The sequence below is a fragment of the Cricetulus griseus genome, chromosome 3 (genome assembly GCF_003668045.3).
Source record: "Cricetulus griseus strain 17A/GY chromosome 3, alternate assembly CriGri-PICRH-1.0, whole genome shotgun sequence".
Lineage (NCBI taxonomy): Eukaryota > Metazoa > Chordata > Mammalia > Rodentia > Cricetidae > Cricetulus > Cricetulus griseus.
The window spans coordinates 214,656,065-214,800,243 of record NC_048596.1 but is presented as its reverse complement, the minus strand read 5'-3'; the positions used below and the strand labels follow the sequence as shown (position 1 = coordinate 214,800,243).

Genomic DNA, 144,179 nt, shown 5'->3' with positions numbered 1-144,179 from the left:
GGGAGCCGCTTGAACTTCTCTGCCCCCTCATAGCTTTGCCATTTCTAGAACATCACACAAATGGAATCATGCAGTCTGTGTCTGGTTTCTTTTATCTCACGTAGGAAGTTGGGGATTTGCCACTCTTGCTCTATCAACAGTTCCCTCTACTCCTTACCACTGTTCTGCATACAGGATATACCACTCTGTGTCTCATTCACCATAGACGGCATCTACTTTTTTTGACAATTATGAATAAAGCCTGTATAGAGATTTGTGGGCTGATTTTGTATGGAGATATGTTGTTATTTTGCCAGAATAAATTCGAAGATGTGGAATTGCTGGCATATATAATACATATAAAGAAATGTCAAACTGTTGTCCATAGTAGCCACCACCACACCGCTTTCTCATCAGGCTTGTTTGGTGGTAAATTGGAGACTGTTTCTTAGGAATAGGAAACGTGTCACACACATTACTCCACTTGTAATGAGATGATAGCCTTTTGATAATACATTTTAAAAAGTCCCTCTGACAAGCCTCAGTTCAAAGGAAGGAGCGGTTCTGTCTTTTTTTTCAGGAAGTCATGTACATTAGTTACTTTTCTCACTGCTGTGATAAATAAAATACTTAACAAAAGCAACTAAAGGAGGAAAGGGTTTGCTTTGGCTCACAGTTTGAGGGTCTAGTGCATTGTGATGAGGAAACCACCGTGGAAAGAGTGGGAGGTAGTATTCCCCAGAGAAGGAACTGGGTCATAGGAAGGAATGATCGGACCAGAGAGAGACTGAAATACATCCGGGGAAAAATAAATCTTGCACATACATGTTAAGTAAGCATCTGGGAATGGTAATAGAATCATCTGGACGCCAAAGGGCTTGGGTAATTCCATCCCTCCGGCCCTGCTCCTGCAGCACACACAGCCTCTTCTTTCTTGAACCAGCTCTAATCCATGCATGTAGCTTTTCTTGGTGAATGGTGCTGGCATCTACAACATAGGAAAGTCTCCATTGCAACTCAGGCTTCACCTCCACAACTTCACACGACCCTGCCACACATTGCCTATCCTCAGTTGCTCTCTGGAACCGAAATGCAAGATTCAGTTCCTTTAATCTCGAGTCTTCCGTGACCGCCATCTTGAGATGACACCTGTCTCCCTTAGATCACAAGCACAAGGAACACTTTCTTAGGCATTTGCTTTCCAGGAGCATTTCCAAAGCATGTTTTCTCCTTCCAAATGAATTTTCATTTTCACCGGTTGAAAGCTTCGTTGGGTAGGTTCTTGTCTTCCAGGCACTTTCCTATTGTCCTAGTGTAGAACAGAAGGTTTCTCTTTAATGATTGGAGAGTGGTTTTTTTTGTTTGTTTTTTGTTTGTTGTTTGTTTTTTCACATTCCCCAGCAGCAACTTTAAACTTGTTCTTGCTCTTTTCCTTGACAATATGCCCATTTTAATTATCTTTCTACTCCACTTGTTGCTCTTTTTCCCTGTTAACCTGGGTAAGAGTGGTGAGTAATAGCCATTCCACAAACTAAATGCTATCTGCCTTCAAGTTTCTTTCTTCAAACGTATTTGTTCATTAGTTTTAAAAAGATTTATTTTTATTTTAAAATTTATGTGTGTCCGTGTGCGTATGCACAGAATGGAAGGAGCTTGTGGAGGACAGAAGAGGGCATCAGATTTCTCTGGAGCTGGAGTTACAGGCTTTTGTAACTCCACCTATTGTGGGAGCTGGGAACTACGCATAGGTCCTTAGCGAGAGCACTATGATCCCTTAATTGCTGAGCCATCTGTCTTAATTCAACCTCATTCAAATTATCAGAACATGGGAAGAATATAGCCAGATTACTTGCCAAGACATAACTAGAATGGCCTCTCACCCAGTTCCCAATAGAATCCTTGTTCACGTCTGAAATGTCATGAACTGGACCTCCACAGTCTGCATTTCTCTTAGCATTCTTCCAAGCTCCCAACAGTCCATCTAGCTCTCAAAACAACATCCAAGGGCTATTCAAGCCCAAAGTTTCCAACTTTTCCATATTCCTCCCACAAACCAATTTGAGAGGCCTAAGAACCATATGGTCATATTTATTATAGCCACAGCCCCAGTTTTCAGTACCAACTTTCTGTGTTAATTTTATCATTGCTGTGACAAAGTCAACTGAAGAAGGTTTCATCCCAGCTGATAGTCTGAGAATGTGGTTTGTTATGATGGCAGGAGCTGGAGGTAGCTGGGTCACATGGCAACTAGAGCCAGCAAGCAGAGCTCAAGCTCAGACTGCTTTTTCCCTTTTTCTCCATCCAGTGTCCCAACCCAAGGTAAGGTGGCTCTTCCTAGCTCAATAAACCTAATCTAGATAATCCCTCACAGACATGTCTAGAGGCTTCTCATCTGGGTGATTCTAGAGCTGTCAAGTTGACAGTATTAACCACCACAGAACCATTTCAGGAACTCTGGACAAGATCATTCTAGCTCAGTCAATGTCCCCAATATAAAGCCATCACACCGTTCCCTCGAGTAACAGATGGATACTCTCTTAATCTCGGTTTCTGTTTTCTTTCTGTTAATTTTTTTGGCATTCAAGTCATTGCTGTTTTTATTAAGTATTCTTAAATTTTTATTTATTTATTTTACATACCAATTGCAGTTTCCCCTCCTCTCCTTCTATTCCCTCCTGCTCTCCTCCACCAACCCCCCCCCAATCTACTCCTCCTCTGTTTGTGCTCAGGAAAGGGCAGGTCTCCCATGGGTATCAGCAAAGCATGGCATATCAAGTTGCCACAGAACTAAGCATCTTCCCTTGTATTAAGGATGGGCAAGGTAAACCAGCATGAGGAATAGGTTCCCAAGAGCCAGCCAAAGTGTTAGGAACAGCCCCTGCCCCCACTATTAGGAGTCCCACAAGTAGACTAAGCTATATAACTATCATATATGTATAGGGGGCCTAGGTCTGTTCCATGCAGGTTTCCTGGTTGTTGGTTCAGATTCTTTGAGTTCATATGAGCCAAGTTAGTTGATTCTGTGAGTTTTCTTGTGATGTCCTTGACCCCTCTGGCTCCTACAATTCTTCTTCCCTCTCTTTAGGAGTTTAATCTCAGTTTCTTATTTGTGAAAAAAAAAAAAAAAGAAAGTCTGTCTGAAAGAACCATTGTGAGGATGCATGCCTCAAGGAATTCAGCACATAGCACCCTGTAGATACAACAGACACCCCTAGTAGTCATCTCATGAAGCAAACTTATTTGAAGTTCCTAATGTTAACTTTATGGCATTTCCCTTTGTTTTGCAAGTTATTTTATTTTGTTAAGATTATTAAAGCCCAGTGTGGTGGTACAGGCCTTTAATCCTAGCACTCAGAAGGCAGAGGCAAATGTATTTCTGTGAGTTTAAAGCCAACTTCTACATAGTGAGTTTCAGGACAGCCAGAGTTACATAATGAGACCATGTCTCACACTGTCCCACCAAAGGATTACTGTGACTTGCTATTCTCCCTCCTCAAGCTTTCTCATACATAATACAGACCAAGTATGCAGGGCTAGCCTGAGGTATATATAAAGCTGCTATTTTTTTTTTGAGACTTGTTGATCTAAACTCAGTATGTAAACCCAGGCTGGTCTTGAACTCAGCGTAATTCTCCTCCTTCAGCCTCCTAAGGGCTGGACACCCTCTAATGTTATTTATCAGAGTAAGCCAAATTTCCTTACTTTGTAAAATAAAACAAAATATTTAGAAACAAACACAAATAGGGTTAGTATTTATGTTTTATGACCCTACATTTGAAACTGGGCATATGATTTAAGCAACATGAACAAGATAACTGTGTCCACTTTTACTATTCCTAGTCAACATTCATATTGAAGATCCTTGCCAGTGCATTAAGAGACGAGCAGTAGATAAAATACTTAGAGGTTAGAAAGAAAGAACTAAAATTACCACTGTTTCTAAAAGACAGAATTCTCTACACACAAAAAAAATCTTAGGGTCTATAAAAACTACTGGAAGTAGTGAACGAGTTTCTGTGAAATTATAAGGTCATACAAAGCCAGACAGTGTGGTTGATAGCTATAGTCACATGACTCAGGAGACTCAGGCATGCTGCAAGTTCAAAACCAGCCTGGGCTGTATATTGAGCTCCAGTCTAGCCTAGGCTGAGATTCTGTTTTAAAACAAACCAGTATGTAAGAAAAAAAATCTCTGTAGGCTTTTGTTGTTGTTTATAAGTTAACAAGATTACTCTAAAATTAATGTGGAAAAGTAAACAAAAGGAAGTTATTAAACTTTAACAACTTTAAAAAACAAGGTTAAAAGATTCACACTCCCTGTTTTTAAGACTTAAAATAAATCTGTAATAACTAATACTGTGTAATATTAGCAAAAGGGTAGGTATTTAGATCAACAAAATAGAAGATCCAGAAGTAGACCCAACAGGTCAACTGACTTTTGAAAAAAGTGTAATAATAATTTAGTATAAATCAGTCTTAAAGGTGACAAAATTGTGGCCAGAAATGTAACACAAAACATAAAAGCCCAGAGATAGATATTGGGGTTCAAGCTGATGGTCAGGTAAGCAAAATAGCCAGCTCTCACCTCTACCTCAGACTGAAAGGGTGATCCTGGCTCCATGAATCCTCAGAGACAATAGCTCTCCTGGTCTGGAAACTAAATCTCCACATGAGACCCTTTGCTTCTTCCTCTTATACCTCATTAGTGTTGGGATTAAAGATGTGTGATCCCAAGTGCTGAGATCACCTTTGAGTGAGTTCATCATTGGGACTGGATCAATTTCATGTAGCTCAGTGTGACCTTGAACTAATAGAGATCCATTTGCCTGTCTTCTGAGTCCTGGAATTAAAGACGTGTGCCACCACCACCTAACTCTATGGCTATCTAGTATGGCTGCTAGAATTAAAGGTGTGTGCCACCACTGCCTGACCTCTATTGGCTTGTGGCTAATTTTGCATTCTGAACCCTCAGGCAAGATTTATTAAATCATAAATAATATACCAGAACACAGGAAAAAGGCTCAGTGGTTGTCTTAGTATTTTATTGCTATGAAGAGACACTATGAGCATGGCAACTTTAATAAAAGCAAGTATTTAATTGGGGCTTGCTTACAATTCTAGAGGTTTAATCTATTATTATCATAGCAGGAAGCGTGGTTGCAGGCAGACAGTCATGGTGCTGGATAATAACTGAGAGTTCTACATCCAGATCAACAGGAAAAGAGAAAGCTACTGGGCCAGGCTTTGGGCTCAAAGCCCACACCCAGGCACACATTTCCTCCAACAAGGCCACACCTACTCCAATAAGGCTACCTCTCTAGCACTATTCTTTGGTGACCAAGCTCTCAAAATGATAAGCCTATAGGGACAATCCCTATTCAAACCACCACAATGGTTATAAGAGCACTAGCTGCTTTGCAGAAGATGCTGGTTTAGCTTCCACATGGCAGCTCACAACAATCTATAGTTCTTGTCCCCGGGGATCTGATATCTTCTACTGGCCTCAAGGGGCACCAGACATGTTCATGGTGCACATACATGCAGGCAAAATATTCACACACATAATAATATAAATATTTAAAAAACACAAGTAATTGAATATCCATATGGAAACAAATAATAACCACAAAACCCAACAACTTAATTCATCTTCTTCCATATATGAAAGTTGACTTAAATTGATCACAAACAGGAATGTAAAATAAAAAAACTTAGATAACTTCAAGAATAAAACAAAGGAGAGATTATTCATGACTTGGTTAGAAGATAATTTTCAGATGCAATCTCAGAAGCGTATGTCATCATGAAAATTGGACTTACACAATTAAAATGTGTTTTATTTGGGAGACACAATGAAAATATGAAAATGCAAGCCCACATGTCCACAACAATATTTGCAAAACCTCCAATGGAAGATGTGCATGCAGGATCTATAAAGAGCATCCAACACTCACTAATACAAATAACCCAAGGAGAAGGTCAAAGGCTTGAATATACTTTCACTAAAGACTGCATTGCAAATAACACAGAAAATAGGTTCACTAGAGGAGATGCACATTAAAATCCTAGTATTAGAACATGCCTTTATGTAGCTATGAAAACAGGCAGCATAGCATGATTCTATCTAGAAAGAAGAAAAGAAAGGGAGGAGGCAAAAAGTCTTAAAAATCACCTGTGGAAGGGCATATGAAGCAGCTGAACTTCCACTCACTACACTACACAATAAAGGTGGGAAATGCAGTGTGCTCTGGCTACCATGAGAAACATTTGACAAATCTTCATAAAGTTATGTGTGCGAACATCATCTCACCAGAAATTCCACACTTCGGAATTTATTCCAACAAAATAAAAGTATACGTCCAAACGAAATCAGCTCATGCATCTTTTTTAAGTTAAATTTTTTTTTCATTTTACATACCAACCCCAGTTTCCCCCCTCCCCTTCTCTCACTCTCCTGGCTCCCCCCTTCCCAACTCCCACCCACTCTTCAGTGTGGGTAAGGCCTTCTTTGGGGAGTCAACAAAGTCTGGCACACCAAGTTGAGTCAGGACCAAGTCCCTCCCCCTTGTATCAAGGCTGGGCAAGGTATCCCACCATAGGGATTGGGCTCCAAAAGGCCAGTTCATGCCCCTGGGATCGGTCCTGGTGCCACTGCCAGCCTCCCCTCAACAGATCAAGTCACACAACTATCACCCACATTCAGAGGGGCTAGTTCAGTCCCATGCAGGTTCCCCAGCTGTCAGCCCACAGTCTATGAGCTCCCATTAGCTCAGGTCAGCTGTCTCTGCGGTTTTCCCCATCATGATCTTGGTCCCCACCCCTTGTTCATATGATCTCTCCTCCCTCTTTTCAACCGAACCCCCAGAAGCTCAGCCCAGTGCTGGTCTGTGGGTCACTGCATCTGCTTCCATCAGTTCCTGGATGTAGGTTTTATGATGACAATTAGGGTGGTCACTAATCTGATTAAAGGGGAAGGCCTGTTCAGTTCAGACACCTTCTCCACTGTTCCTAGGAGTCTTAGCAGGGTCATCCTTGTGGATTCCTGAGAATTTATCTAGCACTAGGTTTCTCCCTCTATCAAGATATCTCTTTAATTGCTCTCCCTCTCTGTCCCTCCCCCAACTGGGACTTCTTCATCCCCTGTGTTCCCATTCCCCATCCCTTCTCTTCTATCTCCCAGTTGCCCAGGAGATCCTAACTGTTTTCCCTTCCTGGAGCCCTCCATGTGTGTTCATCTTAGGGTCCCCCTTTTCACCTAGCTGCTCTGGGGTTGAGCTCACAAATCTTTATATAGGCTTTATTCATAATTTTCAAAACCTAGAAGCAATCCATGTGTTCATCAGTGGTAAGTGGAAACTCAAGGTGTTATAGCCTGTATGTGGGACAGTAGGAAGGAGAAGTAGGGAACTGTGAACGTTCCAACAGTGGCAAATCCCCAAGTGGCTATGTAAGGTAAAAGAAACCAGACACAAAAGCCTCTCCTATTGCATGATGCTCCAGAAATGGCAAAGCTAAAATGGGGCAGAGTAGTTCATTGGCTCTTTAAGTTCAGGGGTGGGGCAGTTATGACACCTGCAAAGTGGAGCTTGGAAATGTGTTAGATGTTGTAATACTTGATCTCGACTCTGGTGTGGTGACACCGCTGCTCTCATTTGCCGGTGTTCAGTGAACTGTTCACATTGCGGAGTCATGGAGCTTAAGCCTGAACATTGCAAACTGTGCATTCCACAGTGAATGAGAGTTCTCACTGCTAATAAACACGTTTTCTTTTCTCAGTGACTTATGGAGCATGTGGGTATTTGTAGAAGATATTTCAAATTGATTAAAAGGGACCACAAATTATAGATCACTCAGTAAAAGGGTGAAGCCATTCTCTGAAATAAGACAAGAGACCATCCTAGGGAGAATAGTTTATCTTGATCTTGCTTCCCGAGACTTAGAAAAAAAAGATAAAGCACATTTACTTTATGTATTATGTGTGTATGTGCACTGGCTTGCATGTATACCAGTTAGTAGACTTGTTCCTCTTACCATGTGGGTTCCAGGAATTGAACTCAAGCTGCCAGGCTTGGCCACAAGCACCTTTACCAACTGGTTCATCTCATCTGCTCTCCTGAGACTTTCTAAGGGAACACTAACCAAAGCAATTGTTTCAAGAAAACCTAGAGGGGCTGAAGAGATGGCTCCATGGTTAAAAGCACAAATGCTCTTGCACAGGACCCAAGTTAAATTCTCAGCACCCATCATGGGACAGCCCATAAGTACCTGCTACTTCGGTTCCAGGGAGATCCAATGCCTCTGGCCTACACACACACACACACACACACACACACACACACACACACACACACACCACACACACACACACACACACACACACACACACACACACACACACACACACACACACACACACACACACACACACACACACACACACACACACACACCACACACCACACACACACACTTTAAAAATAATACTAATACAAACAACTTTTTAAAACTCTGGAGTAAAAATTAGTTAGCCCCTTTAGAGGCAGGGGTTAACAGGAGGCTGACCATGACAGGCACTGTGGACTCTAGGACTCCAGAGAGTGAGGAGAGGATAGTATCAAGAGATGGTAAGGTATGGAAATTATTATCATCAAAACTGTGGAGGATAGAATATGATGATCATTATAATCATATTATATGGTGGTGGCTCATGTTTTTAATACCAGCACTCATGAAGCAGAGACAGGCGGATCTCTGTGAGTTCAAGTCTGGTCTACACAGTGAGTTCTGGGACAGCCAGAGCTGTTACACAGAGAAACCCTGTCTCAAAAAACCAAAGAAAATAAAAGCAAAGCAAAACAAAACAAAAACTCTAAATGATCCACTTTTGAGTCCCTGAATGCAGTCTCAGGCAGCCCCTGAGATTTTTGTTTTAGTTTCTGAGTAGGCACCTGGGATCCACAAATGGTTAATCACATGTGCAACAGCTATAAACTTAACAGAGAAGCAATCTACGTCAGTAAAATCAAAATTCATGGTTACAGAATTCTTCCGTTTGGTTGAAACTACATGTATAAAACACATTTTCTCTGAATGCTTTTCAAGAGCCTATGAGAAACGGTGTCTTTGTCATCTCCACGGTGCACTTGAGGAAAATGAGACTTAGAAAAAATATCTGTAGCCCAAGGTCATAAAAGAGGAAGCGGGTGGGATGGGGGTTTGACCCCAATTTCCTCCACTCCCCGTTCTCTCCAACCTTCATCCATTCAGCAAATTCTTACAGGCTATCTATTATATGGCAGGCACTTCCCTAACAAAAGGACTCTTTATAAGAACAGCAAAGTAGAAAGTAACCATTTTTTATAATCCATTTTGTAAATCCCCTGAACGTCAGTGGATTCTGAGAAGGCACTACAGCTTATTTGTGTAGCTTGATGGTGATCTGCACCATTATCAGGACAAAAATTAACTTTAAAAGAAAAGTTAAGAAAACCTTCTGTTAGAAATGTGATTATACCTTTGGATAAATGCTGTCTAAAAAGGTCCCAAGTATTCCTTTTCAATAAATTTCGTTATAACTGATTATGCTATTAGAAAAACGATATTCTACTTAGAACTGAAAATAAAATATAACTCTGAAAAAATGGCACTTTATATTTCCCTTGGTAATAAATCACATAATGATTCAAGCATCTTTAACCCGGGGACCGGTGAGATATTATAATGCATGAAGTTGTATTGGCTGCTGGGATGACTGTTCCTGGTGGTCAATTTGACTCTGTCTGGAATGAACTATAATCCAGATTGGAAGGCACACCTATGAGAGAGTTTCTGCTTGGTCAAAGTGGGTGGAGACACTTCTAGTTCAGACATTTAAGGTAGGATGACACAGGCTTTTGAACTGGATCTGAAGGCGGGATAACACACCTTTAATCTGGACTACACTTTCTGCTGGAAGTCTGTATAAGGTTATGGAAAAAGGATGGTTTTGCTCTCACCTTGCTAGCAAATCCATTCCTTCACTGGCATTAGAGCCTACTTCTTCAGGATTACAGCACGTACAGAAGACCAGCTAAGACATCCAGTCCTGTGGACTGAACAATTACTAGATTCTTGGACTTTCTGTTCACAGTCAGCCATTGGATTAGTTGGACTGCAGCTTGTAAGTCATTCCAATAAATTCTACATATCTAAGTTCTGTGACTATAGAGAACCCTGACTCTCTCGTTTCCATGTTTTATTTAGTTAAAATGAAGATTGAAAGATTTTTGCATATCTCAATCCCCAGGACCCACATTGTAAAAGGAGAGAACCCACACCAATGAGGTGTATCTCCACATGACATGCTGGGCCCATATACACACACAAAACCACCCACAGATAAGTAAACAGGCAAATGTGATTTAAAATGACAGCAGACACGATGGCTCAGCAGTACCAGCCTTACAGCCTGACTTTAAGTAGCAGAACCCACGTAAAAGTGGAATGAGAGAACCACCTTCATAAATTGTTCTCAGATCTCCACATGGGCCAGAAGGCATGAATGCCCACACTCAGGTCATCTACACTCACACACCAAAAATAAATAATTTTTAATTAAAAATTGTCATAAGCAAAACTATGAAATTCTGATACCAATTCTATGGAACAGTTTCCTTCCTTCCTTCCTTCCTTCCTTCCTTCCTTCCTTCCTTCCTTCCTTCCTTGCTGTCTTTCTTTCTTTCTGATGAATGTTCTTTCTTTGTTTTTCATTTTATTAAAAATAGATTTTTTTCTCATATAATATGTCCTAATTATTTTTCCCCTCCCTCTACTCCTCCCAGGTCCTTCCCACCTCCCTTCCCATCCGAATCCACCCCCTTTTTGTCTCTCATTAGAAAACCAACAGGCTTCAAAGGGATAATAATAAAATAAAATATAAGATAAAACAAAAACTAACACATTGGGATTGAATAAAACAAATAAACAGACGAAAGAGAGGTCAAGAAAAGGCACAAGAAACAAGAGACCTGTATGTTTCCACACTCAGGAATCTCATAAAAACACTTCACTTGAAGCCATAATATATACGCAAAGGACTTGGTCCTCAGCAGACCGGTGCTGGCCCTGTGCATGCTGCCCCAGTCTCTGTGAGTCATTTGTGCTTTGATAGTGTTGATTTCAAGGGCCTGGTTTTCTTGGTTTTCTCCACCCCTTATGGTTCTTACACTCTTTCTGACTCCTCTTTTGCTGGGTTCCCTTTCCCCTCAGAGGGACACTTTGATGGAGATGTCCCTTTTAGGGCTGAGTTGGAACAGCTTTCTTAAATTATTTTTTTTTTTTCTGTTTTGAGACAGGGTCTCTCTGCATAGCTCTGGCTGTCCGTGTATTCACTCTGTGGACCAAGCTAGCCTTAAACTCAGAGAGTCACCCATTTTTTGCCTCCCAAGTGCTGGGAGTAAAGGTGTATGCCACCACACCCGGTTGAAAATATTTATTTATTTAGATGGATCTCATGTAGCCCAGGCTGGCTTCAAAATCCCTATGTAGCTGAGGATGACCTTGAGCACCTGGTCCTCCTGCTTCCATCACCACAATGCTGAGATTACAGGACTGGACCACCACATCTGCTTTGAGAGAGATTGGAGATTAAACCTGGAGTTCTGTGCACGCTAAGCAAGCACTCAGCCAACTGAACCACATACTCGGCTTTATTTGTGGATGCTGGGGCTCTGCTCGGGAGCTACTATGCAAAGCACACACTCCGTTGAGTTGTACCTCCAGCCGTGGTGGCTTCTTTTTTTCTTTTTGAAGATTTATTTATTTTTGCTTTTTAAAATGTGTATGCGGGTCTTGTCCGCATGAATGTTTGTGCACAACGTGCATGCAATGCCCACAGAGACCAGAAGAGGGTGTGGGAGCCCCTCGGACTGGGGTTAAAAGGTTTGTGAGCCACCATGCTGGGGCTGGGAATCAAACCGTTTGCTGGTCCTTTGAGAGAAGTCACTGGTGCTCTCATAACCACGGAACCCTCTCTCCCACAGAGACTTTTTCTAAAAACCACCTTAGAAATCATATTGATACTGTATGTTTAAATCTGATCAAGATTGAATACTATTTTCTAAAATCTAATAAAGGAAACTAAGAGAAAAGACTTAAGCAAATACAGTTAACTTGTCGTTAAACCATTTATGTCAGTGGACAGACACTTGCGGCTGAGGTAAATATTTGAGTCTGTTACTTATGACACATGCTGCCCCTCTCCACGTGGCAGGATGTTTGCTTTCAAAATGACTACTTTCCTACAGTTGCTCTTGATTTTAATTTAACAGACTATTATTATGACTCAACTTAAACATTAAATGCCACTGTCTCTATAAACAAATATTGATCATAGCAACTTAGGAATAAAGAAATAAAAAAATGAACTCTAAATTAATTTAAAATTAAATTAATTAATTTAAAAATATCAGTTTGAAGATTCTCTTTAATCGTTGGTTAAAACACCTCACAAAAGATATATCTTTATATTTTATTTACATCCATTTTGTTACCAAAAAAATCTAAGGTAACTTTCAAAAACTATATAAAAATGTATGTAGAATATGTTTTTTCTATGGTTATTACAAATTAAAAAGTCAGTATTTCCCAACATTTCTACTAAAAGAAAGACTTATTTAAAATTTTTCTTTAGACTCATCTATTTTATTTTCTGTGTTTGAATGTTATTTCTGTATTGCCTGTATGTGTATATGTGCACCCCATGCAGGCCTGATGCCTGCAGTAGTCAGAAGAGGGCATCTGGAACCAGAGTTAGAGATAGTTGGGAACCACTGTGTGAGTGCTGGGAATTGAACCCAGGTCTTAACTGCTGAACCATCCCTCCAGCCCTAGAAAGACAGGTTTGCAAAGTAGAACCTATAGTTTTGAAAGTAATTTATGGAACAAAACCTGTCACTTTCATTGGTACCTGTGGTCTTATGGAACTAGTCTTCATTTTTATCCACAAATACATGTATGCCACTATTATTATTTTAGAAAAACCAACAATTTTCTTATACTATTCAAGAAATATATATTTATATATTATATTTTGACCTATATTTGTTTATATATCATCGATATATATATTTACCTATTCTACTTGGGATTCATCCAAAAGTCTCTGTCTTGAGTTAAGAAATGTTTATGAGGGCTGTGCATGGTGGTGCATACCTTTAATCCCAGCACTTGAGAGGTAGATCCAGGAAGATCTCTGAGTTTGAGATTAACCTGGTCTATAAAGTGAATTCCAGCAGAGGGGCTACACAGAGAAACCTTGTCTCATAAAAATAAGTAAATAAGTAAAAATAAGAATACATCACTGTTTTTAAAAAGCAAAGAAAAGTTCATGAAAATTCAGAGTGTCTGGGATCCCCCCCACACAATGTTTCCAGCCATCCATATTATTATCTTTCTTGACCTGTATTTTATAGGGAACTGTAAATAAAATTTAAATTGTTATTGTATGATGGTTTTAAGGTACTCCAAATAATAAAGAACTATTTCTACCAGCACATGCACACACACACACACACACACACACACACACACACACACACACACACACACAGCCTATGGAGTTGAGTAATTATATAAATACTGGTAATAGAGGTCCAAGTTTCTAATTTCATGGACTAAATTGACTATATAATACAATTCCCCGTTTCACCCTGTTAACAGTTAACAATATTTTCTTGGTATTTTATTACATTAAAAATATTTTATGGGCCGGGGGATGTAGCTCAGAGTACTTTCCTAGCCTGCAAGGCCCTCAGGTTGAACCTCAGCTCCGGACAGGAGAAGAAAAAAGAAAAGGAAAAGAATTTCTAAAGTTTGCCTCAACCCAGTCCCCTTCCTTAAAATACAGATGAAAATGCTTGCACTGAAAATGTTTGCACAGAAAATGCTTGCACTGAAAATGCTTGCACAGAGGCTTCCAGCCTGGGTTTGGGACTGTGCTTACTTAGCAAGCACATGCCCCTGGATAAATCCCCAGGAGCACAAAGAAAACAATTCTAATTTAGAATAGAACATTTGAAAAAATCACAATATTATATTTTAAACATTAATTAATTAATGAAACAAAGAGAAAAAAATGAGTGCATGGGAAGAAACAGTAGGAAAGTTGTATCTGTTATCGTGGTACTTGCTTTCTCATCAGTCAAAAAAAATTATTTTGAAGCTAGGATAATGATGCAAAGGTTGTTCAGAAAAATTCTATCCATGCAAAATTGTAAGAAAGTGGAACTACTAACTTTTTTTTTAGAAATTAATTTTTTGGCTGAATTGTTTATAAAATTGTTTCAAGTCTATGTTTTATTTTGAAAGGAGAAATAGAATATGCATTTTATTGAAAGTAACGTATTCATTAACAATGTTAACTAAAATGTTAAGTTCCAAACCAGTATTATTTTAAATTGTATATGTATTTCGAAACATTATAAACCTTTTATCTGCTGCTAACAGCAGTCTCCTTGATAATGTATATAACCTGTTGCTTCTATGGGTTGCTCTAAAGCACCTTGGGTATGTTGTCGAGGTCATCAAGTACATCTTCATGAAGCTGTAGACTATGGACCTGTGGACTTGTGATGGAGGGTCTTCATAGAGACAAATTCCAGTTTCCTGGACACCAGAAGATCCACATCTCAACGAAGTGGGGCTTCAGCATGTAGATGAATTTGAAGATATGGTTGACAAGCTCTTCCCTGATGACTGTGGGGGTCAAATGTGTGGTTCCCAGGAAAGGCAAGCTCTATGTCCCAGGGCTTCCACTGGTGAATTCTACATGCCACCAAAGCATGCTCATTAATAAATCTCACATCTCTTCTGAAAATGAACAAACCTTTTCTCTAGACCTTTCTTTGCCAAGCTCTTTAGAAGTCCTTTGCATTTTTGTGGGTTTGTTTTTAGCTGTATTAGGGATTGTTGAAACTAGGGCCTTGCATGCACTCAACAAGTGTTCTGTTGCTGAGTCCCTCTTAAAATTTAATTCTCTTCTCTTTTAAATGTTTATGTAAATGCTTATTTTAAGTGAGTTTAAAGTACTTTTAACATAGTCTTTTTAGTGCTTATAATGCATTTAATTCAAAACATCCCTTCTATATGTAATTTTCTTGCCAAATGTAAGGTTTGATAAGTGAATATAGTTAACTCTTGTAGTTTACAAGCAAGGACAGAATCATGTTATCTGAGTTTTAATCTATAAAAACATTCCTTTCCCTTTTCTCGTTTTGTTTTGATTTGCCGTGGAAAGCTAAATTCCCTTGATTAAAATAAATGAGGCTATTTATACTTTAAATTTTAATATGTAAAAAGCATGCTCTCAAAATATAAACTTTAAAAATTATTGCTACAGGCAATCATATTACCTGGCATAGGCCTATTTGTTTGTATTTTTGCTGGAATTAATGGATCTGATCACAATTCGAATTTCTGAGGCCTGAGAATATACATAGAAGCCAAGCGAAAAGACACTGTCAGACAGTCCCTGCTGTGGCTGAGATGTGGAACACCTGGAAACTGAATGGCTTGTGGACATGGTAGGTCCACTTTGAATGTTGCCATGATGCTCTGTGAGAACCAGTACAGCAAAAGTACTTGTTTACCTAAAAACTGTTTTTTAATTCATAAAACTAACAAACGTACAGCAATCAGGCCTTTGGGGAAGGCTGACCACAGAGATCAAATTAAAGCCCTGGTCAGTTGTCAATGTAATAGCAGTGCAGTGGCCAACATTAAGCTGTTAAACAGCCTGTTCAAAGGATACAATGTATTCTGAGACTCTAAAACATTGTTTAAAGTGATGCTTTGTAGTTCTTGATATAACTTCTAGGTTCTTAAAAAGTAAAACAACTTTAACAGTACCTGGTACTTCAATATTTGTAACAATAGAAGCAAGCCACAATGTTGACATGAAGATGTTTAAATTCTGTTGTTTTCACCTCTCCAAAACTATTCTTTTAAAACTCCCTTTGAGGTCAGATACAGTCTATTGGCTTTGAGTCTGTAAAAATTTGCAAAGTTTAATGGAAGTTTCAAGGCTGTTTTCACCATGGGGGCAAAAATGTTAAGTACTTATTTGCTCACTTTCATAATGTTATTCAGATTTTCTAACAATATAAAAATGCATAGATTTCATGACTCTGGCCAAGGAAGTCTACAGCATGACTTTTAACGATCATGTTTCTATACATTGCAACAGGCTTGTCAAAGGCATGTGTGTTTGTTAAATAAAATATTTAATCCTGTGCCTTCACCAAAGGGAATAAAAAGAAATTTACCTATAATAAGAAAATCCAGTTTTTAGTATGAGAAAACATTATGGTTTATTTTTTTGTGAGAGTTGGAAATGTACCCATTATTTGGGCCTAACACATGAATATATTTGGACAGAAGAGACACATATCTTAGAAGAACTGACACACGGGCAAGAGAGTAATGTGTGGACTATAGGGGAAAACAACCATTGTGAATTTCCTAACTTTTATGCCCATAAACTCAGTACCACTTGTTTACTATTCTTTTTTAAAAGAGTATTTTAAAAGCCCATGCTCACACATTAATCTTTCCACTTTTGATACTAAAGTGTGACCAGTGCTATCAACTCAAATTCTATTTGAGTGATAACACTCAGTGGTCATAAAATATATAATAAACAATGTTTTGATGTTAACATTAATATGTAGATGGTTCTGCCCTGTAAAATAAAGTTAGCTTGAAATGCTTTAACTGGCGTTTTATGGGGGTGCAGAAAAAGAAATAAGAGAAGTGGGAAGAAAAAAAAGAGCATAATTAATAGGTACTTGTTTAATAAAAACCCTAAGGAGTCTTCTAAGCCTTTCCTGCTGCTGTGTTCTTACCTAGAGAAGGGACTGCACGTGCTTTTCAAAGCTAGGCTGAGCAGCGCTATTCAACATTCCATTCAAAAACATTCCATTCGTGTCCTGTTCCGTGAAGTGGGGTCCTGTCCACACGTCGGTGCGACGTGGCATATTGACTTTATTCATTAATATCAACCTCTCCCCCACAAATAGTCTCCAAAATTAGGGCAAACAAGAGTGTCTCTCATGTTGAACCTGACTTTACATATTATCTCTCCCGAAGAGTAAAACACGTTTCTTGTTCCATGGCCCTTTCCTCCATCCTTCAAGAACTGGAACTTTTTTAGTTTTCAAACTGTCTTGATAAAAAAAAAAAAAATGCTTAATGTATCTTCGCGGTTTTCTTGTTCTCCTAAACCAACTTCGTAGTAACAAGATAAAAAAAAAAAAAAGAGGGGGGAGTTAAACTTTATACAGGATTTGTCTTTGAAGTTATGGGTATCTGAAAAAGCAATTCATTTCTACTAAAGGTCTTGCGGTTCCTAACCGTACTTTACTAAGATAACATCTCATATATACTTATGAAGACTATTGAGTAATTAAAGCCACGGACGTAATGAGTTTAGAAGCACAGAATTTATATGACAGAGTGCTTTCGAAAGGTATTTATTTGCAGTAGCATATAAAAATTTTAATAATCCTGTCAAATATGTTCATGAATAATTTATTAATCTCCCAATTGTTAAGTACGGAGCGCGCACACCCGCCGCTCTTTCTGCGTGTGTCTCCGTGAACATAACGCAGAAATCTATTGCCGTATTCCTGAAGTGACAAAGACGAGGTAAAATTGTTATGTTTAGCTGTCTACAGCCTCACAAAAGGGCAGCGCTGCGGATAAGGCTGGCGAGTTAACACACGCACTCAGTCTCCCGCTGTCCCGAAGCCCAGCTTCTCGCTTCACTGGCGGCGGAGGGATTCCCGCGCCTCCGGGCACCGGGCCCCGTGGGGACAGAGCGGGTGCGGTCCCAGGTGAGCACCAAGCGCATCCAATGGGCGTCCGCGGTCGCCGAGGCCGAGCCCAGCTGCTCCAAGGGAGTAGGAAAGGCCGGCGCGCCGCGCACAAGGCCCGCAGGGCGGCGGAGGCCGAGAGGCCCAGCCGCCGCCCGAGCTTCGCCCGAACCCTCCCGAACCCCCCCGAGCCGCCGCCCGAACCTCCCCGAACCGTCCCGAGCCATCGCCGAGCCTCCCCGAGCCTCCCTGCGGCGGGCGCGCGCGACCGATCAGCTGGGCGCGCGTCGCGAGTCACGTGGTGCTCATGTCGAAGGTCACGGCGCGCTCACAATGGAGCTCTCCGAGTATGTGCAGAGAGGCTTCCAGAGGCTGGCGGATCCCGGCTCCTTTGACTCCAACGCCTTCGCGCTTCTCCTCCGGGCGGCTTTCCAGAGCCTGCTGGACGCCCGGGCGGACGAGGCCGCGCTAGGTAAGCGGCTCGCCCGCCGCCGTGGCCTGGGTGGAGGGGCGCCCGGCAGAGCCGCCAGCCCGGCGCCGTCGGCACAGCCCCGGCCGGGGCAAGTCCCCCGGCTTCGCCCAGCGCTCGGCCCCGAGTGTGGGGACCCGAGCGGGCCCTGAGCGCCGTTCTGCCCCTGCAGGGCACCTGCACGCGGCCAGCTCCACGCTCTTGGCCTGGTTTTCCTGCCAGTCTCTTTGTTCCTTTGTAAAGCCGCGTTCAAGTCTTGTTTGTGGCCTAAATGTGTGGGGTTTTCAGCCTTCTCGTAGGCTGCGGCTGTTTTGACACTTGGACTTCAACTGGGGAGGTCCTGTGATTCAAGCTCCCTCGACTGGACTAGAGGGGATTGAAAAGGGTCTATTTCGGCTGGGTCAAATAGCATTGACATTTTCCACCCTAGAGAACACCTTCGGATCCTGTGATCACTCCAACACTGACGTTTCGTGTGTTAAATCCAGGTTCTTCTCCCAGAACCTTTAAGTAGGGCGCATAGTGTTTTGTTCTGCAGCGGTTACCAGGAAGAGAGGCAGTTTTGAATGTCTGTCTGGTCACAGAATGCAGTTGTCATTATGGATTAAGAGCGTACTTGAAGACAAATCACTTCTAGATAATTGCCTTAAAAATATCAACACAATTCAGACCTTTGGTTGTGTCGGTGTCTTCCTAACCCCACCCCCTTGCCCCGGGTTTCATTGACACTCGAACAAAAAGTATGAAAGTGGAAGCTGTTCTTCAAGCAAAAAATAGTAACCACCACCTGGGCTAATCTCGGAGCGGGGTGTGTGTGTGTGTGTGTGTGTGTGTGTGTGTGTGTGTGTGTGTAAGTAAACTAGTGCGATTTTGAAATTTCTATTGTATCTTCGAATGTGTGTCCCTCCCGTCAAGCTTCCTTGATGTAATTATGTCCAAGGAGCCAATTATTCTAAAATGTAATTTTTTGAAAGTTGTTCATTTTGAAATTTACACTGTGTAAACTATTTGTCTTCAGTTTCTCCTTTGCTTTCAGCCCATCCAAGTAACCACTGCCCCCTTTTCTTTGAAGCCTGGTATTCTTAAAAATTATTAAGACAAAAATAAAAGAAGGTAATTGAAAAGAGATTGACAGTAGATTATTGATGTATTCTCTTTATTGTTTTGCAGTTGACCTTGTTCATCTCATTCATTTGCACTTGCATTTTTTTATCTTTTTTGAAAGGAAGTTTTACTCAAGCCAAAATATCCCTCTTAGGAACAGGGGTCTAAAGAATTTGTAATAATTAGCAATTAATTTATTTTAGATCACCCTGGCTTGAAACATATCGACCCAGTGGTTTTAAAGCATTGTCATGCAGCAGCTGCAACTTACATCCTGGAGGCAGGAAAGCACCGAGTTGACAGATCTACTCTAAGGTACAGGCTTTATTTAAACGCCCATTTATTTGTAAGTGGTATCTTTGTGATTGTAATTTCAGTTTTTAAAGATAGAGACTAAACCTTTGTTTACCCTCCCCTCCTACAGCACCTACCTAGAAGACTGTAAATTTGACCAAGATCGGATAGAAATATTTTGTACAGAGTATCAGGTTACTTACTTTAAACTTTTAAATTAACAATTAGTCCCCTTTTCCCTTAGTCTGTTTGCAAAAATGTGTTTTCTTTCTTTCTTTCTTTTTTCCCCCTTTCCCAGAATAATAAGAATTCTCTTGAAATCCTACTGGGAAGGTAGGTACTGTATTAGGTGTCAAGCTGGGGCACTTTTCACTTGTGGGTAATGAATGGAGCTTGCTGGTGTGAAACAAAACAGGACCAAAAAACCTGGGATCCTGACCCAAAATAAAAGGGCCAAAGGGCATGTGGAACAATTGAAGTTAAGCTGATGTTTTTAAAGATAGAGCTTGACATAATCTTAGGATGCTTTTACTCTTTTGAACCTGAAGATGAAGTTCAATAGTACTTTAAAGTTCAGAGTGGAGTGAAGTGAGTTGAAGAGAGACATCATTTAGTAGATACTGAAAGTTTTTCTGTAGGTATTACAAAACTATCATTGTCTTTCAGTATAGGCAGATCTCTCCCTCATATAACTGATGTGTCTTGGCGCTTGGAATATCAGATAAAGGTAAAGTTTAACAGACTTAGAGGGGTTTAGGGAATTTTTTTTTTTTAGGTTAAAGACTGGTGTTTTGTGTTGTTTTAGACTAATCAACTTCATAAGATGTACCAACCTGGATATTTGGTGACCTTAAATGTAGAGGTATGTATAGATTCTTGACTAAAAATGAAATGTGTAACAAAATTCTCATTTCTTTGATTCAAATAAGCAGCATTTTTTTTTCTTCCATAGAACAGTGATTCCCAGTCCTACCCAGAGATTAGTTTTAGCTGCAACATGGAACAGTTACAGGTACAGTACTAGGGTCTTTGAATATGCTTCTTTCTGTTTGAGAATTGTAATCTGTCTATCATCAGATAATGAAGGTTGGTTCAGGATTTAATGGCAAAGGGAGAATAGAAGCAGAAATTTAACATAGACTTCACTTTCAAAAGTAAGATCATTACTATTTCCAGTAGCCTGCACTTGCTGTTTTCTCTGATTAAAACATACTTCTGAAATGTTGTGCTCAGTTTCCTTCAATTTATCATACATCTGATTCAGTAAAACTGAGCAAAAGTGAGAGCAAGGATTTAAAAATGCCTTTCACAAATTAATCTTCCAAAGTTGTATTTTTAAGCAGTAGTGTTACTCTGTAAAGGGAAAGTCACATAAGTTCCTAATACTGTTTATATTGTCAATGTAAAACTGAAGAAATTGAAAATTTTGTTGATTGATGGATTTGGCAACGAATTTATTTCTTACCAATTAAATAAAATGAAGATCATCCCTGAAAATTTGGATGAAAGTGAGTGTTCCAAAAACATCTGCAGTCATTTCAGTGTAAATATTTATGAAACTTTAAAAAGTTAGAAGATGTGTGAATTATAACCTTTCCTAGAGAAGTTGAGACTTGATTTAGATATTGCCTTTTAATTAGAACTTGAATAGCTGATTCGAAGACAAGATCCTGTAGGGGAAGCGCTTCTTTGATAATGATTTGCCAACGGTTAAAATCCCCTTTAGTTTTGGACTCGTTAGGAGTTCTTCCGACGTTGTTTCTTGCAACTGCCTTCAAGTTGGGTGCTTCTTTACTTGTATCCCAAAATTGTGACATGAGTTGTACATCTTTTTAGGACTTGGTGGGAAAACTTAAGGATGCCTCAAAAAGCCTGGAAAGAGCAACTCAGTTGTAACTTGGGACCCCACGAGCCTAGAGGAAAACCAGACGCGCTTTGCCTCCTGCAGGACCGTGCGAGTTGGATGTCATTTTCAGGAGAAAAAGAGCTCCCTCTCGAATTTATGCCACCCATCAATTTTTGACACTTTTTTTACACATGTGAAATGGTTAAGAGGGAAACTCTTAAGCATTTGAATTTTCAGTATTCACTATACATTCCTTCTTTTGGAGCGTTTTCAAGCCCTATCAAAGTATCGTACCCTGAATAAATAAGGTGGTGTTCCCACATGAAGGGCGGTATTCTGTTTGGAGTTTGTGTGTGAATGACGACTGTGTGTGTGCAAAGCAGATCCCAGCGGCGCTGGCTCGGACGCCTGCATCACCCGGGTTTAGCGCCACAGGAAAGGTGTGCGGGGAGCCGCGCTCCCGGCCGGAATGGCCCGTTACCTGCGCCCGCGCCGCCCGCCCCGCCGCTCGCCCGCCCGCCCGACCCTGCGCGCGGAGCCAGCCCGGCTGCTACCCGCGCGCGCCTCTTCCCGGCCGCCAGCGGGCGGGGCGGCCGCTGTTGTTTCCGCGGGCCTGGCTCGGCGCAGGTTCGGCGGGGGCAGCGGCCGGGCGCCCCCGGCGGCGGGCCCCGCGGACGTGTGTGCGCGAGCGGGAGACATGGTGGGGGCGGGGCGGGGCGGCGTGCGGGGCCGAGCGGGCCGCGCCGAGAGGGCGGCGTGTGGCGCTGTGGAGAAATGCCGCCGCCACCGCGGCCGCGGCGCGCAGCGAGGGGAGGGGGCTGGGCGCGCGGCGCGCAGGGGAGGGGGCGGCCACGGGCCCGACTACACCGACACTAATTCCCAGGCCGCCCTTAAGGAATGAGGGGAGCACGTGACCCGGCGGGGCGGGGGGAGGGGGCGGGCGGACTCCGAGCCATTTTGGAGCCGGTGTCAGTTTCCACTCTGCCTTCAGCGGTGCATTTTTTTCCACCCTCCCCTCCCCTCCTCATCCTTCCTCCCTCCCCGCCTCCCCGCCCGCACGCACACTCGGCGCCCCCCGCCTCCCCCACGCGAGTCTGAAATAATAATCGTAGTATTAAAGGCAGAGACCGGGCGAGACAATGGGGAGGTTGGCGAGGGAGCCCCGCGCCGGCTTAGCAACACCTCCCAGCCCCGCAGAATAATACGGCTCGGCCCCTCCGCGCGCCCTCCCCCGAGCGCGGCCGGGAGGCGGCGGCTACGCCGAGGAGGAGGAGAGGCCCTGAGGAGGCGGCGGCGGAGGCCGCGCGGAGGCGGAGGAGGCCGCGCGGGAGGAGGAGGCCGCAGCGCGCGACCAGGAGGCCGGCGGGGGAGCGGCATGAGCCGAGCGCGGCGGCCGCGGCTGCTCTCGGCGGCGCTCGGTGCCCATTGACAGCGGCGGCGGCAGCTTGCTCCAAGATGGCCGCTTGGCTCGCATTCATTTTCTGCTGAACGACTTTTAACTTTCATTGTCTTTTCCGCCCGCTCCGATCGCCTCGCGCCGGCCGCTCTTTCCGGGTACGTAGGAGGCGAGGCGCCGGCGGGCCGTGGCCGGGGACTGGTGGGGGTCGGGGCGGCGTGGGGGGGCGGCGGAGCTGACAGCGTGGGCAACCGGCCCGCGCCCCGCGCCCGCGCGCGCCCGCCACCTCCCGCGGCGCCGGACGCCCCGCAGCCCGCACCAGCGCCGCCCGGCCGCGCTCCAGCCGCTCCAGCCGCCGCCCGCGCCCGGCCGCGCCGCGCCGCCCCACGTTTTAGTTGCCCGCTCCCCCGAGCGCCCCCCGGCACCCTCGCGCCGCACATGGTCCCCGAGAGCGGCACTTGTGTCTTCAGCCTGCGCGGCTCCCGCGGCCGCTGCGCCCTTTGTTGAGAGGTAGACTTTGCTGAAATGGGGACGGGATCCTGAGATCGGGCGCTGCCTGGGTCCAGTGGCTTCCCTCCTCTCCCGAAGAAAGGGCTCTGGAGGTCTTTGAACCTCCAGGGAACGCCCCCATTTTATAGGGACGGGTACTATGGAGGGCAGCGATCCCGATGAGGTGGGTGTTAGGCTGCGGGGAGCCCGGACAAAAATGTTATTAACTTAAGTTGGAGGGACACTTGTGTGAAATTGGATGGCTGGTAAGATGGCGGTTCCCAGTTGTTTCCAAGGTCTTGTGCATTTGTGTTGGAAAGGGTAAAGTTTTCAAGGTGGTATTTGTTGGGAGTCGTGGGCAGGGGTTCTATACGTGCTTGGGGCGAGCTCTCCAGGAGGTGGGCATTCCAAATTTAGAGCTTTGTTTTGGCGTGAAGACGGTGGCTGGTCGTTAGCCTTGCTGAAGGCTCTCTTTCTCTGTCTACTCCTTTCCCCCCTTTTTCTTCTTTTCCTTCGAAGACACTACAACTTTCCCCTATTCTGTGGGATGCGCAGAGACTCGTGACTTAGGTCCACTGCGTTTTATAGATTTCGCTAAATGTCAGCATAGGGCATGTAGTAAGGGGGATGCTTTGGGGAAGGAGTACTAACGCATTGATTGCTTATGTTTACGTAGTCGTTTGGATTTGACAGCGCTGGAGCATGATCTTTTCCCCAGAGCTTTACAGTTAATAATTGGAAATAAACAAGGAGAGAGACTTTGATCATTCCCAATTGCAATAAAAGGATTTAGTGGGCTTAGTGGTCACGGTTCAATATCTGAAAGAGAATTGAGCGTTAACCCCTTCCCTTAAAGTAGGCAAAATTCCGGGCATATTTACCCAAATGCAGATGTATGATGTTAGCTCAACCTATTTTTGTAGGAATCCCTCCCCCACACACACCTCTGGAAACACGTTGTAAAACGTAGTAAAGACCTGATACTAAAGGATGTAAATTGTTGACGGCATGAGTGTAACCAAGTTATGACACTATATAGTAACATTTAGGTCTTAAATAGACTAGTGACAGGCTAAGGAGAATCTTTCAGAGGTTGATTTGTTTTTCCTAAGTAAAATTATTTTTTTTACCCAGATTATTTCTTTATATCTCCTATGAAAGTGTAGTATTTGACATAACCTACCAAGGCAAATTATACTCGTAATAATATCTTTAAAGCTGTATTAAAGATTGTATATGCATGTGTAGACACTCAAATATAGTTACATACAAACTTTTGTAACTCAAGTAAGCTTTTAGATGTATTTGATAAGTCCATTAATGCTCTACTACTGAGCTCTTGGATATATGGTAAGTGTCCAGATAGGCAAGTTCTCCCCATGAGTCAAGTCACCCCCAACTTTACCCATCCTAGCATTTGAGCAGAGAGCCCAAGTGGGATTATGGAGTTCATTTGCATTTCTTAGGTTGCAGTCGTCAAGCTGATTGTTAACATAAGAGCTTGCTTCTGTTTTCCATCATTTTGACCTTACTGGTGTTAGGCCTCCAACTAAAAACTGACAGCTCCCAACTGAGTAAGCTATAAAGGCATGTTTTAACTATTGAGTATTTTCAACGTTGTATGCTTGTTGTATTTTACTGGTACAAGTAGTTTCTGTGGTGCAAGAGATTGTTTCTTAGGTTTTACCAAGCATTTCAGAAAGTATTTATTAGGTTGATAGTACTATCCAATAGGATAAAATGATGAAGAATTGCTGTTTGTGTAAATTACAAAATGATAATTAGCATTATGAATGCTTAAAGGGGCCAAATTATTTTCAACTAAGGTAGGAGAGTTGTGTGAATTCCAGTTTGAGGTGAATTTGAGAGGCTTTAGTCAAGTCCATGGGACTGAAATGTTCAAAGATAACTGGTGATCACCTTCTGTTGAGGCTTGAGTCCTCTTTGAGTTGGTATTTGCACTTATGTCATAGAATGTGCCTTCTATAATACAGTGGGGAGAAGGCAGAGCCCTTTGTGAACTTCATGATGGGTGATGTGAGTAGGATATGGTTTCTTTGCTAGGCAGAGTGTCAAGCTCACTGACCATCTTTCTAGGAAAGATCCTGTGGTTTCACCAGGAGAGTTCCCTTTAAGCATCAGACAAGGTGGTCCTTGATCACTAAGTATGGTTGAATTTGGATCTTGCTCCTCTTCAGACACATGATTCCATCTACAGCCCCTCTACTACTCTACTCAGATTAATGCAATTTGTTGACAATATTCTTAACACGCAATCAATCCAAAGATGTTCTCTGGTTGAAGTCACTGGCTGCCACTGAGCCACATCCATTTGGGCCATCTTTTAGTACTAGCAGCTCTTACTTCTTGCCGTTGGGGTATGCTAGTTGTTATTTCCCTCGACTGTATTAAAATCTCCTTAAAATTAAAGCCCCCTTTATTATTACAAATGCAAGTTCCTAGATTCCCATTAAGGACACCTTTGAGAATGTAGTTCAGTCAGGTGTAGAAGGTCAGCCTTGGTTAGAAGTCTAATGGATGAAAAGGTAGTAATTGAAGCTACATCCCACAGCAGTACACTAGGTGGTAGGTAATTGACTTCCTGATTACTTTCTGGTGTGGTGTTGCTGACAGTTCCAAAGGTACCATTTCATCTAGTGAGTATTGTATGGAAGTTAGGCGAGAAAATTACATTTGCCCCCTCCCTCCCCAATCTTTACCCTGCATTTAGCTTTGGGAATGGGCTGGTCACATGGCTTTTTACATTTTGACACTATCCTACACACTAAAGTAGCTTTTTTCTTTTCTTTTCTTTTCTTTTTTGCCTGCAGTGTAGTTTATTCAAATGAAAGTTTGCCCCTCCTTCTCCTCTTGTAAAACAGACTTCAATATTTAGTCCTTTCAAAAACTTTGCATGGCTAATCTAATCTACTGGAGGACTTGCTAGAGAAGGTAGCCTTAAAAATTCAGTTCAATAAACGTCGCTGCAACTCGAGCCTTGCTGGGTTGAGGTTAAGTGCACAGTTGGCAATTCTCAAAAAGATCTCTAAGTGAAATTTCTGACCAAGCGATTGCTAACAGGACAGACAGAAACAGGCAAGATAAGAAAGTAGCTTTTCCCTCTCAGTGGACGTGGAAGCGACCGGGAGAGTCTGGAATGGCCTGTGTACTCTTTGGGGCTGGGACTGCGGTGGCGGTCACCCGAAGATCCGCACCCTACGCCCCGCCCCACCCCTCCCCCGCGCCTGCCACCCCGCACGCCCGCAGAGGCTCGGCTTGGCCAGCTCCTCGCAGAGTTGCAGCGGTGGCCGGATGCCAAGTGTAAGTGTAAGTTGCTATGGAAACCCCAACAGAGGCAAGTTCCGAATCCGGAGCAAGACCTAGCCTGGGGCACCTCAGGATCCGCCCCTCACCATCCCGCCCGTGTCCGTGGCTCCCAGGCCTCAACGGAGGCCCTCGAGGTGTTTCTGTCCTCGGCACCCAGTCCGGAAATGCCAAGGATACAGGAGCCTGCACCGAGTGCTTTCTCTTTGTGGGGCCCCGAGCCCTGCCAGGTTTTGGTTGCCGTCTAAAGAATCCCGAAGTTTTTGACCGGAGGACCTGCAGGAAATTCCACAGTAAATTCGGAGACTTAGATCAAGCCCTAGTGGCTGGTAAATATTTTCGGAGACTGCATGATGTCCGAAGAGTTGCATGGTGTTTGAGGAGTTGGAGGACAGATGGAAGAAGAGAGACCTGAATCCACTCAGCTCCCAGCCCCCAATTCAGACCTTTTCATCTCACTCCCGGAATGACCTGAGAGGCCAGGAGTAAATTTAGTTGGATCCTTTTACACCATTTCAGTGGAGGTTATTCTGATCTCATTAGTAAATTCCTTCTGTGGAAAACGTTTGGAGAGTCCAGCTGTATAGTGTTAAACGAGTTTTATGAACTACCCAGTGTTTCATCAGGGTATACAGTTACTTAAGAGTTGTGGAGATAATCTTGATTCTCTTTCTTTGGATTACAGCCAATATTTTTGTGTCTTGCAGGAACTTTTATCAAGCAGAAATGCATCGAACAACCAGAATCAAGATCACTGAGCTAAATCCCCACCTCATGTGTGTACTTTGTGGAGGGTACTTCATTGATGCCACTACCATAATAGAATGTCTACATTCCTGTAAGTATACATTACCCTTCTTGTGTCTTTATAGTTCACAGCTCATCCTAGCTGTTAGACCTAGCAACATTCCCACATCCCACAGCTGTGGGATTTACTTTCTTTTACATGTAGTGATTTTTTACTGATTTTGTTACAGTTAGGCAGTATGTAGTGTTCAGGGTATTAATTGGTTTCACTTTTTAATTTGGGGAAATACCTTTGTCATTTCCCATCCTTGAATTTTCAGTTCTGATACTATTGATGCTTGAACCTCTATTTTTCTAAACTTACAAAAACTTTTAATGTTCCTCTTTATAGTTTGTAAAACATGTATTGTACGTTACTTGGAGACCAGCAAGTATTGTCCTATCTGTGATGTCCAAGTTCACAAAACTAGACCACTACTGAATATAAGGTAGGGAAATGCTGACATTTCTTGGTGGTAATTGTTGTTGGTATTGCATAATTCACAAGCAGGGAAGGCATCCCTGTTTTTGCTTTGAAGTCTTGAGTCTTAACCTGATATATATATGCTTTATAGGGGATAGAACTTTAATTTCTTGCCATCTTAATGATAACTATGTTTATTTAGACAAAGCTCAGTATTATTCTAGTTTCTTAAGGTGTCTTTTTTGTCCTTTAAAACTGAATTATTGACTTAATGACAGACAAGAATAATTTTTCAATGCTTCCATAGTCTTTTCTGTATTCTTATTAGTGAATTTAGTTACATGAAAGGCCCACTTCCCTTGACTCATTGTAGGCGAAGAACTAATTGACTATAAAGGATCAGCTGATTTGAAAAACTACTACTTCACTGTTTCTTTTTCAATCCTTTACACTGTATCACAATTAATAAAATAACCACACCAAAAATACCAAAAACTTAACATTTCTAGTTTTGCTGTATTAATTGATTCTTACTCTTTTTCAGGTCAGATAAAACTCTTCAAGACATTGTATACAAGTTAGTTCCAGGGCTTTTCAAAAGTAAGTACCTTGATTAAATGAATTTTTAAAAATTGTTGTTTTACCTGTTGTACCAAATTTCTGTATTTCCCCTTCTTACATCTTTCAGATGAAATGAAAAGGAGGAGGGATTTTTATGCAGCTCATCCTTCAGCTGATGGTAAACTTTTGTGGGACAAAAATCTATTTTGGGGAGAAAGAAAATCTATTTAGTAATTGTGTCTACTCAAAATTATCCTTTCTATCCTCTTACATACAAAATACTCAGTTTTTAAAATCAAATTTCAAAATGTCTTTATAGCTGCCAATGGTTCTAATGAAGACAGAGGAGAGGTTGCTGATGAGGATAAGCGAATTATAACTGACGACGAGATAATAAGCTTATCTATTGAGTTCTTTGATCAGAACAGGTAAGTTCTCCAGGAAATGTGTTTTATGGTAATGTGGTTATTAGATACTTTGTCTCACCAGTCATTGTCTGTCTCTTAGATCTGATCGGAAGGTAAACAAAGAGAAGTCAAAAGAGGAGGTATGTCCACATTACAAAACACCAGGGGACTTTGGGTTCTTCATTTTATGCTGTCCTTTATGATAGTCATATGATGCTGTTAAATGGCCAAATGGTGTTGGGAATTTGTTGATGTAGTATTTTTAATAGTAAATTCAAAATATAGCTAGTTGAGAGTTTTGTTGCATTTTGGTGTGAATATTAGTACCTTTTATCATGTCTAGGCAATTAAGAATTGGGAAAAAATTAGTTTTAAAAATGTGCTTCTAGGTGAATGATAAAAGATACTTACGATGCCCAGCAGCAATGACTGTGATGCACTTGAGGAAGTTTCTCAGGAGTAAAATGGACATACCTAATACTTTCCAGGTACCTACTTCATGCATTTTATATATAGTTTTAAAAATTGTTTTTAAATTTTCATTCTGGACCTTAAAATGCAATATAAAGAAATCTTAAATTTGGTGGCTAAGTTTAAGATATCTCTTAAAATAACTGGTGAAGAAGCTTTTAAAAGCATTTTGGATTATATTTAGATGACAGAAACAAACAAGTTTGTCTTTTTATCACTAAATACATGAAATATACTTCAATAGATTGATGTCATGTATGAAGAGGAACCTTTAAAGGATTACTATACACTAATGGACATTGCCTACATTTATACCTGGAGAAGAGTAAGTAGCTCTCTACCCTTAGCTTATGTTGGCCAAATGCATATAAAGATTTGAGAGTGATTTTTCTTTTACCTTTTAACTTTATAGAATGGCCCACTTCCTTTGAAATACAGAGTTCGGCCAACTTGTAAAAGAATGAAGATCAGTCACCAGAGAGATGGACTGACAAATGCTGGAGAACTGGAAAGTGACTCTGGGAGTGACAAGGCCAACAGCCCAGCAGGAGGTGTTCCCTCCACCTCTTCTTGTTTGCCCAGCCCCAGTACTCCAGTGCAGTCTCCTCACCCACAGTTCCCTCACATCTCCAGTACTATGAATGGAACCAGCAGCAGCCCCAGTGGTAACCACCAATCTTCCTTTGCCAGTAGACCTCGAAAATCATCAATAAATGGGTCATCAGCAACTTCATCCGGTTGAGTCCTGAGACTGTTAAGGAAAAGATTTTTCAACCCCTGATTTAGATACCTTCATCCATTACAGCTTTATAGATGCTAATACATGTGACTATCGTCCAGTTTGCTTTCTTTTGTAGTGACATTAAATTTGGCCATAAAAGATGGACTAGATGTGACACATCATATGGATGTTAATTGAAAGCAAAGATTGTTTCTGTATAGAATTGGATTCTGAGGAGGCAGGCAAGATGTTTTTTCTGGGTTAGGAAAGATGTGAAATGGTTTCTGTAGCCATTGTTTGGATTTGGAAATGTTCTGCAGTGGGTAGAAACATTGGGCCATAGTTTGTTAATCTCAACTAATGCCTACATTACATTCTCTTTGATTGTTCTTGTTATTATGCTGTTTTGTGAACCTGTAGAAAACAAGTGCTTTTTATCTTGAAATTCAACAAATGGAAAGAATAAGCATAGAATAATGCATTCTATGTAGCCATGTCACTGTGAATAACAATTTCTTGCATATTTAGCCATTTTAATTCCTGTTTGATTTTTACTTCTCTGTTGCTACGCAAAATGATCAAAGGAAACTTCAGTTTTACAATCTGTATGCCTAAAAGCGGGTACTACCCTTTATTTTACTGACTTGTTTAAATGATTCGCTTTTGTAAGAATCAGATGGCATTATGCTTGTTGTACAATGCCATATTGGTATATGACAAACAGGAAACAGTATTGTATGATATATTTATAAATACTATAAAAATATTGTGTTTCATGCATTCAGAAGCAGTTGTTAAAATTCTCCAAACTGGTTCGACCTTTGCAGATACCCACAGTGCACCCTACGTTGAGACTTACTTACCACCAGCACACAATTTATTTTAATGCTGATGACTAGTTTCAAATTCTTTTCCACTTAGAAGCAAATGGCAGATTATCATAGTTCTGGCTTTTCTTCAATAATACTTTCAAAATTAATGTTGCAGTATAGAAAAAATTTAACCAAGGTAATTGGAAATAATGTTTTAACTTTCCATTGTTTAAAATAGAATGTGTTTTTAAATACTATTTATCACTGGAATTCTAAAATAGATTTTTAAGTCAACCAGCTGAAGGAAAGCATTTTATCTACAATTATTTTAGTATATGTGGCGTAATAATAATTTCAAATTTAAGAGTTGTTTTCATAGTTAAAGGTATCTGCCTTTTCTGTAATGTCAGGAAACAGAAGCAATTTATTATGAGTTTCTACAGGTATTTTTAAACAGAGCAAACATGTTGACTTTCAAATATGAATGACCCCACCAGTTCTGCTTTGCTCTGGTCGAACTTAGTGTGTGTTCATCATCTATCGTTTGTGAGGATGTTTACTCTATATGAATATTGTTTCATGTTTGTATGGGAAATTGTAGCTAAGCATTTCATTGTCTCCAGTCTGGGAAAGAAGCACAATTCTATTTCTTTGTCTTGCTTATAGCCATTAAATCATTACTTTTACATATATTGCTGTTACTTCTGCTTTCTTTAAAGATTCAGTAAATGATGTTTTATGAAGCCACAAAATACATATATTTTTATTTTGACCTAAATTTGTACAGTCCTATTGTGTGTTGTTTCTAATTATAGATGTAAAATTAAATTTCATTTTTAATTGGAAAAATTCAATAAAAGGATATTCATTTAGAAAATAGCTATGATCTTTAATGAAAAATTTGCAGTGAAAAGCACAATGTGCATAAGTTTTGGGAACCCTGTAGTGGATTACAAGAGCTAAAACCTAAGGAGAATACATTGTTATCTTCAAATGGTGTTGCTAAGTAAATGCTTTGTTGTATATTGCTTGAAAGCCCAATGAAAGATGTATCTGTTTATTTACAATCTTTGAAGCAAAAGTTAACAATGTTTGCCAATTTTTGGTGAATTTAACTCATTTTTCTAGGCTTTTCTTAAGGTTTTCACGGTGTTATCTGGGACAGAAGACATCTCACCCTCTATGATGGACTTACTTCTAAAAATGTCAGAGGCACTTAAGGCTTACTCAGCAGTGTGTCACCATACTTGAAAACATTTCCATTTATTGTATCTGGGAAGAGGCTTTTTACCCTTACTCAATTTGAAAATTGCTTAAGCTTAAAAGATATTTCAGTCAAAAATTGTCTTTTAATAAAACAACAGAAAGATGAACTATGGTTTGCTTCTTAAATGACTACTCATTATTGCTCTTACCATTGAGATTTAAAACCTTTCCCACGTTACCACTTTAAAAACCTTCACCTTAAGAAAGTGAAATCTATCAAATCTCCTGACTTTGTAATTTACCAAATTGAGGGTACAGGAGAAGTTGACTTTAAGGTTTGACTTTTACTCCTAAATGGATTTTAGAATCCTAGGATACAAGGCTAAAACCAAGAGGTCTACAGAAAATGCCTAAATTGATCCCACAGATATTTAGCTTAAAGGTAGAAAGAGAAATGGGGCCCCTGCTGCTTGTTGTGTAAATAGTGATCTATCTTGCTTTACACATGCATAACACTTTACAAGTACTTTTTACCTCCTAAATTGCCGGCCGTTAATTGCACTGAGTAGAAAAAGGTTGCCCTTCAGTTGACTTAACTAGTTAAGCACATTGCTTCATTTCCATATGCGTGTGTTCAGATGGTAAGTTCTCCAGAAGTAAAATACAAGGGCAAACTGGTAGCACCTTTCCTCCATCTTTTCCTGTCTTTAATTACACTGTAATGTTTGTGTGGGCCTATCAAAAACAAGTTTTTTTTTTTTTCTGATGCCTTTATCCATATGAAATGCTACCTGTACCGATCAGCAAGAAATGAAGATTATGATCTTTTTTTTTTAAACATAGTTTATAGCTTTTAGATGCAATAGGATTCAGAAGCACACTGTACCAGCAACTCAGCATCCTGGGATGAGGGAAGTTGTTTTGCTTTTCTGGTGGTATTCTAAAGAGTTGATGTATCTTTCCTCCCATTGCACCAGGAATAATAACAAGAGTCCTGATAGTGCTTATACAAGAGATTGAAAGAATAAAAGGCTTTTAATCAAATTGCATTTAAAATAACTGGACTTCCATCATGTCAGATCTGTAAATCTTCTAACACCACACAAAACCTTTCTTAAAAATTGCATATTCCTTTAAGACACCTGGTGGACTGTGGTACGGATTCCCCTGTAGTTCTTGAGTTACATATATAGCTCTTAAGGAAGTCTCTTCCTATATAAAATGAACAGTACAACAGGTGGATATTTCCAAAACTAGTCCAAAAAATCCCGACTCCCGAAATAACCCTCCTCCAGAAAATATCCTGTGAACTCAAATGGGACCACAGGACCGGATTCTATAAAGAAGAGTAAGACTTTATCACACATTCCAGCCTCTAGTAAACATGACTTGAGAAGTAGTCCTGTGAAGTCCTTGAACCACAGAATCGCCCTGCAAATCTCAAGATCACCCAGCTTTGATTATGAAAGTCTCAGAAAAATGTTTACACAGTCTAGTGTTTCCTGTTTCCGCAGTTAATTTTTAAAACGTTTTTTTTCTTTTGGTTCCTGAAACGGATTTCCTTTATTTGCATCAGTTTCTTTTTCTTAGTGTGTAATTTCTGGAGGTCTTTGTCACACGAAGAACTTCATTATAGCTGCCTTCACCAAGACGACGACATCAGAAGTCATTTGTCATTCCAGGGTCCTTATGGCGTTTCTGAAAACGTTTAAGTGGAAAACTCATCCCGAAATCTCATTTAGCCCTTTGAATAAATAGTAAAGCACTCAATAAAAACGAGTTAAATTACATCTTCTCTGACCCTTGCCATAAAAATTCTACTTCCAGAGACTATCAGAAGAACTTAAAAAAAAAAAAAGCTGGTGTTCCTTGATCACCTACACGTCAATAAAAATATCCTTTCCTGCTTGGTATTAATTTTGGGCCGTCATAAAACCCCAACTTCAAAATATACGTGATTTCAAGGTTGAGGCGGGTTGGAAGATCTCCAAGTCTGTCCCAAATCAGCTAGAACCCAAGCTGACAGGAGCGACAGAAAGCTATGGGCTATGACCAGAGGGAAAGGCGTCGACCTCTGGGGAAAGAAACGCAGATGCTGCAGATGGAGAGTCTCCCGTCTAAAACCCAGAAACCAGGAAAGACACTCCAAACTAGGCAAACGGTTGCAGAAAATAAAGCCGGGGACCGGGGTGGTTGTCCCCATTGTCGCACCTGTTTAAAAAGAAAAAGTTTCCAGTGCGGGGTGGGAAGGAGCTGGGTGCCCGAGGAAATAACGTCGCTCGGACGGACGGCAGAGCTGCCTTCCCCGGCAGGCGCAGGTTGGAGGGACAGCGTTCCTCCGTGCCTCCTCTTAGCTTTATCTCGGAGCAGCACCCCGCGCTCCAGGGCCAAGCCGCGCCGCGCGCTCCGCCTCTCCCCGCGCGAGCACAGGCCGCGAGGAACCGGGAGGCCATTTTGCGCGTGCGCCGCTCGCCTCGCGCCGCCCTCCGCTCCGCGGACGAGGCTCCCGCCAAATTTGAAAGCGAGATTGTCAGGCCCCACCGGACTCGGGAGGCCGATGGACTCTGCAGGCTTGCAGAACCGGAGCTCGGGGGCGAGAGGCGGCCACTGCAGGTCTGCAGCCTCCGGACAGGGCTCCTTGACTCTGAAGCCGTCCACGCCCCGGGACCGCGCGGCCACCGAGGCGCGAGGCTGAGTCGCAGATCCGAGTCCCGCGTGGACCCGGTCTTTAACCCGAGTTTGCATGATAATCGCCTCTTTGTCGCCTCCTCCGCTCGCTTCAGTGCCAAAGCCCTTTCTCCTTCACCAACGAGGTGTCCTCAGAGCTTGGAGTCTGGGTTTTGTTGGATGGGTTTTGCAGACAAGTTGCTACCAAACGCCAAGCTGCGAGATGCCCGCAGGTGACGGGGAGGGAGCAGGACAGCTGGCTCGCTGCGAGCGTGGCAATCTCTCTCTCTCTCTCTCTCTCTCTCTCTCTCTCTCTCTCTCTCTCTCCTCTCTCTCTCTCTCTCTCTCTCTCTCTCTCTCTCTTCTCTCTCTCTCTCTCTCTCTCTCTCTCTCTCTCTCTCTCTCTCTCTCTCTCTCTCTCCTCTCTCTCTCGCCCCCCCCCCCCGCATGGGAGGGCAGGCTAGTGCAGAGCCAAGGGGAGAGAGGCAGGCGACCTCAGGCTCCGGGCAGGGGATCGCCCAAGGGGATCCCCCTCCCCTAAATGGGTAGTGGGGCCGGGGACGCGGGGACGCGAAGGCGCAAGCGCTTCTCGGACCGCTGAGAAGTGAAAGTGGCCTGCCACGGGCGACGCGGGCTGGCCAATCCCCTGTCGGTGCAGCAGGCTGGAGGAACCGCCATTTGGTGAGGGATTTCGGTAGTTGGGTAGCACGCCGAGTGAAACGTCACAGCTGGCTAGCCCACGTGGCTCTGGTCTTAAAAATAAAATCCACGCTCCCCTCCGTTTTAGCGAATGCAAATTCTCCCCCTGGCTTTCCTCATCTCTGACCAACGCATCGCCCTGCCTGGCCTGGGGGGGGGGGAACCTTTGTATCCAGGAGCTGCTGGTGTGGCAGCGGGTGGAGCCCAGCTGTCCTCCTCTGCCCAGTGCGGAAGATCTTATTTCTCCATCCGTGAGGAACGGGTCGCGGTCCCTGCCATTTCCCCTCCCCGGGCTCCCGCCTCACACCTCCAAGGTGTGAGAAGGGGTGATGGGAACCCAGGCCCGAAGGGAAAGAGACGATCCGACGAGTGGCGACCCGGGGAGACGAGAGCGGGGTCACATCCCCTAGGTGCAGCCTCGGATCCCCCACCTCCACCCCCCGTGGCGGCGTCTCGAGGTCGCCATTCGGACCCCCGCGGCGAGAGTCGGCCGCCCGAGTGGAGAACAAAGGCCGACTCTCGCGCCACCAGGGGCCTGGCGGGGTTTGGGCGCAGGCAGCCACCAACTGAACGCGGGGACACCCGGGGCGGGCTCGGCGATTCGCCGGCGTTCAGAGGCCGCCGGGCTTCGAGGCTGGGCTGCCATGTTGCTTTCACGGAGGGCGCCAGGATTTTGACGCTTGCGGGGCAGCGCCGCCGCCGCCGCCGAGCGCAGAGGCCTCCCTCCCTCCCGCTCCTGGGCGAGCATAGCTGCGGTCCGGGTGGGGGGCGGAGGGCCTCGGGGAGCTGACGGGGGCGACCGTCCTGTGGGCGGCCAGGACTGAGCACCAGCCGCGCCGTAGCCGCTTCCCTAAGTCACCTTCCTGCGGCGGCTGCGGGCTGCGCGCTCGGCAGAGGCTCGGTTGCCAGTAGCAACCACACGACGGCGATTCGCAACCCCGACCGTCGCCGCTGCTGCGGGGACCGCCGCCTCCTCGGACGCCTCGGGACTGAGCATTTGAATATGGGGGTGGCCTTCGGTGACAGCTCTCTCCCCGACCCGCGACCTCCTCCTCCAGTATCTACGGCTATATTCAAAAGCCAGAGTGCGGGGGCTTCGCCCTGCCCCCATGGCAGACAATAGGGGCAACTGCCGGAGCACTCTGCGGCGCAGGGCGGAACCCACACCTTCTTCGAGTTGCGGGGCGTTTTCCTGAACACAAGCCATAGGTGCCCTCTTCTTTGACTTAAGTCAAAATCCCTTTTCAAGGGCCAGTTAATGGGAACAAGGATGGTGTCAAAGAAAGCGACAAGATGGTCACTACCTTTCTTAGCAACACTGACACAAAGCCGAGCTCACTACATTTGATCTTGGCTTTCCCACAGGCAAAAACACACCTCTGGTTTTCCTTCTTTATATACCACGAATATTTAATCACTTGCGTTGACTCAAATACCGCAGGCAGGTCTTAGTTCCTGTTATTTATTAAGTGGATAGAGCACCTCACCTCCACCGATTTCATCTGACGACCCACCCACAGCAGCTTTAGTCAGTGTAGACCGAGGAGCTACATAAAGTAATTGACAAGGTGTCATGCTCCCCACCCCGTGAACTTGTGTGAGTGTGTGTGTGTGTGTGTGTGTGTGTGTGTGTGTGTGTGTGTGTTCGCGCGCTGAGGGGGTGTTTCGAAGACGCCAGCTTTTGAAAACAATCTCAAGTGTTTCACACAAGTATTAATTACTAAGGAGAGGTCTTTAAAGTGCTGCTAAGTAGTTTTATTTAACTACTATTATATAGATGTACATTGCCAAATGTCTTTGGGTCTTAATACTTGTCTTGGCCTTAAGTATATATTATATTTGAGCAGAGTGGTTTTGTGGATTGAAATTTCACCCCAAGTCGCAAATGAGCTGACATTTCTAAGTTCAGAGCTCATGGGAGGTACAAGCTTCCTTATTTATCTTTGTGTGCTCCAGAATCCTTTCTATAACTCAACAAATATTTGTCGGATTTGCAGAGGAAATCAACTACCGTTAGTAGAAACCAAAAGACTTACTATTAGAGCACAATCTTAGGTATGTTTAGTGGACTCAATGAAACGTTCAGTATCTTTCCCAGTTAGTGGCATTAACCAGACACCCTCATCTACACATATTTCAACTTAATTATATCTCAAATGTGGTGGGTTGTATTTTAAAACACCTGACAGATGTTTCTGGATTCTGAAATACTTTGTACATAAGAATTTGTAACATTGTTCCTTTCTTGCCCAAAATGTCTGAAATTTTGCTTAAGTGGCCATGAGTAGGATTTTAAAATCACTTTTCATACTTTTAAGTTACATAGGGCACTCACCAACTCCCGGTACAATTTATTGAGAATATGCAAAGGGCTCTGGTACTGGATATTGTAAATCTAAGACAGAGCACTTTGAAATGCCTACGTAATAAACGTTAAATTATAGTAATAAATGCTTGCAATGTCTTTGTCTTATATAAAATATATTAAAATGACTCATAAAGATGTTATTAAAAGGAGTTCACATTCAAACCTTGCAAAATGTCAAGTTCATTAAGATAGTGTACTTCAAAAAAGAAATGTAGTCTTCCTTGGTTCTTAAAGGCAGCCTAAATCTGTATTTTATCCAACCACTCTCACCATCACCTTAAAAACAGGAAGGCAAGGCTGTATTGAAAAGTTCCTTTTTACCTTCTTTCAAGAAAGGAAAGTGCCAACAACTTGCTTTGGGCCAAGTTAAAGAGATTATCTCCCTTTTTCATTACAACTGGGTCTTTCAGTTAACTGAATGATAAGATCAAAGTGCATTCATATCTTGTGAATTCTTGCTTTTGACTTGAATAATGATGGATTTTATTATTTTATTTAAACTGAAACCTGGAACATTGTTGCTCTTGAGGCTACACCCTTAAGGCTGTAGAACTTGTATGAGGACTCAAAAAAACCAAGGAATTAGGTCTGACAAACCATGCCATTTCCATAATGCACCAACAAACGACTCAAAAAAAAAAAAAAAAAAAAACCTGGAGCAGTTACATTTCTATAGACTCTTACCACTCAGATTTTGACATCTTTCCAGCTTTAACAAAGCTCCTATGTTCAGCAAGCACACTTCACAAATGTCCAGGGATGTATCACAATGGGAAGATGAGGTGATAAATACTTTGAGGTGCTCCGGAATCACACAAATTAGTGTTATCAGTAATTAGCTCATGGAAATGATTTTTGCTTTGAACATGATTCATTACAGTTTGTTCCCCATTGTAGCTGAAAAACTCAGTCAGGGCAAGTTTGAGAAAATGTGTTTACCAGCTGTTTCTATATACGACTCATGACAATTTTCTTAAAGTATTTTCACTTGGGTTTTCTTCGAACTCATTTTTCCCCCTGAGGAGAAAGGGGCTACCAGATTCAATGGAACCTGCTTGGTTTTACCAAATGATCATTCTGATCAAAGAACTCATTTTTTAGCATGGCTCCACCACTTGGGAGAACACTTTTTTTTTCTTTTTGGAAATCCATTACACTAATGTAACTTTACACTGGACAATTTAAGCAACCTTTAATCTAGGCTTAGGAAAATATATTTTCATGAACTTTAACATAGTACATGTAGTCCTTTTAACTTAAGGTTAAATACTAGAGCAACTAGAGCAGTTTACTTTGCTCTCTTGGTCTGCAATGGGTTCTGGGGAGACCCTTTCCCAGAAAGATAAGTGATGCCAGATACTTGCCACCCTTCTGGAGTTTTTTGCCCTGCGTTCATTTTACAGGAGCACCACATTTATTTACTTTTTAAAACCCAGTTGTGTTACAAGAAGTCTTTCCACTTTGGGCATCACACATCCTTGATTTTGCCAAGATTTCATCAGCTGTTTCTCTTTGGGATATGTCCATAAAGATGCTAAAATTATTTGGAAACTCTCAAGAACTTTATCCTTGCTTTATAACTAAAACGGTAAGCAATTCCATATTGTTTCACCAGAACAGACTTCCAGCAGAAAGTATTCCTTTGCAGTTAAGACTACATTTTTCTCATCAATGGGAAAGGTAATCATATTTTCTTTATGTGAACTATCCTTACGTTGTTTGCATGAGAACGTTGCTCTTCACTATAAAATTAAATATGGGTTAATGGTGGGATAGGAAGTAAATTTAAATAATTCAGTTTAGAATAGTCACGCTACTTCTGAAACAGTAATGATACCGCAAGTATGTTCTCTGTAGGAATGAGATGTAGTGCTATGGGGTCCTTGAATTCACTCTACCTTTCAGCGGGGTTCACTATCCGCTCTGACCATTTCTGTTAGAGGAACGGACTTGAGTCGATAAACAAGTGACGCTATTTTCACTTCAAAGGTTTCAGAAACCTCGCAAACCTTTTCTGTACTTTTGCAGTGACTTTCAGAAGTCAGCGCACACGGCCAATTAGTTTCTGAAATAATCACTGCACAAGACATTTTGGCTTGGGACTACTCTGAACCGCAAAAGTTTAAAAAAAAAAAAAAATTTGGAGCCTCGCACATGCGCAGTGAGGTGCATGCTCTCTCCTCCGCCTTCTCCCTAAATAAGCTACTGTGTCCCGTCCTCTCCTGTGAGACCCGGTGTGCGTCGGGGGTCTGAAGGAGCTGGCTGCTGGGGGACCTCGTAGGGTTCTCTCACAGTCCTGGCAAAGGGGTCCGGAGCCCTTCCCCACTCTCCCCGCAGCTCGGGAGCGTCGGGGGAGGAGACCGGCCGGGCCAGCCCAGCCTAGCCGCCGCGGGGCGGTTCTTGGCTGCGCCCAGGCTGCGGCCTGGCCGCTGGGTTCCGGGCTGGGTCGGCGGAGGCCTGACCGGCGTCGTGGCCGCGCCCTAGCCAGGCGCGCCGCGGGGAAGTTCGAGTGGTGACTCCTGCCGAGACCCCTCGCGGCCTGCGTGGGAGGCCCGGCCGCAGAACCCAAGAGGAAGGAGAGCGAGGCCTGGCTTAGTCCGGCCCCGCCGGCTCCCAGGCCTGAGCGCGGCCGAAGGGCAGAGTGGGGAGTCGGGACCTGAGGCCGCAGGGCGAGGCCGGGTGCGCGGCGAGGCGCTTCCGCACTCTGCTGGCGCGCGCCCTCCCCTCTCGGGGCCCCGCGCGCTCACCGCTCTGCTGCCCGCTCGTCTCCGTGGCCTCAGGGCTGTCTCACCATTTTGCCCCTGGTCCCCACCCCCGCTGCTCCCTCCTGGGCCTGAGGATGCTCCTAGGAGCGGGAGAACTTCGGGCCAGTGACGATGTAAAAAGAGGCCGGGGCCTTGCCCTCGGCCCAGCTCTGCACGCAGTGGCCTGTCGTGGGCCTGTCCCGGGACCCAAGCACCCGGGTGGCATAGAGTGATCCACCGGCGACCTCCCACCGCTGGGGTCTGGACCGCACTGTCTAGTTTGGGAGACCTGCACCTGAGCGGTGCCTGTGCTCCGTCCTTGACGCCGGGGGTCATCTCCAGAGAAACATCTCCCAGCGTTGTCTCTTATGTTTTGTACAGTAATGGTGATAGGAATTTTTAAGCATGGGAGCGCAAAACCCCACATGATTTCTAAGGAGAGTCCAACAAAATTTGTGAGGTATCTTAAATGCAGAGTGCTCGGAGTTTTCTTTGTAGTCATGCTGGCTTTGGAGCAACTTTTAATTAAGAAAGCTTGTGTAAGTAAGATGCATACATGCGTACTCGACACAACAATAATTTGTTTTTGCTCTGCATGTTACAGCACGAGACATATTACACTGTTTGACTCCTACTTTTAAAACGTAGATTTTTTAGTAATCACCACAGTGCTCTTGGTGTTTGGGGGATGGGGTGGGGGAAGTGAAGTCATCACCCTGATCATAGCTTTCTTTGGGAGTGGACCAGATGCCTTGAAGCTCTGCATCCACCAAGACACTTCCAGAGAAGCCATGTCTAGGTGTATCTAGGTCTGAGGGACTAGTCACAGTCACCTTGACATTGTACTGGCCTGAAAAGCACTAGACCCTTAAGACATATGAGGCCGATTGTAAAAGATTTGAGAAGCAAAGGCAAATGCAAGTAAGACACAACCACAACACTTGCATAGAAATGTTAATCTTCCGATTCATAGGGAAGTGTCCACCTTTTGCTCTGCTGGCAATTGCTGGCACAACTGGATGGTCAGCTCAGACCTAAACTCGAGATTCTAAGCTTACAAGGGTTGTACCGTAATTCAGATAGTCTATGTTTGCTTTCTTCATTATAGATAACATCTGAGTTCACCAATTTGGCTCTGGAGCATACAGTACTTCTATCTTTAATTGAAGCGTGGAAATGTGAAGCTACTTCAGTGATTTTATACTGGATGTTGACAAAAAAGGATTGTTGAAGACACACAAGTTGACAAATGACATTCAATTACCAATGGAATACCTTTGAAAAATGCTAACGTGTTTGAATTAAAAGAGATTTCATGTCTATATAAAACAATATTCTGTTACCAAGAAGTTTTTCCTTAATTGTTTCAGATAGTTTGGCATTCTCTACTTTACCTGACCTCTCATCTTTGCTCTCAAAACACAGTATTTGAAGTGATTTTAGACCTGAAATCAGTGGTAGCCATACAGACACATGTTGAACTAGTAGAGATTGTATAATATGAAAGATGAATTAATTTCTCTTCCTAGAGTTTATGTCCTGGAAGGCAGACACATTCAAGAGCCGAGTCGCTGACACACAGTGGTATTGTTCTGTCTTAGGCTTTTTAAACAATTCAAACTCCTAAATTGCTACACCTTCCACTTTTAGTAGGTGCTTTGCTCTGTAATTTGAACCTCAACAGGTTTCTAAAAATGTGGACATTATTATATGATTAGTATACAGAGAACTTTGACTTTGAAAATTCAGCTAGGAACTGGTAAGCAGACGTGGGTTAAAATTAGCAAAGCTTTTATGCATGAGTAGCTTACAGCCCCACAGTAGTGGGATTTTTCTGGATTCTCAGAGGAGATTTGTAAAGAGAAACGGAACAAGATTTAAAAACTGGTTTTGTACTTTGGGTTTTCAGTCTCGTTTTCATAAAGGAGTGGATAATGGTCTTGAAATTGTATAATTAGCCTTTTCCAAAAGGAGGCAAAGACTTCCAAACGTCATTGAAACAGTTTTTCAACTTAATATTTCATTCCAAGTCAAATGCATAGTTTTATTTGGCATGTACATAATACCTGTAAATGCAGCTGATACTTTAATAATCTTAGCTTGATAACATTTTGAGTAGTTCTTCACTTAACTAATAATCTAAATGTTTATATGTGATCATGGAACATTCATTTAACTATGTAAAATCAGAGAAGCACTTTGTTTTAAAGTTAATAAATTGAAAATGGGTCAGAAAATAGAGTGGCTTTCTTTTCCATTACAGTAATCTCTTCATTATATTTTATATTTAAATTACCAACAATTCCACTTATGAGTATAGTATGATCATTACGTTACATTTCTTCATTGAACTTTAATGACTTTTGGGGAAAATACTAGATTAAAAAGAACTGTAACTTCTTTAATAAGTCTAACTTCAGATATGAAATAGTTATTTCCCCCCCCTTCGGTTTTTTTTTTTTTTTTGAGACAGAGTTTTTCTGTGTAGCCCTGGTTGTCCTAGAACTCACCCTGTAGACCAGGCTAGCCTCTAACTCACAGAGATCTGAGAAATAGGCATCCTTTAATGTGTTTCATTAGGACAATAAATTCTATTTATGGGCATTGTCCATGATATACACAAGCTTTCTAGTTTAAAATACCCTTTCTACTTAACTTTTCAGACTATGCAGCATCTCATAAGTAGGATTCTTGACAATTTTCAAGTAGAAAATACAGAGCAAAGTACCTAATAAAACTGGAAGGTGTAGCAATTTAGGAGTTTCAATTGTTTGAAGGCTTAATCAAGCAATGGGACCTTTTAGTTTTAAGGGATTTTTATTCTTCAAAATGCAACAGGGAACTGAAAAAAATAAAATTAGGACACTTAATTAGCAATTTAATTATCCACTCAGGATTTTCCTGTACATCTCTACATGGGAAGGGACACTTCTACTGTAAAGGCCCTGTTGGGAAAAATGTAGAAGAACCCTGTGCAACATACTGTTTAGAGTCAAGTGAAAGGATTGTGTGGATACCTTCTCAACTCCAAGACCTGCCCTGGAGTGTGAAGCAGAGGACTTCACATACTTCTTCCTTTCTCGAGCAGGTAGCCCATTTCCCAACTTTCTGGGGATTCCACAGAATACCAAGACTCCTTCAGATGAGATTTTTAAAGTGACTGTAGAAGATTCCAAATGTGAAAGCCAGAGAGATGTGTGTGTTTCTTCCTGGTGAGGTAGAGACATCAAGGATTTCCGGTCTGCCACTATTAGGCAGCAGCTGTGGCTAGCTGCTCACTTGACACCTGGTGAAATGGTAGTTTCAGAGAGAGAAATATTTAAAGTTGACACCTGTCACTGAAACATTTGGTACAGAATTTTCAAAGAGTATCTAGAAATAATGGTGAACTACAGTGCTTAAATTGGGTAAAAAGAAACCTTGAGGAGCTCAATTTGTTTCCAGGTAAAGGCTCATCTTTTGGAAATTTCACTCAGCAACACAATGACACCAGATTTAAAACAAATTATTTTTAAAAACCATATTGAAATAAGAAGACAGCAAGCTTGCTAGTTAGGCAAACCTCCAAGATAGGATACTTATCATTTTTTTTCTTTTCTGCTTTCCCATGGACTCCCTAGGTGTCTTTAATTGCTGTTAATATATTGTAATTTAGTGTGTGAGCATGGTTGTTGTGACTCTCCAGGAATTCAGAGATCAGAAATGTCAGGTAGGTTAAGGGGAACACAGAGTAACTTGAGGTCGTGCAGCCAGTGTTGAATTGATCCAATGACTCTCGGAACTGACATCGGGTCCCCGTGCGCCCTTCCCGCAGCGCCCGACCGGCTGCAGTCGGGGGTGGGGGTGGGGAGGACCATGCCCGCTCCGGGTCAGCAGGGAAGTGACACCAGACAGAACGTGGCGTGAGTCCCCGGGTACGAGGTCCTTCCTCTGCGGCTCCTTCAATCATGGCTGTGACGTCACGCCCGGGACTTACCGTTGCCACGAGACGGCTGCGTTCCGTTTCCGGTCGGTTGCCCCGGAGCGTGAATACACAGAGCAGTCCCGCAGGGAGCCGAGGGGTCGTGGAGAGCGAACCCCATACGCGGAGCCATGAGCCAGCGGCAGGTGCTGCAAGGTAGGGAGCCGTGGACGGGCGCCTCGACGGGATGGCTCTGGGGGCCGGCTGCTCCACCTTGCCTCTGTCTCCGCAGTGTTCGAGCTGTACCAGAATGCCCGGACCCGATTCGTGCAGATGGTGGCGGAGCAGGCGACCAGACCTCAGAACATCGAGACACTGCAGAATGCAGGTGAGCCTGCACCACGAGCGGCGCCCTGGCCCCATACCTCATCACACATCCATCCGCATCCTCCCACCACCCAGCGCTGGCCGCACCTGGTCCCTGTCCCCCTTCACGCCCCATCTGTCAGACTCGCTTCCTTGTTCCCTGACCAGCTCAACTTTTGGGAGCTCCGGGAATGGGCTTAAGTGCCTCCAAGTTCTTCCGGACCCTCTCCTCTCTGAGGGAACTTACGGGTGAAGCGGAGAGGATGGAGGAGGCCTGGTATCATTTCCATCTTCGTTGTAATCGGCCAGCCACAGGAACTGCCTGGAAGTCATTTTCCTGGATGGGAATGTATCCTAACCAGACCCATTTATTTATCCCGATGCCCTTTCTTGTCACTCTTTGATCACATTCCCTTCTTAGAAGAGGAGAAATTTCGGGCTGCTTTAGCAGTTCTCCTCTTGACATTAATGGAAGAGGAGTAGTACGCTTGAATCTTTTCCAAGAGATTCGAAATAGGTAAGGATCTGGCTTTGTGAGTTTCACGAGGCATCCCCTTCCCACCCCTTAGTCTGAAAGGGAGGAGGGGAGAGAGGAGAGTTCATTTTGGTGAAATCAATCCTTATTCTATCAGTGTGTGTGTGTGTGTGTGTGTGTGTGTGTGTGTGTGTGTGTGTGTTTCTGAAGAGACATTTATTCGTCCCTAGTGGGGCACCACCGACAGATCATAGAAAGAATCCCATCCAAGACTCAACTTGGAGAACCAATGAGTTTACTAAGCATTATTAAGTGAACCAATTTATCAGTGGCTTACACCACTGAAAATACCTTTCTCTCTCAGCAGCCTTAACTACTTAGACATCCTGGAGGGGGTCTGGACTTGATAAGCATTTATCTTTACCCACACCATGACTTTGTGTGTGTGTGTGTGTGTGTGTGTGTGTGTGTGTGTGTGTGAGAGAGAGAGAGAGAGAGAGAGAGAGAGAGAGAGTTGGGAGAGTCCCTGCTGGTAACCACAGCTGCTGAGAGTTCAAGAGGGCACCAGCCTAGATCAGAGGACAGCTTTCCACAGGAGCCATGGACTGAGCTGTAAGCTAGATAACACTTACTAGGTCCTAAGAATCCGTAGCTTATAGGATGAGATCTTTAAGACAAGTTCAAATGAACACATCATTAAAAATAAATCAAGAACACACCGTCATGGCCACAGTATTTAGACAGTGTTTACTTTGGGTTTCTTTGAGGAAACAGCCTTTTATTTATCAGATACTTTTTTCCCTCATTGAATTTTGCAGTCTGTGGTTGTGGTAGGGAGCCATTTATAATGAAGAAAGTATTTTTTTGAAATCTTTAAATATCTGTGATATAATTGTAGATGTATGTGTAGTTGCAGGGAATAAAGAGTCCTTTTATTTAGCTTCCTCCTGTGACATCTTTCAAAACTTTAGTACATGATTACAATGAGCATGTGGCTAATTTGAATCTTTCCAGTTTTGCTTGTCTTGTTTCCCTCTATAAACTTTTGTCTCGAGAACCTCTGTCATAGGCAAGACACTTTGATTATTACACAGATCTTTTGTATTTTCCTCTTAAATTCTAGAGGAATTAGTGTGTATGCACATGCCATGGAGCATTGGTGGAGGTCAGCTCTCTCTGTCCATTTCATGGGTACTGGATATTGAACCCAGACAGTCAGGCTTGTCATCAAGAACCTTCACCCACTGAACCATCATGCCAGCCCTTGTATTGTGCTTTTACAATCATGATGGCTCCCTGATGTCCCTAACCCCTGAGCAACCACAGAACTCATAGCATCTATTTCAAAAATGTTGTCATTGCAGAACTCATTTTGTTCTGTAATTGTTTCATGTAGCTTTATTTTCTTTATTCTGTGTATAAGCATTACATTTATTAAGGCATTTTTATAAACAGTTACTTTTAAATTTATTTTTTCTCAGTTCTATTCAATGTGCTCTGTGAATGGATGCTTGGTATTTACAAGGATTTACTGCTTGTAAAATACATATACAGGCAGATGAATACTTTTAAATTAGAAAATTTAATTCTGAAATATTGAAATGTATACAACACTGAAGATATGGAGTACCTTTTGGGATTTTAATGACAGGTTCCTTCTTCCCATAAGAGTTCAAGGTAGAATGCATTGTTTATTTTGTTTTTCTTTTTCTTTTTCAAGACAAGGTTTCAGCTTTGGTATGCAGGTTGGCCTTGAACTCCCTGTCTCTTGATCCTCTTGTTTCCTTTTACCAAGTAGCTGGGGTTATGGACAGGAGACAATGCTCCAAATGTATGAAGAATTTAATATAAATTAAAACTAGCTGACTAAGTGATCACCAAACTCCAAGAGGCATGTGGCTCAGACCTGACATTCTACACTTATGTTTTGCTTGTGAAGAAATTAATACAAAAGGAATATAGTAGTCTTTCAAAATCATCTGCTTTTAATTATCATTTTAGTGGCATGTTAAGATTTTTTTCTTTTCTGGGGAAACATTTTAAACATACTTAAGTTTATCTAGATCTGATAATTCTTGTAGCAATTTAAAATAATGAGTGTCCCTGTATGTCCCATATATATGTCCCAATATATGTCCCATATATTCCTTTAGTTAAAAATAACCTACAAGTTTTATTATGAAACCTTTTCTGCCTTACTAGTCAATACGATTAATCATTCTATTGGTATATTCTTGAAAAAAATCATCATCAATATAAACATGCTTTAGGCAAGTTTTCATCAGGCAAAGTGCCTTCCCTTTAATATTGTAAGGTATGGATGCATTTGACAATTGACTTTAACACATGGACTATGTATCAGGCAAGATTTTGTTTTGTTCCCCCATTCCCAACATATTCTTTAATTAGACATGCAGCATGGATCCAGGATAATAGGAAAAACATTTTCCATATAGGTAGAAGAGAAAAGCACAATTCCCTTGCTAAGGATTTTAAATCTTTGTGTGTGAAAGTAACAGTAAAGGTGAAAATTAATGAACTTTGATGTTAACTGTTCAAAGAAGTTCTCTGTTTACATCTTTAGGTATTAGTGGTTATTAAATAATAGTGAAAATTGTCAGCTTTGAGATCTCCTTGGGAACCAATTTGGGAATTTGAATGAAGCCAGCCTTGACAAACCTTAACATAATTTCCTGGAGGTGTGAGGGAGTGGGTCTGATAGTAAATTTAAGCTGGTCTCTCAGGGAGCTTTAGGCTTCTCGGTCATAAAAAAGTCTTATCAAACCAGAAGCCCTTTAAAAGTATACAGAGAAAAGTCTATGATCCCTTAAGTACTGAGAACCAAGATAGTAGTTCAAAGAATTGAACTGATAATTTGCCTGGATCAAGGCAGGCAATTGTTCCACAAAGCATTGTTTCAACCTCTGGGCAGTCAGCTGATCTATAATTTACTGACTGTGAGAAGTAGTGGGGAATAAGAGGTGTATTTTGCTATTTGTTGGTTGATTTTTTTAAGTCTATGATGAACACTTTATTCTTTGTTTTTGGCTTACATAATACTTTGTATGAAGTTCTTTTAAAGTGGAACAAAAACTGGGATTTCTGCTGAACAGTTGTGTTGATCCTAGGAGAAACCCATGGCTATATTTTGGAAAGAATGTTGGCCTTGTCTAAGAGCCAATGGGGGATGGTCTGTGAGGATACAAGCTAACATACCCAAAAAGGAATGCTGGCTTTGTTATCTGCCTTGTGCTTCTTGCCATGATGACCATTCAGTATTTATTTTTGAAGATTTTTAAAAATGTTGTGTGTATGAGTGTTTTGCCTGCATTTATGTATTATGTGCACCACATATAGGACTGGTACCCATGGAATTCAAAAGAGGATCCCCTGGAACTGGAGTTCTGATCAGCTGATGGTTGTAAGTAACAAGAGCTCTTAACTGCTGAGCCATCTCTCCATCCCTTCAGTGTTGAATTCCTGGCTTGTTTGAGTTCTTTCAAAAGTCCAGCTGAAAATAAGTGATATTTGTACATGTGTATATCTCTAGAGAGAATGAGCTCTGCCTACTTTTATTTTATTTATTTAATTTAGAAACAATCTTATTTTACATATCAATCTCAACTCCCTCTCCCTCCCACCCTCCCATATACTCCCCCATTGAACCACCCACCCACTCTCCGAGGATGGTGAGACCTTCCATTGGGGACCATAAAAGTCTGTTACATCATTTGGAGGAGGACCTAGGCTATATCCTCCGTGTATCTGGGCTGAAAAGTGGGAATGTTTGCCCACTTTTCGAAACATTCTAAGTTTTATGTATGCCTGTTAATTCAGTCATTGTTAAAGTATGTGTGGACTATATTGTTTTTCATTGGAAAGGTTTTCTTTATATATATATATATATATATATATATATATATATATATATATATATCTCAACATGTATCTTGTTAAAGTCATCCAGGCTGGCCTTGAACTCACTATGTATCTTCGGGTGCTCTGAACTCATAATCCTCCTGCCTCAGCTCCCTAAGTGCTGGGATTGCATGTTTGTATAGGCATAGTTTCTGTTCTGCCTGGTCCCACAGCTGATTAGCCCCAAATAAACACAGAGATTTATATTAATTATAAACTGTTTGGCCAATGGTTCAGGCTTCTTACTGGCAAGTTCTCCCTTAATTATTAACCCATAACTAGTAATCTATGTATTTCTACATGGCCTTATCTTACTGGAGAAGGCTCCAGTATTATTACTCCTTCAGTGACTACGTGGCATCTCTCTGGTGGCTTCTCTCTGCCTCCTCTCCCCAGAATTCTCCTCATCTGGTAGCCCCACCTATACTTCCTGCCTGGCTACTGGCCAATCAATGATTTATTCATCAACCAATAAAGGAAACATGTATACAGAAGGACATCCCCATTAGATTTGCACCACCACACAAGCATATAATATGCGTTTTTTTTTTTTTTTTTTTTTTAGAAAACTGAAGTCTAATTTTAAAATGAAATAGGTATCTGTCAATGAGGACATTAGCCATCTTGTCAAAAGAATTTATCAGTTATTTATCCCATAGTACTTAATTATTTATTGTATGTCAAGTTAGCTACTCTATATGATATTTCTGGTAAAATGAATTATTCCTCTTTATTTTGTAAAATGTTCTCCCTCTTGTCTTGCTGCCAGGAAACTTGTGTTCAGCCCTTAACTGCAATAATAACCTTAACCTATATTCCTTCCTTCCTTCCTTCCTTCCTTCCTTTCTTTCTTTTTTTTTTTTTTTGTTTTTTTCGAGATAAGGTTTCTCTGTGTAGCTTTGGAGCCTATCCTGGCACTCGCTCTGGAGACCAGGCTGGCCTCGAACTCACAGAGATCTGCCTGCCTCTGCCTCCTGAGTGCTGGGATTAAAGGCTTGTGCCACCAACGTCCTGCAACCTTAACCTATATTTCTTATAGTTATCAATCCCCTCCCCTGATATGTAGCTATCGTTACCTTTTAAACATACTACGTGTGTGTGTGCTATGGATTGAACCCAGGGCCTCTAACATGCTAAGCATGCAGTGTACCATGTGTACATCTTTTAAAATAAAATTTCTCTAATGTGCATATAGAGTAAAATGTCTAAATAGTTTAGAAAAAGCATGGGAAGTAAGGAATTAACTATGTGAAGATGTGTGTGTGTATGTGTGTGTGTGTTGCTGTACATTGAAACTCAGTCTAGCCATGCACTCTACTATTGAATTATATATACCCTAAGCCTCAGACAGATTTTTCTAATGAACTGCCTTACAAATATCTTCTCTGCAGTATTACTGGTGATATCTAGTCCTTTTGGTACAGCCCTTTTTACTTAGCATTCTGCCTCCCTAGATATTTTAATCATCTGAAGTTAAATAACCATATATATATATTGCATAAGGAACAACCCATTAATAAAAGAAGACAAGATAAAACCAGTGTTTAGCTGTCTACATGGCTTTCAAATTACATGGAACTGTATCTGTATGTTATGATTTTTTTTAAGTGAGAGAACAGTTTAAATTACCAATAAAAGTTCCTTAAAGTTTTATGAGTATGTAATTAATTGCATTGTTGTTATACCTAATGTTGTATGCCTGACATGAAAATAACTGAAATCTGAAAGGAGAGAAAGTTGCATACTAATTTGTACAGTTGGTTCATTTGCCATTAGTGACCATCCATGGGTGCTGGATGAACAGTGGACATAAGCGCTGATCATGCAAACATTAAAAGGAATAAACAGTTCTTGTTCTGTGGCTTATTTGCTAGTGAATATAGGTTATATATGTAATATAGTTATATGATTCTATGTTACTACTGTTATATATCTATATGTTACTATTTAAAGGACATCTAAATCAAGATTTGGGTATTAGGGGTGCTGTATAGGGGATGCATCTTGGTGTATGTGTGAGCTCTGCTGGATTTCTAGAAGTTAGCCAGATGCAACTGCTTTTTGACAGACAACAGTATGTGTAAAGATGGGAAGGCAAGAGAAAAAGTGGTGATGCGCAGAGAAGGCCAGTGTATGGCTGGAGCTTGGGTGCAAGGGCAAGGGTTAGAGTCAGTTGACACTGGAGGGGAAAGAAGGCCTACTCACAAAACTGGGGTTTGTCCTGAAAGAAATGCAAAGCCATCGCAAGGTTGCAGGTAGAGGAATGACTGGGTCAACGTTCTTGGAAACATGATTGTAGGGTTAGTGTGGAGAGCAGTTCAGTAGGGGTGAAACAGCCCATTCTTGCTGCAGCAGTCGTGTTGGAAAGAACAGGAAATGGGTGAAGGGCAGATGTAGAGACTCAGGATGGAGAGCAGGGGCAGGTGAGGACAGAGATGGGCTGGGGGATGACTCCCAGAAATCCTGTTGCTTAGATATACCAGCACCAATTAGAGATGGAGGACACACAATGAAGGAATGGCTCCTCCCTCTAACAACATGGATTTGGTGAGCCCTTGGAGACAGTGGAGCTTAGGAAGGAGGGCTTAGCTAGGAAGACGCTTAGACACAGGAAACGTACATGTTTATCTGAAAACTACCTAAAAGCCCATTTAATGTTCCCTCATGAAATTATAAACATGTTCTAATCATTTTGTCTACAGTATAATGCAATTTAATTGGAAGAAACTTTATTTTGTTTTTTCCAGACAGGGTTTCTCTATGTAACAGCCCTGGCCATCCTGGAACTCATTGTGTAGACCAGGCTGGCCTCGAACTCACAAAGATCCACTTACCTCTTCTTTCTGAGTACTGGGATTAAAGGCATTTTCCAGCTGGAATTAACTTTTTAGTGTGGTGTTAGAGATTTAATCCAGGGCCCTGTACATGCCATCACTGAGATATGCACTCTGTTGAAATAACTTGTATGTTCTCTTTTGGAATCTCATGGACAGATAGTAGTGGTGTTGACCAAGTGAAGAATGAGATAGATACACTAGAAAAATCAGAGGAGCTTTCATTTAATATACTGAGCATAGAAGATAATTATAACAATGTAAATGGCAGAATAATATGACTAAAATGGGTTGAACCCTTTGGTGTCCTCTGTAAACTTAGCACATGAGCCACTTTTCATTGGCCAGTATACTATGACTGATGATAGGAGAGACACACAACATAGGCTGGTGCTGTAAGTAGTATCTACCTCAGGTTTTGAAATGAGGATTTAGAGGGTTGGTATCTGCTTGTTCCTTAGGGAAGCACCTGATACATGGTAAGGCTATGTTTGTTAAGTAAGAAATACATTTGTAATATCCTCTGCCTCCTCAGAAGAGTCACTAGATGGTCAGTGAGTGTCTGTGGTCTCTGTCCCACCTTCCCAAGTCTCCTCCTTCAGCAGTGACACCAGGTGACAGTCCTCCACTCAGTGATTAACAGTGAAGTACCCAGCAGATCTCAGAAGGTTTTCCAGCTAATGAGAATAAATGTAAAAGGTAAAAATGGGCAAGTTTTGCTTCTGACAGTTTCTTGAACCATTTGCCATTACAAATACCCTGTGTAAAAACAATATGCTTCTTGGAACTTGTTCTGACTTTTTAAGTAAATGACAAGACATTCTGTGCTGTAAGGGCCATGACATCTTAAATCATAGCAGGCTTTATGAGAGTGAAACTAGTACTAAATATAGTAGTACTAGAAGTATGGCAAATATACTAAAATTTATGAATAATCAAATGCAGTTATACTGGCCAGAGGTAATAAAGGTTAGAAGAAACTGGATGAAGTCCTGAATGTCACAATTTTTAAAATGCAAGAAAGTCTTAAAACAAAAACAAGGTGTGTGTGACATTTGCTGCCACCTGAGGCCATGTTGAAGTCTGTGCTACTACCAAAGGCCATGTGGATGTCTGTGGTCCATGTTGGCTCATGCTGCAGCCAAGGGTTATGTTGATGTCATGGTCTGTCCTGCAGCTGGAGGCCATATTGAGGTCTGTGGTCCATGTTGCAGCCAGATGCAGTGTGAATGTGCATGGTCTGCTCCTTCAGGAGACCATGTTGATGTCTGTCATCTGTGTTACCACCAAAGGTCACATGGATGTCCGTGGTCTGTACTGCCACTGGAGACCATGCTGAGGTCTATGGTATCTGCTGATACTGGAGGCCATGTGGATATCTGTTGTCCATGCTGTCACCAGAAACCAAGCAGAAGTTCATGATTCATGTTGCCGCTGACTGTAAAGGGCAAGGAAGCTTCTTTTGCAATGATATCCATGACTGCAGACTCACAGTTGAGAATGAGAAACATAGGAGGCTTCTGTGTGGTGGGATATTTGCACACCGTGTGAAGGTTGGGAATGTGGGCTTCATGTTCTGTATACTGCTTTCTGCTCTCTGGGGGTGATGGCATCTTTAGGGAACCCTGAAAAAATTGGGATAATGGTCAAGTCCTGGGCGAGCTAGCTATATTATTTTTTGTTTAATCTCTATGTAATGGGAAAATGCAGGGCTTATCTGAAGTCTTACCTGTAGTCATGTGTGAGGCCGGACCATTTCAGATAGCATTTTGAGGTTGTTCTGGATGCAGAATTTTGAGGAAACTGAGAGGCATTCTGAGAGGCTGGATCACCTGGGCTACTTGTCTTCATTGATATTTGGTCCTTTTTTTTTCTTTCTGAAAACATACAAACCTTTAAAGGTTATCAGCATTAACACAGTATGGAGTATGCAGTGTGCACAAGTCACTTAAAGATAATTTTTTTTTTGTTCCATGTTTGAGCAGGTAAAAGGCATCTGTCAACTTTATAAGTTCTGTATGCTTATATTTCCTCTCCTCTTCCTTTCTCTCCTCAAAAATCCCACCTTTACATTCTGTTTAGCTATTGGCCATTCAGCTTTTTATTGTACCAATCACAGCAATACATCTTCATACAGTGTACAAATATTCCACATTTCCTCATTTTTGTCTAAGTAAAAAGGAAAGTTTTTAACTTTCACATAGTAAAACTATGTACAATAAGAACATTTATCAAGAAAGAATTACATTTCAATGTTTAGTCCATTTGTATTTGGCAGATTAGGAGAAAGTACTGTATTATCTATCCTATCTTAGTGAGTCCAAAGTTTTATACTTAAACTACTTTCTATCATAACTTATATTACTGTCCTAAAAATATCCTTAAAACTTCTTAAACAATTTAAGCTTTTGTGTTTTTCAGCCTTGTACAACTCTTATGTAAGTTTCTTTTCTAAATTTGATAACAAGGAAAACTGCAAATCTCTAACTATCTAGTATTCAACCCCATCAGACCCTAGAAGGATATAATATTACCTGAGTAAACAGGAAGTGTAGAACAAACAACTTCCAAAACTATAGAAAGGACAGAAATAGCAGGCTACCTGGACAGTCACCCAAGGTTCCTCTAAAACACTGGGGTATCTACCTTTGACCTACAGGCCTAGAATATCCAACAGACTTCTCTGTGAAGCAGGAATTTCGAAGGACTGTCCTACCTTGTCTTAGCAAAGTTTGGTAGTCACTCTCTTTTGTGTCCTACTGGTCCAATTTGGACAGCATACTGTCAGCAGTTAAGGCCAGGGCAGCCTCCCCCCCCATGGCTAACTTTTGCCACAAAGAAATCAAATCAAACTCCATGAGGAGGTTTTTCAATGCCAATCATCTTCTGTGAAGTAGATTAGTGCTGCCAGGAACAAAGCAGATGTATCTCATTGTCATGAAAGCTTTTTTTTTTGTTTAAACATTTTAAATGCAATATTCTGTAGGTCTAAGTGTTTGAAGACCATGTATCTATTTAAAATATATCTGTTTGACCTTGAAAACATACCTAACATGACTATAAGTTTGTTATAGATGATTAAGTACTAACTAGCCTGTTTTTCTTATTTTCCCAAATAGCTTTCAAGGACTATAACTTTACATTAAAATTTTAAATTTAGGTTTAAGTTACAAAACCTTAAAGGAGTAGAAACATATATACAGTATAACAAAAATTACATTTAGTTTGTATCAGTGTACAAAAATCCATGCCAATGTAAAATATTTGAGAGTAGTGGTTGTTCAGAAGTAGACTCAACAATCCACCCTTTTATCTCATCATTTCTTTATTATATATCTCCCCCTTTTCCATTCAGGAAAGGCCCCCTGAATCTAATCACCTTTGTTTAGCTTTTTTTCCTGACTATGACCGATAACAACTTGTTACCAACACCCCAAAATGATAACAAACATCCATAACCCACCAAACAACCAAAAAACACCCTCTAGGCTGTAGGCCAAGCTTCCACAATAAGTCTCCATGTCATTATTTGGGAGCTGGCTAGTAAGACAGAAAAAAAGACTTATTACACTTCTGTGACAGTCTCTCCCTTGCCTAAAAAAAAAAAAAAAAAAAAAAAAAAAAGAAGGAAGGAAGGAAGGAAGGAAGAAGGAAAGGAAGGAAAAAAGGGAAAGAAATGGTCTAAACAGGAAGCCATTGAAGAGAACTCTTAAAAATTGTGATAAGGATGCTGAAATGTAGCTCCCAACAGTTGATGGCTTCTGGTGGGGGTGGAGTGGGGAAGGACTCAGTTTCCTTTACAGGGCTGGCCACAGAGAGTTTGACCAAACTCCAGTGAGTATATGGGCAACGTAAATTGGATTTGTTTTTTCTTTCTTTCTTTTTCTTTTATTGGGGAAGGTACCACAATGGTGATAGTGGGGTGGACCTGGGAGGACTGGGAAGTGAGTGTGAATGGGTTTATTATGTGACATTCCCAAATAATCAATAAAAACATGTGAAAAGAAAAAAAAGGCAAGCATTAAAAAGGCAAATTGTTGTAAGAAATAAACAGTGAAGGAAATGAGATCATGTTCTATGCTAATCAGTGTTGTGAAACTAGTTTCGGTAAAATATAGCCACTTAAATATAATAGCTTATAGGCATCAAAACTACAAACCTATTTGAGGGGCTGGAGGGATGGCTCAGCAGGTCAGAGCACTTGCTTCCCTTGTAGAGGACTTGGGTTAGGTTCTCATTACCCACATGGTGGCTCACAAACCAACTGCAACTCCAGTTCCAGGGAATCCAATGTCCTCTTCTGGGCCAGTGTTAAGGATTTGAGTGAGATGCATATTCAGAACTATGCTAGGTAACTTGAAGAGCAGAATATGCCTACTCACATTAACAAGAGACTGCAGAACATGGTATGTCAAGGGTGGCCACTGTGCTTTTTTACACATCCAAGATCCTTCTAGGGTGCTGTTTGCTGCATGATGCAAGGAAGTGGTGTCCCCGGGACTAGTGCACTGCAAGACCTGAACACCCATCCCCAATGGATCTGGGCATTAGTAAAAGTCTTCATTTTATTTACTTATTTATTTCCCTAAGAGTAAGTGGTGCAAACAGTGAAATGACTTCCCATCACACTTCCAGTAAAATTAATTGGAAGCTGGATTGGCCTGCAGCTAGATTTGATCTAGCTCCAACCAACTTGTCTAGCTTTATCTCTTGCCCCATGGTTCTTCTCCAATCATGTATTATCAGGACTCAGCAACAAAGCATCCAACCCTCTTCCTAAGTAACACAGCAGTGTTACTTATCCCTCCTGCCTCCTCAATTATCTCCTTAGTTCTTTCAGTTTCCCCACTCTGGATACCTTCAGTTCCTCATATAGCTTCCTACTTGTTGGTCCTACTTCCCATGTGGTTCCCTGCCATCCTTTCTTCCCAGAGTAATCAGAGAGATTTAACATCTGATCCTATTGCCACTTTATTGCTGGGATAAAGCTGAAAATATACACGACTCTGTTTTCTCTCAGCCCCTTTCCGCCTGCCTCTGTTTTCCTTCTTGTGCTGTAGTCACCCTGCATTCTTAACTGTCCTTTGACCTCCACAAGCACATGCTGTGGCATACATGTGTCCACATGTGCACCACACACACACTCACACACACACACACACACACACACACACACACACACACACACACACCTATGTAATAAAAATTGAAATTAAAATTAATTTCAAACTTTCCCCAGTCAAAAATAAGTAAATTTAAGATATTTAAACAAAGCTGGTAATAGAAACCCTGAGCAACAATGGATGTCCCTTTGCTTTTCCTTCTGTCTTCCCACCATGTGGGTGCTGTAGATTTGACTGGAGTCCTCAGGCAGGCACTTTTACCCACTTTACCATCTTGCTAGCCTTTTTACTTTTATTTTGTTTTCCTATTAGAGACAGGGTCTTACTGTGTAGTTCAAGTTAGTGCCATCACAATTGGGGAGCATTTTTCAAACATTTGAGCCTATAGTGGATATTTCAGACACCAGTCCTTCCACTTAGAGGTAGAAGTAATACTATTCTGAGTGTGAGCTGCCATGCCATGCTTTGGTTTATATTTAAAAGTCATGATCTCACTGGATTGCCCAAGCTGGCTCTAAGCTCTGTGCTCAGAGTAGACAATTCTTGGCCTTCTGAGTAGCTGGCTCTATCTGGAGCCCCACCTCGCCTGGCCGAAAGACTTTTTACTATGATGTAAGTAGACCAAAGGCCTATTAGCAGACCTTTTTAAGAATGTTAACTTTTTACTACAGTGATACTTTTAAATATTATTATGATATACCTTCACAACTGAAAGAACAAAATTTGGCAATACTTAAAAACAAAAAAGCAGTAAGTTGGGTGTCTTGGTACACCCCTTTAACCCCAGCACTCAGGAAAACTCTGTGAGTTTGATCTCTGAGTTCAAGGCCATCCTGCTCTACATATCAAGTTCTAGGACAGCTGGACCACCTAGAGAGACCCTGTCTCATAAAAGAAAAGAAAACAAATAGCAGATAGAGTGTGTGTATATAAAACCTGTGGGTAAAATGAAAATTTTGTCATTGGAAATATTTATTGTTTCTTAATGGTTTCTATGCATCATTGACGTAGAATCCAAGTAATTTGCCCTACATTGCAATATAAGGGGTTAAACAATAGCCTTGTGATCATTAGAGGCTATTTTGTAACCCCTCTTGACTATTAGGGTTTTTATTGCATTCTTGCTATCATGACAGAATGCCTGGCCTGAGTGACTCAGCAGAGCAGAGGCTTATGGTGGCTCACAGTCTCAGAGGTTTCCATCCACCATGCTGGTTTAGTGACAGGAGCAGCTCTGTCCTTGTGAGTGTGAATGTGTGGCAGGGTCTTACCGGTTTGGAGAACAGGACATTAAGCTAGACTAGAAGCAAAGGTGGTTATAACCTTCAAACACCTGTTCCTAGTGCCCTTCATCTACAGGTAGGCTCCATGTTTTAAAGGTTCCATAATGTCTTAGAATACTACCACAGCTGGGGATCAGTTGTTTTCAAATATTTGAGTTTGTAGTTATATCAGACCCCAAATCAGAACAGTTGTTTCTTTAAAACGTAGTTTAAAATTGACTCTTGTAGTCAACTTGACAGAACCCAGAGTCATCTGGGAAGAGGGAGTCTAAACTAGGGGATTCCCCAGATAAAATTGGCTTGTAAGCCATGTGTTTGTGAGGGATTGTCTTGATTGATGGTTGATGGGGCAGGCCTCAGTTCACTGTGGGAGGCACCATCCCTAGGCAGATGGGCTTGGGCTGTATAAGAAAGCTAGCTGATCATAAGCCATAGAGCAGGCAAGCAAGTATACTCCTCTGTGGTTTCTGCTTCAAGTCCTGTCTGAGTTCCTGCCCTGACATCCCTCATTGGTGGATTGTGACCTTGACGTATAAGCCAAATAAACCCTGTCCTCTTCTAGGCTGCTTTTGGTTAGAGTGTTTTATTACAGCAACAGAAAGAAAAGAGTAGGTCATTTGGTCAGAGCAGCATCTATTATCAGTGGGCAGCAGCTAATGCAGAGGCTCATAACTGGTCAGAATGCTGAGAATAAGTGACTTTTGAGTGTTCAGAACATCTATATCATATATTACCCCTTCCAAGGTTTAGGGACAACATGACAGAAGGGGATAGAAAGGACATAAGAGGCAGACAATGGGGAAAGAGTGTTGTTAAAAGCAAAACAAAACAAACCTCCTGGACACAACTTGGCTGTTGTACTCATGGGCTAATAGAATCTGTGGTAGCAGTAGGAGACTGTACAATACTGAGCTCCATGGGCTTTTCATCACCAAAAGGGTGGGACTTATGAGGTTCCACCCCTTTCTGAGGAACTATAGGCATTTGATTTTGCTGGGGGAGGTAGTGTCATCTTCAGTGTATAGCCATTGATATGGCACCCATGCATTAATAAATAATGCCCACCGTTGCTCATGCAAACAATCCTAATTTAACCCGGTGGGTCATACACACAAGACCTGAAAAAAGGCAGAGATGTTTTGGGATGAAGCAGGATTTTAGTGGGAGGTAGGGTGGAGATGAAATGACCATAATTCATTTTACACATGTATTAGTTATCAAAGGATGAAAACTAATTTTTAAAACTGCTAGTGCCTACCCGGGGCCGTCAGAGGAAATGCTGATGACCCTATTAGAGGAAATGCCAGTGACACTAATTAGAGCCTCTCATTAGACGCTTGTTGATCAGAGGCTATAGTTCCTCCTAATGGACTCTTACTTTCATGTGCTCATTGTGAACCCTGGATTCCTAAGGGACAGGTTAAGAAGAGATTGCTGTTTTTTTCTTCTTACTTTCTCCACTTCCTTCCTGTCTCTGCCACTTTCCTTCTTCCTTTCATGGGTGCTGTTTTTTATATCATCCCTCTTACATGTTTTTGGAACAAATCTACCTCCCTACCTCCCTCCCCCTCTTCTATCCTCTATCATATGGCTTGTGGATTAAACCCAGTGTTATACACACATTAGGCAAGTGTCTTAGAGTTTCTATTGCTGTAATGAAACACCAGACCAAAAAGCAAGTTGGGGAAGAAAATGATCTATTTGGCTTATACTTGAACATTGTAGTCCATCACTGAAGGAAGACAGGACTAGCTCAGCTCTCAAACAAGACAGGAACCTGGAGACAGGAGATAATGCAGAGGCCACGGAGGGGTGCTGCCTCCTGGCTTGTTCCCTGTGGTCTGCCCAGCCTGCTCTCTTACAGAACCCAGGACCAGGAGCCCAGGGAAGGCATATCCACAAAGGGCTGGGCCCTCCCCCATCAATCACTGATTAAGAAAATGCCCTACAGCCAGATCTTATGGAGGCATTTTTTTCAATTTAGGTTCCCTCCTTTCAGATAACTCTAACTTGTGTCAAGTTGACATAAGACCAGCTAGTATATTGAGTGTTAGCATATTGGACCATTGAGGTCCATGTTCAACCCCAAACTTATAATTGGAGTAATGATGTCTCCATGCCTGTGTAAAGGTAAGAACACATCTAGGTAACAAGAAGTGCCTGGAGAGTGCTACAGATAAAGTGTAAGCTGTAATTTAGGAAGTAGACATTTGGGACAATATTTGAAAATTTATTTTCTTCTGTAATAAAGTTACCTTTCTCAAGGTCATTTACTGACTAAAGTTATTCAAACCAAAGTATTTCAAACTGACTCTCCTATTTTCTGTATTAAAAATTTACATCCCAAGTGCTGGGAAGAAAGGCATGCGCCACCAACGTCCGGCCATTTTTTGACTTTTTTTAAAAAAAGGATTTCTTTTTAAAAAGGTTTGTATGTGTGTATGTATGTGTATGTGTATTTGTGTGTGTGTGTGTGTGTGTGTGTGTGTGTGTGTGTGTGTGTGTTGGTGTGTGCACTTAAGTGCAGGTACCTGAGGAGGCTAGGAGAGAGTCCTTTGGAGGTGGAGTTACAAGTGTTGTAAGCTGCCTGATATCACTGGAAACTGATTTTAAGTCTTCTGGAAGAATAGCAGATGCTCTTAACCTTTGAGCTATCTCTCTAACCCTGGCTTGATATTTTCTGAGCCAGATTTATTTGAGAAATGAGGAAAACATAAAAGGAAAAAGTTCCTTTGACTGTGTGGACTGGTAAAATAAAAACTGAAAATTTCCAAAATTGAGAGATTTTGTTAGCTGAAACTAACAAACTATTACTAATAAGGACTTGTAACTAAATAAATATTATAACCCCAGATAACAATTCACTTTAAGCTTTTTATTTTTATTTATTTATAATTTGAAAGACAGGGTTTCACAATGTTGCTCTGGCTGGATTGCAACTTGCTATGGAAAATAAGCCGGTTTCAAACTCACAGAGATCCACCTGCCTCTGCCTCCTGAGTGCTGGGATTAAAGGCTTGCGCCACCAATGCCCGGCTAAGAAATATTTTTTTAATATCCAGAAACTATCCAGAAATAACCCATGCCAGCATTTGGTAATTATTTTACTTCCTTATTCTGTGCTATAAACTTTTTGCTGTGAGACTTCTGACGCTATCTCTATTAGAAAGTCTAGATAAATATAAACAGCATCCATGAACATCGGGGCTTGGTTAACACAGACCCTGAACCACATGTGAGTAGGCGGCCTCTCCCATACAGGCAGCTGTGGTCTTACAGAGCACGGGCCAAGCTGGCCAATTTAAACACAGAAATAATAACCAAGTGCAACTGGAAAACTAGGAAGACTCACGAGCTGCATAATTAAATACATCTGACATGCACAGTCGTTTCTAGCTTATGCTATTTGGCAGTGCTATTTTTGGTCTGATCTCATGTTATTGTAAATGCTATTTTTTTCTCTTTGAAATGTTTCTAAATATAAAATGATACAAGAATATTCGGCAATATTCGAGTTTGTCTATCACTAGAATATTATATAAAATACATATATATTCTTTATATAAATTGTGATATATTTTTATTTACTTATTTTGTGTGACATGTCTATGCATGTGGTTATCTATGTGGTACAGGGTACATACGTGTGGTGGTCAGAGGACAACTTGAAGTGGTTGGTTCTCTCCATGTGGGTAGTTAGGCTTGGTGGCAGGCACCTTTACCTGATGAATCGCTGGTTCCCACCAGGACATATTTTTAAAAAATAGTAATGATATCAAGTTTAATAAATGTGTGTGTTAAATAACATTTAAGAAGTCAAAGAGCACTTTGTTCCAGTTTGAATGCTGTCATTCTTTCTTGTAACTTTAGACTTAAGTAGTGACACTAAGGCAGATGTAGCACATGGCACTCATGCTGCCTTTAGATAGTAAGATAAAGTTGGTATAAAGAGTTGAAATATCATGCAAGCAACTATAATGCATTTATTATTGGGTTCCCTTCCCCAGCCTCCTCAGTCCTCAATACATATTTGTTCACTATTTATCTTTCTCAGCTTCAATTTCTTCATTGGTGAAAGAGACATAAAGAAAGGGCCTACTCCGTAGGTTTGTTGTGAGAGTTAAGTGAGTTAATATGGAAAAAGGGTCCAGAGCAATGCTTTTGCATGACACTCCTAGTCCATATAAATGACTTAATGTGGTGATGATGGTCATATGGACATTGTGTATTCAACCCTGGAGCAAATATGGGAGAGCTAGTGATCCGTTGTGTTTCCTTAGCATAAGGATTTGCTTAAAGATCCACTTGTGCCTCTTGTGAGTGTGAGCTCTGGCCCAAGCACATGGTTCCTCTAGCTCTCTCAAGTCTGAGATAGAGCCTGAAAATATTTTCCATAATAAAATGTAGTTCAGTCAGAAAAAAAGGACCAACCAGAACAAAAGACCTATCCTTGAGAGATAGGACTTGCAAAGGGCTTTCGACTGGGCTTTGCCCCAGATACACTAACCTCTCTCCGAATTCCTCCAGATGACATCATAGGTGTTTATCTGCTGAGTAAGAGATGTGAATTCTCACCCAGCTCCAGAGCACCCGTGTTTCCCCACTGTGTTAGTAATTTTGGTGGCTAGCATGATTGGCCATTTAGATGCCTTTATATCCAGTTAATTTTCAGTGAATACTCTGTGTGATGTGTGTGTGTGTGTGTGTGTGTGTGTGTGCGCGTGCGCGTGAGCATGAGAGAGAGAGAGAGAGAGGAGAGAGAGAGAGGAGAGAGAAAGAAGAGAGAGATGGGGGAAGGAGAAGAGAGAAAGAGAGGGCTTTGAACTCATAATTCATAATTCATAATTCATTGCCTTAGCCTTTTGAAGTGTGTACTACTATGCCTAGCTCACTTTTGTTTGTTTGTTTTGCTGGTTTTTTTTTTTTTGTTTTTAAACTTTCATTTGCTCACTGCATATATGTTGCATTTTAAATGAAAATTATGCTGAGTTCCAGTTTTCACACTTTAACTCAGGTATAATGTCCTTACTGAGGCCTCTTCTTCTGGATGTGGTCCCAACAATTCAGCAGACTGCTGCCTTGGCTCTGGGGAGGCTGGCCAATTACAATGACGATTTAGCAGAAGCAGTTGTGAAGGGTGACATTCTTCCCCAGCTTGTCTATTCATTGGCAGAGCAAAATGTAAGGCTTTTTCAAAAACTTGTTTTTTGTTTTCTTAGATTTAAAAAATTGATAGCTTTGGCACAGTTGTAAACTTGAAGGCATTAGAATCACTGAGATGTTAATACAACTTAGATGCCTACATGTACATGAGCATATCTTTATGAAATTTTTGCTTTGAGACTGACATGAGGTTTTTTTCATTACTGTTAATTTAAGAGGACTATGAAAAAAGTTCAGGCAATTAGACACATGCAGCATTTCTCTACACTTCAAAGCTCTAGGATCTACCTCAGGGAAGGGGATAGCACCCTGGGTAAGAACATAGCTGCTTTCAGCAACCTTTACATGCTGGTGAAAGAGTGAGAGACAGCCCTGAGGGACACACTGCATTAAATGGAGTTTGATAAAGCATTTTTTTTTGAGTAAACAAGCATTCTAACTCTTTTTAAAACACTGTCTGCAGGCTGGAGAGATAGCTCAGTCAATAAACTGTTTGCCCAATTAACACTATTACCGGTGTTCAATCTCCAGAATCCATGTAAAAATGGCAACCACAGTGGCACATGTTTCTCATTTCAGCCGTGGGGATGAAAGGCAAGAACATAAGGACCCCTGGGTTTCACTGGCCAGCCAGACAAGCATCACTGATGAGCTAGGCCAAAGATGAGGGACACTGTCTCAAAGGAGCAAAAAGACTTTCCTAGGGTTGCTTCTGTTCTGCACACACACACACACACACACACACACACACACACACACACACACACACACACACACTCACACACACTCACAGTACTTTGGTATTATTCTATGTTTCTCTGCCTATTTGTTATCTGTAAGTAGACTTTTAGACTACTATTCCACTTTTAGTTTATCATAATGCAGATATACACCTTCTTTTGACATCCTTAAGACTGGATTCCTACTTACATAACAAAATAAGAACTGAAGAATGGGCAAAAGACTTGAACAGATACTTCCCCAAAGAACATCTCCAAATAATGAACAAACACAAGAGAAACTAGGTAGCATTGGTAAGAGGTACAAGTTAAACGGTATGGTGTGGTATCATGGCACACTTACTAGGATGACCATAATGGTGTGGTGATGTGGAGAAATAAGAACCCTCAGCTAGTGCCTGAAAGGATGCAGAATGATATGATTGCTATGAAAAGAAATTCAGCAGGTATGCCGTGAGTTCAGAGTTTTATGATATGAATAAGCAATTTTTCTAGCTTTGCATCTGAAAGAACTAAATGCAACACTCACAAAAGTCATTTACAAATGTTCAGAGCAGCACGACTCACAGTAGTCTGGAGGGGAAAGCAATGCAAGTCCACCAACAGACAAAGCATGAAAAAAATCATCTATCCCATACAACAACTATTGTTCTGTCATAAAAAGGAATTGAGTACTGATAAATGTCACAACATGGATGATTCTCAAATCATTATTCCAAGTGAAAGATGCCACAAAGACTGCATAGTATAATTTATATGAATATACAGAATATGCAAATCCATTCAGACAGAAGCAGACTCATGGGTATCAAAGGGTGGAGGAAGAAGGAAGAGAGGGAGTGACTGTTTAATTTTAAGGGATTCTTTTTTTGGGGGGGTGGGTTTTGAGACACAGTTTCTCTGTGTAGCCCTGGCTGTCCTGGAACTTGATTTGTAGATCAGGCTGGACTCGAACTCAGAGATTTGCCTGCCTCTGCCTTCTGAGTGCTAGGGTTAAAGGCAGTGGCCACCACTGCCCAGCCCTTTAAAGGATTCTTGGGTGGCAAGAATGTTCTAGAACCAGACAGCAGTGATAACTGCACAATACTAGGAATTCATCACAGCTTAAAAGGGAATTTAATGATGTATTTACTTTACCAGACTAAGACATCTTAACTGTGAAGAAATTTGTTGTATATCATAGGTTTACTTTTTTTTTAGTGCCTTTTAAAGGAATTACAGAAATTTCACTTTTCTGTGGGTGTTCCTGCTTCACATGTGCTGTCCTGCTCTTTTCCTCTGGACCATTTGGACTTTCCTTTGAGAGCAGCTTTTGCCTCCCATGTGTAAAACCTTGATAGTTTCCTAATCTGGACTAATTGTGGACTAGTTGTAAGTAGACGTCTAACACTAGTCAGAGAAGTGAGGAGGTAGCTTCACTACAATAAAGCAAGGATGTGAGGCATTCCCCAGGAGGCCTGTCACTGACTGCACAGTGGCTGCGAACCATGCCCTATCTGCCAGTTAAGAAGCCCTGTGATTTTACTTTTTGTTTTCAATTCTTTTGGTTATAGGAATAAGAGTGTGAAATGTGAACCATGAGTAATGGGCAGGAGAAAGTGATCAGAGAGTGAAAATCCCAGGCACTGGATTATAAATTGGTAACCCTACAGAATACAAAGTCCAACTAGTTTAAGATAATGACAAGAAACGTGCCAACATTATTTTTTATGATTACGGTAAAGTAATCTTTAGACAGCTATTTTAAAGGCCTACCTTAATTTTGAATAAATTAGTAGAGGTTTGGTTTTTGACATAATTTAAGAAACAAAAGGAAATATGTCCCACTAAAACATCAATACTAGCATAGTATATTTTTTATATTAACATGTGTCACTGTTTTAGATATAACATGTTAAAATACACTTGGTGTGTTTTCTTTTATTATTTTTATTATTTATATTTTTAGTCTAAGTGACTAGAAACCTTTTAGAGAAGGTAGTTGGCTGTTCCTTCTTCAGTAGTGTGGTAGTTTGAATGACAAAGGCCATGTTAGGCTCCTATATATGAATGGTTGATTCCCAGGTTGGTGGAATTCTTGGGAAGGATTAGGAGGTGTGGCCTTGCTGTAGGAGGTGTGTCACTGGGGGTGGACTTTGAGGTTTCAAAAACAATGCTAGCCATTTCCAGTTAGTTTTCTCTGGAAACTCCAGTTAGATATAAGCTCTCAGCTACTGCTCCAGAGCCATACCTACCTGCCTGCCAGATGCCATGCTGCTAACCATAGACTGTAACCTTTGAGAAGCGTAAGGCCTTACATGAAATTCTTTCTTCCATAAGTTACCTTGGTCATGGGCATCTTCACAGCAATAGAAAAGTAACCAAGACAGTTTTAATATAAAGAAATAAAAATTGATAATGTCAAGTCAGAGATTAATTGGGTTTTATTAATAAGGATAGTGAGGTCAGTTGGACATGGTGGTGCACACCTTTATTGTCAGCACTCAGGACATAGAGGCAGGCAGATCTCCGTGAGTTCAAGACCATTGTGGGCTATCTGGTATATTCAGGGTCAGCCCAGTGCAAACAGTGAGACCTTTTCTTACAAAAACAAACAAGCAATGGAACCAACAGGGAATTATGAGGTCATTTCTATATTATTTTAGTCACATAACAACTGTGCTGTAGCCAATTGCTACAGCAGATGTAACTTTTTAGCAAATGGAGTGAAATGTGTTAATGCTATGTTTCACTTTCAGTTTTTTATTCCCCAACCAAATAAAATGTATACACTATACATGTGAAATACCATTCATAATCCACACAGTGGCTGGCTTGTTTTTATCTTTAAAAAAAAAAAAAAAGCCTTTCTAGAATAGAAAAATAACATATCCTATTGTTTGCTGTATTATTTTTTTAACCAGGAGAAATTTTAGAAATGTGAATGTATTGCCTTAATGTCTCTGTGATTGCTAGGTATGTCTTGGAGCATAGCTGCTATTTAGGATGATTTACTGAGGTCAGGCAAGTTTACCATGCTTAGAGGCTGAGAGGAAGTAAAAGAGAAGAGGTGGTCAGTCTACAGAGACACTCAACAAGCTAACATTCTAGAGTTCCCATGAGTCAAACAGGACCTTTCAGTATCAAGCAGATATAGAAAATCCCATTATTTTATGAATTTGCAGAAAATACCATATTTATGTTTGATTTCATACAATTTCCAAATGCATGCTTCAAAGCAAAACATTTGTAGCATCATTTAAAACTTACCTCTTTTCCAGGTTAGTTACTGAACAGAAGCAATGGGGGATATCAAAGAATCAGCATGTTTGCAGGCTGTTTGCATTGTTTGTACTCAGAGGCCTTTGTGCTTTACGTTAATGCCATTTTTGTGTTGCTTTCAGGCTGTTTTAGATTCTGAGTTTGTTCTCTTCTCCCTGCAGTGTGTCTACAAGAAAGCAGCTGCCTTTGTGCTCCGAGCAGTTGGTAAACACTCTCCTCAGCTGGCACAGGCCACAGTTGACTGTGGTGCCCTGGACTCTCTTGTGATATGCTTGGAAGATTTTGACCCTGGAGTCAAGGAAGCTGCAGCCTGGGCACTTGCTTATATTGCAAGGCATAATGCAGGTACTGGGGTGTGTTTGAAAATAGGGTGACTCAAGTTTAGATTTATTAGATAAAAACGGGTTTGTTTAGTAGATCAATGGAGTTTTAGAGGTGTTTCTGGACATCATTAAAGGGCAGTCTTGAAGGATGGCCATACTGTTTGGATCACATATTTACAAAACACTTCTACATTTGTGTCCCAACAGAAGGGAAATTTGAAGGAGGTGGGTAGAATGGCAGAGTGGGATTGCCAATGGTACATGCCTGTAATCTCAGCATTCAAGAAACAGAGGCAGGAAGATTCAACCAGTCTGCAGTTACAAAGCAAGACACTGTCTCAAAACCAAACCAAACCAGGCTAGTTATAACAAAACAAAACAAAACACTAAAAAGTGCAACCAACCAACCAGATAAATTTATTCTTGGTAACTGGTCAGATAATAATGTTTTTGTGAGCTCATTGTCATTTATGACAGGACATTCTAGCCAATAAAGGAGCCAAATCACATGAATGAATGATGTGAAAAGATGACATAAAGTTGTAGAAAATGCTTTATTCCCTTATGTTAGCAGGAAGGAGGAGGAACATTCTTCTATAAACTGACATCTTGGTGAAGACAACTGGATGGGATGGGGTCTCCTGGGAGAAGGCTGTGCAGACATGATTGATAAATGATACGTGGGGGATGGACTCACTCCATCTCTCTGTAGAAGTTGCTAAAGAACAAATGACAAATGGCATATGAAAACCATCAGCTTTGCTAGGAATCAACAAACTGCATATTGAAACAGGATAGCCAGCTTCTGAGAGGGGAGGAGGAACAGGGCAGCACAGCCACATGTTAGGATCTGAACTCCATCCAGTCTCTCACACTTAGCTGCTGTATGACCTCAGTCACAACTCTGGAACTTCTGATCTTTAGCACCCTCATCTGAACAGAGGGTAGCTAACAGTCATTCCTGAGGTTTGTAATGAGGGTGATGAAATTAGAAGCAAAGATCTCCAATCACTGTTTGGTATGTACCTGGTAAATACAAGGTGTCGATATTGGTGTTAAATAATGGAAAGGACATTATAACACCAATGGTTTTTAGCTAGGTGTGGTGGTGGCATGTGCCCATAGGCCCAGCTACTTGGAGGATGAGGGAATGAAAGTCTGAGGCCACCCTACACTACACAGTAAAGCTTGACTCTTAAAAAACAAAAACAGTAAAGCAAAGCAAAATGACATTTTTGACATTGGAGGAGGGAGTAAATTGTATAAACTAATGGAAGGCAGTTTGTCAACATCAGTGGACGTCAGGGGAGAGCTCAGGCTTACCCCAGACACCTGCTTTGGAAATGGGTCCTGAAGAAAGACTATCACAGAATGAAAAAGCTATATTCGTGGAAATGTTATTATAACATTATTTGTAGTATCAAATGCCTCAGATATTTGACAGAACTTGAGTTGTTAAATTATAGTAATCCATTTAATGAAATCTCATGCAACAAAGTAAAAGGTAATTAGAGTCTTTACATGTTAACGAGTAAAAGTAATTAAATACTAAAAAGGAGAAAGTTGTATATTATGGTTACAATACTGTCAAATGAGCTTTCCTATGGATGTAGATTATAAAATGCACATGGCATTACCAAGCTGGTAGAATTAAAGATGCCTCTTTTTGCGTCTATATTTTCCAGTGTGTATAGAGAAGAGCAGCTGCCGTGTGGCGAGTCATTATTACGAGGCTGGCTTTGTGCCTTGCAGTTCTGATCCATTATCTCATTTTGATTGCAGCTGCCCTTAGGTGTTTTTCTCCCTATCTAATAAGAAAAGTGTGACTTAGAGAAGAGGCCTGGGATGGTGCAAATGGTGGCATCAGAATTGGGGTCTAAATCTGTCTACTCCCAAGAGCATGCTAGCCGCTGCACCATTCAGCTGGGCTGACCACTTCCTGGCAGGATTGGAGGACACCCACAGAAGCAAGCAGGTCCTCTCTCACATTGTAGTTGGTTCTTAAAATGGGGACACCACTAACGACAGAACAGAAAACAGCAGGAAACTAAATCCAAAAAGACATGTTTAGAAAGATCCACATTAAAGTTAATTTCCACTCCACAGTGTGTGGAGTCTGTAAGGTGTTAGCCTGTCATATATGTGTTGAGAGAACTCATGTTTTCAATCAGAAGCCAAAAGCTTCACAATTGGATTTGGTAGCACTGATAAGGCAAAGGACAGGTCCACACTGTGGTGAGTCTGAGTAGTACAGGGAAACTGTGGAACAGCCACACACCTGTGGACATGTGCCAGGGATGTCCTGCCCATCTTCCTTTCTTTGTCCAATCTGAGAAATACTACTGTAGTTCATAAGTAGGATCCAACTTAGGGATCACATTCCACTTTCTTTTCATGTATGATCCCATGTGGAACTCCCACTCTAATATTTCACCATAGTTAGGGGACTAGGGCCCAAGACTCCTCAAAGAAATTACTGTGTCAGTTTCTCAGAAGGAAAGGGAACTACTGTCCAATTCCACAGAAGTCACCAGTCACAGCCAAATCGAAGACAATGGAATGTCTACCCCCAAATAACTGGTTTATTTCCCAATGTCTCCTAAAAGTGGAACTTTGCAAGATCATTTGAAAACATACACTCACTGTCCTCTTCTTACTATCCATGCTAAGGCACTCAGTGGTTTAAAATATTTTAGACCTTAGGTCTAAATGCCAAAGAAGGTATACCTTACTTAAGGGCAAGAGGAGGAGAAGGTTGGAGGTCTGGGGTCAGCCCTTTTTCTTTTAAAAATGGTCTCTTCTTCCATCTTGCTAGTCTTTCCCACTTTGCTAATAGGTCAGTTACTTTTTTTTTTTTTTCTTCAAGACAAGGTTTCTCTGCAGCTTTGGAGCCTGTCCTGGAGCTCATTCTGTAAACCAGGCTGGCCTTGAACTCACAGAGGTCTTCTTGTCTCTGCCTCCCAATTTCTGGGATTAAAGGTGTGCACCACCACTGCACAGTCAGGTCAGTTACTTAACAAGTCTGTCACAATTTTCAGGGCCTAGTGTTGCTTTTGTAGATAAAAGTGTCTGACCGGAAGCATAAGGGATGAGGTAGAAAGAGCAGTAGGATTGTAGCCCCTGGGTAGTGGACAGTGGATGCAGAGAGATGCCACAGGAGCCTTGTCCCCAGCCTCCCAAGCTGAACCCCTCAGTGCCACTGGTGGTGTCATTAAAAGTGCAAACTGAAGAAGGGAAGGCAAGAAACGGCTTTGTATCTTGAGGGAAATCTCTCTATACATGGACTCAAAAATGAGTTTTAGGTGTTGAGAGCTTTAGTTAAAAATCAGGCAATCTTTTGGTAGTCAGCTTTGGTTGAACTTAAATCTAGACAGAGGAGTATATTTGATCAGCTATATTCTACAACTTATGTATGATTCTGTGCCTGGCTCCAGCTGAGGATGCTGCAGTAGCATGGTTAGAGGGTGCCTCTGTCACCAGCAGCTTCTGATGGGATTCTTGGACAACCAATAGCTTCTCAGCCCCTACTCTGTGAGGAGAGAGAGTCCCCAGGATACTGTCTTCTTCAGTTCAAGCTCCTCATGATGTCAGACAACTCTGCCTCTGATTGCCAGGGGCTGGCTTCCACATGTGTTCTATTCTTCTTCAGCTCTGATTTATGTGCAGCTCAGCCATGAGCTGGAGCTTCTGCAGCCCGAGGCCTGGATGTCAGGCCTGGCCACTGTGGACACTACACGAACACTTGCAGCATTACAGCCTGCTTTTTAAATGAGTGGCATGTGGAAGGAATCTTAACTATCTTATGTAGAAGAATGAAATTTTTATAAATATTCATTTCTCTCAATGTGCAAGTATCAGTGGCATACAGAGGGTAGAATGACCTAGGAAGCTATACTCAACTTTAAAACTCTCTTATTTATGATGAAACTACCTAAATCTATTTAAAATTTTCAAACTTTTCTTTTTTTTTCTTTTTCTTTTTCTTTCTTTTTTTTTTTTGGTTTTTCGAGACAGGGTTTCCCTGTGGCTTTGGAGGCTGTCCTGGAACTAGCGCTTGTAGACCAGGCTGGACTCGAACTCACAGAGATCCGCCTGCCTCTGCCTCTGAGTGCTGGGATTAAAGGCGTGTGCCACTGCCGCTCGGCGAGTAATTGACTTTTAAAAGTGCAAATTTTAATGATCAGTATTGAAGACAAGTGTTAGTGATTTTGCACTAACAGACTAAGAATAGATGAGCATCAGGGGACTAGGAGCCCCCTCTGAAGTGCCTAATGAAGCCACCATAGAGGCCCCTTGAACTGTCCCAGTTACTGGGAAGTGAGGTAGGAGCATCCTATGAGCTGGAGAACAGCCCAAGCAACAGAGTGAATACTCCCATCTCAACAACAAAAGCAAAGCCTGTAGGCTGGCGACTGTAAACAATAATGATGATTCCCATAACATTATTTTTTAATATTTAATCTTGGAGTGCTGTTGTACACACAGAGGAAAATGGATCATAACATTTTATAGCATATGTATTTGATCTTGACACTTATTTTCCCAAATTCTTTTCCAAGGACCCAGGAGTTAGGGAAAGGGGAAAATGGGAACAAAAACAAAGTGTTTTGGGGGAGCAGAGGCCAAATGTGTTAAAATATCGTTCTAGTTAGAACCATGTTCTACTTCCTGGGCAGTGACTTTGCCAGTCATTAGTGAGCATACTGGAAAGAAGTACACTGTGATTTTCCTGTATTTTTAAATTCTTGTGGGTTTTTTTTTTGGTTGCTGTTGTTAGGAGTGGTGGTGAATGCCTTTAATCCTAGCACTTGGGAGGCAGAGAGGTCTCTGAGTTCAAGGCCAGCCTGGTCTACTGAGTTAAGTTCCAGGGCTACACACAGAAGCCCTGTCTCAAAAAACAAACAAAAAACAAAATGAAACATTTTTTTTACACTTTCAGTATCAGATATATCTTATTCACTTATCTCCCACTTGAAACAGAAAGTCCGTGATGGATCAGAACTAGAAAGATGGTTAGCTTTCTAGTCTTTTATAACCCACGCCTGGTACCTGTGTCAGCACTTTCGCATCACTCACATTTAGCCTTTTTTTTTTTTCCCCTTCCTATGTACCATAGTGTACCTATGTGTATATTTATTTACATGTATACATATGTTACAGGTTCCACATATGAGAGATAGAGAGCACACTATTTCTGAGATTGTGTGACCTCACTTAATATTATAAAAGTCCATTAATTTTCCTGCATTTATAAAAATTAATTTTTCCTTAGAGCCAAGTATTATTCCACACACACACACACACACACACACACACAATCTTCATTATCTATTCATCTGTCGATGGGTACCTAGGTTGGTTTCAATGCCTTGCTATACAGAATAAAATGGCAGTTAAATATAAGGGTGCAAACATCCCTATGGTAGGTAGGGTATGAGTTCTTGGGTATATGCCCAGAAATGAAATAGCTGGATCATATGGTGATTCTTTTTTTAATTTTTTGAGAAATCTCCAGTTTCCTCAATGGCTATATTAATTTGTACCTCCACTGGCAGTAAATAGTGTTTCTTTCTCTCCACATCCTCTCCTATTTGGCTGTCAGTTGTCCTGACAATAGCCATTCTGACAGGCTAGCAAGTAGTTTTAATTTGCATTTCTCTGATGAAGAGGGATACTGAATACTTTTAAAAATAGTTATTGACCATTGTGTTTATTTTTTAAAAAAAGCTATTAGTTCATTTTCCCATTTATTGATGGGCAGTTTAATTTCCTTGGTTTGATTTCTGCAATTCTTTGTAGATTCTGGATCTCAGTCCCTGTGTGAAATGGGGCTGGTAGAGATTTTTCTCCATGCTGTGGCTTATCTGTTTGCTCTGTTGACTGTTGCCTTTGCTTTACAAAAACTTTTAATTTTCATATCACCATATCTTTCTTAATGGGCAGAGTAAAATAAATTGGCTAAGATTTCATCCCTGAGGCAAGAATAATTGATACAAAATGGGCATAAAGGCCATGCAATCAGCAGGGCTAACACTGAACAGGAATGGATAGACCTACAGCACTGTATTAAAAACCATGGAGGAGGGCTAGTAATGTAGCTCAGATGGTTCAATGCTGGCCTATGTGTGATCCTCATCACCACATCAAATGGGCATGATGTCACATGCATGTAAGCCCAGCACTGAGAAAGTGGAGACAAGGAGGATCAGAAGGTCATGTTTGGCCATAGACTATATTCAAGGCCAGCCTGGGCTACATGAAACCTAGTCTCAAAACAAAACACACACATATAATGTATTGAATAACATACATTAGGATAGTGAAATATGAATCATGAGGTACAAGGGAAGTCACTAGAGCCTCATTTTAGACCCATCTCATTTTCTTATGAACCCCAATCAGACTTTGGGGACTGAAATACAAAAGGGTTGCTATAAGACATGAGGAAAAAAAGGAAGCTCTCTGACACCTTTCCTTGATAGCACCCCCAAATTCTTTTAGCCTAAGATTCACTTTGGTTCTGTGTTAATACTTGTGAGAGAAACATCACTGTGTGTGCAGAGTGGATAAAGAGAAGTATACTCCAGTGCTTGAACACAATACTGTGGCATGTCCCACACAGATTCTGGGCTTCTTAAACTTCATTTTTATTATCCAGTTCACACAATACGTCTTAAATATGGAGGGGGAAACATTTTAATTTGCAGCTGAATTTCTAGGACTACATTGAACATAATGCATTTGGCATCTGAAAGTACTCCAGTTGGGCAGTTCACAGCCTTCTATGAGAGAAGTTAGCCATTGAATGCTGAGGACTTTGTTAATATAGGAATTGTGTTTTACAGTAATACATGCATATCACCTGGCCTTACCATAGGTCTTCAACACTATAGTCTTTAGGAAAATAGCAAGTATATTGACATACTTTGGTGGCCTTTTTGTTTTTATATTCGGTTTTAGATGAATGGCCCAACTTGCTTCCAAAGTGCAGAGTAAGTTAATTCCATCAAAGCATTTTACTCAAACTGTGTTTCTGAAGTTGTTAGGGTGCAAGCCTGGGCCCTGGCAGCCCTAACAAGCTGACCACCCATCCTCAGTAGGCCAATTAAGCAAATAAGTAATAGTGAAAGCAGAGAAAGGAGATTTATTCAGTGTGGTCACTCTGGGAGGAAGAACCAAGAGGTCCTGTGACCCCTCCCCACAACCATCCGAGAAGCCTTAGCATGAAGCTTATGTTTAAATAGAAGGAGACAGGTACACGTGGCTACAAATGGCTAAGCAGGTAATCCCCAAAGCAAGCTGGCCAGTCAAGCTAGCTGAAATGGCCAGGTTCAGGAAGATACCCTGCCTCAATAAATTGTGTGTGTGGGTGGGGAGGGCAATCAAGAAAACATTTAATTTCAACGTCTGATCTTCACACACATGTGTACCCACATATATGCAAACATGCACCCACACATGTATACCACACGTACATATTCAAAAATATATAAACATGATCAGAATACAGAAGATTCATTGGATTATATACTAAAATAACAATCAAGCTAAATAAAAACAATTAAATATCTATTATGGGGACTGACTGAGGAAATAATGGCAATAATTACCCAATGTAGTTTCAGACAAATGTTAAAAATGCTAGGTGAGGAGCTGGAGAGATGGCTTAGTGGTTAAGAGCACATCCTGCTCCTCCAGAGGACCTGAGTTCAACTCCCAACACCAGTGTCAGGTGGCTTACACCTGTTCTAACTCCAGCTCTAGGGATAACACCTCTGGCCTCCAGGGGCACTGCACTTATCCCACATAGATACCTGCACACAAACACATAATTAAAAAGATAAATCTTAAAAAAAAAAATGTTGGGTTAGCTCCACCTCCAGAATTAAAAGTAGACCTTGAAGCCCAGGGGACTTTCTGGAGCTACTCAGGGGAGGCACAGCAGAAAGTTTTGAACAGAGACCTCAGTTCTAAGAGCCTGGTGTGACTTTGTTTGTGTGGTGATATATTGTTTATGATTTATTAAAGCCACTGGAAATCAAAATAGCAAATCAGCCATACTAGTTAGCCATAGAAGCCAGGCACACACCTTTAATCCCAGGACTCAGGATTAAGAGGTAGACTGATCTCTGACTCTAAGACCACCCTGGGCTCCTGGAGAGTGAATCAGAGCTCACGCCTTTAATCCCAGGACTTGAGAGGTATAAAAGGTAGAGGAATTCAGTCTCAGGATTATTCTCCAGTCACACTGAGAGGCAGGAGTCTGAGGTTTGGTGAGAACTTGTAGAGACAGAATCAGCCCTTTCAGAAGTGAGAGCTAGTGGCTTGGCTGCTTTACTTCTCTGATCTTCAGCTTGAAGCTTGAACCCCAATATCTGTCTTTGGGTCTTTTATTTATCGTGCTACAGTTTGTTTGTTCTAAGATAGGGTCTCTCTGTGTAGTCTTGACACTCATTATGTAGACTAGGCAGACCTTGAACACACAAAGATTCCCTAGCCTCTGCCTCCTTCGTGCTGGGATTAAAGGTTGCACCACCATGCTTGGTTTCTGGTGTGACCTTTTTAATCTCCAGTGTCATATTTTTTGTTTGCCTTTCAGTTGCCTCCCTCCTTAACCTGTTTCCACAGAGAATTTCATCAGAACCTTGCAACCGTGGTCTGGACATCCTTCTCCATCCACTGAGTTTTTGTAAGGCAGGAACCCTACCTAGCACTGGGCAGAAGCCAAAGGAATACCACTGAAGTCTGGATAATAAACACTGGTGCCCAGTAGAAGGATTTTTGTTTTAACATTGTAGACTAAGTGGAATTCCAACCGTGGGTGCAAAGCTCCATCAAGCAAGTGGAAAACATGAAAAGACTTCTAGATATAAAAATCATATTTTGAAAAGATCTGATTCCACGTATTTCCTATGTTGGTGTCTTTTTTTTTTTTTTTTTTTTTTTTTTCCTTTTAACCAGGGCACTGTAGCCCTGCTCGGTAGCTTGGCTTTGTCCAGTCTTAGCTGTGGAGAGTCTAAGGCTAAGGTGGGAGTGGGGATGAGGCTCAGGGTGCTTTTAACCTCCTCCTCCTCCTGCCATTCAGGCCGTAGCCAGTCTTCATTGTTTTCTGCTTTCTCTTCTGTGCTCTCCATTTTGACTTTGCCACTTCATGTTTTGAGCGTCTTTTTATAAAAGCCTGTGTAAGTGCTGCCCACTCTGTCCAACCAGCCGATTATAATTTCTAACTAAAGCCCCGTATCTGCAGATTAGTGGCCTGTTTGACTCCCTTGAGTTTTTAAAGGTGCCAGAATCATTTGGCCTTGGAAGCAAATGTATGTACATATGTTACCCCTTAAATCATCATCTAATACATGTGTTAGGGATAGACCAATGACTATGAAAATCTAGTGGAGAAATGTGAGGTGAGAATGATGGAAAGACAATAACATTAGTTCATGGGAAGAGAGAGAAAAATCACATGAAACTTTTTTTTTTTAACAATACAGGGTAGTTTCCTCTCTATGCTTTTCTCATTTCTGCTAATTGAGATGTCAGTCAGCTCAAAATTAATAGCCCAATTGAGGGACTGTTGACTATGGATGTTGTATCTTTCAGCTGTGTTGGTGAAGAACAGGTCGCTGTTGGAGCCAGCCCAGGATGTCGGTTTCCTACTGTGCACATCCTGTGTGGTCCCTTCCCCCAACAGAAGTGATGTTTTGTAACTTCCAAGTCTGGTCATGACAGGCTGCAGGCTTTGTGTTGGATCATGTGTTCTGGATCACTTATTTTATATCACCCTCCTTGGCCTACTGGGAACCCCACAGACTGGGAAAGGTAGGGTTCTCCCAAGACTCCTGAATATACCAGGAAGTGGATTTCACCTGGTTGAAGCAGCCACCCAGCCAAGGCTACCCCTTGACTATAGCCTAGTGAGACTTGAGCCCTCTGGCTAAACCATTTCCTTACTTCTGACCAACAGAGACCACTAAGGAGTAAATGCTTTAGGTTTCTAAGTTTGATGTGATTTTATTACCAGCAGTAGATAACCAAACCAATGTAAACAGCTGGATTAGACCAAGACTAAATTAATTTTGCTTTGGAAGAGCTGTCATTAAAGCTATCCTGAAGCTTTGGGACTGTAGCTCGGTGTTGTTGTTGTTGTTGTTGTTGTTGTTGTTGTTGTTGTTTTAATTTTGTAATTTCACCTAATTATGAAGCATTGGTCGAGTGGGATGTCAGATTACTATTAAAGTAAGATTACATTCTCAATGTATTTTCTATATTCCTTTTAAAAAAGTGTAGTTCAGTTAGTAGAGTGCTTGCCTAGAACATGCAAAGTGTGGATTTCCAGCTCCATGTAAAGTGACATGCCATCCCAGCACTCATGAGACCCTAGCAAGAGAATCAGGAAATTAAAGTCATCCTCAACAACATAATAGGTTTGAAGCCACTAGCCTGGGACACACAAGACTACCTCAAAGTAGATAAACAAATAAATGAAAGCTTGAAAGTAATATAGCTATGTATTTTATTTTTATGGCTAAAGCAAAAAACCAGCCAGTCGATTTTTAAACTGACATAGGGCCACCTAAGTGCAAGGAATTGGATTATATTCTTGTATTTTTATAAGAAAACAGGTTGAAATATAACTTTGCAGGGCTTAGGAATAAAATAAAAGTTAAAGAAATTAGGTTCCCAGAGGAGTTGCTGAATTTGTATTCTAGAACACACACACACACACACACACACACACTTTTTCTTCCTTTTTTCATTTTGGAACGCCTCTTCATTTGGTATACCTTTTAATTTATGACTTCATTTTGCTCACATTCTTCTCTATGCATTGATTACCAGCAGAAAACTCAGCTGAATATCTGGTTTTAGGTTAGCCCTGCCCCCTTTTTGTTGTTAGTTGTTCATCATTTCTTGGTTTCTCCTTTCATTTTTCCTTCCATCACCACTGTAGTGGTTCTTCCTTTATGAGATCCCTGAACACAACTTTAAGAATTACAGAGAAAGAACATCATGTTTCCATATCAAGAAAGCCCCTGCACAGGTCGTTTAAGAAGGCCTAAGAGTTAAGCCTGAGGTTGTAAAACGGTGGTTGAGTTTGAAGCCGGCTCCCAGGTGGATGTGTTTTATTTGGCCTACGTTATGTTGTCTCACACAGAGTTCTTTTAAAACATAACGTTGCTAACACTTAAAAGGCAAGGAACTTCACATTTCAGACGGATCTAACAACCGTGTGCCTATATTCTTGCACAGCCACACAGGGCTAAGGTTGGGAACTGCTGTCCCTTATAGATAGAGGTTTTCCGCTTCTCCATTGGCCCAAGTGTCCTGTTTTTCTTACTCCTTCGGGTTTTATTTATTTTAGTTTCTTTACTGGGCCCTGTAGGCACTGAGTTTACTCACAGATCTAAACAGACAACTTCTCAATGCATAATTAAGAAGTAAGATGGAGGGTTTAGGGTGTAGCCCTGTGTTTCCCAGATGGGTAAGACAGACCTCTGATGCCCTTTCCCCTCCAGCAGCAAAGCTGGCAGGGAGAACAGTCTCTTTCTAAGTTAAACACACAAAATTAGAGATTTGAAGTGAGGGTCCTGTGCCGGCTGGTTTTATGTCAACTTGACACAGCTAGAGTTATTTGAAAGGAGAGAACCTCCACTGAGAAAATGTCTCCAGCTGTAGGTCATTTTCTTAATTAGTGATTGGTGGGGGAGGACCCAACCCATTGTAGGTGGAGCCACCCCTGGGTAGGTGGTTTTGGGTTCTATAAGAAAGCAGGCTGAGCAAGCCATAGTGAACAAGCCAGTAAGTAGCATCCCTTCGTGGCCTCTGCATCAGCTCCTTCTCTGTGTGGGTTCCTGTCCTGAATTACTTCAATGATAAACTGTGATGTGAAAGTGTAAACCAAAAAAAAAAAAAAAAAAATCCTTTCCTCTCTAAGTTGCTTTAGTCATGGTGTTTCATTACAGCAATAGTAACGGTAACTGAGACAGTCCATATATGAGAGAGAATATAAGGTGTTTGGTTTTTGTTTCGTTTTGTTTTTGAGACAGGGTCTCTCTATGTAGCTCTGGCTGGCCTGGAATTCACTATGGAGACCAGGCTGGCTTTAAACTCACAGAGCTTCACTTGCTACTGTCTCCCAAGTGCTACCTAGGATTAAAGGTTTGTGCCATGAGGCCTGGTGGGCGATGTTTGCTTTTATATGTCTGGGTTACTTTACTAAATGTATTTTTTCCAATTTCATACATTAAACTAAAATTCTAATAAAATTACATTTTGTCTATGTGTCATAGTTTCACTATCCATTCATAAGTTGATGGAATTCTAGGCTGCTTCCATTTCCTAGCTATTATGTATAAAATGGCAATAAGCAGGATTTAATGCAGTCTAGTCTGGTCTCAAACTTGCTATGGAGCCGAGTATGACTAATTGTCATATCTACCCTCCCAAATTCTGCATTACAGGAGTGGACCACCATACCAAGCCTTCCCTGTACTTTTGAAACGTAGTTATATACACTTTTAATCTGTTGTTGAACAGTGTAAGATTATGTCATGTATTATATAATAAAAGATGTTTATAAATTAGTTTTAAAGATTAGTTTAAAACTTAAACTGAGGAACATGAGGGATAAGGATGGTGGAGTTGGGGATGACATGGAGAGGGAGAGTAATGAAAGAGATATCTTCATTGAGGAGGCCATTATGGTGTTAGGGAGAAACCTGGTGCCAGGGAAACCTCCCAGGACCCACAAGAATGACCCCAGCTAATACTCCTAGCATTGGTGGAGAGGGTACCTGAATTGGCCTTTCCCTGTAGTCAGATTTCTAACTACCCTAATTGGCATCATAGAGTCTTTATCTAGTAATTGATGGAAACAGATGCAGAGATCCACAGCCAAGCACTGGGCTGAGCTCTGGAAGTCCTATTGGAGAGAGAGAGGAGGGATTGTACGAGCAAGGGGGGGTGGTCAAGATCATGATGGGGAAACCCACACAGGCAGCTGACCTGAGCTTGTGGGAGTTCACAGACTCTGGACCAACCTAGACCTTAAGTTGTGTAGCTTGGTCTTTTGTGGGGCTCCTAGCAGTGGGACCAGGACCTGTCCCTGATGCATGAGCTGGCTCTTTGGAAATTATTCCCTATGGTAGGATACTTTGTTCAGTCTTAATGCAGAGAGGGAGGAACTTGGGCCTGCTTCAATTTGATAAGCTATGCTCTGTGGACTCCCACGGGAGGCCTTAACCCTTCTGAATGGAGACAGATGGAGGGGTGGATGGAGCGGGGGTAAAAGGGAGGTAGGGGGAGGGAATGGGAAGAGAGGGGAAACTGTGGTTGATATTTAAAATAAATAAATTTAAAAAAACTTAAAATGAGGCTAAAATATTTTCAGGTACTAAAGATGAATTTCTTGGCTACTCTTAAAAAGTTAATTGATTTTTTTGAGATAAGGTCTTACTATGTAGCCCTGACTGACTTGGAACTCACTATGTAGACCAGGCTAGCATGAAATACACAGAAACTGCCTGCTTCTGCCTCCTGAGTGCTAGGATTAAAAGCATGTGCCACCACATCTGGCCTACTTTTTTATTTTTGAAACAGCCTTCGGTGAGCATCTGTGTACACACCAATCATCGCTTTCATAAGCATGTTAATTGAACATCCACAAGCTGGCTTCTAAAGTTTTAAAATGAGCTCCCTGAGGAGAGATGGTTCAGTGGTTAAGAGTGCTGACTGCTCTTCTAGAGGACCTGGGTTTGAGCCCTAGCAACCACATGTTGGCTCACAACCATCTATAACTCCAGTCTCAGGGGAGACTGTAAGGTAGGCAAGTAAAGGGAAAGGGGAAGGGGAGAAGGCAGTAGCTGGGAAGCCCTTCTTGGGATGAAGCCACTTCCACATTTCCTTGGCTGTGCAACAGACCCAAGGCCTGGAGGTATGTTCCTGCATTCACCTGGAGCGAGTTCTTGTCTACAACAAGGTTTTATTCTGTGTACTTCCTTCAAGGTTGAGGGTTGAAGGCAGGGTGTGTAACATGTTCCCAGACTAATGTGGGGAACCTGGGGAAGAGCAGCTAATAGAGACTGCATGTGTGAAGGTCATAGGTCAATATTATTTCTAAGGAACACTGTGTGGCCTTCAAGGGTATATATCTCAGCATTGTGGGACCATATGTATTTACTGATGTGAAGCATGTGAGACTCCAGTACAAAGTTGCTGGGACTAGTAGAGGTCTATGGACATTCCATCACCTTACTGCAGACTTTTTTGCTGGGACACTCCCAGTCTCCCAACATTTAACAGCAGCAGAGGGTGGAACTAGGTAACTTGTCAGGACAGTGCATTTTATTATTAACAGTTCAGCATTCGGGCGATGGAGTATTTGTTACTCCAACAACCATTCCATGAGAAAATATATGCATACTATAAAACGGGTGACTTGTAGGAAGAACCTAAGTTTTTGTTAATGGCTTATTTATTTATCTGGGGATGGTTTGATATTTCCTTTAAAGAGTTGAAGTTCACTGTGTGTGTTTTTTTTGTTTTGTTTTGTTTTGTTTTGGTTTTTCGAGACAGGGTTTCTCTGTAGCTTTGGAGGCTGTCTTGGAACTAGCTCTTGTAGACCAGGCTGGTCTCGAACTCACAGAGATCCACCTGCCTCTGCCTCCCGAGTGCTGGGATTAAAGGCGTGCGCCACCAACGCCCGGCTCACTGTGTGTTCTTTACTCCTAGAAACTGCATGAGAGTGAAAACACAGAAGTGAATTAATCTTTCTACTTTCTTTAGATAAATGTTTGACCCATTGTCTATGAGGAGAAAGGACTTATTTGGCTCACAATTCCAGGTTTCAGCTCATCAGGGCAGGGACATCACAGTGGTAGGAACTTGAGAGAACTGGTCACATTATATCCATAGTCAAGAGCAGAGAGGAATGAATGAGGTCACCCATGGTACCTCTCAGACTGTAGTCTGAGTCTTTTGGAGCCCAGGGTTTCCCTACTCAGAGAACAGTATTGTCCATAATCAAAGTAGGTCTTCCGACAGTAATTGACTTAAGATAATCCTTCTCCAACACTCTCAGAGGCTACCTTAATCTAAACAATCCCTCACAAGTGTGCCTGGAGGTCTGCTCCTGGATGCCAGGTTGACAGCAGTTACCATCTTGCCCATTATATTCCAGTAGGCACATATAGAATTAATATTACCATATGACACCTGTATAATTTGGGTTGGTTTGAATCTGTCAGAAGCCTGTTAACTAACAGGGAATTTGAGTGTTGTTTTTACAAACTACACACACACACACACACACACAGAGAGAGAGAGAGAGACAGACACACACTGTACTTTATATTCTCTTCCATTTCCCTTGAGTGCCTTCTGTGCCTGCTGTTCTGTCCAACTTCTTGTGGATAGAGTAGCAGATACTTCTGAGGGACCAATTACATTGCTGTGTGATACCCAAGTCTATCTGACATTGTAAAAAAAAAAAAAAAAAAAAAGATTCCTCTTATTTCCCCAGGTTTTTGAGATGGCATATAAACTTCACGTATTACATACCAGATTATTATTATTTTTAACAGCTCTTGCCTCAAGTTTACTTGTAAGAACAGCACAGGGCCTGATCACCTGCAGATAGTGTGTAGGTATGTCACACCAATCCATCTGTGTTCACAGTGGAAGAAACCTTTTCCATGGAGCCTTCACAGTGGCCTGGGCACATTTGGGAGCCTGAGCTGGAGCTGAAGCCGGGGCCTTACCTGGAACCGAGGCCTCTGCCTTGGTTTGAACTTTGGGCTTTGGTTGGCAGATCCTGGGACCCTTAGCCATGTAGCTTCTAATCTGCTTTTCTCAAGCTTGGGGTGAGCGATGAAAGCAAGGCCGCTGAGTTTGCGGCTGGGGCCCTTTGGCATTTTGGGCTTCACCACCTTGGGCTTCCACAAGGTCCTTGATGGCCTCTACCCGTGCGCTCATGGCCTTTGCATTGTTTGCCTGCATCTTCTTCAGGCCTTTCTTGTTGTTTTTCTTGGCAAAGCGCATGTTCCTCAGGAACTTGGGGTCGATCCCCTTAAGAGATTCGTATCTTGGTGATCCAGGTTTTTGATGCCATTTCTGTGCCATTTCCTGGACTGGTTGTGTGTGGTGTGGTTCTTGGCCTTGGCCTTGTCTTAATGGTATCCGGCGGCTCCTGAAGCGCCTGGGACTGGAAAAGAAAACCCAAATTATTTTTTATTGTTTTTTGTTGTTGTTGTTTTGGTTTTTTGAGACAGGTTTTCTCTGTATTGTTTTGTGGAGGCTGTCCTGGAACTCGCTCTGTAGACCAGGTGGCCTCGAATTCACAGAGATCCGCCTGCCTCTGCCTCCTGAGTTCTGGGATTAAAGGCGTGAGCCACCAACGCCTGGCCAGATTATTTTTTAAATTAAAACATTTTGCTAATGAATGTAGTGTTGGTTTGTAGAAGTGTGTCACAGGCTCTAGAATTCAACGATCCTGGCATATATTAACCTTCCATTAATACTTGTTTAATGAAAGAATTAATAAAATGATTAAACATCATTGAGACTTCTAAGATAATTATGATAATTTAAGAAATTATAAAACAAATTATAGACACTAACTTGTATTTGCTAACATTAGTTTCTTTTAGAAAATGTAGTATTACCAATCTTTTGAAAAAGCATTTTCTTCAAATTAAAAACTAAAGTGACATGGTCAATAGCTATTTTAGCTTGACAATTAAGCCATATATATATATATATATATATATAATATCACTAGTAATATGGGAAAATATAAATATAATTTAGAAGGAAGAGACTGGAGAAATGGTGTGTGTGATTCCATGAGACCACACATACATCAGACTAGAATGTGTTACTGGACAGAGCCTCCTGCTTCTCAAATGGCAGTTATTGCATGCGCATTATAAGGTTCTGCCCCAACACTTCTCATTCTCTGAAATGTAAAATTATTATTTTATAGCTGAATATATAAGTAAATCAACATGTATATCCAAAAGATATTTGTTTGCTCTCTGTATAACATGGTAAATATGAATTTATCCCCTTATCTAAACATTAATACATATAAAAGTATGTTGATAAGTTTTAAACCTCATTTTTGAAAGTATTTTAGCATACAATGAAAAGACAGCCTTTTATTTTGTATAAAATATTTTAGAAAATCTTTTCAAAGTATTAGAAGGTGAAGGGAATTTAAAAATCAACATTATTGGTTCATGATTCATGCTAATGTTTACTCACGGAAATAGAACAAAATACTGCCTAATTAGTGTGGTTGGTAAATTTTTGGTACTTTAATTTTCTCTGTTATTGTAAACCATGCATAAAATGCTTGCCTATTGAGAAGTGCAGAATTGCCAGAGCTTAAACAGCTGACATCTGCTTACTCTCTTAAAAAAAAAAAAAAAAAAAAAAAAAAAAAAAAGGATAACAAGCCATTTCAGCCTAATCTACCTCAAATGTGTTCATGTAAATGGAGGTCCATCTATTGACCTGTGTTCTTTTCAGCTCAGGATTGGTCCACATGGTTTATGAAACCAGAAAGGCTGATTTGAAATGCAGATGTCGAGAGAGTGAAGTACACCCTCCCCTTTTTTCTTTGCTGTATCTGTCAGGGTGAAAGATGGCTTGCACAAGGGTCAGTCACCCATACTCACTTAATTACTTTTCTTGGACCCACAGAACTGTCACAAGCTGTGGTGGATGCGGGAGCTGTTCCTCTTTTAGTTCTCTGTATCCAGGAGCCAGAAATTGCTTTGAAAAAGATTGCTGCCTTGGCCCTCGGTGATATTTCAAAGCATTCTTCCGAGTTAGCACAGACGGTGGTGGATTCGGGAGCTATTGCTCACTTAGCCCAGATGATCCTCAACCCTGATGAAAAATTGAAGGTATTTAAAACTGAGGTCAAGAGACAACGGACAAGCCAGTGTTGTTACAATCCAAAAAAAAAAAAAAAAAAAATGAAGATGTGTACAGACTAATGTTACAGAGAAAAACAATTAGCAAATAGCATTGAAAGCAGATATAAATACATTGTGTCTTGGGTCTTTTAACATGTGGAAATAATGTTTTGGCTGTCACATTTAAGATGTTATTTGGAAATCTGTGTGCAATGCTGAAGATTTCAGGTAGCATTAGTGTTAACATTAATGATTAAAATAAGGCATTGGCCTAGTCAAAATAGCTCAATTAGGAGAGCCTTTGACTGAAGACAAGGATCTAAAGATTTTCTAGCCCATTGCTAAAATATTTGAATTTCTTATGAAATTTTCATGTTTTTAGCCCTCTGTTAGTTTTTTAAATTCATCAATTATGCAACTATATACATATATGTATATTAATTGTTAACATTAGCTAAGTGATGGGAAGTTCTTTGAGATGGTACCACCATCATGCAATAAAGACATCAATTCTGCTTGTTACTGTACTACATACCACACATATGATAAATTAGCAACCTATGTACTGTGTACTTAAGAAGTGACTTTTACCTAAATCACCTGTAAAAGGTTTGTACTCAGTAAAGAATTAATGGGGAAATCTAAAAATCTGAGTTTGTGACTAATACGTGGAAGTCCCAATGCTCAGAAATCTTAGATTGTGCTAAATCCCCCCCCCATAAAGAAATTTGAGTATTTAAAGCTGTTTAAGTTACATCTGAACTCAGAGGTGGACTAGTGGACTCTGTATAGTGTTTTGTTTTACCTATTTATGTTTCTGCTTATCAGCAACAGGTCCTTTCAGCTCTCAGTCATATTGCAAAGCACACTGTGGATCTGGCAGAGATGGTTGTTGAAGCAGAGATTTTCCCGGTTGTACTTACCTGTCTTAAGGACAAAGACGAATATGTGAAGAAAAACGCTTGTACTTTAATTAGAGAGATTGCAAAGCATACACCTGAGGTAAAAGCAAAACAAAAAGCAGAGTCTCCAGGGTGCAGTTATACTTAGTTTCAGATTTTTAAATAAAACACCAATTTGTTCATGAGGTCTGAGGCTTGCTCCATGCCCTCTAACTAGGTCATTGCTCCTTGTCCTCAGCACTGCAGACATTTTGGATGATGTGACTGTCTGTACATGGTAGAGTGGATGTTCACCAGTGTTCCTAGGCTCTGCCCACTTGAGAGCATCACTGTCCCCCCCCCCAAATAATGGCAATAAAAATTGACTCCACACATTGTCAAACATTCTCTAGGGTGCAAATCACCTCCATTTGAGAATCACTGAATTGTATTAATGACATTCGAGTTTGAAATCCAGTTTCTAATCATCGCTAGCCTTCCATTCCTAGATTGTGGGCACTATGAACCTCTGTCATCCTTATCATTTCATGACAGCTGGGAGCAGTGAGAACGATATTGCATCTGTAGGTTGGGACAGACCACAGGGGCTCCCTGGCCTACTGTGACACTCTGATAGCTAGCTACTGTAATACAATTTTCTGCTCTGAGTTTTCAGATGTGAAAGAAAGAGGCAAAGCAAGCCTATGTCGATTTTGAGGTTGAGACGACTTTTCCTGTTTGTATTTTGACTAATCTATTTTCATTTTATTACATGTTACAGTCCTCATTCCTATTTCATCTGTCTATGTGTAGTTGAGATTTTCCAAGAACAGAAGTGTACCCAGCTAGTAATCACTGCTAGTGTGTGGGGTCTGATGTCTCTGGGCACTGATTCATCTTTACACTAAGGCACTGTGACTGGGCACTTGTGTAGTTAGCCAGGTATGAATGAGCCCTCAGCTTAGTGTCTAAGTGAGGAATTTTAAAATTTCTTACAATAGGAATAAAAGTTGTGTAATGTTTTAAATCTCAAAATAAACTTTTCCACTATGAATATTTGAGCATTTGAAATGATGGGATTATTGTATTTGAACATTTCTTTAATAAATGCAGTAATTTCTTTGAATGGTATTTCTATTTTACCAGGTATTTTTAAGCACTACATAAAGTGTGGCCAGGTCATATTTAAAGGCTGTCTTGTGCTCTCTGGGCCTTTTCTTTCCTTTCAGCTCTCACAGCTGATCGTCAATGCAGGAGGTGTAGCTGCAGTGATAGATTGCATTGAGTCCTGCAAAGGGAACATCCGGCTGCCTGGCATCATGATGCTGGGCTATGTGGCTGCTCATTCTGAGAACCTGGCCATGGCAGTGATCATCTCCAAGGTTGGTGCTTGCTTCATTTTTCTCAGCCACTGTGGTAGGATATGCTGAGACAACCATAGGCTGACACCAAATCGGAAACCTAACTAGACACAGTGAAAACATTGCCTAAATGCGTTCAGTTGTTTCACTGCTAATGTCAGTATTTATTGGTTTGTTTTCCAGGGCAATCTTTGACAAAAGGTGTGAGTTACAGAAAATGTCCAGCTTTCCATATTACTGTAATCTGTCTGTCTTTAAATATTATATACATGTATCTTGAAGGATTGATTGTGCATACATGCAAAAGCACACTATAGTTGAAAACGTCATTTAAATGACTTGCCCATTTATCAATTTCACAAACCTCAGAGGCCTGTGTATTCCTCCTGTTCCTGTCATGTGGATAAGGAGATGGTGCTGGCTAGTTCTCTTTCAGATGTAGTCAGTCAATCAGAGGGCACAGCAGACGGCAGAATTTTTGTTACTTCATGTTCTGGGGATTTAAACCTTTTCTCAATTGCAGCTTTGTAGGAATCCACCCTATAGTTAGCCTTGGCCCATAGTAGGTGCTCACAAAATATGTTGGTAAATAGATACAGATTTCCTGAGGACCACTTCAAAGACCATGTGCTCACACTGTGTGTGGCAGCCCTACCTCTAGGGGGTAGGGTTCTTATCAGCATAGAAAACCTGCTGCTGTTTGTTAAACAGAAATGAGGATTTTTTTTTTTCCCCTTGCTAATCCTCTGAGTACATACAAGGGAGTCCCAGCTCTTGATTTTCTACCTATTCCACAGTGATGCTCTGTGGTACTGAGCTCTCCCATCCTGCCTTTCTTTTGTCCTCTGACACTACAGACTGCAGCTATGACTAGAGCAGTACCAGTGCATTTGGAGGGGCCGTTAGGGACGTGTCTGGGTTTTGATCCTTGGCTTTTTTGTCAGGAAGATTCCTCACCAGAAGAATGAAGAGCGAAGCGGCAGTTGCTTGTGCATCCTATACATCCTTTTGAATCTGGCCAGGGCACTATCCCCGTCTTTGGTGGAGGGCTGCTGCCGGTCTCTCCCAGTGTCTGAGGCATTTTCTCCGTGTCCTCCAAGGTGCTTCAGGAACCAGTAGATAATGTCGACCATTTCTGGCAGGCACTCTGTTACCTCTGCAGCACAGTTATGCTCCTGGGCTCATTTGAGTATTCACAGTTGGGACCAGTAATGTGGAGCATGGGATGAGGTGCAAGGGCCAACTGCTATTCCTCTCTTCATTCTCGTCATCCTCAGTCTTATGTTCTACACACATGGGTCTCTACAAAGTTACTCCACCCTCAGCAGGTGTGACCTTTTCTATTGTGGGCATACCATTTTAGTGCTTGGGAAACGGCAGATATGGAAACATGCTAAGTTTCACAAAATTGACTCAAAGGTGGGTGGGGCAAAAAAAGAAAAAATTAAAAGGCCATAGGGAAGGCATATGTGATGGTCTCCACCTTTGCCACGGCAGCATCAACATGTGATACTGGTTCTTGCAGCACTAAATTTGAAACAATTACGGTGTCTCAAACTAGTTACAAAATTATCTCTGTACAAAATCTGGAATTAAAATTTGATATGTTTATTTGAGTTTTCCTTAGGTTATATAAACTGATTTTTGAGACCTTTGAGGATGATGTTTTTATTATTTAAACAAGATTAGAGTCTAAAATGCAAAATGCACACATACAACACCTGTGTAACAAAAGCAGCCTGGCCATATTCAGCCTGTGAAAGTAGCAGAGCTGTCTTCACAAAGTCGACCAAAACCACTGGAAAAGTCTGTGGTATTTCAGCAAATATTGTATTAGTGGAATACGTTCCATGTAAAGGGCACTCAGAGTGGATTCTTGCTCATATTCACTTGATTTTTAGTTTGTTGTGTTATTCTATTTTCTGATTGCTGTACTTGGGGTGCACATGTTGCTGAGGGTTGAACCAGAGGGCTGTCCTCAGTCTTAACTTTTAAACAAAGGAAAATAACATTTTAAGATCCTGAACATTTCTGTTTGTCACCATGGAACTGGTTTTGCCTAGACTGAGGCATTTCTGTTGTTTACTTAAATGTCCCTCTGTTTAGGGGGTAGAAGCCAGTAGAGACATCCTTACTCCAGTTGGATTGTTACAGGTAATTAAGGCAATTTAGTTCTAGTCATTTTATTGACTTAAGAAATGACTGCCCTTGTGATGTGTGCATTTATTGAACCATTTAGGAAGAAAAAGAGATCAAGGCTGAAATGATTTCTTCTAATGCCCGAGAGACACAGAGGCTTTTTAATCCCGCTCTAGATTTAGAACACTTGCTCTTTTGATCCCCCCTGCAGGGTGTGCCCCAGTTGTCAGCCTGCCTGTCAGAGGAACCGGAAGATCATATTAAAGCTGCGGCTGCCTGGGCTCTAGGACAGGTTGGGAGACACACTCCGGAGCACGCACGGGCCGTTGCTCTCACAGACGTGTTGCCAGTGCTTCTGGCTTTGTACTTGTCTACAGAGAGCTCTGAGGACCTGCAGGTGAAAGTAAGGGCTGCTTTGAACTGGCTTGGGGAAATGGGGTAGATGCAAACTTAGTCTTTAAAATATGTGGTTTAAATATTTAAATACTTGGATTTTTGATGGACCGTGTTGCTTTTCTTAGTCAGAAAATACAAATCTGCCAGCAGAATAGGTAACTTATCTTTGAAAACTAGTTACCGTTGTCTCTACAGCTAGTGATATATTTTCAAGGAAATTTTGTACAGAAAAAAATTGGTTTAAAGTGGATGTCAAATTTTTGCATTCTATATTGCTGTCGACATTTTCTGTGAAATAGGAATGGAAGAATAATACAATTTTTGAATTTGGATTTGCTAGTGAGTACTCTGTCCCATTCACTTAAAAAAAAAAAAAGAGTCCAACAGAATTTAAGTTGCTCTTATGTAACTAGTAAGAGAATATTCCTAACTTCAAGGATGTCTATCGTTTAATTGTCTTACTTCTTTTTAAAATGTGTATAAGGTTCACTAACTTCAATATTTTTGAATCTTGCATTTTTAAAAGGCAAGTTTTATAAGAAAACTATCACTGGCTGTCAAGGTGGTTCATAAACATAGACTATTTAATAATTCTATAATTTTAAAGAAATATTTTATAGCAAACATACTAGGAAAATGTGGAGGTCTTTGAACTGATGGGAGAAGTTTACCTCAAGGACAGTAATTTAAAATAAGATGACCATGGCCAACCAGAGGGCTTAGTGAGTAGAGGTGGGCACTGCTACCCCTCATGGCCTGAGTTTAATCCCCAGGACTCACATGGCGGAGGCAGAGACTCTGACTCAGGCCACTTTACCCCCTGAGCCCCACACACTTGCTGTAGGCACAAGCTCACACCCCCACACTAAATAAATAAATGTAATTAAAACCCAAAATGAAATTAATAATAGTAAAGTGCATAAAATTTAATTAAATGGGTAAATTAATGAATAGGAAAACATATTTACTGAATGTAACTTTGGATGACAAGATAGGAAGTTCCCATGTTTTATGAAAGTAAAGTTTCTTTATCTGGTTATATTAATATGCTAAGTGTCTACAAATTGATTTCCAAAAGTAAGGTTTTTCCTAGTAGTTGCAACATTTTCCAGATCAAATCAATGGTTTACAGCTGGGCTTAGTAGCTCATGCCTTTTACCCCAGCCCTCAGGAGGCAGAGGCAGTCAGATCTCTGTGAGTTCAAGGCCAACCCTATAAACATAGTAAGTTTCAGGACAGCTAGGGTGACACAGAGAAACTGTCTTAAAAAAGCAAAAAAGCAACCAACCAAACAAAAAACAAAAGCCACACAAAACAAAACCCTGTCTTAGTTAGGGTTTCTACAGCTGTGAAGAGACACAATGACCATGGCAACTCTTATGAAGGAAAACATTTAATTGGGTGGCTTACAGTTCAGAAGTTTAGTCCATTACCATCATGACATGACATGGTGGTGTGTTGGCAGACATGATGGTGGAGAAGGAGTTGAGAGTTTTACATCTTGATCTGAAGTCAACAGGAAGTGAACTGAGATACCGGGCATGGCTTGAGCAAAGGAGACCTCAAAGCCCACCTCCACAGTGACATACTTCCACTCCCTATGAGCTTCTGGGGGCCAGTTACATTCAAACTACCACAACTGCCCCCCTCCCAACTCAACCCAAAGAATAGGTTTAGAGCTTCCCTCATATGGCCATAGTATTGAGGTAATGTAACAAGTTAGTAATAACTAATTGACAGATCCACAGTGGGCCCTCCCTGGTCTTTTCCAGTTAAAGGAGTGTGTGATTCTTTGAATTTGTGGTAAGAAACCCCAGCTACATTTGCAGTTTTGATCTGTTCAGGTATGGCTGATTAATGTAATCAACAGTAATGATAGCTTGAGAAACCTGGGCAATGTAGTCCTTGGGTAGCCTTGTATACTTTTTATATATTTCTAAGTGGTGCTGGGGATTAACCCCAGAGCTTGGTCATGTCAGGCATGTAAGCCCTCGATCACTAAACTATCTCCCCTGCCCATATAATTTGTTTTTTTCTAATGGACTACTGTGACATTACATTGTATACATATCCATGGAATAAAACCATTACTTTTAAAAGTAAGATAACCTTTACTCTGTTTTAATTCATCAAAGATGGTTTTGCTAGGTTAATTAATAGAAATGAAGTTTCTTTTGGTGCAGTATTTACTTTCAGGAAACATAATAGGCATTAAATGCAAGAAACAAACCTTTGGTAATTTCCTTGGCAACAAAACCTTCCCAAAACTTGTTCATCTGAATAGCTTCTTACTGTAGAGGCTTCATTCTTTTTGTTCTTCTGCAGGGCCTGGGAGCATATAGCTGCTGCTTTAGACTGAAGTCTGTCAAACTGTTCCATTTAACACTAGCTCTGTGAGAAAATGTGTATCCAAAAGCATTAGAAACTGTCTAGTGGCCTTTCTCATTTGTTATTCTGTGGCAGCTTTCAAAGAATAAAGTTACCTCACTCTTCTTTCTGTCCCAAAGGCAGGTCAGCTTCTGTAAGCCCTGGCTAATTAGTTCTAATCTGGGAAAGCCTGTAGCAGCCTCTCGGAATTTCTCCTGTGTGGTCACTGTTTGCTGTCCCTATGTCATTCTATTATCTTAATAAAGAGTGAAAAGTGTGTTATCTGATAAGTTCATCTGTTATACTTTCTTTAGAGGCTTCATGCTGAAATAAATGCTTTAGCTTGTGTTGGTATTTGAATTGTTATGAAACTTCCTAGGTCGTTTATTCCACATAGCTTTCATGTGCTTGTAGTCATGGCTCTCACTGCATTTTCAGTAGCTTTATTGAGATCTAATTTATGTAATTTACCCATTTAAAGTATAAGATTCAATCGTTTTTTTTAGTGTATTTACAGAATTGTGAAATCATCACCACAAACTGATTTAAATTTTCCTCCCTCCATCAGTCATCACTCCACATCTCTTCTGCCTAAATCCAAACAACTGTTAATTTTCTTTCCAACTCTGTGGATTTGCCTCTTCTGGGCATTTCATTTAAAAGGGATCTTAGAATATATGTGTCCTTTTATGCTTGGTGCCTCTATTACCCAGTCTGAGGGGGTTTTCTTAGTTTGTTATTTTAATGTGTACAGATGTTTTCCCCAAATGTGTTTATCTGTGTACCATGTGTACCTTGTGCCTGAGGAGGCCAGAGTAGCATCAGATTCCCTAGCACTGAATTACCAGCCATTGTGAGCCATTCCCAGGTGCTGGGAATCAAACCTCGGTCCTCTGGAAGAGCAGCCACTATTAACCAAAAGCTGTTTCTCCAGCCCCTAATCTAAATTTTGGGATACATTCTTCTGTGTAGGGTATATCAACCCTTTGTGACTCTTTTTTTTTAAGATTTTATTTATTTATTATGTGTACAACATTCTGCTTCCATGTATATCTGCACACCAGAAGAGGGCACCAGGTCTCATAATGGATGGTTGTGACCCACCATGTGGTTGCTGGGAATTGAACTCAGGACCTCTGGAAGAGCAATCAGTGCTCTTAACCTCTGAGCCATCTCTCCAGCCCCCCTTTGTGCCTCTTTATTGATAGATAATATTCTATTTTTTTATCCATTCACCAGTTGGTGGACACTGGGTATGTGCACACACATATATGCATATATGCACTAATGATACATTTCTAAAAATTAAAAAATAAATCCACATGAAAACATATGTAAATAACTAAAGAGGACCAGCCCTGCTCATTTTTAAACTGGGTCATTTGTCTGTTAACTATCAGAGGTAGGCAGGTAAGCAAAACCTTTACCAACTAAAGTTTCTTTCATGTTAAACATGAAATCATCATTATTAATATTATTATGTTGATTTTTATCATAACATCTATTCCTATCTAAGAGAATAGTTATAAATTTTGTCTATCTTTCAGATTGAGGATAGTAATTTCAATGAACTTCTGAGGTTATTACATTGCATTTTAGAGCTCTTGACTAATGACTTGATTGTACATCATCAACTTAGAATGATCGGAGTTAGAGTAGGGCTGTCTGTAAGGTGTGATTGATATAATCTGTGCTATTACAGCTATTTGGCCTTGTTAGCAATGGCAGTTAAGTTAAATTTCTTGGTCTGCTAAGGTCATCGTGGTCTTAAGATGGCTTACAAAGGGGCAGTATAATTAGGTGTGTTGGAAGCTGGGGTTTAATTTTCAACCTATACTACTTGTGGGCTACAGTTCTACATTCGGTATTTAACCTATGCAGCAGTGGTTTTGGTAAAATGTGTTAGGAGATGAGGATGTGTAAGACTCTTAGTCTGGGTCTCTAAAGAAAACCTAAAATTCAAGACATCATTTGCTGATAGCACAAATCTGATAAAAGTCTTGCTGCATATAGTTAACATTTATAAAGTCCATGATGTAAAAATCAAAATGGTCCTTCATTTCAAGATCATTGCCAGACATACAGTAACAAAACCAGAAGACCAATTTGGCTGTGGCTTCAGAGGAAGGAAAGAGCAAAATCTGTAGGGCAGCTCAGATGCACACCACACATGAGATGTGGGACTCTAGTGCTGGTAGGAAGTAGAGGTAGGAAAGGGGCCTATGTTTTGGGAAGTGACTCAGTTGACAGCCAATTCAACAGGTGAGTAGATTCTGTTTTGCTTCTACTTGAGAATAGGTACAAACGCACACTGAATAATTCACACACTAGCAGTTTATCAGTGCCTCTATATGAGCATGAAATCTTTTAGGCAGTATAGAATACCTACACTATATAGGTAATTTAGAATCCTCTATAATAACTATTATCTCATACTTGTTGATTAAGACAAATAGGATGCTTTAAGTTATCTGTTTAATAGCTACACATGTATACTTACACATTTATTTATACTCATAGATGTTAATTTGCAGGTCATAAATAGACTTTATACTTTTAATGTCCTGTTATATATTTAAGAGTTCAGTGAATCACTTCATAGTTTCAATTTAATAGACTACAATTGATAAAACTGATAATAAAACCAGTCACAATAGTTCCTCAGCTGTTGAGAACTTGTGAAACTGTACCCTGCATATCTGACTTAAGACATAAGTGTCTACAGGGGCTGGAGAGAGGGCTCAGCTGTTAAGTTCTTCAGAAAACTGTTTAAAAATGAAACAACTGCAAGAAACTGATTTCATTTTCAAAATCCAGGAATATGAGACATGAATTGCCAAGCTTTGTATGCATTCTGCTTTGTGTTTCAATAGTGTAAAAAGGCCATAAAGAATATCATACAAAAATGCACCTACCTCCCAGCTCTCGAGCCGTTTCTCTATGATGCCCCTCCCAATATCCTGAAGTATGTAGCTGGACAGTTCAGTAAGGTAAGGAATGCTATCACAGCCTGGAAAAAGAGAGGATGATGGAAGTTATTTGTGAGCTTGTTTTTCTGCTTTCTTCTGGAAAATTTGGTCTGGGTTTTACTACTTAAGTCTCAGCTCTCACCAATCAAAAGTGACAAGGGTACCATAGGTTAACAAAACTCACAGATAACCATTTATTCTTCCTCATACAGTCCTCATAGCTCCACACTGTCTTCTTAAACAGTGTAAAGAGGAATATGCAAACATGTAAAAAACCTTGTAATATGGAGAATTTATGCTGAAACATATATTGAGTGATTTTCTGTGTCCTTTAGTCTCACTTTTAGTCTAGGAACATAGCAAACATCTTTAGAAAAAGAAAAAGGTCTTTCAGTCACTGAAATATTTTCCAGGAACTCTATACTTGCTGGAGATGTTCTCGGTCATTTGGTGCATAGTGACTTCTTATGGACAATTTAAACAAATGCAACTGTCATATTTCATAAATCATTGAAGATTGATGGTCCTGTAGAAAGGTCATGCTGCCAAAGTGCACAGCCAACAAGGCAGCAAGGGCTGGAGGAGAGCAACTGTGTTATCATCATTGACTGTCAGGATAGTGACCCTCAGCTGTTGGGAATTGGCGAAACTGGACTCTGCATATCTGAATTAAAACATAGGGTCTACAAGGGCTGGAGAGATGTCTCAGCTGTTAAGAATACTGGCTGTTCTTCTAGAGGACTTGGCTTCAATTCCTAGTAGCCACAGAGCAACTCCTAAGTGTCTCTAACTCCATTCCCAGATGATCCATGGCTGCTTCTGGTCTCCATGGTCACTAAACATGGACATAGTACACAGAATTAAGTACAGACCAAACACCATACACATTTTAAAAATTAAATTATTACCATGTAGGTTGAGGCAGAGGTAGGTGGTTGTCTGGGAATTTGAGGCCAGCCTGGGCTATACAGATTTCCAGGCCAGCCAAGGCTATAAAGTGAGACCCATCTCAAAAATAAGCAACAAGCAAACAAATGCTAGGCATTGGTGGCGCACGCCTTTAATCCCAGCACTCAGGAGGCAGAGGCAGAGGCAGAGGCAGAGGCAGGTGAATCTCTCTGAGTTTGAAGCCAGCCTGGTCTACAGATCGAGCTCCGGGACAGACTCCAAAACAATACAGAGAAACCCTGTCTCAAACAAAACAAAACAAAACAAAACAAAACAAAAAACAAAAAACCCACACAAACGAACAAACAAAAAACCAAAAGAAAGAAAACGGGGTCTGCACAAATCACGTGGCTGAGTGTTTATGCGTTCAGGCTCAGTTCTGTTTCTTTACATTTTTTATTTTGTGTTTGGTGCTCAGGATGACACTTAAGGTCACACATATGGTAACTGCTCTACTACTGCATTGTATTCCAAGTTATAGCTCTAATTCTTAAGGGAAGTTTGGCCTCTCTAACTCTTAGTATCATTACCCACAAGACTGGTATAAGAACCCTTACTCCACACACTGTTGTAGAGGTTAAATGAGATAGCATATGCTAAGAATTTAATTCAAGCTAAGGTATATACAATATCAAAAAATGAGAATGAAAACAAAAACAAACAAAATTTTATTTAAAAACAACACACTTGGGCCCAGTGACATGGCTCAGTGGGTAAAGGTGCGTTCACCACACCTGGCAAGCTGAGTGCCATCTGGAGCCCACCTGGTGAATGGAAAGAACCAACTCTTCCCAGTCATCCTCTGACTTCCATGCATGGACTATGGCATGTGCACCCCCACATGTTAAAACAACACCCCACATTGGGGATGGTGAGCTGTGTCAGCAGGTTCAGTCATTTGCCAGCCAGGCTTGACTGAGTTCAACCCCTGGAGCCTGTGTGAAGGTGGAGAGAGAATCAGCTTTACAGAGTTGTTCTCTGATGTCCACATGCATGTTGTGGCACACAGGCCCATGCACAGTAATAAGTAAACAAACATTCACATGTTTAAAGTCAATTAAATTTTCTTTAGTTAAGAAGACAAACTCAGTTGAATAGTCAGTTTTAATGCTATTATAAACAAGGCCATTTCTTCTACCTCTTTCTCACCCCTTTTACCTCCCATCTCTATCTCCAGTGCTGGGAATCAAACCCAGGGACCTGAACATGCTTGCCAAATGTTATCATTGCACTACCTTAATTTTTTAAAGACAGAGCATCAGTGTATAGCTTAGGTTGATCTCCAGTCATAATCTGCCTACCTAACGATCCCTTGCCTTTGCCTGCTGAGAATAGGTGTATGGCACCACACCACACCTGTATTTTCTTAAAGGAGGTAATAGGGAAGCTGAGTATTAAACAGTGGGAAAGAGTTAACCAGGGAAGGGGACATTTCCTCAGGGGGAAATACAAACGATGGCAGAGCATGCATTCTTTGGACACAAAGCTTAGGGTGGAGACGTGAGACTCTGGAGTGGAGACGAACTTAGGAGATGGGAAAGGACCCTTCTGCCTTGTTAAGGATCTTGACTTCACTTTTTTCGATAGTGGGAAGACCTCAGATTCATGCTTTAGGTATGAGTGGATCCACTAGCTGTGCTCATTTCATTGCTTTATTCTATCTCAATAAACAAGGGTTATAGGTGGCATATTGAACATAAATTCTCTTCTACAAAATTTCTGATACAATATGGCCTTAAAGAGAAATAATCTAACTTGGAACAGTAAAGATGAAGTTTCTTATCTGTCTCTCTTTTTAAGGTGTTGCCTCATGATAGCAAAGCTCGACGGCTTTTTGTAATGAGTGGTGGACTTAAAAAGATCCAAGAGATAAAAGCAGAACCTGGTTCTCTCCTCCAAGAATACATCAACAATATTAACAACTGTTACCCAGAAGAAATAGTAAGGTGGGGAAATGGACTTTATGCAGCTCAATATTACAGGAATTTTTGTTTTTTTGTTTTTCAAATCTAGTTTTTATATCTATGCCAAAATGTAGATTTTTGGGGGCTGGAGAGATGGCTCAATAATAGAAGTGCTTGCTATGCAAGCAAGAGGGCCCAAGTCAGGCTTCCTACCTGTGTAGAACCTGAGCCACACATGTCCTAGGTATTGGGGAAGATACAGGTCAAACCTGGAAGCTCACAGGCTAGCTGGCTAAGTTGATGTCAGTGAGATTCAGGTTCACTGAGAGATGCTGTCTCCCAAAACAAGGAGGTAAGTGATGCACTTATATCCACACACATGTATACCACACACAGCCCCCCCCCACACACACACATACACACAAGAAGAGGGTTAGGCTTAGGAGGAGGAGGAACCAACTGTTTCTTTTTGTTGTTTGAGATGATCCTGCTGTATAGATTAGGCTTTGCCCTGAAGTCATTGATCTCTCCCTTTTAGCCTCCAGAGTGCTGAGATTACAGGAACCCCTCCAAGCCAGGCTCAACAAGAACCTACTTTCAGGCTCTGTGCTGCTGACCTACACCTCCAACCCAGATTAAGATTTCTCAACATGAAGTCCATTTTTAGAGCATTAGACCCAAGTCTCAGGTCTTGTAAACCTAGAGGAAAACTATATGGTTAAGCCCTAAACAAAAGCAAATTTGCCAAGAAAAGAGTAGAATAATATAAAGAATTGAGTCTTAAAAAACAATATTGAGCACAGAGTACAGACAGTTTTATTTTCTCCTCAAATAAAATACAAACACCGTTCATAACAACTCACAGGCTGTGTAACATGTATAAATTATACCTTTCACCTACTTTTCCTACTTAAAACTTAATGTTTGGTTTTTGAGACAGGTTTCTGTGTGTAGACCAGGCTGACCTCAAACTCAGAGATCCGCCTGCCTCTGCCTCCTGAGTGTTTAGATTAAAGGCATGCACCACCATGCCCACCTATAGTATTGGTTTTTAAAACATAGTAACATTGAGTTCCAAAGCACAATAAAAATTTGATTAAATTGTTCTTTTACTCACTACTTTATTCCTTCCTTCCTTCCTTCCTTCCTTCCTTCCTTCAAGACAGAGTCTTACTATATAGCCCTGGCTGGCCTGAAACTCACTATGTAAATCAGGCTGGCCTCAACTCTCGAAGATCTTGCCTGCCTCTGCCTCCCAAATGCTGGAATTAAATGTGTGTGCTACCATGCCTAGCTTGAACTCTTTTTTAAAAAAATTTACATTTTTGTGTGTATGTGTATATGAGTGCAGGTTCTCCCCTGGAGCACCTGAGATGGTGCAGGGAACAAAACTCAGGTTCCCACTTGGATCCTCGGCAAGAGCAGTGCATGCTCTTAACTACTGAGCCTTCTCTGCAGTCCAAGTTATTCACTCTTAAGAAGCTGATGGGAACTTGAAACAATTTCAATAAGCCAGTTTTGAAAATATTAAAAAACAAAACAAAACAGGTGCTTTGTCAAAATACTATTATAAAATTTAAATCCTTGAATTCTATGCTTTGTGATTTCATTATTATTAGTAGTAGTAGGTTTTTTTTTTTTTTTTTTTTTTTTTTTTTGAGACAGGGTTTCTTTGTGTAGCCTTGATGTCCTGGAACTTGCTCTGTAGACCAGGCTGGCCTTGAACTCACAGAGATCCTCCTGCCTCTACAGCAGTGCTGGGATTAAAGGCGTGAACTACTATGCCCAGCTGAGATTTCATCTTTAAAACTATCTAATTTTCATGAGGATTTTGGTTAGTGGACCTTTTCAACTTTCTGACTTAAAAAAAAAAAGCTTTAGCTTCTATATAATAACATTTTATGGGAATCTTTAAAACACTGTGAAAATAGATAAATATGATTTCAAAAGGGTTTTATTTTTACAGTTATCTATTTCTCAAAAATCAGCTGGTGACAACTGTTTCAGATCTAATTATTTTTTATAAGACAGCATCAGCCTGATAGACATCTCATATTTCCTTCCAACTTTAATTTTAACCCTACATTTCTAGCACAAGCAGGTGTTATAAGAGGGAAGGGTCTGGACTAGGCTTTCAAAGGACCTATTTTCTAGGTCTGGCCCACTCCCCAGCCACAAGGTGTGTTCTGAACTTGCCTCTGGATCTCTGCACACTATCAGGAGGAAAGGGCCACATCTGATGGGGGAGGGTGTGTGTACACAGCCTGCTGCCCAGTACAGTTCTAGTCACTTAAAGGTGTAACACACTAGATCCAAGCCCAAAGGCCAAGACAAGAATAACCCAAATTCCTCATAGTCTACTGTAAAGTTAATTTGCCTATGATTAAAGGCCATTAGAGCTAGGTTAGAGTAGCAGTGATTGATAGCTAGAGGGAAGGAAGGAATGTCTCACCTTTTTTTTTATGGCTCTGATGAAAGCTCAGGTCATGTGTCCAGACAGACCTAGGTTCCTATCTTAGTTCTAATTATTTCCTGTGTGACCTTAAAGACAATTATTTAAATTCTTTAAGCTAGAATTGATGTATTTGTAAATATTATTACATATAACATTAGAATTAAATGACATAGTAGCCAAAGGGCTTGAATTAGTAAGAATTCAATTCAATCAATATTTCTTATTGTCCCTTTTGGAGTATCTCTATTCTTATTTTTTTCTCTAATTAAATTTTATTTAATCTATAAAATTAAATTTTATAATCATATTAGAGGTATTATGTAGTAGTACTTGATTCCTGTTTTCTGCTATTTGTTTTGATGATAAATGTATAGCAAGCAAATATAAAATAAAATTATTCTTGTGTACTTAAAATGCCATTCATTGTGGAGTTGGGATTACATAGTTTTTCCTAATAGGGAGCTACTTTTTAATCCTTAGCACGATAGTAGTTGGAATGAGGCTTTCTCACAGTAAATGATAACTTGATAAAATGAAATGGTAAATAAATTTTAGTGATTTTTTAACAATCCAAATATCCACACCATATAATTGCAAAGTGAGTTATTTTTACATTTGTATATTTTGTTACTTCTAGAATATCTTAATTCAGGGGGTAAATCTCATTGGAAATATTTGGGGTAAATTTAGATCATATAAAACTTACATTGGAAGGAAGACTCACAAACGATTCCAGACTTGTTTTTTGTGTTCTCTTATAGCTGATTTGTCAGTTTTGAAGCTAAAATTTAAAATTTTAGTTTCTTAAGCATAGTAGCTATATTTCTAGTGTTCTTCAGCCCCATGTGACTAGTGGCTACCATTTGAAGTAGCACATTTTAAAAGACTTTGCAAACCTTGCCTCTTCACCTTTGTATAAAAACTACCTGTATTGTCCCTGACATATTTATGAGGCGCTAATGAAAGTGGAACTAGCTTTAATATCTGTACTAATGAAGACTGAGAGAGAGAATTGACAGTCCTCAATGCCAGGCTAAGAAATCCATGTTTGAAATAGATTTTTCTAGATTAGGTGGCCTTTTGATGAAAACATTTTTTTTTTTTTTTTCCCAGACAGGGTCAGGGTTTTAGCTGATCTGGAACTTGCTATGTAGACTAGGCTGGTCTCAAATTCACAGAGATCCACCTGTATCTACCTTCTGAGTGCTAGGAGAAAAAGTGTGTGCTATCATGCCCAGCTAAATTTTGTCTTCTCTTTTGGTTTTAATTATGTGTATATGTATGTGTCTGTGTACATGAGTGCAGGAGGCCGAACACTCTTTGTAGCATGTGCTCTGTTTAACTTTAATTATGAGCAAAGGCACTATTGAAGAAAATATAGCTCTGTTTTGCCTACTTTAACTTGATACATTGTGGAAGAAATTGTGCCTTTTAAAATATTTTTTTATTTTTTATTTATGTATTCGCATTTTGCCTGGATGTGTGACTGTGTACCATTTGTGTGCCTGGTACCGCCAGAAGAGAGCGCATTCCCTGGGACTGGAGTTATAACTGGGAATTGAACCTAGATATTCTGGAAGAGCATAAGTGTTTTAAACCACTGAACCATCTCTCCAGCTCCAAATTTATGACTTACTTTTTTTTTATTGTTTTCTACAGTAACTTTTTTTTCAACTTTTTTTAAATTTGAATTAGAAACAGGATTGTTTTACATGATTCATTAGCTATGATCCTTAAGTACCATCACTCATTTGGTATGATAAAAAGAAAATCTCTGAAGTGTGATCACTGGATTGAAGACATGTGCTCAGACGATATCTCCTTTGTCATCACACTTACATTCCTGAAGTATAGTATCTAGTACAACATTGTGAGTAGGACTTTCTTCCTTCATATGCTCTAAGTTTATCCATAAGCATTACTGGAACATATGTGATGTTTCACTCATGATTATCTATTTTACAACATCTCACATGTGTTTATGTGTGCACACTTGCAGCACAGCATACATGGGAAGGTCAGACCTGTAGGGTTGATTATCTTCTTCTACTATGTGGGCTCCAGGGATGAACTCAGCAAGAGCCATCTCACCAGCCCCATAAATTATTTCAGTAGTTCTTTATATAGACTGTTTTGTGCCTACTGTATGAAAACTTTCCATATATCTGATAGCAGATTTTCTTTTTCAGGTACTATTCCCCTGGATATTCAGATACGCTTCTGCAGAGGGTGGACAGCTATCAGCCTCTCACTAACTGAACAAAGTGTATTTTATACTCAGATTTACAAGATGTTAAAGATCTTTCTAAAATGTTTAGCCTAAGTACATCCCAGTTTTGTACAATGTGAAATACCTTAAATGTTTTCTATGCTTATGTAATACTTTATAAATTATTAGTTTTGATTATGAAAGACTAGTTATAATCATTTGCATGCATAGAGATATTCACAAAGGAAGGTTTAAATGGTAATAAAGGGGTTTAAGGTATTTATTTTTCTACAAATTACATAAACACAACACAACACACACATCTTTATGACTAGATATAAATGAGACATGCTGTTAGAAAACCCTTAGCTATTTCCTCATGGGGATGGGAAAGGAAACTGACCTTGTCAGTTACACAGAAAATAGGGAGAGAAGTACACAAAGAGAAAGTGGTGGCAGAAATACAGGGCCTTAAAAAAGATTTGTGGTTACTTGCGTGCACTGAATTAATGCAAGAGAACTACAGAGAGCCTGCCTGGTTTCCTAAGGACTCAGGAAAGCCCTCCTCTTTTATTAGTTTTATTTATGTTTATGAGTGTTTTGTTTACATGTATGTCTGTGTACCATGTGCATGCCTGGTACCCAGAAGAGAGCTTCAGATCTCCTGGGACTGGCGTTACAGATGGTTGTAAGGCATTATGCAGGTGCTGGGAATTCAACTAAGGTCCTCTGGAAGAGCAAGCAGCCAGGGCTCTTAACCACTGAACCATCTCTCTCTATTGCCCCTAACAGTATATTTCTTGAGTGGCCTTTCCTGGAGGCCTGAAGAATAGAGAGGGACAAGATATCCTAGAAAATCCCCAAGCTACAGTAGGCCCAGTTCTGAAAAACTGGTTTCAAGTTTCCATCTTAGACTACTGTTATGTTTAGTTTTCTCAAAATGAAAGCCCCCATTCATATGGAGCATTTTTCTGGGTTTACCTCCATCTTCCTTATTTTCTGCCAACAGCTTTGTCAACTTTAAAAAACTTCTTCATAACCAGCAACCAATTTCCCATCTCGTTTTTACTTGTGTCAAGCTAGACTAATCTAGTGGTTTCCTGTTTGTGGTGGTATGCTGAGGATTGAACTCATGCTCATGTATGTACAGTGCACACCCCCACTCCTGATTTCATTTCTTAATACTTTCATAGCCTATTTTTATTTCCTTACAGAAAGTTATTAGACTTATTTCATAGGAAAATATCATTTTTATTCTTTCTTTTTAAAGTTTCCACTTCTCTTTCCTGTCCATCCAGTTTGTCTTCTAAGACATTTAATGGTCTGAGGAGATGAAAGTAGCTTTCATCATTTTTTTTTCTTTCTTTTTTTCTTTTTTGAGACAGGGGTTCTCTGCATAGGCTGGAACTCACTCTGTAGATCAGGATGGTCTTGAACTCATAGAGATCTACCTGCCTCTGCCTCTCAAGTGCTGGGATTAAAAGCGTGTGCCACCATCACCCAGCTTCATGCTTAATTAGGCCTTTTCAGCCTTGTGTGATGGCTCAGGCCTAGGGAAGCTATGGTGTCAGGATTTCAAATTTGAGACTAGTGTGTGACAGAATAAAACACTGTCTGAAAAACAAATCAACAAAAACACAACAGTTTTTCTTACATGACCATAATGGTGGTAACAAAAATTAATTTGTCTAGGTTAAAATCTTTAGATATTAGAATGGTAAATTCTCTCTTGTTTCTTCCTATTACCATTATACTTTGTAGTTGACATTTTTTACTTTATATGTCATTTTATCTTTATCAACGGGTACTATACTGAGAATAAAATGATACTGTTCTGCTAGATGTTTCTAATTTGATCAGATGGGATTAGGAAATTTTAAGTTATATTTCTTTTTTGGCTTGTTTGTTTTGTTTGAGACAGGGTATATTATGTACCACTGGCTGTCCTGGAACTCACAATATAGACCAGGCTGGCCTCCAATTCAATGAGGTCTGCTCACTTCTGTCTTGGAAGTGCTGATATTAAGGGGTATGCCACCACACCCAGCTGCGTAAAATGTTTCTTTGTAAGACACTTTAAGCAACATAAAGCCTTTTAAATATAACATTAAAAATGTATTTGTGCTAAAGCAAAACTAATGTCTGTCGTTGCTGACGTTCTCTGATATTTTCACTCCTGGCCTGAGTTGTGTTGGTGCCAATTGTCTGTGTAGACTAACCCCTCTCCTGATGTCACCGGTAATTTACTCAAATTTTAGCTTTTTATATAGATTCCTTACATATGAGGGTAACTGCTGTCAGGACTTTGGGAATAGAGTTGGCCAGACCTTCTTTCTGCAGATGAAGCTACTTCACCTATGTTTGAAGAGGTGAAATGAGTAGTACCCTTCTGAAAGGGATATTGAAGCCTGGTTCTAGTCACCAGCCTGTTAGGGTGGAAGGGAGACAATATGCATCCAGCTTTCTCATGAGATGCTTGTGAAAACAATCTATGACGAAGCAGGTGACAGCCTTGTAACTCCCCCATTCTACATAAATTTGGTATGATAGTGGGAGACCTGATGGACAAAGCCCGATGATTTGTGATAAAGCAAAAACTACATTTCCTGCCCTCATGGAGTTTTCTAACACTCACTTTCCCAGATGGAGCCAAACAGCCACAAGACACTGAGCACAAAGCAGCAATATTTAATTCAGCATGTGAAAACAAATGACTACTTCATATTCATAGGACACTGACCTGTTTTTCTAACCTTTCTTCTCAGCAGAAACGAAAACCCCCGTCTCTTAAAGAATGAAAGGTTTGTTGCTAGAAAAAAAGCCCTGCTTAACATTAACCCTGTCCTTAAATCCCAAAGGCCATCCCTAAGAAGTCAAGTTTGGAACCCTGACCCTGAAAGGATGAAGAATTTTCTGTAACCATCCCTTTAAGATAGGTCCTAGCAAATGTTGGGGCTTATGTGGCCATCAAATTTGACGTTTAGAAAACTTAATTTGTAGTTACTTTTCCAGAGATTGACAGGATCAAGTGACAAGTCTGTATCCATAACTGTTGTATTTACCAATTGCTTCAAAGCCCATTGAGTTTTAAAATTAGATTTTGGCAAAATATGAACAGATCATTTTGTTTTTAATTAGTCCTTGAGGCTACAAAGTTAGATCCTACTCAGAGGTATTGCTTTAAAGAATGCAGAGCTTTGTAAATGTCAGTCACAGTGTGAAAGGCAGAGGGAGGGAAGGAAAGCAAAACCACTCCAGATCTCAGAATGCATACATCACTGATAGTAAATGTTCAAAGTAGGCTGGATATAAAGATGTTCAGCTGCTTGTGAATGATTGCAACCTATATTGAGTTCTCCATTTACATTTTTCTGCAGTCTGCACAGCAGAAAACCATACAAAGGTGGTTGCTCTGTTCTCTTCTGCTCCCGGTGTCACCAGCACCGCAGCAAGCCTGCAGTGGGTAGAGGTTGCAAAGGCTGGGCTGAGACTCAGGGCTTCTGGTTCCTGGCTGATTTAGGCAGTCAGTCAAGTCTCTTCGAATTCTGAGGCTTTAGTTTTCTGAAATAATGCAGTGTGGAAGGGACTGCAGAGTTTTAAGGATCCCAAGATCCACATGAGAGGCCCCAAGCTACTGTGCTCTGAGTGAAGCCATGGGTAAATGACCAGGAGCACTCCCTTCATACAATTCCGAGGGTTGAATGGGGATGAAAAAGCATGGGACTTGGCAGAATAGTAAGCAGTGCTACCATTAGCCTTTATATCTTTGTGTGAGATGAAAAGGGTGACCAATCCTCAAGACATTTTGTTTCTCTTGGCAGAAATTGTTGTAATACTCTTATTTTGTTAAAATAAGACACTTGACTGCCATCTGCTGGAAAACTCTCTTTGTAAACACGAAAATATATGATGTTTAATGCATAAACCATGACACCAAGTACTGGTGCCTTTTGTAGAACATGACTTGCACCACTGTGCATACAGGCACTCAATAAAAGTCTGTTTGCTACTCTCCTAACTTTTGTGAAATGTTTAGAAAAGCATTCCAGGTAACAGTTGTATAAATAAATTAAATTACAAATTCAAAGTTAATCTCTAGATTCAAAGTTCAAAGCACTAAACATTACACCATAGAGCCGGCAGCAAAGTTAATTTCAGTAAAAGGAATCAACATTTTTTATACAAAGCCTAGAAACATTTGTGCTCACTACTCCCATCATTTCCCATTTCTTTACCAAAAAGAACATTCTACAGTAAAACCTATAGCTAAAGTTAGCAGAAATATTAACTGAGGGCTGGAGAGATGAGTCAGCAGTTAAAGAGGAACAGAGTTAGGTTCCTAGCACCCACTTTTGGGTCTTAAAACCAACTGTAACTCCAGATCCAGGAAATGTGACACCATCTCCTGGCCTCCACAGGTACCCATGTACACACTCTTGCATGCACACATGCACACACACAAATAATATAATGATAAAATCTTTTAAAAAAACTAATTGAGTCATTAATCTCACATTCATAAGCATTGGATATAAGATCAAACTAAAAGATTTTTTTATGTATTGAAAGCAAAGCATGTTGAACAAGAACATTTTTATTTTAAAATGCCCTTTTATTTTAAAAATTGAACAAAAATAATACACTGATAATGTACCAAATATACCATTATTACAAGATGGCAGGCCTCTCCCAGGAAAGCAACTCTGTGGTGTTTCCATTTAGCCAAGAACCTGGGCTGGGATACAACAGGCCTCTGCTCTAGCAGGAAATCCTTACTGTGGTAACGATGACAGTTTTCTTTTGTACACAAAAGGAAAATTTTGGCTCATTTTCACACCAAACTCTACAATCACAGACTACTGGCTGGCACTTCATAGGGTAGAGTTTATCAATAGTGGGAGCACTCTGTCAGGATGAAGGATTTATCACCCTGGTAAGGAGCACAGGTACTAGGATGTCTCATAGAAACTTGGAGGAAACAATAGCCTGTTGTACAAGATGTGGAAATAGAGTGATAAAAGGTACCAACAGCTCCAAGTGTCATACTATTTAAGGATGGAAAATGGCCAGGCAGATGTGAGCCTTAGAGAGCCCACAGGACATACAATGGTGATAAAGTATATTAAAAGGGTAATGATTACCAAGAATGTCAGTGGAGGCCATCTTCTGCATGTAGGGCTGACTAAAGAGACACAGTTATAGAATGGGGCTCTTTCACAGAAATTAGGATAAGCTCACAAAATAACAGAAGCCAGATAATGCCAGGAGCAAAGTGTGTGCAATTATTGCAACAAAAGGACAAGGTTAATGTGTCATCCAGTGGTCCTATTGAGATAGAAGATGGTTAATAGAACTTAATGTTTTAGAAGCAAGATGAGGGTGGTCTACAAGAGCAACAGCTTAAAACAGTAATAAACCAAGAATACATGGGTTAGGAGACCAGTATTTGCCTGTCCTGGGGAACCTCAATTAAGAAATGGCCTCCAGCCAGGCATGGTGGTGCCTGCCTGCAATCCCAGAACTCAAGGAGGCAGAGGCAGGTGGATCTTGAGTGAGATCCAGGTAAGTTTGAGTTAAGTTAAGTCTGGTCTACAGAGTGAGTTCCAGGACAACCAGGACTGTTAACACAGAGAAACCCTATCTCCAAAAACAAAACAACAACACAAAGCCTCCATCAGGTTGGCCTGTTGGCATATCTGTGGGCATTTTCTTAATTACTGATTAAGAAGTAGTCAGCACACCGTGGGTGGTGCCATCCCTAAGCAGGTGGGTCTGGGCTATATAAGAAAAGCATTTTAACAAGCCAGAGGAAGCAAACCAGTAAGTCTGTGGTCTCTGCAAGTTCCTGACTCTGGTTCCTTCCTTAGGTTTCCTCCATGATGGACGATAACCTGTAAGTCAAATAAATCATTTGCTTTTGCTAAGTGTTTTATCACAGAAAAGGAAACCAAACTAGGATACTGCTGCAGTTACTAGCTCAGTTTCCAGAATTGCACCACTTTTTAAACCCACTTTTGAGAGTGGTCCCCTCAAAAATGTAGAGGTGTTGTCTTGTCACCAGAATGTTGTTCTAGCCCTTTTACCAGGTAAAAGAGCTTTATAGTGAGAGGCCCTGACCTGCCACTAGGAATACCCTATGGTATTAGTGGGAATATCAGGAAAGGAGGCCCAGGAAGTTACTTGGAATCACAAAAGAAGAATCACAGCATAAGTTTCTAGAAAATGCTGAGAGATCAGAGAGAAGGAGCAAGCCAAAGCCACCTTTACCTCATCAGCTTCCAGAGGAAAAGAGACCGAGTTCCTGTTTCCTCCCACATATATTCCTTTCTCAGCCCAGTCATCTCACCTCCTGTCTATCTGTACAGACATCCAGACCTCTATGGCTAACTAGTGGCCAGCTCCACCCTCTGATCTTCAGACAAGCTTTATTAGTACTAACAAGGTCTCACCACAGAGTTCCATGAGCCATCCTGGCTGTTGGTCCTTAAAGAAACTCTGCTCTGGCTGCATTTTCTTTTCTCAGTGCTGTCAATGAACCTGGAGTCTAGAGCATGCTAGTCAAATGTTCTATCAGTGAACTACATCCCTGGTCGGTGAAGACACTAGGAAAGGACCGCTTGCCCAAGGAGGAAAAGGCTCTTTTCAAGTTCTCCTATGACAAGACTGCTGCTTTGACTAGCTGTGTAGGCCACATGGACTCAGTTGAGGTTAGCAGTGCCTGAAGAAATTCTTAGGATTTCTGAGACTAGTTTAGAAGGAAGGACCCCACAATTTAAGGGAATTTTCAGAATGTATCCCCCCTCAGCTTCAGCTTGAATATTTATTTTGTGAACTCACCAATCAGAGTCTCCTGGAAATTTTAGAAATTACTCATGTAAAGAGTGATAATTGGGTGTTTTGGAGTGGTTCATGGCAGCCCACTGGAGGAATCAGTGCACTCTGGCTTTGAGGCACTAGGAACTAACGAACAGTGCTTATTTTATAGGGAACTGGCATGGTTGCTCCATAAGATAAATGCTCTAGTACCATGTTTGTAAACAGTAGAACTGCATCTGGAGGAAAACAGATGGATCCAAGCTGGGCTGGGAAGTAGTTGAGGAGGGGGAAGGAGACCTGAGCACGGAACTAGTCAGTCCTGAGATAATGACTCAGAAGAGGGCTCTATGTGGCCATACCAAGTGAGGCTGGCTTTAACATAGCCATTCCAAAAGCAGCCATATACGCTCTTGTTGGTCTCTTCCATGGTTAGGGAAGTTTCCTACAATTCTTGCTCTGACCACTTGAACTTTTAAGTTTTGTGTCTTTTGCCCTATCCATCCAAGGTGCCAAATAAGGATCAGTAAGAGTGTCACAGAGGTTTTGTTTATTTCAAGACATTCCTGTGACTTTATTAGCTTGTACTGAGCCCAAGGACGAACTCAAATGGTAACTCAATCCTTGCATCTTTTTTTTTTTTCCTTCCATTTTTCAAATTACACCTTTGCAGTGATTTTGGTGCTAAATCCTGCTTCTCTGGTTTAAACCATCTATACCAATGAGTTAGCTGGAGGCCTTTGGGAAGAAAAGACTAAGTTAGGAAAGGGAAGAAAAATTATTACAGATCTATGTAGGAGGAGGGGAGGAAGAGGAGGAATTTGGATCATTTATATGCTGCATGTCTTAGTGACAGTTAAATACAGTGTTTTGTTCTGTTTTCTGCCACTCGAGGGTTATTTAATTAAATTCATGACCGAGGATGCTAACCAGCCCCACATCTAAAATAATTGCTTCTCTGTTGGTGAGATGTAAAGCTGGGATTGATTGTCCCCTGGCTGATGGCTCTCCTTTCTGACTCATGAATGTCATCTCCACTCCCCTCCCCACGTAATTTGATCTCTGTATTTGATCCCTATTTAGTAGTACACTTCACTAAACAGATGTCCGAGTAATTAAAATCCCACATGGGCACACTAGTCAGTGAGTTACATCTATTTAATAGTCAGCTTAGAAACTTTTTACCCTTGGCTTTCCCCCATCTTGGTGTTGTGTGTTTCTGGCCTTTATCGGCTTTAAATATTAGAGCACAAGCTGGCCATGTTTGTTTTTCCTGCAATTGTTTGTTGAGTCTTCTTTTCTTTTCCTGACACCATTTTCCCCACAAGTTCCAGGCCTTTCTTTCACCTCACCTGGATTTCCACCAGCATCCAAATTCTCATTGAATGAGTCATCCTGTATTCATTCATGCCAGCTCTAGCAATTAAAACAAATTATAAAAGGTTGTTATAACCATGGATTAAAAGTGTCTTTTATTTTTCTCCTGTGAGGCATAGCCAAAATATTTCAATCTAAAAAAAAACTTATAAAAACCAAAAAACCAAAACTATTAGATCAAATACTAGAAACCTGTTCAGCTGCTATAAGTCACCAAAGGACTTTGATGACAAAGAATTAGAGAGGAAATAATGTATTTAGAGAAGTGCAGGGGAGGCTGGGAAGGATTTATTACATGGAATTCGCTACTTAGGGAGAGGATTTAGAACTTTCATTTATTTATGGAAGTTATTTATAAAAGTGTTAACACTAAAGAGAATATTTGTAATGATAAATCTGTTAGGGACATACTTTTATGCAAAACTTTTGGACAATGTCAAAACATTAAAGGAGGTAAACAAGTTCCTCTTGCAGCTGACAGATAAGCATCAATTTTAAATTCCAAAGAACTAAACACTTTTTAACAATTCATGAGTTTCTGTATCTATCAAATTAGCCAGACAAAAAATCAGATAAGTGGAAATCTTAAAGAAAAAGAATCACATTTTTATAAAAGTTTTTCATCATATGCATGGTTTTTTTGGGGGGGAAGGGGAGGCTACTTCTAGAATATTTCAGAATTCAAAAAAAAAGTGTGCCTAAAAAAATCAAGCAGTAAGTTCAGAGGATAAATGATACTGTTTTAGTTCAAAAATTCTAAAAGTAGTTACCTAAACTCCATTGCCATGCTTATATTTAGGAAGTAAGTAAAAATCCTTCTGCTCAATCAGAACTTTATTTTGGTGGTTTACATTCCACCCCTACTCTTGTTATCTAAACTAACAAAAGCTATGTAAATAAGCAGAGATACAAATTAACAAGTGTCTTAGATAAACAGTTGCACACAATGAATGTGAGTCTTACATAAACAGTGATACCAAACAGGAGGTAGGATTTCAGGAAGGTAGATTCCCAAACAACTGGAAACACTGTGGGTGTGATTTCTTTTACTGTCTCATATCTAAGACTGCTATGGATCATGATAGTTCTAAAGACTTGGAATGTTCTCATCTAAAAAAGTTCAGGGAATTTCCTTCCTTCCTTCCTTCCTTCCTTCCTTCCTTCCTTCCTTCCTTCCTTCCTTCCTCCCTCCCTCCCTCCCTCCCTCCCTCCCTCCTCCCTCCCTCCCTCCCTCCCTCCCTCCCTCCCTCCCTCCCTCCCTGCCTCTCTCCTCTCCTCTCCTCTCCTCTCTCCCCCCTCTCTTTCTGGTCCAGGCTTTTTAAGCCATTCCTTATCACTTATCTATCCATGCTCAGCTGTTTCTTTCTGATCATTGAACAAAAATATATTAATTCCAGTAACCCATTTCTGCTTCCCACGACCTTAGTATAAGCTAGGAAGGTTATTTCTTGACCCCCTCACAAAGTTGTGAAGATCATAAGAGTTCCTACAAAGAGCAGCCTAACCACTTTTCATTTGAGTGGGTGACAGCAAGGTACTGTTCAATAATATAGAAAATAGATAATGAAACTACGTAGATTCTAGGGTTGTTTGGTAATGGTCACATGAGGTAATTCCTGCAGGTCTCAAGATCAGAGCATGCTTACAACAGTCTCTGTTCCTTGTAAATGCAGTTACCAGGCAGAGTTTCCCACTGAAGGTCTAAGTTCCTCTTAGACTCCCATCCCTGTAGCCTGAAGTCTCTGGGGTGTATTCTTATTTGGGTACTGCTACAGTTACACTACAGCCTTGAGTGTGACCTGTGGCAGTTAGGGATGGGAGCAGCACAATGTGAGGATGCTGGTTGAGAACAATCCTCTGAGGATTAGAAGGTACCTTTTTGCCTCTTACCAAACCCAGCTCACTCACATGGCTTCATTAATAAATTTACTTCAAATGGTTTGTTCATGTTGATTTTTCACTTTGATATCTATTCCCTTTCTAGTCTGGGAAATAGGACTTGTAAAGAGATAATTTGATCTCTAAAGTTTTGTAGCCCAAAGTATTGTGTAAATATCAAAGCACCCTGTTCAGCGCCATGCAAGTCTTCCTATCATTTACATCATTGTTGTTTTATAGATCTCAGAATAATTTTAAATCCTCCTTGTCAAGAGAACATAGAAAGGTGCCATGTTTCATGGACACTTTTGAAAAAGAAACCAGAGAAAAAAAGCATTTACAACCTAAATGCTACCCCATAGAAGAGAAATGAGGTGAGAACAAACAAAATATACAGAGAACAAAAACCTGAGCATTCCAAAAGAAAAAAAGTGAGTCTTTCATACAGCTCTTTTCTCACATTGACGCACATGTATATTGATGTTAGTGTCCAAATTCCCAGAACACTGTGAAGGACTGTTGCTAAGATGCAAATGCTAACTCTCCTGAGTGATAGCCATCACAAATAGCCATGATCAGACTTATTATTTACAACATTTGGCATACAGATGATCAAAATAATTCTCTATACAAATCTATTTCTTCCATAGTTTTGTGGTGTATCTTCTCTTATATTACACTTTCGGTTTCACACCTCCTCCTTCAATGTGAGATGAATTTCAGTACGTATGAAGCACGGGTTCATTCAGATCTCCCCCCAGTGACTGGCCAGGTGTCCCAGGACTGCTTGTTGACAATCCAGGTTCTCCCCATTAATGCTTCATTTACAGACATATTGAATTCAGAGCTATCTAGCCTAAAATATTAATCATTTGCCAATCTTTTTCAGGAACTCAGTATCACTGTAATTATTAAGGCTTTATAATATGTATTAACATCTGGTGGCATGACCATCTCTGCTCTTACTCATGGTCAGATCAGTTCTGGTTACTGTGTTTTTTCCTCCAGGTAGAAACTGTTTCAAATCAAATCTGCTCCATTGGAGGGTTTTTGTTGTTAAAATTGCAAATATTTACCTAGGAGCATGTGTATATATATCTTGATTTATCTTTGTTCCCCCTTTTCATTTGGGATATATATCTCACTCAGTTCTTGCCAACATTATTTATATGTAAATAATATCATTTAGTTATTTTGAATAGGGTCTTTTAAACAATTTTATTACCCAACCGGTAATTGATAGATCACTAGAAACCTTTATATATATAAGATATATGTATGTATATATGCATACATGTGTATAGATGTACACACCTGTTTATATACCTATAGAGGCCAGAGGAATGACATCAGGTGTTCCATTCTACCACTTTCTACAGTATTTCCTTCCACGGAATCTTTCACTGAACTGAAGCTTGCCCTTTTAGCTAGCCTGTCTGACTAAAACACTGCTAGGATCTGCCTATCTCTGCCTCAGTGCTGGGATGACACATGCAAGTGCACTCTTGCCTATCACCCACCTGCAACAACCAGACTTGGGCAGCTTGGCGGAAAGATTTATAGTTACAGTCATGTCTTTATGAAATATCTTTATGAAACTGAAAAGCAAGCATAGGACAATATACAGGTGTGATTTTACTTTTTAAACTTTCATGGGCTGGGAAATGGCTCAGGTGGTAAAATGCCATCAATGTAAGGATGAGAACCTTAGTTCCCAACACTCACATGAAAACTGGGTTGAGTATCTGTCACTCCAGCACTGGGGTGTTGTGGGAGTGGGGACAGGCAGATCTCTGGAGTTCACTGTTCAGCCAGCCTCACTAACTGGTGAGCTCCAGGGAACAACAGATTTTTGTCTCGGTGTGGGGTGGGGTGGGGGTAGGGGGTGCAGGGAGCTGTTGAAGAATACATACACACATCATACACACAATTTAAGGGGAAAAGAATACATGTATAAAAGTTTCTGGAAGGATTTGCAAGAAACTATCTTCATAAATTATTTTTATAAACCACTATTGAAAAATAACTGGTTAATGATGTACTGTTTACTGAGTTTTTAAAAAATTATCTGTGGGCAGGAGAGATGGCTCAGTGACTAAAAGCACTTGTTGCTCTTGCACAAGACCCAGGTTCAGTTCCCAGCACTCATATGGCATGTAACAACCATCTGTAACTCCAGGCCAATATGCTCTTCTGGCTTCTGGGGGCACGGCACTACATGGTGCATACACATAAAATAAAAATAAATATGTTTTTAAAATTAGTTATTTTAATCATGAATAATATTAGAGTTTCATCACTGATTAAGGCATTTTATGGCCTAACTGTATCAGTTATATTTTTATAATGTTAAAATATTCTTATTTTGCTGGGCAGTGGTGGCTCATGCCTTTAATCCCAGTAAGCAGAAGGCAGAGGTAGGTGGACATCTGAGTTCTGAGTTTAGGTCTGGCCTGGTCTACAGAGCAAATTCCATAACAGCCAGGACTACACAGAGAAAATCTGCCAAGAAGAACAAAAATTAATAAAAGTTTTATTTCTAGAAAAAAAGTAACATTCAAAGGAAAAGTGATTTACTGTATTTCATTTAATTTGCTGACCCTGGGTTTGTTGTGTGAACTTACATTTTTTTACAAAAAATATGTACCACTTTGGAAAAGTTTTATAATACATTTTAATGTATAAAAAAATCTTTAAAGTATCTACATACTCTAAAAGGGGATGACATGTCCTATGGGGTTTGTTGGGATATGCCTATAGCATCACTAAGCCTTTACAAAGCTCTTCCTTGGCTTTGATCTACACTTCATTTTCCTCTTCCTTGATCAATTTTTGGTGATTTCTATCTTTCCAGGAAAAATAAAACCAAAAATATAATCATGATAGTAGCATGTAATTTAAAAACAAACTCCTTATCAGTGCTAACTTCATTGTCTTTTACAGTTTTACCTTTGTTCTGTATAATTTGTTAAATAGATTTTTCAGGACTTTCTCCATTTCCTTGATCTCTGCCCTTTTGAATTAATCCATTTTATCAGTCTCTAATTCATCAATTTCTCTTGCAGTAGTCATTCTTCAACCCCTCTTTCTTGGAGGCTTATTATTATTACTTGGTTATTGTATTTTTGTTTTAAGTGCTACTCAGTTCTCTTAGTTTTATTCTTCCTCATTAAAATTTCACTCGTTTAACAATGCTAATAAGCTGGCTGTGGTTGCAAATGACTTTCAGATATTTCTAACAGTTTGATCTGCCCTAAGTGGGCAAAGATTTGCTAACACTGAATATGTCATTTAAAATGTGACTCAGACACAAGTGGCACGAAGAATTCTAAAAATGTTTGAGTATCAGCACATAAACTGCAGCAAGCTTATGACCTACTGAAGAGGCTAAACCTGTTTGTAAGTATAAACCTGCAGGATTGCTGAGCATTGTCTGTCCTCATTAGGAGAACTCAGAGCCATGATTTAAGAAGTTCTCCTGTCCTTTAAGATTATTTCTGCTATTGCATAGATATGAATAACCTAGGACATTCCTAAATGTCTTTTCTTTCTTTGAAAGTATACACATCTGCATAGCCTTGCTTTATTTTGTCATAATTAAATTCAGATGAAATGTTTTTCAAGTACAAATATTAAAATTGTAAACACTTTTATTAGAGAATTTTTTCACTGTAAAAACAATTTCACTAAATACAGATGTAGAAGAAAGCATAATATATTTTTAAATGATTTTCAATGCTAGAATTTAAAGCAGTTAAGTTGCTAATAGAGAACACTGTGGCAACAGAAAGGCAAATTTGCAGGTGTGTGATCCTTACCAAGGTCTGCAGCAGAAATCATTAGATTCATGTGTTTGCAGATTATGTAACAGTTTTTAAGTGGCCAGGAAAGGGAGGATTTTGTGGTCAGAAAAGTGGAAATGTTCTATTTAACATATGACCCTGGCCGGTCCCATCTCAAATTACTGTTGATCAAGTTACAGATGATTGGCAAGCCAGGTGGGAGCCAGAATGTGCCTGATGAATCTTCAATAAACATTTTGCCACAAATCACTGGCTATTATCATTAAAACCATGAACTCCGATATTTAAAGTAATGCAAAGAAAAGTTGCAAAGCATTGTGAGCTAGAGGTTTCTTTAAAAGGCTTGTAATTTATCCTCTCTTGGTGATCTTAGAACAAACAAAACATAGCTTTGTGAAAACGACCTAAAAACATATAATTAGAGCCCAGATTAACAGCAGTATAGTCATAATTGAAACTGTTCTGTGTTTTACACAAAAACACGCATCTCAACTTTTCAAACTTCCAAATGTTTAAAACATGTAAGAGCCTATGCTCTAGGAATGAACTTGTGTGAGGAAACACCAGGAGAAACCAAATAAATAGAAGCCCAAACTTTTATCCCTCTCCCAACCCCATATAGTGATATTTGGCATTGGTCTCAACTGATTGCTGCTAAAGTGGCACATTAATGAGACAGCAAACCAGAGCTACAACAGGGAGGAAAAAATTGTTTGTTATGGTTGTGAAATGTAAGAAAGTATTCCTAACACCCAAACACTGCCAAAGAAAAGCTAACCTTGAGGCCAATTTTTAAGTGCCAAGACTTGATGAGAAGGTAGAATCTCCACTCCCCCAACACACCCTACCTCAGCCAACTTTTGAGGAATTTATTTTGAGGAATTTAATAGAATAAACTTTATCCATTTAGACTACAGTTCGATGAACTGTTATGTAACTACTACTACTTTTGAGATACATAATTGTTTTCTGGCCTCCAGTGTCATTTCCTTCCACTTTCCGGCCAGGCAAATGCTTTGTGTATCTGTCTAGTTTATATCTTCTAAAACTCAGTCATGGACTCAATTGACCATGGCCTTTTTTGCGATTTCCATGTTTTCAGATCCGTGTGAGCTGTTACCTGTATTCACACTGAGCGAACGCTGTGCCACCTTTGAGGGGAACGACATGCTTTTAGACAACTTTACCTGCATTGTCCTCATTTCGATTCCTCTTCACCATCCTGATGGACAGCATTTCTGTTTGGGAAGGGAGCACGGAACAACTGCCAACCCGTTAGCACCTGCTGTGAAGCATGAGGGGACGGATGGGACCAAGCGACGTGGAACCAACGCTGCCCTAGAAGTGGGCGAGGTACGCTTGAACCCAGGCCCAGGGGCTTCCCCCAGGCTGAAGTCGCCACCCCCGCGGGACACCCCGTCCCCGACCCCCGACCCCCCGACCCCCCCCCCCCCCCCGCAACCACCTCTGGGACCAAGGGCTCCAGTTGAGCGGCCTCAGGGCCACTGGAATGCACAGATGGTGGGGCTTCAGGCTCACAGAAAACGGAAGCCAGACAGCAAGACAACCAAACTTCAGCGGCGTCCGTGACACGCAGAAGCGGCCCGGTTACATACTCGCCCCCGCCGTACTACACCCGGCGTCTCACTCCGCGCCACCGCAGGCGCGTCCCACTCCGCGCGCCAACGGCACTACTTCCCAGAGGGGTGCTGGGCTCCGAGCTCGCCAAGCCGTAACCGGGCGGCCTTCCAGCTCCTGCCTGTGGGCTCCTCGGGAGCAGAGGTGGCCGCTCGCCGCTGTCCGCTGGACGGAACTGGCTTTGTCCTGAGCCGCGTCCTGGTGGCAGGGAATCCGGTGACTTCGTGTCGGGACGCGATGGGACTAAGCCGGCGGCGCCTCGGCCTGTCCGCGCTGGGCCCCGAGGCCGACTTTCGTTTTCCGCCGAGCGCTGAGGCTTTGTTCCCAGAGGCCACTCACAGATCACAGGGCCGCTTTGTCTGTGCGGCCGAGCCGCGGCCCAGCCGCCTTCCCGGGCTGGAGGAACCGTCCCGGGGCCGGGGGTTGCATTTGGTTTGTGCCCAATCTTCTCGTTCAGATTCGAACTATCGTTCCCCGTCCCCTTTCAGGGTTTGTTCGTTGGGTTTTGTTGTTTTCTCATGCTCTAAAATTTTGTAGGAACCAATTTCTCTCTCCCTGAACCATCATGTTATGAGAGGAAAAAAAAAAAAAAAAGCAAAGCTGGGGATGGCCCACAGCACACACAATCCGTGCTGTTCCCCCCGCGGAGGCCTCAGGGTGGGTGCTGGGTGTACAACCATGGGCAGAAGCAATGGAACCAGACAGCCTTAGAGCCTAGGGAAGGGAACCGTCCTGTGTTGAGTTAGGTTAGGGGTCCCGTAATATGATTTATGACTACCCGAAGCGAATGTGGGAAGAAACTCGTCCAAGAAGACCGGCTCGTCCAAGCAGTCATCAGGGAAGGCATCTGTTTGAGCATACAACCTGTCAGGAATGACAAAACAAACAAAAAATAGCAATGCAGGATATGAAGTCAAGTTTGGCTTTAGAGTTTCTTGTCGGCGCAGCAAATTACCCCCTACAGTCACAGCATTTAGCCTCTTGCTAACATTATACACTTTACATATTTGTTTATTGGTTTCTCTCCTCCCTGTAAACCTATGAGAACAGGGAGTTCACTATTTTCCCTGGAGCCTAGCGTGGTATTTGGCAATGTACTGGGAGCATTTGCAGATAGTTACTGAGTCAGCAAAATAAGCAACAGCATTATTTAAAGGTCCCGTGAGTTGAGGCTAAAAACCACAAGACACAAGGAAAATTGCTCTCCTAACTCACTTTTATTTTTTGACACAATAATCCATAATGACTAGCTAAGAGGTAGCCAGTCTGCCATTTCATTTTCCAAAGTGTGTGTGTGTGTGTGTGTGTGTGTGTGTGTGTGTGTGTGTGTGTGTTTGGGGGGGGTGGGGGGTCGAGCTCTCTCCTCTGCTGCTTTTCATTCTAGGGATTGATAGTCTGATGTGAATCCACCTATAGTGTACCAGGAAAATGAACGTCCATAATTATAACTAATCTCCAGTTACAAGCCCCCCTCCAGGATATGGTAGTTCTAGTAGCATTCATGGTAGACTGTTGTGGAGCTTTGAGAATAACAAAAACACACCTGGAGAGTGCAGTGAATGAAAATTAGGTGAACCTCCTTTAGTTCCAAGGGAAATGAGATGAAGGACTTAAATGGGAGTGTGGAGACTTAGAATAGCCAGATGTCCCCAAGGGATTCTCCTGTATCAATTTCCATTTCTTTGGAACTTTTGGCTAGGCAGGTTTGTAATACCTGTAAGAGTAGAGCTAGAAAAGCTCTTCATAAGAAATAAGTGTAAGATTTCAAGTATCTGTGCTGCAATCATTCCAGTAATTATAGTATCCTAATATGCAACACTGAAGATATCTTTGGAGGTCTTACATTCAAGTATATTCAACTAGTGAATATTATGTGTCAGGCGTTATTGATGCCTGACAGATACAGCAGTGAACAGACAAAAGTCTTCCCATCCTTGTACATTATTCCTATCAGGACCTTGCTTTCACTGCATCTCTTCTATTTTAATCATTTGTCATCTGCTTTTTTTGTTATCTGGGTCCTTTACCAGTTTTTTTTTAATTTGTTACCATTTCCTGTACATCCCTCAATTCACTCAATATAAATGTATGAAAAAAATGTGAAATAAAATTTAAGGTTATAGCTACATAAGAAGCTAGCTTTTAGCAAAAGAATTAATTTTCAAATTTTCTTTTTGTAAAGTCTAATCTCCCTGGTTTCTTTCAGTTGGCTATTGTGTAAATGAAAATAATTACTATCTATTCAATGTCTACCCTTCTGTAAGAATGTTTTTTTTCACCTAAACTTTGATCATAGCCAAGTTTACAACACATCATAAAACTTAATGCAGAGAATAATAGCACCATTCGAGGAGCATTTAAAATAGATGTCCTCAAGATTGCTTTCCTTTCCTTCCTTCCCTCATTCTCTCTCCTTCATTCTCTCCTTCCCTTGTTCTCTCTCATCTCTTCCTCTCTAGCTTTCTGTCTCTCTTGACAGAGTCTCGCACTGTAACTCAGCCTGGACTCAAAATCCCAGCAACCCTCTGCCTTTGCCTCCTGAGTGCTGGGATTACAGGTATGCACCATTATACCAGATTTCTTGGAGGATTTTTAGAAAGTAGTAAATGATACTAGCTTAGAAATTCAGACTGTATGAAAACAGTCTGAACTGTGAACTAGTGTAGAACACAGCCTCAGAAGGAATTGTCAATCCTAATTTATTTAGCTGTACTGTATTTGGTTTTATTCCATTAGTTTTCTCTAAAATTTCTCCCTTAAGTTTAAAGTACTCACTGCCCTAAATATTCTCTGAAGTCCATAGCTTAGTTAGAATTCTCCTTCCTCATTTCATGCATTGTATTTCAGATCTGTGGAAACATTTTCCTGGTCTAAAAGGAAGATGTCAGCTGGTCTCCTTCCAGCCTTCCTCCTACAATTGCTTGCATGTTTAGGTCGGGGTAGATTACTCACCATGATAGTGATTCTTGGTGTTGACTGGCATATGAGAATCACTTGGGAGGCTTTTTAAAACTTTTGGTTCCTAGCCTGCCCTTGACCAGTTAAATTAGAGCCAGAGGAAGTGGAATCCTAGTGTTGGCAACTTTATAAAGCATCTAGAAGATTCTATGGAACAGTTACATTGGGAAATCATATAATAGATAGCTCAGATATATGTTTAAAACAATAGTTCCCAAACTCAATATACCCCTGTCTCTACCTTCCAAGTGCTGGGATTATAAGTATATACAACTAAGTACGTGCTCACTTTTCTTATCCATAAATTAAAACACAGAAGTATAAATATAAAATTACTATAAAACACACACACTAAGCATGCATTTTTGTGTGTGCACCACAACAATCAATGTATGGGACATTTTTATCACTTCCAAAATTTAATTGTGCCCCTTTGCTGGCAATCCCCACCCATTTTCAAACAACCCATGATCTATTTCCTGTCACTATTGATTACCTTGCCTTTTCTGGGATTTAATAACTCCATGGACTTGAGAGATGGCTCAGTAGATAGAAATCTTGCTGTTCCAAACATGAGGACCTGAGTCTAGGTCCTCACCATGCACATAAAAATCAGCTATGCTGGGGAAGCAGCAACCAGAGGATTCCCAGGACTTGCAGGCCAGCCAGCCACCTGAATCAGTGAGCTCCAAGTACAGTGAGAGACCTTGTCTCAAACAATACCATGGAGAAGCAATAGAGAAAGAAACTGGGCACAGACCTCTGGCCTCCACAAACATGCACACATGTGTATAAAAATACATAAGCATATATACATAAAAATTTTCATACATACTAAATTTATGTATCTGGATTCTTTCAGTGAGCCTAGCCATAGTCTTCTGCAGTGTGCCCAAACCATTCTTCCATTAGGAGTGACATCTAGTTTCCAGCTCTTGAATCTAGGCTGATACCCTAACTTGCTTTTGCCAACAGAATACAGTGGAAATGATGCTATGCTGTATGATATATTTTACCCATGTGGAACACAGCTGTCACATAAAAAAATGAGCTACATTACAAAATTGAAAAGGGTGTGTGTGTATAGGGTTAGTGCCGAGGGGGAGGGAAGCGGGGAAAAGAAACAGAGGAGAATATAGGTGCCCTGCTCAACAGTATTAAAGTTCCTAGGCATGTAGATGAAGCTATTTCAGCCCTGCCAGATGAGGTGCCATTGTCAAAGGACATGTGGGCCAGAGAAGAGCTAGCCTCACTGTTCTATGACTGAATTGCTAGCCCTAAGAACTATGGGCAAATGAAGTGCTCTTGGTTTAATACTGAATTGTGAGGGTGGCTGGTAAAAAGCAGGAGTTAGCTATAGCCATGAGTTTTCTGCCTCATCTTTAAGGACCAACAGAGCTTCTTTGTGACCAGAAGAATAAACTGCATGGGGCCAGGCAGTGGTGGCGTATGCCTTTAATCCCACTTGGGAGGCAGAGGCAGGTGGATCTCTGTGAGTTCGAGACCAGTCTGGTCTACAAGAGCTAGTTCCAGGACAGTCTCCAAAGCCACAGAGAAACCCTGCCTGGAAGAAACAAAACAAAAAAAGCTGGGTGTGGTGGTGCACACCTTTAATCCCAGCACTCAGGAGGCAGAGGCAGTCTGATTTACAAAGTAAGTTTCTGGACAGTTAAGGCTGTTACACAGAGAAACCCTGTCATACCCTGTGTCTGTCTGTCTGTCTGTCTGTCTGTCTGTCTGTCTCTCTCTCTCTCTCTCTCTCTCTCTTCTCTCTCTCTCTCTCTCTCACACACACACACACACACACACACACACACACACACACACACACACGTGTATATATATTCAGATAGCTTACCTGAAGTCTTTCCCACATCTCTATTTCTTCTTTATACTGTTTTTCCTACAGATATCATAAACTGCATCTAAATTCTAATTTCACAACTGTTTCATCAGCTTGAAAATTATGGTGTCTTTTTTTTTACATTCTACTTTATGGGCTTTAAAAAATTATTAAATCCTTTCCCTCTCCCACAGTGTTCTGGCATTTGAATTACAGCACAATATAGAGAAAAGAATGGAGAGTGTATGAGCCAGGAGCCCTCATTTCATATGTAATGAGCTGAATGGTTCTGGGAAAGTTTGACATCCTCCTGCCCCTGATTCTCTCCATATAAAATAGAAGAATTTCCTGGGATGATAGAGCATAGAGTGTATAAACAGATGGGAGGCTATGCAGAAGTAAGAGGAGTAAGAAGACTCTTTGTTTTTATAGCTGACAGATCCTCTGCAAAGATACTTGCATGCCTTCTGTGTGTATTGGGTTCTCTGTCATTGGCCTGAACATGCAAGATGAATTTGCCTATCATACGGAATTCAAGAGAAACACTAGTTTTGCCTTATGACTTTTTGTTGGGAGGTGTGTGTGTGTGTGTGTGTGTGTGTGTGTGTGTGTGTGTGTGTGTGTGTGATTTTGCTATTTTTCACATAGTGTTTGGTAGTGGTCTAGTACAAGATACATTATGGTCAGAGAAAAATGGGTGAAAGAAACATTCTCATGGAAGGGTGAGCTGAGGTTTACATGAAGAAATGTATTGGTTTATGGAAGCATACAACTTTTTAGAAGCTGCCACCACTTGTGACTGCCTTGGCAGTGATTTTAAACTTCATCACGAAACACATTGATTATAACTCTGTATTTCCTTGACTGTTTTCCAAATTTGTTTCATTTCTGTTTCCATAGCAACCTGCCGAGATAGATGGGTAGTAGATGGTAAGTAAAAGTTAAATTCGAATAAAAGGACATAAAGGCCAAGGAAAACACTTAAACATCTTTCATATGGCACAGGCTTCCAACTACCAATTTCTAGAAGAGAGAGTATAGAAGAAGATGTTAAATTCTAGCTCAGGATACTGTCAGCAAAATCCTAAGGGCAGAAACTTTTTAGCACAAGCAACTAAGTTTCTTCTAAAAACTAATCACAAGGAGCTGGAGGAGGATCACAGAACAAAGGAAAAGCAGGAGACACAGCAATCAGTTGCAAAGTGTGCACTTTGTTTGGATCCTGTTTTTTATGTTCAGGTTATTTTATTTTATGTGTATTGGTGTTTTGTCTGCATGTATGTCTATGTACCGTGTGCATGCCTGAAACTAGCAGAGGTCAGGAAAGGGTCTCAGATCCCTTGGAACTGGAGTCAGAGAGGGTTTTGGGGATCTGGGTCCTCTGAAAGAGCAGAAAGTGATCTTAATTGCTGAACCACCTATCTCTCCAGCCCCAGGATCCTGATTTTTTTTTTAAATTTTGTTATCATGAAACACTTAGAATTCAGAACATTGCCAATTTGGAGGGACATCTTATCAGTTATTTTAGGTGTGTTAATATTTACAAATAAAATGATATAATGTCTAGAATTCGCCTCGAAGTAATATGGGAAGGAGGACATGGAAAGCATATGATGGCCTGGGGTAGGGACTGAGGCTGGGGGCTGTTCACATATAAGGTGTCTCCATGTGTGCACGTTCATATGTGCTTCAAACTTCTTATGTAGTGTTTCAAACAGACAACCCTGGAAAACTCCTTTTCTGGTACAGGAACTGTTTTCATACCACAACTAAAATGATGACTTCTCACCTCAATGTGAAAATGTTTTACTTTTACATATGGATACATGTGATTTCCTTCGGTATTTGTGCTGAAGTTGGTAAAACCAATGAGGAACACATGTCTTTTTCAAAATAGCCTGCCCTCTGGGGAGCAGTAACATTTTAATGATACCTGCTGCAGGCAGTCTGTCCATGCAATGCAAGCTGGGAAAGTGGTCTCCACACACAATCACCAATAAATGGTGAAGCTTGTTCACTTCTCCAAAGTCCAAAGTCCTATGAGTTAAGCTAAGTGTCCTGGTGCGCTTATCGCGCTGCAGTTAAACAAGGCGTGGACAGCACTCTGGGAAAAATCAGTTGTCAGTTTGCATAACATTGCTTCCTTAGAATATTTGACTTGCCATATCTTCAACCCCACATTGTCTCCAAGTTTTTAATTGACAACCATTTCCCCAAACCCAAAGATTATGTGTAAAAAGAAAAAAATCTTTTCTTTCATCGGACCTGCCCTCAGGAATCCAAGCATAAGGGCTCTTCCCCCTGCCTTTCTGTGACCAAGCCGGCTGTGGACTGAATGGTTGGCATTAAGTATGTACTTTAAATTACTAAAGCAGTGTTTTCATGTCAGAGTTTAGTTTGTAAGTTACTTGAAAAGTACTTATCACTTTTAACCAGATGCTTCACCAACTTTTCAGGTATTCCTTTGCTTAATCTTCCTAATGTTAGTCAACAAAAGTGGCTATTCTCTGTTTTGTTAATAAAGAAAGCAAGGCTCAGAAGAAATGAGACACAGATTGCTCACCAGCCTGTAATTGGTAGAAGAGGCAGTCAAGTGTTGGCTGTCTTGATTTACCATTTTCTCCTAGTTTCTCTCTCTCTCTCTCTCTCTCTCTCTCTCTCTCTCTCTCTCTCTCTCTCTCTCTGTGTGTGTGTGTGTGTGTGTGTGTGTGTGTGTTCATGGGTGGAAAGATACAAATGTGTGCATATGGAGGTTGAAAACCAACTTCAGGTGCCATTCCTTAGACATTATCCATCTTTCCCTCTTTCTTGAAGTAGGGTCTCTCACTGGGCTGCCATTTAGCTGACACAGCGGGACTAGCTGGCTGGTGATCTCCAGGGGTGTGCCTGTCTGCATAATCCTCTCCACCCCTCACACAGCTGGTATCACAGGGTTGTGCCATCATGCTCCTTTTTTCTTTTACATTGGTTCTGGGAAACAAACTCTACTCTCCAGGCTTGCAAGACAAGTATTTTCCTGGCCAAGCCATCTCACTAACCATTATTCTAAATTATTAATCATTTTCTCCTTGACATTGTAAGCCCCTTTAGAGAAGTCTTTCATTAGTCTCTGGGGCTCCTTAACCCTCGTAGATTTATATAAACACTTGTTGCTCTCAACAAATCATTCAAGTATTGATGTCGTACAGCTTGTTTAACCCCCTTAAGTCATGCTGTATACTAGTATTTTCCAGTCTCATTTTTGGAACTATGTGTGATTATCCAATAACTATTTAAGGAGAATATTTGAGAACATATCTGGGAGCAGAAAACTGTATTTAAAAAGTGAGAAAGGGGTGATATCAAACACTGTAAGCAAGGTGAGGGAAATTAAAATTCCAGAATACTGTAACCAAGTCATCACATGGGATAGTTGTAGAAGATAGAATTTCTAAATATAAACACGCAGTCAGATAACTTCCTGCTTGACTTTCCACTATCCCAGAGGTGTGTGTGGTATTATCCATATAGAGAGTAATGAGGTCCCAGTCAAGTGGTCATATAATTTGACAAGCACAATGTTAGATAGTAGCTGATGGCTATTTCATAGCCATTGTAGGCCTGGGACAGCACAAAGCATTTTATTTGTTATCTAATTTAATTTGCATGCACACAAATGATGGAACTGAGATGCAGGGAAGTTGTGACTTTGCAGTTAGAAGGTTCACTTGTTAAATTCCAAAGTCTAAGCATAGTCTTGGTGGGGTTATGCTAGGTGAGGATGACCAATAGTGTAAGGAAAGTGCTAGCATGTGTCTGTCCTCCCAGCACTCAGGTGATAAAAGTTGGCAAGTGTTACACAGGAGTCAGCTCTAGAATTATCTAGCATCTTTGTCTAGCATCTACTCCTCCATGTCTGGACTGTGTAGGACCTGCAGGTTCATTAATTCCGGTTCTGGTTTATTCTCCTACCCTGACTGCTGGAGTGACTTGTCTGGAACATTGAGGCTACTGTAAACTCTAAGGGCAAGGAGCTGCCTGACAGGATTCCAGTATGGGATCTGCCAAGTATAAACCCATCGACGGGTCCATGAATCACAGTCTCTCACTGAGAGCATGTGATGGTACACACCTATAGTCCTAGCACTCAGGAGGCTGACCATGCTATTGGGAGTGTGAGGCCAGCCTGGGCTATGTAGCAACTCTCTAGTTAAAAAGAAAAAGATTTAAAATCAACAAATCAACTTGATGTTATTTTTTTACTAATGGAGGTGAACTAAATTCTGGAACACATATGCCTTATGTGTTCTTACCAATTATTAACCTCAATTTTTTCTATAGATTTTCTTTAAAAGATGCCTACTGTTAGCATTTAATAAGAAGTGCTTGTTAAGAATCCTTGGAGTTTGATTCTTTTTTTTTATAGCATGCCTGTCTTCCTAAAACAAAACTGCTCTCTACTTTGTTAAGGAAGAGTAAAGTTAATTTCTTTAACGTATCTATTTGTTAATAAAAAAACATGGGTGTTTTGATTCAGGCTGCTATTACAGAATTCCATATTAGATACCCTGTCAATAATAGAAATTTGTCTCTTGTAGTTCTGAAATCTGCAAGTCCAAAGTCAGGATGCCAACATATTGGGTTCTGGCCATTGTCCAGACTTGCAGAAGCAGAGAGCACTCTCTCTTACCTGTTGTGAGGGCACCAATACCATTCCTAAGGGCTCCGTTTTTGACATCTAATTATTTTCCCTTAAAATAATTCCTTTGAGGGGAGCAGTCTTTCAATAAATGTTTGGGCACAGTCCAGCACAGTAAGAAACCAAAATATTCCTGGCATCACAGAGAAGTTATTATTCAAAATTTCTTTAAATCACAAGAAAAAAGATGTCAAGGGTTTCCTGCCACTTGGAAATAGAATGTCTAGTTAGAGATTCATCCCTTGTGAGGAGTACCAAAGATGCCTAAAGAGAGATCTGACTGTAATGTAACAGCACACTCAGCCATGCTTTAAATCCAGGCAGGCAATGGCTGCTGCATGATGTAAACTGTTGAGTGAATGATGGTCAGATGCCATGGTAACTTTAAAAGCTACAGATACCACCCAAGTTCAACCTCCAAAAGTGTTCCTATTCTCCATCATCAAGTTAGTAGTGAGTCCGTTTTTAACAGCTGATGTTTCGCTCCAACTTTACTTTGGAGATTTACACTTCACACTTTGGATATTTTGTTGAGTGAAAAGTTGACTTAAATTTCTGTCTCAAGCAGACATTTTAGAAGGACTCCCTATTTAGTACAATGTCTTTAGACCTATCTATCATATGCTCCCTCCTTTTTCGGCCCTCTGTGATAATGTTAGCAGTCATGGCAGTAATAGCAACAGACGACATTTATATAATATGTTTTAGGTATTAACTGTTTTAGGTTTTCCTGTATATTAAACCATTTAATCTCTTCAACGACTTACCACATCATGCATTAGACTGTTATCCTCATTATTTCACTACAGAGGAATCTGAAGAACAGAGAGCTGAAAGGTTTGCCTGACACTATGTATCTAGTAGAAGAAAAGTGAGCATTCTGGGCAGCGATTCTCAGCTTGGTTCCCTTTGAATTAAATTCACTTTAAACTCTGGTACAAGGTCTCGCCCATGGTGCCCCTGACCCCTGTATTCATTCCAGATTCCAATTTAATTAGCCTGGAACACCTTTTTTTTTTTTTTTTTTTTTTTTTTGACAAAATGCCATTATGTAGCTCAGGCTATTCCAATTTCACAATTATCTAGCCTCTGCCTCTGAATGTATATGCCATCGTATCTACACCAAAATGTCTTTAATGCTCCTGGGCTGAGCAGAATGAGCTGCCAGGATCAGGACCATTGTTATGGAGCATAACAGCTTTTATACTTCCAGGCACTCTTGAGCTAATACCATACCTGGGTTCCTCTAGCTTCTCCTCATGGGAGCAAACAGGTTAAAGGAACAAACAACAGAAGAAGAATTCTTGGAAATAAAATGATAACAACTAGATGGACATGGAGCTGTCCACAGGCTCTTGGACAACTGGCTGCTTTTCCTTCTGCAAAAAGGAGAGTGTAAAGTAAATGTTCTTTTGGTCCTTTCTAGCCATGTGAATCTGTGAAATCACTTTTATCAAATTCTTGGTATTCCATGAGTGGATGACTCATCAAAAGTGTTTAATTTGGGAACAGGTTTCCTTTGGCCAACCTTCTTATCAACTGGTGTGTGCCTATGGAATGCAGATCACTTTTATTTTTGCTTTAGGTGGAACATAATGAGAGGAAGAAGCTGTGTGTACGCATACACAAATCATTCAAAAGGGAAGCTAACTGATTTGGAGGGATTATCAGCTGTTTTGGATTCCCCACATGACTGCCCCCTCCAATAGCTGTGGTAATTGAAAGCTGCCTGCGCTCTGATTGCTGACAGCTGAAGGATTCGTGTTGCCAAGGAACCTCTGGCCGTGTGCCAAGTAACGACCTGATTAATTATCCCTCCCTTTGTGCTGCTCCTGCTCCGTCATCTCCTTCCTCAGAGTGGTGTCCAGCTTTAGGATCTCAGAATAGAATAGTAAGTCCCCTAAGTGAACAATCCCTGTGTCCTGTGGCAGAAAACATGTCAGAAAGACTTTCGCGCCCCTCTCCAGCCACTCTGCTCCATGACCTACTTGTTGAAAGACAATCATGAATTCAAAGTGACTCTGTCTGGTCACACTGTGTTTCCACATGGAGGGGTCCAGTAAAATGTTCTTTTTCCCTCTAATCTGATGCATTTAGAGGTTGCCCAAAATATTATTCAAGAGACTCCAAGATTTAAAAAAACAACATGTTGCCTTGGCCCAGAGGCGCCTGATGACTTGGGGGCTGACTGACTTGAACTAGTAACTGTGCTTGGGATTTTAGTTTGGAATGTCACCTAGAACACTGACAACCTTCTGAAATCCAATTACTAAATGATCAGATTATACAAGGGTATTAAACAGTCATTGAGCTGGTGCCACCAGACTCTTAGGACTCCAAGAGAAGAGACATAGGTAGTCTGGGTATGCTCACCCGGACCACACACACCTCAAGGAATAATAGTCCCTAGCAGTAGGAAGAGGGCACATGGGTCCAGGAGTCTCTCTGGCCTTGGGAACTCGTGGATTCCAGTGGCCTTCTCTATGCACAGCTCAGTTATCAGTTCCTACAGAGTCTCTCAGTCAGGGTTCTACATCCTGGCTTTAATGCCTATGCCCACCACAACCAACACTACAACTGTCCACAGGGCTTTCCAATGTCACCCCTCCATAGAACTCTCTGGAAATAGGCCCAGGAAGAATTGTTTCATGACAGTACCTTTCCATCCATCCAGCAATGTCAGTCGTATCACAGGAGGCTGCTCCACCTAAGGCCTGGCTTTCACTCAGGAATAGCAGTTACTGCCCTGGGAAGCAGTTGGATTTTACGTAAATTTCAAACAAATCTTTTAAGAGTAGGGTCCTATCCTGGAGGCAGCTGGAGGGAGTGAAATCCCCCCTTAGAACCTGGCCTTTGAAGTGGAGTCTGGAGGCAATCTTGCTCAGAGCTTTTCATGAATACACTTGTAAATTGATTTGGGGGGTTCATCCTAATGGACTGGAAAACATGGTTTTTCCTTTGCGAGGCTGCTCAGTGAAGTCACTGTTTTAAAACCACCAGAGCTCTGCCCTGAGCCGCCCTCCAGGGGCATATTACACTTTCCTGTGGTCAATAAAAAGAATGCGGTTGTGTTATTAGAATGGGAAAGCTCTGAAATACAAGGACAGTGGCTTCCACATAGATTTGTGCCTGAACCACATAAACAGGTGATAGTAGCGGCTAAATCACATAGGTACTTGGTCAGTACACTATCAGTACATGCCTGTAAAGTTTATTGGCTTCTCTTAATGCCTTCCTTCCAAAGAACAATTTATTTAGCCCTTAGAAAACACATTGATTTTTAAATAATAAGATGGCTTTATAGAAGAACCCCTGCTGGGTCTATAATTGTTCTGCTGGTCTCCAAAGGCCACAGATTTACTGGGGTATAAAATACCAATTGATATTCTGGTTTTTTTTTAAATCTTTTCACTAAAGTACTTTATAACTTTATCTGTTGTCCTAAGAATATTTGTTGGGAAATATGATGATACTACATTTTACTAGTCACTGGAAGGATATAAACTGGAAATAGAAGATAATGTTTTTCACTCATCATCAAGTAGTCAAGTAAGCCTGTATTGTCCCATAAAACTGGTGTGACAGCTACTCACATGTCCTGACATAGGGCTACTTTTATAGAGGAGAGAGAAAATGTATATACAAAATAACCCCAATCTAATTTATTATAATAAAAACTGCTGAAAAGAACCCAAATATCTGATTATCAGGAAGTGGTTGAGTGACACCATCCTGTAGTGAAAATAACTCTAACAAAGAGCAGAAGATGTCTGTAATGCGTGGCCAACAGATAAGTGGGCTATGACACAGATGTCAATCACAACAGCAAGTATAAAGCTGGAAAGAAATCTTATGCATAGGGCTGGGGTGTAACTCGGTAAGAGTGCTTCCCTACCACATGCAAAGCCCTGGGTTTGATCCCCAGCACTAACAAAAGATAGGGACAGGGAGAAAAGAGAATGAAGAGTACGGAGAGGAAAGGAGGGGGTGGTTAACACAGTCTGGTAACAACCCGGCTTCCTCCTTTGGTAGCTGTTCAGTGTCTTAAGACAGAGCCCTGAAATCTGAAGCAATTTCAGATAGGACCCAGTTTCCACTCTGCTCTTGCAAGGCTATGGTCAGAGCAGCCTACTTGCTAGTGCATCCTGCCCCTTGGCCTTTGCACATGCTGTCACTTGCCAGGGTAATCTTTCTGTCTTTTCCTTTTGTGTTCACCTCCCAGGACTCCCTGGCAAACGTTTTTCTGTGCCACGTGGTTCTCATTGAGGTCTTACATTCCCCTTTCTGTGCCACACAGGTGTATTTAAGACCACACATCCTCCTTTACTTTTTTTCTAGCTTGATAGCCCACTCCTCTGTTGCAGACTTCACAAAATCAACAAGATGGAAGTTCCTAGGAGACATCATTATTTGATCATGTTTCAGACTTGTGTTATGTGAACAAATCGGAGCTGTTGCTACTGGGATTCTTTGTTACAGCACCCAGGGAATCTCCAAATCTGTGTTCCCGCCAAAAGAAGAATGCAGTCATTTGGTCAATGTCAACTCATGTTACATGGCAAATGAATGACTGTGACTTAAAGGAGTGTTTTCAGGTCCTGTAGCAGGAAAGTTAAAAACCTGTAAGAGAAAAACCTTGGGAAGGTTGAAGCTGCCTCCTGAGCCTGCATTGGGATTACTGCCCAGTCTCCCCAGGCTCAGCCCAACCTTGGCGCTCAATGTCTATCCCTAGAGTGGGCTCCAGCTCATACTAAACACTCATATCCAAGAAGGCAGAATGAGACATGGAGCAAGTGCCTGTTAGGCAATCAGGAGAGTACACAATGAAAGTAAGGACTGCTGTACTGTGCTTCTGTAGCCAGAAAGAGACAGACCAGGTTCATGACAGAAACAGCACGATGCCTCTCAGTATTATTCTCACAATACAAAATCAATTTAATACACTTAAAAACAGCCAACCCACCTATGTTATTTGATATTACTAAGGAGAGCTGAAATAGAATCTTAATGTGGTTAATGGGCATATTCAAATAATGGAGGTTTATCATTCCTAAAAATGCTTGATATGATCACCATACTTGATCATCAAAATTGCCAGGTTTTGTGATATAACTATATTAGACTCATAATTAAAATGCTATTGTCTACTAGTGCTACCACAGCATTTTTCAAAGGAAGATGCTTTAAAAAAATCCTTTACATTTCCAAGGATCAGTGAGCTCTAATTGAGGGTGACTCCTCCCTCAGATGCTTTATTTATGAATATGCCCAGTCCAGGAGAGGAGAAGACAATATGAGGACTAAAGGACCCAGACACTGAAATTTGCCTAGTGTGGAGTTGACTCTCTCTAGATGGCCATTCTTCCTGTGGGTTTAAAGTGCCACAAATTCCTACAGCTCATCAAACAATGCCAGAGGAATCATAAAACATAAAAAGACCAGATCATGGTGCAGCTCAGAGGTAGATGGTTTCCCTAGTACGTTCGATGCCCTGAGTCTGAATCCCAGAACTGGGAAAAATATGAGTATATAATAAAGGTTTTTTTTTCCCCTTACATTTGCCTCTAGTACTGTGGTGCTTGAATAAGAATAACCCCCCCCACCCCCGCTCATAGATTTGAATGCTTGGTCATTAGGGAGTAGCACTACTTGACAGGGATTAGGAGGTGTGGCCTTATCAGTGGAAGTGGGTCACCCAGGATGAGCTTTAGGGTTTCAAATGCTCAAACCAGGCCCATTGTCTTTCTTTCTTCTGGCTGCCTGCCAGTCTGGATGTAGAACTCTCAACTTTTCCAGCACCACGTCTGTCTGTGGGCCACCATGCCTCCCACCATGAGGATAATGGACTAAATCTATGAAACTGTAAGCCAGCCCCAGTTAAATGTTTTCCTTTATGAGAGTTGCTGTGATCATGGTGTCTCTTCACAGCAATAGAAGACTGACTAAGACTGACTAAGACAAGTACCTTCAGGGCTTTGGTTCCCTAGCACAGCACATAGCTGCAGTATAACAGAGCATGGCTCTATGTTCTACCCTGTTTTAGGGAGGAAAGAGGCCTGGGAAGGATTTCCACTCATTTGCTGTAACTCATCAAGCACAGGAAAGGCAATCTTATGGATGTAATCAGGCTGGTAGATATGAGCTAGAAAAAGAGCAGGGAAGAACCTATGACCATTCTTCCTAGTGATGCTGTTTTCTACCAACAAGAGAGTAACACACACCTCCTCCCAGAAGAGTCTGGGGATATGCTTCTTTAAGAGAGCACATTGCAACAGGAAATGTCCCCTGCAGAATGTCTGCAGCCTCGAAGGAACCAGACATTGGGGCTTCAGGCAAAACAGGCACTGGATTTATTCGAAGGTGCATGCTAATTTCACATGCTCAAGTTCCCCTTTGGTCTGATAATTATGAAAATCCACATTAATAAATGGAATTGATGAGAACAAAGGCAACTGCCAAGAACTCTTTACTATTCTCAATCTCTACCATGGAAAAAGGAGCCCTAATTAATTGGCTTTCCACTCAGACCATCTGACCAGCAGAAGGGACTGTCCAGATCCAGTGTTGACACATTTCTAGCCAAGTACAAAAGTTCACAGCATTTCAGACCTCACAGTCTTTGGGGGCAGACCCACCTACAGACATTGATGGAGACTCACCTACAGACATTGATAGAGACCTACCTACCTACAGATGTTTAGACTTTTTAGTCTTTTTTGTTGTTGTTTTTTGAGATGGGCTTTCTCTGTGTAGCTTTGTAGACCAGGCTGGCCTTGAACTCACAGAGATTTGCCTTTCTCTGCCTCCTAAGTGCAGGGATTAAAGGCATACGCCACCACCGCCTGGCAATGTCTAAACTTTTTTTTACATTTATTTATTTAATTAAGTGTGTGTGTGTGTGTGTGTGTGTGTGTGTGTGTGTGTGTGTGTGTAGATCAGAGGACAATTTGCTGGAGTCAGTTTTCTTCTTTTGCCCTGTGGGTTCAGAGGATAAAACTCAGGTCATCAGGCTTTATTTTTGAGACACCTCACCAGCCTTTGTCAGACTTTTTGAAGTACTTAGAATAGTCTGAGTACTCCTTTTTCTATCAGGTGATCTCATGACAAGCATCTTATTCTGGGCAGAACATAATCAGGGAGGAGGGTGGCTGAAACAAACAGGCTAGTGCTTCGAATCAAGTCCTCCGAGTGTAGGATTTTGCACACTCCCTATGACTAGTGGTGAGGTCAGAAGGTAGGAATCACACATGTAAACAGATCTGGGTCCAAGGGTGGAGGTTTTTTTAGGTAGTGTAATGGGAACAAATTATTAGTCAAGCTAGGAGTTCCTGGGGACACTAAAGTCAAAACAGAGCAAAATACAAAACAAACAAAAACGAGACCCAGAACAATATATTTTAAAAACATTTCCCCAAATGCTCAATGCGGACAAATAAAAAAGGAAAACACAAGAAATATATAGTCAAATAGTGCCTTCAGGCCAAAGGGGAACAGGCTAAGTAAAGAAGGGAAAAGCCATGTCAAAGGGGGAAATCAGTTACTAATCAGGAACTATTTCTAGAAATCAGGTTAGGTGCTTTTTAAGGTTCAGTCCCTCACATTGTTCTCCAGTTTTGTCCCCACAGTTTACCACTAAATCTCAACATGATGTGGCCCAAAGTAGAAACAACACTCACAGAAAAGTACTATGAATCCAACAGGACCAGTTAGAGTTAGCTGAGGAAAAGAGCAGGCACTATGATAAATGATTTAGTTGTGGGGACATTCCTGTCACAGAGGTTATGAGTACCCCATTTTATAGCTGGGAAAACTGAGACTCAGTGATTAAGCCTGAGATACAAGTAGAAAAAAGAGTGTCTGGGATTCAGATACCAAGCCCATCTGACTTCATAGGCTTTGTCTATAGTATTTAGAGTAGACAGATTTTCATAAACTAGCAAGGGCTAAAACCCAAGAGCCATTCCAACAGAGTGTCCCAAGTGTGGGATTTGAAGCAAACAATGTCAGTGGCCATGGAGGAGACATCCTTAATTCCATGCCTTGGTGGAGCGGGGTGGACTGGGGCATCCCCTGCAGCACCCAGCTTCGACTTGAGATGGAGAGACGATTCTACAGTAGAATGGTAGCCAAAGAAGACAGACAGCTCCTGTCCCTTTTACCACTCACCCACCACCAAGTTCAACTTTTCAAAGAATGTGGGATGCCCGGGGTAGGAGGTCCCAGCTCATGCTGAAGGAGCAAGATGAAAGTGTGACCACTGATATGACCATGAGTGGGCCTGGGGAGCCTCACCTACATTTGCAGAGCAGCAGGAGTCTGGCTGGTAGGGGTCATTTCTTTTCCACATAGATACAAGTATTCTCAGGCTGGGGTTCAAACATTTTTATGCAAATATCTCATCTACATCTTCCTATGAGATTTTATAGATTATTGCTAGAATTTTGACATTTATTTGTTTATATATTGGGTTTTTTTTCTTGGAATTTTGACTTTTAATCATTTTTAAATGATGGCAAATATTACCAAAAAATAGATTGTTTCACAAATTTCTTGAGCTTCTAGTCACCTATCCATAACCAGTCTTTGCTATGCTTGTAGGAAAGGAGGAAGATGTTCCAGAGAGGGAGAGAGAGAGAGAGAGAGAGAGAGAGAGAGAGAGAGAGAGAGAGAGAGAGAGAGAGTTTTGTGTAGTTAGGAGGTGAACCCAGGGTATTACACTTTCTGGGCAAGCACTCCACTACTGATCCCCACCCCTAACCAAACCACTGTTATTTTTAATTTTAGTTTTTCCTGGTGCTGGGGATTGACCCTAGGGCCTCATGGATTCTAAGCAAGTGTTTTACTACTGAGTTACATGCCTACCTTCTTTTCACTCTATTTTGAGGCATGGTCTTACTATGTTGCTCTGGCTGAACTTGATGTCACTCTGTAGCCTAAGACAGCTATGAGCCACTAGTCATCCCTAACTGTAATTTTTAATGTTCATCTGGCAGATCATACTCATGGCTTGTTTGTCTCTTTGTTTAATGCTGGCATAGCCGTAGTAGGCTTCAGCCTACCCAGGTCACTTGCCTGCACAGTCGTCAAGGATATCGCTTCACACTCTCATATGAATTTTAAAATTACCATTAAATTTTTATTTATTATCATTATCACCTGGATAGATGGCACACTGTCATGTGGAGATCAGGGGACAACTTGGTAAAATTTGATTCTTTCTCTCTGAAGGAAATCAGACTCAGTTCCAAGGATCAAACTCAGTTGGTTAGCTACAACTCAGGTTAGGCTTGCAGTACAGCAAATGCCTTATCCAAAGAGCCATCTCACTGGCTCTGATGTTACTTTTACAGACCAACAAAATAACTAGAAATAAGCCACGGGCTTGAAAGATCTAAAATTGCTCTCACTTCTCTAGAACTTACCATAGCTCCCACGGCCATTTGGAATCAAGGGAGCTTCTACCCATACCCTTATTCTTCATGCTCACACAGGCTCTCACTATGTGTTCATGCCTCCACCCCAGTGTGTTTAGCGGCCTCTGCTCTTTGGAAAGCTTGGGAGGGGAAATGCATGTCACCTTCCAGAGCCAGTGCACTGCTGTGAGTGCCAGGGAAGACATGCTCCATCAATTAGTATTCCATTCAGCCTGACAATCGTCAAACATCCCCCCCCAAGGCAAGATTTTGCATTATTATTTTCAAGTGTTAATCATTAAATAAGGGCTGTTTCTACTTGTCAGCATCTCTACCTGAAGCCAAACGCACAGAACAGAAGTGGCCTTATGACAAAAGTCTGTTTCCAACCCTGGAGAGACACTAAAGTACATCTTAGCTGATTTTTTACCACATTAGAAATGTTTGAAACTCCTGATGCCAAGCAGGATGCTGGGGGCTTCTTTTAGTCAACACAGTATCAGAAAAGCATAAAACCAAACCCTACGTTTGGATGCAATCAAAAAGAAACATTTCATTATTCCCACAGAATCCTGGGAAGCAGCTCTCTGGGTTGTGCTGTGTAGGCATCTTTGAATGTGTCACTGATATTTTCCATCAGAAGGGATTGAATTCGGTTGTGTGGAGAGAGGTTGAAAGAGGCAGCTCGGAGAGTGGTGTAGGATGTGTTTTCAGACATTTGATAAAGGCAGAAGCCATGCTCTAGGATACTTGTGTTAGGTGATCACTTAATGTCCAGAAACTGAAAAATAACTGAATTATTGAAAATTCGAGGAGCTAGTCTTCATGGGACTCTTAGAAGCCAAACCCTAGGCTGGCTGGTGGCACTCTCTGAAAAGGAGGAGTTAACGAAGGGAGAAAGGAACAGGTGGCAGAGACCCAGAACTGAAGTGGCCTTGTGAAGTCCCCTTATTCACACGGGCTGCAGGCACCTCAGCATTCCTTGGTGCATATCCTCAGGTCTTACCCTGCTTTCCAAATCTTGAGGGAAGAGGGGTTTTTTGTTGTTTTGGTTTGGTTTGGTTTGGGTTTTTGGAGAATGAACACACAGAGGTGAGATGACTTGCCTAAAATAATCCAGCAACCAGATCAAGGAGTGGGGACCAGAGCCAAACCTGCTGTGGGACAGGAATAGCTTGGTGTTCTGCGGAGTTAACCCTTGGGTATTTGCAGAGAGACCTTCATTTGTCATGTAAGTCACCATATGGAACAATTTAGCCCAAATCTCTCTGAAGGGAGGGAATGGACTTAATGATGCCCAGAGATCCCCGACCACAGGATAGTGTTCGTGTGCCTCTGAGATTGCTAGTGGGCCTCTATGGAAACAGAGTCCACCGGTAGGAAATAGGGCTTGGGCTTGGTTCCCTGTCACTGATCAGTCACATATGTTGGGAAGTGGCATAAAAGGAAAGAAACAGATGTTTGCTGAGGGTCCGTCTTCCTGATAAGAGGGTCTTGTTGCCTATCTACCAACTGCTGCCTACCTGGGCTATGAGGTCCAGCCAATAGCAAGGACTCAGAATCAAGGTGATTTCTTCCAGGTGTTTGTCTCTAAGGATCCTCAATATGATCTTGAAATTCTAGGGTTGTCTACACCTCTGTGCCTCGTGGCAAGCAAGGGATAGAGGCTCTCCCAGAGAGTGGGAGTACCAAGTTGGCTTCTTTGGTTAGTTTTCTCTCTCCTATACAGATTATCTCCTGGCTAAGAAGCTGCCGCCATTTTGACTCTGCAACCATTTAGCGTAGTGAAGAGTTGCCGTAGCAACGAGATTCTGTCCCAGGTTGACAGGTATTCATGCTTGTCTGCTCTGAAAAGAAAATTGGACATTCACACTCCACAGAGGATATATACAAATATAGCTACAAATTATGAATCTATGATTGTCATCTTTTAACTTTTTTAAATACAAGTTTAAACAAGCACAAAAGGAGACTTCATCTGCCCGTAGCCTATCTTCAACATTGATTAGCATGAAGACATTTATACATGCTCTACATTTTGGGTCCCCCCTCATATCATCATCTTCATCATCATCATTATTGGCTATTCTTATTGTGTGGTGCTAGAGACCAAGCTCAGGGCTTTGTGCATGCTGCCTTTAAGCTGCAGCAATGTGTTGTTTTATTTATTTTTGTTGTGGTGGTGATAGCAATTGAACCCAGGGCCTTGCACATGCTAGGCAAGTGCTCTGCCACTATATCCTTTTAAACAGATTCTAGATATCATATTTTTTTACCCACATACCCTTCAATATGAATTTCTAAAAGGTCAGGCTTCTACTAATTGATTTACATGAAAAATCTATAAAAGATTAAAAGAAAAATTCTGTAACAACAATTCTACCTTCCCACATAAATTAAACTGCATCTATTCATTTTTATTAATGTCCTGACTTCAGACACTTTATATTTTGTTCTAAGATCCATTAATATGATATAGCAGTTAAATTTACAAAGCTTATCTCATTTAATTCCCACACAGCCTCAATATCATATTTTCTAGATAAGGACAAAGAGGCTTGGCTATGTTGATGCCATCAAGTGCTTAGAACTCATAAGTGGGTCTGAGGCTGGACAGAGTGCTTGCCCAGAACTTGCTTTCATCCCTGGTAACATACATGCACGCACACACATACACACACGTGCATACATACCCGAACACACACAGAAGGGGTGAGACAGAGACAGAGAGGAGAGGAGAGGAGAGGAGAGAGAGGAGAGGAGAGGAGAGGGGAGAGAGAGAGAGGAGAGAGAGAGAGGAGAGGAGAGGAGAGAGAGAGGAGAGAGAGAGAGAGAGAGGAGAGGAGAGAGAGAGAGGAGAGAGAGAGAGGAGAGAGAGAGAGAGAGAGAGAGAGAGAGAGAGAGAGAGAGAGAGAGAGAGAGAGAGAGAGAGAGAGAGAGAGAGATACAGACAAATGGGGTTGTTTTTAGACCAGTCCTAACCTGAGCATTGTATATTTAGCTTGCAATATGTTTGATGTCAAGCAGTACAGGATTTTCCTGAGTTTTGCCTTTATAAACTCTGTTTCTATCTCTGTCTCTCTCCTCTCTCTTTTCTCATGATGTCTTGCTCTATAGGTCAATTTGGCCTGAAACTTCTGATCTCCTGTCTCTCAAATGCTAAAGTTGGAGGGGCACACACCATGCCTAGCTTAGAGATTGAGTCCAGGGCGTTGCACACGCCAGTCAACTGTGCCACAACCATGCCACACCCACAACCACTTTCCCCATGAATTCTGTTTGATCCTGAGCCATATTTCTTTGATGGAAATAGCAGGTAAGTTTTGTCACTGAGAGTCAGTGTTGTGGCAAGGAGAAGGGGGCCAGCTGGATAATGTCACTTACCATGTTTTTCTGGCTGATAGGGGTCAGCAACTAGGTGTCCCATCTAAGCATTGCTGCATGATGTCACCATTGTCTGCTTAATCTTTGTATTTCCTTAGTGGCTCCCTAAGGCCAGAAGCCAGTGCCGTGTTTGCTGATTTGCCCTTTGGCCCTTTCTCTGACTGAGCATTGAACCCTGCACATAAAATGTACCCAGTAAATAGTTTTTTCAGATGTGAGTGCCTGGGTTCTTTTTATTTTTCTAATCATTGTAGCATGAAGAGTTAGGAGCTCAGTCTGAGTCTTCAGTCAATCTGAGGATTCAAGGGGACAGGATCGCCCTTTTGGTCTGAGCCTTGGGAAGACTAGAATTCTCTAGTGGTTGGCTGCTTTGCTTCTCTGATTTTCAGGCAAGCTTTGTTAGATCATAAACAAAGTATCACCAGAAATCGTACAAATTTTGGAGGATCTGTCAGTGACCTTTCTCTGAGTTTTCCCATTGACTGAAACTTTGAATCTCTTTTCACAGGAAATTATCCTGGCCTGAAAGAATTAAGGTGAAAAGGTGATGGAATGGGATATCCTAGACAAGCTTGCAGCAGGCTTTAATTGTGTTTCTCATTTTGCTACACTTTTTATCTTTGATCTCCCTAACTTGTTGGGATTTTCCCAGGAGACTAATGATTCACAAAAACTTCTTGCTGCTCTTTATTGATTTTTTTATTATAGATTCCAGAGCTTTCCAGTTGCATGACTTCAGGAGACACCTGTGAGCACATCCACTGACCTTTGTCTCCTGTTTTGTTCCTCTTTCATATGGTCACAGTGGCAGCCTCCTGGTAGCCCTGTACATGAATGCCACAGCCCCTCCCACCTTTATAACCTTATATCCACCCATCACCTGGACATTCCTCTGATGTCCCCCAGTCGCTTAGAACTTCTGAATCTGAAATCACACAGAATGTCTTCATCCCCAACCCTTTTCTCTTCAGTCAAACCATTAACCCAGCACCCCAATCAGAAGCCTTTCTTTCCCTTTCCTCTCCCTCATTGGATTGGTGACTAGACTTCACTTCTTCCGTCTGTGAAATCAAATCCCTTTTCTCTGTTCACAGCCTCTTCTGGGATCAGATTCTCCATCTGCATCAGAACCATGGTTCTCCCTCTACACCACAGTAGGCATCTCTCCTGGGAGGTTTTTCTGCTCACCTGAACCCCTCATGCACAGAGAGTTAAATTCTGTGTGGTCAGACACCCGCTTATCCCATGCACACTAATCATACATTACGTTTACTTCCCTTGATTCAGGGTAAACTTCTTGAGGGGCTGACTTTTATCCATGAATAGCTATCTCTGGAAAGAGCCTGACATATGCTTGACCCACAGTAGAGTCCATTGAAATGAAGATAATTTGCAGTCTTGTACTATGTGTTAATGGGGGGAACCTTGCTCAGGGCCTGAGTTGTAATGTTAGTTTTTTCACATGAGACTTTGGACAAGTTTGCCCAGGGTTACTTTCCCATTTAACATAATATTGTGAATATTACAGGACAGAAATAAGAGCTTGCTGAAACAAACAGCTGACATCACCCCAAACCTAGGGATCTTATTTGGTTTCTCTCCAATAATGGGTACTATAATAGAATGTCTGGCTATAGGAGGAATTTTAAACGATGAAACAGCAGTAGTAGTTACCACTTACTGAGTGCTTCTTAGGGTTAACTGCTTCAATTGTGTTCCACCTTCTGTGTGACTATCTCATTTAATCCTAACAACTGTATAAAATGTATGTATTATTAACCCCGTCTCACAATCGAGGATACTTGCACCCAGAGCAGTTAAAAGACATGCTTAGGGACTGGAGAGATGGCTCAGTGATCTTCAGCAATTGTTATTGCAGAGGACTGACTGGGTTCAAGTCCCAGCACCTACATGGTAGCTCACAGCCATCTGTAACTCCAGTTGGAAGGGTTCTGGCACACTCTTCTGACCTCTGTGTGACCTGGTACATAGATAAACATGTACATGAGCATGATGGCAAAACACCCAAACACATAAATAAATCATTTTTGCTTAAATGAAAAAAGACATGATTGCAATCACTCCCAAGTCAGTGGCGGAAACAGATGTAGATTGGCTGTTTTTCTGCAGAGCCCACATTTGCTTATCATTGTTGTGGAACTGGTGTGTGTGTGTGTGTGTGTGTGTGTGTGAGAGAGAGAGAGAGAGAGAGAGAGAGAGAGAGAGAGAGAGAGAGAGAGAGACAGAGAGAGACAGACAGAGAGAGAGAGAGAGAGAGAGAGAGAGAGAGAGAGAGAGAGAGAGAGACCATGACCCAATCTATGTTTCATCTGAACTCTCAGACTCAGACCATGAGATATATGATTTATGGACATGCAGGGGAAAAACAGAGTTTTGCTTCTGATGTGTGTATGTGCATGTATTTATGCATTTACACACACACTTATTTTCTTCTGAGAGTTAAAAATTCAGACAACCAACAAAATGGCACATGTTAGTGTGTTTAACATTATGCCTTTTCTCAGCCATAATTAAATGGAAACTTCATTCACAAAGTATTACTCCTCAAAAGTTTATTTTCCCTTTTCCTTCGAAGGTATTTATTCATGTTACTTGATCTGAACAAGATTTGAAATCAGTGGTGTAGCTAGAATTTGTCTACTATAATGCCAAATTACAAAGATTTTTTTTAAAAAAAAAGTTTCTGCCATAGCAAAATAAATAAAGTTTCTTCTTACAACCCATAAAATGTCAACTTTTTAACCCTGGTTGGTTTTGCTCTTATTTGTGGGATGGGAAAGACAATGTGGGCCAGAAATGTGTCGGCATAAATACCACCTGACT

At 41.1% G+C, this 144,179-nt stretch overlaps 3 protein-coding genes and 2 pseudogenes across 9 annotated transcripts; 4 read left to right on the top strand and 1 right to left on the bottom strand.

Annotated features, from left to right (window-relative positions):
* Positions 1-14,437: 14,437 nt before the first annotated feature.
* LOC113834654 lies at positions 14,438-14,531 on the top strand (annotated as a pseudogene).
* Positions 14,532-18,111: 3,580 nt separating this feature from the next.
* Positions 18,112-21,867, top strand: LOC100754672 (polycomb complex protein BMI-1). Its single transcript, XM_027405307.2, has 8 exons — positions 18,112-18,300; positions 19,605-19,716; positions 19,826-19,889; positions 19,994-20,028; positions 20,362-20,422; positions 20,501-20,557; positions 20,648-20,707; positions 21,532-21,867. Exons 1-8 carry the CDS (start codon positions 18,162-18,164, stop codon positions 21,589-21,591), a joined length of 588 nt encoding a protein of 195 aa, XP_027261108.1. The 5' UTR covers positions 18,112-18,161; the 3' UTR covers positions 21,592-21,867.
* A 1,064-nt stretch (positions 21,868-22,931) lies between these two features.
* Positions 22,932-30,141, top strand: LOC100754672 (polycomb complex protein BMI-1). Of its 5 annotated transcripts, none has more exons than XM_027405302.2 (10): positions 22,932-23,095; positions 27,458-27,588; positions 27,889-27,985; positions 28,505-28,560; positions 28,649-28,699; positions 28,841-28,949; positions 29,029-29,068; positions 29,318-29,416; positions 29,644-29,724; positions 29,812-30,141. In XM_027405302.2, exons 2-10 carry the CDS (start codon positions 27,477-27,479, stop codon positions 30,139-30,141), a joined length of 975 nt encoding a protein of 324 aa, XP_027261103.1. In that variant the 5' UTR covers positions 22,932-23,095; positions 27,458-27,476. The 5 variants fall into 5 exon arrangements, with proteins under 5 accessions (XP_027261103.1, XP_027261105.1, XP_027261106.1 ...); XM_027405304.2 differs by lacking the exon at positions 22,932-23,095 and adding an exon at positions 23,328-23,447; XM_027405305.2 differs by lacking the exon at positions 22,932-23,095 and adding an exon at positions 26,729-26,753.
* Positions 30,142-43,960: 13,819 nt separating this feature from the next.
* Positions 43,961-105,596, top strand: Spag6 (sperm associated antigen 6). 3 transcript variants are annotated; one of them, XM_027405308.2, is made up of 11 exons: positions 44,709-44,733; positions 44,810-44,905; positions 63,531-63,697; positions 67,842-68,025; positions 85,704-85,909; positions 86,750-86,923; positions 88,032-88,184; positions 90,514-90,705; positions 95,939-96,055; positions 98,783-98,928; positions 103,531-105,596. In XM_027405308.2, the coding sequence occupies exons 1-11, from the start codon at positions 44,709-44,711 to the stop codon at positions 103,598-103,600; spliced, it is 1,530 nt and encodes a 509-aa protein (XP_027261109.1). In that variant the 3' UTR covers positions 103,601-105,596. The 3 variants fall into 3 exon arrangements, with proteins under 3 accessions (XP_027261112.1, XP_027261109.1, XP_027261113.1); XM_027405311.2 differs by lacking the exon at positions 63,531-63,697 and having other exon boundaries at positions 43,961-44,733; XM_027405312.2 differs by lacking the exon at positions 98,783-98,928.
* On the bottom strand, positions 83,670-85,672 carry LOC103159469 (annotated as a pseudogene).
* Positions 105,597-144,179: the final 38,583 nt, after the last annotated feature.

What these genes read in the sequence shown, in the direction of transcription:
- LOC100754672 (XM_027405307.2), top strand. Translation starts at nt 18,162, where the DNA reads ATGGAGCTCTCCGAGTATGTGCAGAGAGGCTTCCAGAGGCTGGCGGAT. An exon ending in TATTTTGTACAGAGTATCAG is followed by an intron (nt 19,890 to 19,993) that starts GTTACTTACTTT and finishes CCCCTTTCCCAG; the next exon opens with AATAATAAGAATTCTCTTGA. An exon ending in GCTTGGAATATCAGATAAAG is followed by an intron (nt 20,423 to 20,500) that starts GTAAAGTTTAAC and finishes GTGTTGTTTTAG; the next exon opens with ACTAATCAACTTCATAAGAT.
- LOC100754672 (XM_027405302.2), top strand. Translation starts at nt 27,477, where the DNA reads ATGCATCGAACAACCAGAATCAAGATCACTGAGCTAAATCCCCACCTC. An exon ending in AGCTCATCCTTCAGCTGATG is followed by an intron (nt 28,700 to 28,840) that starts GTAAACTTTTGT and finishes ATGTCTTTATAG; the next exon opens with CTGCCAATGGTTCTAATGAA. An exon ending in AAGAGAAGTCAAAAGAGGAG is followed by an intron (nt 29,069 to 29,317) that starts GTATGTCCACAT and finishes ATGTGCTTCTAG; the next exon opens with GTGAATGATAAAAGATACTT.
- Spag6 (XM_027405308.2), top strand. Translation starts at nt 44,709, where the DNA reads ATGAGCCAGCGGCAGGTGCTGCAAG. An exon ending in CCAGCGGCAGGTGCTGCAAG is followed by an intron (nt 44,734 to 44,809) that starts GTAGGGAGCCGT and finishes CTGTCTCCGCAG; the next exon opens with TGTTCGAGCTGTACCAGAAT. An exon ending in TGGCAGTGATCATCTCCAAG is followed by an intron (nt 88,185 to 90,513) that starts GTTGGTGCTTGC and finishes TCCCCCCTGCAG; the next exon opens with GGTGTGCCCCAGTTGTCAGC.